We start from the raw sequence: 144,179 nt of genomic DNA, 5'->3' as shown, positions 1-144,179 counted from the left end.
CTATGCAGGTACTTAATGAACAGACAGCAAGGGTAATCATCATGTAATTATCTTCTCATCTGATGTCGTGTGTCCCCTGTAAGAAATTGCTACTGTCTTGACAGTAGCATCCTGAATGTAGACTATGAATGTAGATAATAGTCTAAGAATATGGCAGTGTTTTCTAATGATCCACCATTTGACAAGACTATCAGTCTTCCTGGGGTTTTGTCTGATGTTTATGAATCTTTGGTAAAAGATATAAACATGGTACTCTTGGATACACATTTTTGAGGCATTGATACTCATCAAAGTATAATAATCCCTCCTGATGCCATTTTGATAGTAAATTATGATATGTCTGTATGGATTATTTAGAGCTCTTCCATGTGGTATGTTGATAACATAGCCTATCACCTAGCTGTCACAATCCCTCAACTCCGTAATCTCCTATATCCATGACAACCATATTGCCACCTTTATTTAATGGCTTAATGATGATCGATGGCTCATTCATGAGATTGTGTAATGCCTACCTCTGATTTTCAGACATATTATCATTGACTTATGTATCATTTTCATTCTGAATTCTCATAAGCTCATAAATCATTACATTGTGAAAGTCCTCTATGTCTTCTTTGGTCTTAAAACCACTGCTGGGAGCATCATATATATATATATATACATATATGTAATCTTTTACTCATACTCCATACGGGGGCCCCACACCAACAGGGGGGCCGAGGCTGCTGAGGCGAAGTGTATCACAGTAATACTGAATACTGTAAACAGGCTACCCTGTTGGGTCTGTGTACCCCGTACAGAGTAGGAGGATAAGGATTGCAGGTTTGAAGGGGCCTAACTCACTCACCTTCATGTGAGAAAAGGCATTTATCTTGCAGTATGATGAGATGGAGATGAGCAAGGGATGGGAGGGAGGTGGATTACCTCTCTTCTTTTCACGTACTCCTTGCAGTTGCTGTTATAATGCCGGGCAGCAGTTGGAAAAGCAAGTGCACAATTGAGTAATGTATATCAAATGCACAAATAAACATTTATTCGAATGGAAGTGCCTTTGATGCTACCTTAGATGTATGGAGACAAGGTGCTCCAGATAAAAGGAGACTAATAGTGCATTGTGGGAATTGTATTCTGGACTATTAGGTCATGTGATTGATGATTTAAAAGCACTGGCACAAATCCAACCTGCTTTTACTTATCTGTGAACAAGGCATGTTATGCCAAAACGCGTTAGGAATTACAAACTTGCCGCCCTGATGTGTGAACATTTGTATGGATTTATGGATTTCAGCATAGATTGGTGCCTGAGCATTTTGTGTTTGGATTTATATATACATATATGTTCACTGAAATAGGGTTAAAAAAACATACAAATGTACACAAAAAAACAAATGTCACAGGGAAGTTATAGTTAGGCCCATCAATAATGTTACTGCAAATATAACAGTGATATTATCAGTGATATTATAAAATATGTCATGACTGCTATAATCCAGGGTAATAAGCAATGCATGGCGAGGGCATGAGTTATAGTTACCTTATGGAATGAGTTATAGTTACTTGAAATAACTCTACTACGACAGCTGAATTTCTATGTGTTTGTACGTTTGAAATATGAGCCTAACTATAACGTCCCACTAACGTTTGTTTTTGTTAGTGAATTTCTATGTTTTTTAATTCTATTCCCTAACTATAATGTCCCTGTACCCTTTGTTTTTTTCAGTGAATTTCTATGTTTTTTTTAAGTAAAGTAGCTTTAATCACATCATAGTAATCCAATCACAGCTGCACACAGCTTTTGGCCGTGTCTAGTGGGTGTGTGGCCGCAGGGCCTGGCTTGCATGCAGGCCCTGCTGCTATCCCCCTATAACCACCCAACCCCACGCCACTCAAAGCTTTTGGCCATGCACAGTGGGGGTTGGCTGCAGGTCCTGGCCCGTGGCCTCATGAAGTGCTGCTTTGTTTGTTGGAGACGTGATAATATTCCTATGCATCAAGAACACGTCTCCAAAATCATTGGGAAAGGTGCTAGGGGATCCTTTTAGTAAGACGTCCATCTTCCTTGGAAAATGGGGGAAAGATGTTGCATATCTCTGTTGTATATGTGACAGGACCAAAAGGTGGAGCTTCTAGGCCATTTCTATTCTTGTACTTTATAAAAGGGATAACATGATCTGTGGTTTCAGCAGCAGATGACAAGTAAGAATTATTTTGTCGCAGTCACTACATGAGATACTGCACTCAAAAAAGCAAGGTTGCAAACACCTCCTTCAAGGTTTACAGATAACTTTACACAGTGGAAATCAAATCAGAAAAAAGCTTTGCCTTGGCCATGCACACAAAGATAAGCTGATTAGTACTTTACAAAAGTGGAGCTTCAATTTGTGCACCTGTTTTGTTTTTATCTGTAAGTGCTTTCCATTGATGTTTAAGTTTAAATTCTTTGAAATGAGCTTCATGCCAGAATGAATCCTGCCCTGCGTATTCATCTACCATAAATACGCAGAACAGGATTCATTTTTTTTTTTTTTCATTTGTCGGGGACCGCAGGGAGAGCCTCAAAGCCCATGTGATCCCAGCCAGCTCCCCTCCTCCTGTGGGACCAAGGACTGCTCCCTCATGCAGGGAGCTGCTGAAAATGCAGCTCCCTGCTTGTAGGAGCAATACTTACATCTCTTTCTCTGCCCGCATGTCTGCAGGGATGGAAAGAGATGAAATCTCCGCTTCCATCAAGATGGAGCATTTAACAGCTCCCGATAGCTGGAAGTGGAGTGTTAGGTTTTGCTTGGCGGGACCTGTGACAGCTTCCGCCAGGCAAAAGCAAACAGTTATCTCCAGAGAGTGGGCACCCCCGGGAGATAGCAGGAGCTGGCCCTGGGTGGTGATGCTCCCCAGGCTATAAATGGCTCCAGGAGGGGGGCCGTGTTCCCCCCTCCTTTGTTATGCACCTTCTGCCTTGGGGAGGTGATAGTCCTGGGGGTTGTATATGGCCCAGGAGGAGGGCCATGCTGCCTCCCTCTCTTCTTTAAAAATTGAAAAGGCCTGGGGAGTTGGTGGTGCTCAGGGTGTGCAGCCCCTCACAATATTGTTGTATTGTTGCCCTGGGGGTTGGTGGTCCCTGGGGCCGGGAGGGTCCACATGGCCCCCTGCATCATTTTTAATGCATAGCCCCAGTGAGGTGATGGTCACCAGGGAAAGATCCGTACAGGACCTGCATCATTTCTTCTTCATAGCCACGGGGAGGTGGTGATCCCTGGGAATTTTTAAAGCACTAGGAGGGGCCCTGTGCGCTCTCTACTTATTTTTATGAAATACCATGCCCCCGGGACCTGGCCCACCTGGGGGGGAAATTAAAAGCAAGAGTGGGAGATTGTGCATGTTTTTTCTTTTTTGATTCATGGTGAAATTCATGAGTATTCATGAATTTCACAATGAATTAGGAAAAAATGCTTTTTTGCCCTTGTGGGGCTCCAGGGGGACCCCTGTACAAAGGCTAGGGAGTGAGGGTATTCATACCCTGCCCCCTTTTCATTTTTGTTTCCATTTCTTTTTGGGACTCAGCTGAAGCTGAGTCCAAAAATGACTACCAACACTCCTTGGTTGAAGTGGTGATGGCCAATCAGATCTCAGCACAAGATCAGCAGTGTTCGCCCAATCATCACAACTCTAGATATACAAAGTTGGATTTCCTTTAATTTCTCTAAAACTACTGAACGGATTTACACCAAATAGCAGAAAGCGTGCTTTCTGGAACAAAAGCTACCTTTCTGCCAAATTTGGTGTAATTCCCTCTTGCAGTTCGGGGTGTAGTTGTGTTCAAAATCCTACTGGGAAGTAAAATAGGAAACACACAATTCTCCCCTCTTTTTGTCAACCCCTGCTTGACAGATCACCCTGAAACATTCCATGCACAAGAAGTCCCTTGGCCACACTTTTTTTGGAACGTTTTGTGATTCCTCAAACAGCACCAAAGATATAGCCAAGTCAAAAAACACTTTTTCTATGGAAACGCGGTCCTAATTATAACTATCTACTGCCAGAAGGTGATTAATACATACATACATACATATATATTTATATTATAATTTTTTCACTGAAAAAACAAAGGTTACAGGGACGTTATAGTTAGGGAGTGAATTTACTCACACAAAACCATAGACATTCAGCAGTTATACTTACCAGCCCTAACTATAACGTATCCCCCTGCACAATGTACTGCTTATGACCTCACACGTTACATCAATCATGACATTGTCAGTGACATCACTAATGAAAACTGATGACATCTCAAATGACATCACAGATGACATCATCCAATCTGTGTAAGTGTGTAAAAAGATTTATGTGAGTTAAAGATACATACTAAGTTATTTCATGAGTTAAATTAGTACTCTTCCAGAGCTACTGATCAGTGATAGCATTTGTAATGTATGTCATCTGAGAGGATATGTGTTTGTCTGCATTTGTATGTGAACGGTTTTGTCAGTGGTTGTACAGTTGGGTGACCAGCTGTGCCAGTAGCTGTTTTACTGTGTGAGTTGGTTTCTGTGTAGCTGCATAGGTAAACAATTGGATGTGTGAGCAGTTCTATATGTGTGAGTGAGTGGTTTTCTCAATAGTTGCATTGGTGAGTGACTGAGTGTTTCTATAGCTGAGTGAGTGGCTGTATGAGTGGTTCTTTGAGTGAGTTAGAGGATGTGTCAGCATCTGCATGGGGGAGTTAGTGGGTGTGTCAGTGACTGTATGCATGAGTAAGCGTGTCAGTGAATGTATGGGTGAGTGTGTCCTTGTATCAGTGACTGTATAGGAGAGTGAGTATGTATGTTAGTATCTATATGATTAAGTGTGTGAGTGTGTGAGTGTGTGGGTGAGTGACTGGTTGTGTTATTTGTTGTATGTGTGAGTGAGTGGCAGTAAAAGTAGTTGTATGGGTAAGTGACTTATTCTCTGGGTGGCTTCATGTCTGTATGACTGGGTGTCTGTGTGACTGTATTGCTGAGTAAGTCGGTGTAGGTGTGGCTGTTTGGGTGTGTGAGTGGCTCAGTCAGTGGCTTTATATGAGAATAAGTGAGTGGGTTGTGAAACTCTCGCTGCTTTCTCCTTGCTCTCAGCCCTGTTGTGTGCAGTGCCTGCTGCCTGCCTTTCCCTTCTTCTCACTTCTTTCCCCAGGCTCCCAGCCCCGTCGTGTGCATGCCTGCTGCCTGCCTGCCTGCCTTTCTTCTCACTGCTTTCGCCAGGCTCTCAATCCCATTGTGTGCATGCCTGCTGTCTGCCTGTCCCTCCTTCTCACTCCCCAGCCATAGGAAAACTATGTAATAAATGTTGATATGAAAAGTGCTGTTAAATGTTTAAATGGAGGGTGGTCAAGAAATTAAAGTTAATGGACCAGTCTGTGAAGTGCTAGTGGGGGATATTTCATTTTCTATGATGGCAGATTTTGGAGCTCCCATTACAATTTTATTAGATTCAATGTTTTTCAAATTATAGGGGAATAGTAAGTAATTGCAACCTCCTAATACTAATCCAAAAGCTTTAGAAGAACAGGACATTCATATGCTCACTTACTTTATAGGCATGTTGACATGCTTGGGTAAGAAGGCTACTAAAAAAATGTATGTTGAGCTAAAAGACTGAAATCTTGTGGGTTGGCAGGATTTAGCCAAACTGGGTCTAATATTAGTACCTAGGGCTAGTATGCCAGTGATAGTAGCACCAAAGCATATTTTGTAGGTGGAGAATTCACAAGAAAATAACTTTAAGCTGTATATAAAAGAGTTCCCTAAAAAGCGACAAAATTGGTTACATTAGGAAATTCGAACACCACATCAGATTGAAGCAGGATGCTGTCCCAGTTGTTCATAAGGTGAAACTGGCTCCACTGAGTGCTCCACATTATCTTAAAAAGTGTCTAAAAAATGTGAGCAATGAGGGGATAATTGCTGCAATTAACTCCTCTGAATGGGTTAGCCAAATTGTCATTGTAAGGAAAACAATGGGAGAGATCTGTTTATGTGCAGATTTTGTACATTAAACAATAACACTAACATTGATTGTAATCCTCTCCTGCAAATTCACAAACTATTAGCCAATTTAAGTCAAGCAAAATATTTCAGCATTCTTGATTTGAGATCAGGGAATCATCAAATACCCCTAGCTACTGCTTTCCAAGAATTAACCACTTTTGTTACACCTTTTGTTGCCTATAAGTTTTTGAGAATGTCATGTGGGCTAGTTTCACCTGCAAGCATTTTTCAAAAGCTTATGGATACCATTTTAAAGGAAATTAAGGGAGTTCAGGCATTCCAGGATGATGTCCTAATTTTTGCTAATAACATGCAAGAACATAACGGTATTTTACTAAATGTATTTTCTGTGTTTAAAGATCATGGCAATACTTTAAGATCAAATAAGTGCAGAATTATGGTGAATTGATTAAATTATCTGGGTCACAGAATAACACCAGAAGGCATCAAACCAAAACATTGTCTTATTAAGGCTATCAAAGAAGCACCTGCCCCTAAATATAAACAGTCTCTTAGGCTTCTTTTAGTACTAAGTGAATACTACTCAAGATTTGGTAATAGCTATGCTTTTGTGGCAACACCACTTAGATCATTATTTAAGAAAGGTGTACAATTTGCATGGAATACTGAAGCAATTGAAGCATTTGACATTAAAGACATAATATTTTCAACTCCTGCCTTAACACTGTTAACCACAGGAAAAAATGCATATTAACAGGTGATGCTAGTCAAATCAGACTTGGGGCAGTGTTATCTCAGTGGATTGATGATAAAGAGGTTACCATAGCTTTTGCTTCTCAGTGCTTAAAAGCTTCTGAATGCAACTATAATACCGTTGAGAAGGAAGCTCTGGTTTGTGCTTGGAAATGTAAAACCTTTTTATGGAGTGATAGATTTACCATATAAACTGATCACAAGCTACTGGTATATCCTCTCAACAGTACTGGAAGGGGTAAGGCCTCAGCCCACCTAGTAAGACTGTTGTCATGACTTTAAGAATACATTTTTGATATTAAGCACATTTCTAGGGGTACGAATATACAAGCTGACTTCTTGTCAATCATTGGTGAGGATGACTGCTAAGAGGATGTAGAAAGTGTCATTGCTATAGTTGAAGGACTAGTTGAAGGCAATGCTAGTATATCATACGAAGCCTGACTGGAGCTCTAAAAGAAGATAAAGTTTTACAGGAGGTTTTTCAATTTTTAACACTTGGTTGGCAAAGAGAAAGAAACTTGAGAAGAGAGGTAAATACATTTTTCTTAGGCGGTAGAGGACTTATTCATTATAAATGGTATCCTTATATGCAATGATAAATGTATTTCACCTTCTAAACTAAGAAGCACATTGAGTTAGCTCACAACGGTCATTTAGGAGTAAATAGTACAGTTGAGCTTTTGAGACAATTTTATTGGTGGCCAGGTTTGGACTCTCGAGTAGCTGATTGTATTAACAATTGTACCTCATGTCTGCTTTCTGGTAACTACTGGAAAACTTCAGAAACACCATTGAATATGGTGTCCATGCCTGAAGCTGTATGGGATGAAGTTGCACTGAACTTTGCTGGTCAATTTGAGTCTTTGTCTGTGGAAAAAAGATACATGATGTTGTGGTGGATTGTTTTCCTAGATGGGTGTATATGGATTTTGTACCATCTACCAGCACTGAATGCGTGATCAAATTTTGAAAAGAAAAATCAGAATGGAGGGTCCACCAAAATACTTAGGCCCAGATTTATACATTTTGCCGCAAAACTGCGCAGGTCCTATGGAAAAATGAAAGATGAAAATGCATTGTGGGAACCCCCTTTTTCTCGGCCCCCACTTTAAGGATCACCCCAAAACTTTCAAGACAGAAACTGAACGTAGCAAAGTATACGTTTTGAATATTTTGAAAAGATTCGTAAAGCAGCACCAAAGTTATAGGCAAAAGAAAAAATGCTTTTTCTATAGAAATGAGGTCCTAACTATAACTATCTAGTGGCGACCACCACTATGTAATATATATATATATATATATATATATATATATATATATATATATATATATATATATATATAAAATATATATATTTTTTTAAATAAACAAAACTGTAGCCAGCTATCACACTGCATTCCAGGAAGGTCTTTTTGCTGCTTAATCAATTCTGTGCATCACCAAACATCACCACCTACGCGTTCGTCCCATAATGCACCATGTATGTCAAAAGTGAGAGACTATATATAGCAAACATAGAAAAAATACCTATGTGCTGGCTGTGAACAAGACCGTGAGGTCGAAACGCATCAGTGGTGATGGTAGGTGATGCACAGAATAGATTTAACAGCAAAAAGAACTTTCCTGGAGTGCAGTGTGATAATTGGTTACAGTTTTGTTTATAATTATTTGGGAGAAAGGGTCCGTTCTCCATGCTGGCACCAGCATAATATGCGCGCCACAATTAGGACCATTTGTTATAATTTATATATATATACATATATATCTCACATAACAGTCTCGGAAATGCAGGTGCTCTGCACAGCGGTCCTGGATGGGCTCCGAGAAGCCCCAACACAGCTTCCAACACTCCTTTAGATATCAGGAGACCCAGAACACCTCCAAAGTGAAATTTAATTTATTTCAGCACAGAAAATCCAACGCGTTTCGGCAACAGCCTTACTCATGGATAAATCATTGTCACAGTGCTCCAAACTAAAAACCCAAGTTAATCATAGACATAAAAAACGGACAAATCTAAATTCCTCAACCATGAAGCACATAATGCGGCGGCCATCTTAAAGTGCACCTATAAGTCAATTGCACAGTAGTTTGTAACATAGGGGGTCATTCTAACCTCAGCGGTAAAAGGTGCTCACCGCCGGTCAGATGACCGCCAGAACACCACCGCGGCCGCGGTAAACCGCCAAAAACCCGACATCCACAAAAGTCCGCCACACCAAAGGTCAGCGAAAAAATGGCGATGACCAAACCTCCACCGTCACGCCAACAGAAATACGCCCATTCCATTCCGACCCACAAATCCCCGCATCGGTCTTTCAACTGCGGTATTCCATTGGCGGTACACACCGCCGCGGTCAAAATACACACACACATAGAAAACTCAGCCACATTGGTCAGTTTGAAACACACACACCTGATACACATACTAACACCACTCCCACACACCCAACACAATATAAAACACACACCCACATCACCCACAAACCCCTACGACCAGAAATTCTTGACGAAGGCTAGAGAGAGAGCACAGAATTGACAATCCCACAACACAGAGGCACACTACACCATCACCCACACAGAATCCACGCACCAAACACCACACACCACCACACGCACCACACTCATCACCATAAACGCCACCCCACACCTCATCCACACCACCCCATGGCACCCCAAAGACACCCCAGGTTCACTGACGCAGAACTCAGGGTCATGGTGGAGGAAATAGTCTGTGTAGAGCCCCAGCTCTTCGGGGCACAGGTGCAGCACACCACAATTGCCAGGAAGATGGAGCTATGGCAAAGGATAGTGGACAGGGTCAACGCAGTGGGACAGCATCCACGCAATCGGGATAACATAAGGAAGCGCTGGAACGACCTACGGGGGAAGGTGCGTTCCATGGTATCAAGGCACAACATTGCGGTGCAGAAGACTGGCGGCGGACCCCCACCTACTCCCCCAGAATTCACAGCATGGGAGGAGGAAGTCTTGCACATCCTGCATCCTGAGGGCCTCGCAGGAGTAGGCGGAGGAATGGACTCTGGTAAGTCAAATCTCCACTACTGCTTCCCACCCCCACCCCACCTGCATGCCAAATCATACCCCCACCCCCATCACACCAACTCCTTGCAAATGGCTCACCATCACAACCCACCCATCCCAACACCAAGCCCTGCATGCGACCACAAAGCATGGACACCCATCACCAAAGCATGCCCACTGCACACACACATCACCCCCACAAGCCACCCTCACAAAAGCCCCCACAAGGGAATGCCTGCACTTGGGTACACGGACACCCACCCATCACACGAAATGCCACACACAGAAGCAATAACCATACCTTTATACCCCTGCAGGACCCGAACGCCACCACACCGCCACGGAGGGTACAGAGATGTCCATCCCACCCCCAGAAGAGGCCCCCAGCGATGGCAGCAGCTCTGTCTCCCTGGACCCAGATGACCAGCCCGGCCCATCGGGGACCTCTGGACAGTCGGTTCCCAACAGACAGCCACAGGCTACACCAGACCCAACCCCCTCTGGGAACACCAGCACAGCTCCCACCCAGCGGGCCCATGCCTCTGTCTCCAGGACACGTCGATCAGCGGTGTGTCCACCACTACAGGGCACCCAGGTTGACCCACCACCCCACACAACAACAGGCCACCAGAACCCCACCTCCTGCAGAAGAAGAACCACCCCGCAAGCGGGACCTGAGATCTCACAAGAAGACAGAGTAGGATTGCAAGACCCCCGCCAGCCTAAGATACCCCCTGATGTCATCCCACTGTCCCACATTGTCACCCTGTCCAACCTTTAACTGCCCCTGCTCCATCCTTCCACAGGCATATGGACAATGCACCTGTGCGACTGAGAACTGGACTCTGCCATGGACATTACTCCACCCCCACCCATCACCGTTTCACAATCATGTACCTATATGTAGCACTTAAAATAAATCACTTATTGCACAAAAAATAACAGGAGCCTGCTTGTATTCTTAACAAATGTATTACACATAACGGTGCAATAATGTCCAGTTACTTTGTGATGACAACATCCCAATTTCAATAAGCTTTAGTCCCTGGGCAAACAATGCAGAAGCCACGCAGTGGGTCATACAGCTCTGAAAAGGGAAGGGAAAGTCACAAATCAGTTAACAGGAACTGGGGGGAAACACAGACAGTGGAGACGCATGAGGCCTTAAGTAAATGTAAAATGGCGTGGGTGATTCTTACCTGTGTGCTACTGAAAATATTGTTGTATGACTGTATCCCTGTTGTCCGTGTCGTCCCCGTCGTCTTCCTCCTCTTCACTCTCCCCAGGCTCCACAGCTGCTACAACACCACCATCTGGAGCATCCTCCTGCAGAAAAGGCACCTGGCGTCGCAAAGCAAGATTGTGAAGCATACAGCAGGCCACGATGATCTGGCACACCTTCTTTGGTGAGTACATTAGGGATCCCCCTGTCATATGAAGGCACCTAAACCTGGCCTTCAGGACCCCGAAGGTCCTTTCTATGATCCTCCTAGTTCGCCCATGGGCCTCATTGTACCGTTCCTCAGCCCTGGTCCGGGGATTCCTCACTGGGGTCAGTAGCCACGACAGGTTGGGGTAACCAGAGTCACCAATTAGCCACACACGGTGTCTCTGTAGCTGTTCCATCACGTAAGGGATACTGCTATTTTGCATGACATACGCGTCATGCACTGACCCAGGGAACTTGGCATTTACATGGGAGATGTACTGGTCAGCCAAGCAGACCACCTGGACATTCATCGAATGATAACTTTTTCTGTTTCTGTACACCTGCTCACTTTCTTTGGGGGGAACCAAAGCCACATGGGTCCCATCAATGGCACCAATGATGTTGGGGATATGTCCAAGGGCATAGAAATCACACTTCACTGTAGCCAAATCGCCCACCTCAGGGAAAATAATGTAGCTCCGCATATATTTTATCAGGGCAGACAACACTCTGGACAAAACCTTAGAAAACATAGGCTGAGACATCCCAGATGATATGGCCACTGTTGTCTGAAAAGACCCACTTGCCAAAAAATGACAGAACCTGCACCAGAGGGGGAATCCCTGTGGGTTGGCGGATGGGGGACATCAGGTCTGGCTCCAGCTGGGCACATAGTTCATGTATAGTTGCTCTGTCAAGCCTGTATGTAAGTATGATATGTCGTTCTTCCATTGTCGACAGGTCCACCAGCGGTCTGTACACGGGAGGATTCACCCTTCTCCTCGCAAGTCCCAGCGGACGGTGCCTAGGAAGGACAACATGGAGCACAGAGTCAAGCAACCCACAGGTTCGTTCACACAGCTTGCACAGTACACGAATCGCTATGCATTGAAAGGCTTGTATGAGTGGCAATGCAAGGCCTAGGCCTGTGTGACGCAGTAGAAATTATGCCATGTGGGCCCTTGAAATGGCGGCTGCCTGACCTGTGAAGTGTGACAGTGGGATGTGAGGTCAATGCGCTGGCATGGCACACCGTGGCGGTAGGCGGTCGAAGACCGCGGTGCTAAGTCGCATTGGTTAACATTGCACCCTATGGGCTTCAGTAGCCAATGAGGATGTGCGCCTGCGGTCGCGGTACGCACTGCGGTGGTACGCTTCGCCGCGGGCGTGACCGCCATTTTCTATCTGATTAATCACTCGAGACCTGATCATCCACAGGAGAGGACCTATACTGCAAGTGCTGCTGTGACCTCGGTCTGGGAGATACAATGGCTGCTGCGACTGGGGAAAGGGCCCCTGCCTTTGCTTCTGAAGAATTGGAGAAACTTGTTGATGGGGTCCTCCCCCAGTATGCGCTACTCTACGGTCCTCCAGACCAACAGGTTAGTACACAGGGTGCACGTTGAATGGGCTATGCCTGTGTTGAGTGGGGTGTATGTAAGATGGTGGGGAGGGGAGCGAATGAGGAGTGCAACGCACGAAAGATGAGAGCATGTGCCACATGGCAAGGTTGGGGAGGGGGGGGGCACTCACATTGACCAGGCAGAAAAGTAATGAGATTTCCTTTACCACCCTGTACATGTCACATAGGTCAGCGCCCATCGGAAGATCGACATTTGGCGTGCCATCGCCAAGGACGTCCGGTCCCTGGGGGTCCACAACAGACGGGGCACCCACTGCCGAAAGAGGTGGGAGGACATCCGCCGCGGGACCAGAAAGACCGCCGAGTCTCTGCTGGGGATGGCCTCCCAATGTAGGAGGGGTGCCAGCCGCCAATTGACCCCCCTGATGTCCCGGATCCTGGCAGTGGCCTACCCCGATTTGGATGGGCGCGTGAGGACATCACAGCAGACACAAGGGGGTGAGTATCAGCACATTCCGCTATCTTTGCGCGCAGTGAAGGTGTCTGGGTGGGGGAGGAGGGCTGTGGCTATCTCTAGGCCAGGGCGCATTCTGTAGGCTAGGCCCCTCCGCTAGGCATGGCCCTGTGCCCCCGCCCCCCACCTCTGTAGGGTGCCAAGTACAGCTATTCATGGCCCTGTGTCATCTATGTGTGCATTTGTCGCCAATAGACCTGTAGGCCTAGTCACAATAACTGAGTAGTGTACCCCGATTGCTCGGCCTAGTGCAGGGGGCTTCTGTGTCTGTCCTCTCCGACAACGGTGTTGCCAATGCATGCCTGTCTTCATTTCTCCCCCCCCCCACCCATTTTCTTTGTCTTCCTGTTCATGTGTGCAATAGCATCATCAGGCGGAGGAGAAGTGGCATCTGCGCCCGAGGGAGCTGCATCTCACATGGTCCCCGGAGGGCCATGCAACAGACTCCGAGTACACCAGTGAGACGGAGGGCGAGTGGAGCTCCACAACGGGGACCCGTGGAGACGCCAGCGACACCGACACGTCCTCGGAAGGGAGCTCCCTTGCGGTGGCGGCAACATCCGTGCCCACCGCCACAACAGGTACAGCCGCCACCCAACGCACCAGCCCCGCCCTCCCAGCAGCCCCTCAGCCTTCGCCCCATGCCCGCTCGGCCAGGAAGCCGGGCATCTCCTTCGCCCCAGGCACCTCAGGCCCTGCCCCAGTTACCCCTGCTGCCCTCAGTGAGGAGGTCATTGACCTCCTGCGGACGCTCATTGTTGGGCAGTCTACCCTTTTGAATGCCATCCAGGGTGTAGAAAGGGAGGTGCATTGGAGCAATGCATACCTGGAGGGCATTCATTCGGGTCAGGCTGCCCATCAGCGATCGTTCAACGCTCTGGCCTCAGCACTGACGGCAGCCATTGTCCCTGTCTCCAGCCTCCCTCTTCTGACTCCCTCCACCCAGTCCCAGTCTCCTGTTCCTCTGCCTATCCAATCCACACCATCAGACCAGCCTGCACACACCTCTACACCCAAGGGCAGCTCATCCAGACATAAGCACCACAGATCCCACAAGCAGTCACCCAAGCAACATCCAGATGCAGACATGCCAACAGTCACTACCACCTCTGTGTCCCCCACCTCCTCATCTCCCTCCTCCCTCCCTGTGACGTCTCCACTCACACCTGCATGCACACCACCATCAGCCAGTACTTCCATCACCAGCACACCCTCCATTACAGTCCGCACACGTGCAGTCACCACCCACACTGCCATTTACACGTCCCCTGTGTCCTCTCCCTGTGTGTCTGTCACCCCCTCTTCCAAAACACACAAACGCAGGCAGCCACCCACCCAACAGCCATCCACCTCACGACAGCCTCCGTCACAAACACCTGCACCCAAAGACAGCACACTTGACTCTCCTACAACCACATCCTCTTCCTCCACTCCCATACCCACTACACCTACCCGTCCCTGTCCTTCCCAAGTGCAGTTCCTTTCCAACCTTGAGCTCGTTCCAATCACTGACCCACCCCCTCCATCTGGTAAGAGTAAAAAAAGCACCTCAGCCACCACCAGCCCTGCATCTACTATGACCATAGTGCAGGGCTATTGGAGTCCACCAGCTCCTAGGGCAGGAACATCGGCCAGCACCAAGGGGACAGCCAGCCCACCCCCTGGGAAGAGGACAAAAAAAACTAAGGGCCGGCGCGACAAGCCTGAGACGGCTGCCACCAAGGACAGTAGCCTTGCCCCGTCACCTGCCACATCATCAAAGGGAGGCAAGGGCCACAGAGCTTCAGCGAAGGAGGGCAAGGGCAGCAGGGCGGAGAAGTCAGGCAGCAGGCGAGCTGCCCAGGAGGGCCCCACCAGCCCCATTCCGGTTGTGACGGACGACACCCACGGGCCCAGGACTCCATCACAGGAGGGCCCCGCGACCGCAAGGTCGGATGGCGACTGAGCGGGAAGTCTTGGCCAGGTCTGGCTCCCTAGAAACACAGGACAAGCACCGCTGAACAGGGGCCCGCCGTGACAAGCACCGCTGAACAGGGGCCCGCCGTGACAAGAACCGCTGAACAGGGGCCCGCCGTGAGAAGCACCGCTGAACAGGGGCCCGCCGTGAGAAGAACCGCTGAACAGGACCCCGCCGTGAGAAGCACCGCTGAACAGGGGCCCGCCGTGAGAAGAACCGCTGACCAGGACCCCGCCGTGAGAAGCACCGCTGGACAGGGGCCTGCCGTGACAAGAACCGCTGGACAGGGGCCCGCCGTGACAAGAACCGCTGAACAGGGGCCCGCCGTGAGAAGAACCGCTGAACAGGACCCCGCCGTGAGAAGCACCGCTGAACAGGGGCCCGCCGTGACAAGCACCGCTGAACAGGGGCCCGCCGTGACAAGAACCACTGAACAGGACCCCGCCGTGAGAAGCACTGCTGAACAGGGGCCCGCCGTGACAAGCACTGCTGAACAGGGGCCCGCCGTGACAAGAACTGCCGAACAGGACCCCGCCGTGAGAAGCACCGCTGAACAGGGGCCCGCCGTGACAAGAACCGCTGAACAGGACCCCGCCGTGACAAGCACCGCTGAACAGAGGCCCGCCGTGACAAGAACCGCTGAACAGGGGCCCGCCGTGACAAGAACCGCTGAACAGGGGCCCGCCGTGAGAAGAACCGCTGAACAGGACCCCGCCGTGAGAAGCACCGCTGAACAGGACCCCGCTGTGAGAAGCACTGGTGAACAGGGGCCCGCCGTGACAAGAACCGCTAAACAGGGGCCCGCCGTGACAAGCACCGCTGAACAGGGGCCCGCCGTGAGAAGCACCGCTGAACAGGGGCCCGCCGTGACAAGAACCGCCGAACAGGACCCCGCCGTGACAAGCACCGCTGAACAGGGGCCCGCCGTGACAAGAACCGCCGAACAGGACCCCGCCGTGACAAGCACCGCTGAACAGGGGCCCGCCGTGACAAGAACCGCCGAACAGGACCCCGCCGTGAGAAGCACCGCTGAACAGGGGCCCGCCGTGACAAGAACTGCCGAACAGGGGCCCGCCGTGACAAGCACCACTGAACAGGGGCCCGCCGTGAGAAAAACCGCCGAACAGGGGCCCGCCGTGACAAGCACCGCTCCGCTGGGCACCGCCGTCTCAAGCACCGCTCCGCTGGGCCCTTCATGTCAAGCACCACTCCGCTGGGCACCGCTGTCTCAAGCAACGCTCCGCTGGGCCCTTCATCTCAAGCACTGCTCCGCTGGGCCCTTCCTGTCAAGCACCGCTCCGCTGGGCCCTTCATGTCAAGGCCCGCTCCGCTGGGCCCTTCCTGTCAAGCACCGCTCCGCTGGGCCCTTCATGTCAAGGCCCGCTCTGCTGGGCCCTTCCTGTCAAGCACCGCTCTGCTGGGCCCTTCATCTCAAGCACCGCTGCTGGGACCTTCATCTCAAGCACCGCTCCGCTGGGCCCTTCATCTCAAGCACCGCTCCGCTGGGCCCTTCATCTCAAGCACCGCTCCGCTGGGCCCTTCCTGTCAAGCACCGCTCCGCTGGGCACCGCCGTCTCAAGCACCGCTCCGCTGGGCCCTTCATCTCAAGCACCGCTCCGCTGGGCCCTTCCTGTGAAGCACCGCTCCGCTGGGCCCTTCATCTCAAGCACCGCTCCGCTGGGCCCTTCATCTCAAGCACCGCTCCGCTGGGCCCTTCATCTCAAGCACCGCTCCGCTGGGCCCTTCCTATCAAGCACCGCTCCGCTGGGCACCGCCGTCTCAAGCACCGCTCCGCTGGGCCCTTCCTGTCAAGGCCCACTCCGCTGGGCCCTTCATCTCAAGCACCGCTCTGCTGGGCACCGCCATCTCAAGCACCGCTGGCCCATTGACAGTGCCGGTTCTGTGTCGAGCAGGGCTTCACGAAGCACTCTGGGCACCATGCCTCCTCCATTAACAGTGGAGTCGGTAATCCATCTGATGGACTGTGGCTTTGCACTCCCCAGGAGTACTGCACCTACGACACAGGGGAGGGGGGAGGAGGAAAGCTTACGGGCACACACATACGCCATACACCCACACCCCCACCCCAAATACCTACATCCCAATGCAGAGCAACAAGTCAGAGTGACACCCCCCAAACCCACCGGAATAATGCAAAGACACAATTAAAATGATCTATTAAATATATGTATAAATAGCTCCATTGAAGTCATGGGAAATATGCAATATGAAAGATACAAAATAAGGAATGAACATAGTTGAAATATATACATAGGCAATAAGTCCTGCCCATTCTGTCAAAGTTCCATAGTCCGTGGGCCAATGTGCACAAACACATGGGCAAAGCCCACACACGAGACCAGATACCATTGGAGAGAACACTGCTGGGGCATCAGATGATAAAACTACAGGCACCTCAGGGGGAATTGAAGGGGGGGCACCTCAGCCACATGAGTCCACGACGCCAGATCCACGAGGGGCCTCCATGCCCACTGTCCCATCCTGGGGAGTGCAAAGCCACAGTCTCTCAAGTCCATACAGTGAGTGGCTTGCCCACTGTACCATCCTGGGGAGTGCAAAGCCACAGTCTCTCAAGTCTCCACAGTGGGTGGTTTGCCCACTGTTACATCCTGGGGAGTGCAAAGCCACAGTCTCTCAAGTCCATAAAGTGGGTGGTTTGCCCACTGTACCATCCTGGGGAGTGCAAAGCCACAGTCTCTCAAGTCCATACAGTGGGTGGCTTGACCACTGTACCATCCTGGGGAGTGCAAAGCCACAGTCTCTCAAGTGGATAACAGTGTCCACTGGTTCTGGAGGGGGACTGGTGCCCAGAGTGCTTCGTGCAGCCCTGCCCGACACAGATGCGGCACTGCCCCTTCCGCCAATGGGCCCATCCTGGGGAGTGCAAAGCCACAGTCTCTCAAGTGGATAACAGTGTCCACTGGTTCTGGAGGGGGACTGGTGCCCAGAGTGCTTCGTGCAGCCCTGCCCGACACAGATGCGGCACTGCCCCTTCCGCCAATGGGCCAGCGGTGCTTGAGATGAAGGGCCCAGTTCAGCAGTGCTTGAGACGGCGGTGCCCTGTGCAGCGGTGCTTGAGACAGCGGTGCCCTGTTCAGCGGTGCTTGAGACGGTGGTGCCCAGCGGAGCGGTGCTTGAGATGAAGGGCCCTGTTCAGCGGTGCTTGAGACGGCGGTGCCCTGTTCAGCGGTGCTTGAGATGAAGGGCCCTGTTCAGCGGTGCTTGAGATGGCGGTGCCCAGCGGAGCGGTGCTTGAGATGAAGGGCCCTGTTCAGCGGTGCTTGAGATGAAGGGCCATGTTCAGCGGTGCTTGAGACGGCGGTGCCCTGTTCAGCGGTGCTTGAGACGGCGGTGCCCTGTTCAGCGGTGCTTGAGACGGTGGTGCCCTGTTCAGCGGTGCTTGAGACGGCGGTGCCCTGTTCAGAGGTGCTTGAGACGGCGGTGCCCTGTTCAGCGGTGCTTGAGATGAAGGGACCTGTTCAGCGGTGCTTGAGACGCCGGTGCCCTGTTCAGCGGTGCTTGAGACGGCTGTGCCCAGTTCAGCGGTGCTTGAGATGAAGGGCCCAGTTCAGCGGTGCTTGAGATGAAGGGCCCAGTGCAGCGGTGCTTGAGATGAAGGGCCCAGTTCAGCGGTGCTTGAGATGAAGGGCCCTGTTCATCGGTGCTTGAGACAGCGGTGCCCTGTTCAGTGGTGCTCGAGATGAAGGGCCCTGTTCAGCGGTGCTTGAGACGGCGGTGCCCTGTTCAGCGGTGCTTGAGACGGCGGTGCCCAGCGGAGCGGTGCTTGAGATGAAGGGCCCAGTTCAGTGGTGCTTGAGACGGCGGTGCCCAGCGGAGCGGTGCTTGAGATGAAGGGCCCTGTTCAGCGGTGCTTGAGATGAAGGGCCCTGTTCAGCGGTGCTTGAGACGGCGGTGCCCTGTTCAGCAGTGCTTGAGACGGCGGTGCCCTGTTCAGCGGTGCTTGAGATGAAGGGCCCAGTGCAGCGGTGCTTGAGATGAAGGGCCCAGTTCAGCGGTGTTTGAGATGAAGGGCCCTGTTCAGCGGTGCTTGAGATGGCAGTGCCCTGTTCAGCGGTGCTTGAGACGGCGGTGCCCTGTTCAGCGGTGCTTGAGATGAAGGGCCCAGTGCAGCGGTGCTTGAGACGAAGGGCCCAGTTCAGCGGTGCTTGAGATGAAGGGCCCAGTTCAGCGGTGCTTGAGATGAAGGGCCCAGTGCAGCGGTGCTTGAGATGAAGGGCCCAGTTCAGCGGTGCTTGAGATGAAGGGCCCTGTTCAGCGGTGCTTGAGACGGCGGTGCCCAGTTCAGCGGTGCTTGAGATGAAGGGCCCAGTTCAGCGGTGCTTGAGACGGCGGTGCCCAGTGGAGCGGTGCTTGAGATGAAGGGCCCAGTTCAGTGGTGCTTGAGACGGCGATGCCCAGCGGAGCGGTGCTTGAGATGAAGGGCCCAGTTCAGCGGTGCTTGAGATGAGTGTCCAGTGCAGCGGTTCCGGCCCAGGCATGGATGTCACTCGCCACCTGACATGTGGCTGGCGGGGCCTTCCTGCCCATCTGTCTGTTGGCTTGCGGGGCCCTCCTGGGCTGCCGTACCGGGCCTCTGGGTGTCCTCCTGCACACCTGGGATGGGGCTGGTGGGGCCCTCCTGGGCATCTGGCAGTAGGGGTGACAGGGGCAGGGCCTGAGGTGCCTGGGGCAAAGGAGATGCCCCCCTTCCTGGGTGAGCGGACACGGGGCAAACGCTGAGGGGCTGCTGGGAGGGTGGTGTGGTGCGCAGGGTGGCGGCTGTACCTGTTGTTGCGGGGGGCACGGATATTGCCACCACCACAAGGGAGCTCCCTTCAGAGGACGAGTCGCTGCCACTGACATCAGCACGAGTCCCCGCTGTGGAGCTCCCCTCGCCCTCCGTCCCACTGGTGTACTCAGAGTCCGTTGCATGGCCCTCCAGGTCCATGTGGGATGCAGCTCCCTCGTGCTCCGATGCCACTTCTCCTCCGCCTGATGATGCTAATGCACACATGAACAGGAAGACCATAAAAAAGGGGTGGGGGAGAAATAAAGACATGTTGAGTGTATGGATTACCGCTACCGTTGGCGGACAAGACAGACACAGAAGCCCCCTGCACTACGCCGCGCACTTGGGGTCCACTACGCAATCCGTGGGACATGGCCTACAAGCCTATGGACGACAACTGCACACATAGATGACACAGGGCCATTGATACCTGTACTTCGCACCCTACAGAGGTGGGGGGCGGGGGCACAGGGCCATGCCTTACGGAGGGGCCTAGCCTACAGAAATTGCCCTGGCCTAGGAATACCCACAGCCCTCCTCCCCCACCCAGACACCTCCACTGCGCACAAAGTCAGCAGAATGTATTTGTACTCACCCCCTTTTGTCTGCTGTAAAGTCCTCACGCGCCCATCCAAATCGGGGTAGGCCACCGCCAGGATCCGGGACATCAGGGGGGTCAATTGACGACTGGCACCCCTCCTACGTTGGGAGGCCATCCCCAGCAGAGCCTCCGCCGTCTTCCTGCTCCCGCGTCGGATGTCCTCCCACCTCTTCTGGCAGTGGGTGCCCCGTCTGTTGTGGACCCCCAGGGTCCGGAGCTCCTTCGCGATGGCACGCCAAATCGCGACTTTCTGGTGGGCGCTGACCTATGTGACATGTACAGGGAGAGAAAAATTGTCATCACCTTCTGCATGCTCGATGTGAGTGGCCCCCCATCCCCACCCTTGCCATGTGGCACATGCTCTCATCTGTCATCTGATGTATGCCTCAATCGCTCCCCTCCCCACCATGTTTCATCCACCCGACTCAACCCAGGCATTGGCCACAAAACATGGTCCCAGTGTACTTACCTGTTGGTCTGGAGGACCGTAGAGTAGCGCATACTGGGGGAGGACCCCATCCACAAGTTTCTCCAATTCTTCAGAAGTGAAGGCAGGGGCCCTTTCCCCAGTCGCAGCAGCCATTGTCTCTTCCAGACCGAGGTCACAGCAGCACTTGCAGTGTAGGTCCTCTCCTGTGGAAGATAAGGTATCGAGTGATTAAGCTGATAGAAAATGGCGGTCACGCCCACGGCGGTGCGTACCGCGACCGCAGGCGCACATCGTCATTGGCTCGTGAAACCCATAGGCTTCAATGTTAACCAATGCGGCTTTGCGCCGCGGTCTTCGACCGCCTACCGCCACGGTGTGCCACGCCAGCGCATTGACCTCACATCCCATTGTCACACTTCACAGGTCAGGCAGCTGCCATTTCAAGGGCCCACATGGATTAATTTCTAATGCGTCACACATACCTAGGCCTTTCCTCAACACTCATACAAACCATTCAATGCATAGTGAATCGTGTTGTGTGCAAGCTGTGGGAACGTACCTGTGGGTTGATTGACTCTGTGCTCGCTGTTGTCCTTCCTAGGCACCGTCCGCTGGGACATGCGAGGAGATGGAGGAATCTTCCCGTGTACAGACCGCTGGTGGACCTGTCGACAATGGAGGAACGACATGTCATTCTGACATACAGGCTTGACCGAGCCACTATACATGAACTGTGTGCCCAGCTGGAGGCAGACCTGATGTCACCCATCCGCCAACCCACAGGGATCCCCCCTCTAGTGCAGGTGCTGTCAGTACTCCATTTCTTAGCAAGTGGGTCATTTCAAACAACAGTGGCCATAGCATCAGGGATGTCCCAGCCCATGTTTTCCAAGGTGTTGTCCAGAGTGTTGTCTGCCCTGCTCAAACACATGCGGAGCTACATCATGTTCCCTGAGGTGGGGGATTTGCCTACAGTGAAGGGTGATTTCTATGCCCTTGGACATATCCCCAACATCATAGGTGCCATTGATGGGACCCATATGGCTTTGGTACCCCCCAGCAGGAGTGAACAGGTGTACAGGAACAGGAAAAGTTATCATTCCATGAATGTACAGATGATGTGTTTGGCTGACCAGTACATCTCCCATGTTAATGCCAAGTTCCCTGGGTCAGTGCATGATGCCTACATCCTGCGGAATAGCAGCATCCCGTATGTGATGGGTCAACTCCAGAGGCACCGGGTGTGGCTATTAGGGGACTCTGGTTACCCCAACCTGTCCTGGCTACTGACCCCAGTGAGGAATCCCAGGGCCAGGGCAGAGGAACGCTACAATGAGGCCCATGGGCAGACTAGGAGGGTGATCGAATGAACCTTTGGCCTCCTGAAGGCCAGGTTCAGGTGCCTCCATATGACAGATGGATCCCTAATGTACTCACCAAAGAAGGTGTGCCAGATCATCGTGGCCTGCTTTATGCTTCACAACCTGGCTTTGCGACGCCAGGTGCCTTTTCTGCAGGAGGATGGTCCAGATGGTGGTGTTGTAGCAGCTGTGGAGCTTGTGGAGAGTGAAGAGGAGGAAGCCGAAGAGGACGACATAGACAACAGGAACACAGTAATAGAGAAGTATTTTCAATGACACACAGGTAAGAGTAGACACAGGCATATTACATTTACCTAAAGACTCCTACCTCTCTACTGTCTGACTTTTTCCCCCAGTGTATGGTAACAGTGTTGTGACTTTCCCTTCCGATTTCAGAGCTGTGGGCCCCCATTCGTGACATCTGCTTTGTTTCCCCATGGACTACAGCTGTGTGACAGCGGTTTGTTGGCATCACAATGTGAATAAACATTTTGGCACTGTCATTTCTAATACATTTGTTAAGATCACAGACAGACTCCAGATTGTTTATGTGCAATAAGTGTGTTTATTCAAGTGCTCTAATTTGGATGGGTGGTTGCAAATCGGTGAGGGGTGATGGTGGAGGATTGTCCATGGCAGAGTCCAGACTATCAGTATCACAGGTGCATTGTCCAAATGCCTGTGGAAAGTGGAGCAGGGGCAGTTTAAAGTTGGACAGGGTGACAATGTGGGACAGTGGGATGACAATCAGGGCTGTATCCTTTGCTGGCGGGGGTCTTGACATGTTACTCTGTCTTCTTCCTGGATCTCAGGGCCCGCTTGCGGGGTGGTTCTCCTTCTGCAGGGGATGGGGTTCTGGTGGCCTGTTGGTCTTGTGTCGGGGCCTCCTGTCCACTAGCGCCGGCGGAGGTGGTAGACAGTTCTTGGTCCATGCTAGTGACAGGGGCCCTTTGAGGTGCCACAGTGTTCCGCAATGTGGTGATTAACTCATTCAGGGCCACTACAATGGTACCCATGGCGGAACTGATGTTTCTTAGTTCCTCCCTGAACCCCATATACTGTTGCTCCTGCAGAAGCTGGATTTCCTGAAACCTGGCCAGGACGGTCGCCATCGTCTCCTGGAAGCAGTGGTATGCTCCCATAATGGAGGAGAGGGCCTCGTGGAGAGTGGGTTCCCTTGGCCTGTCCCCCCCCCTGTCGCACAGCAGCCCTCCCAGTTCCCCTGTTTCCCTGGGCCTCCGTCCCCTGGACCGTGTGCCCACTACCACTGCCCCCAGGTCCCTGTTGTTGTTGGGGTGGTGGGTTAACCTGGGTTCCCTGTAGTGGTGGACACACCGCTGATTGACGTGTCCTGGGGACAGAGGTATGGGCCCGCTGGGTGGGTGCTGTGCTGGTGTTCCCAGAGGGGGGAAGGTCTGCTGTGGCCTGTGACTGTCTGAGGGGAACCGACTGTCCTGAGGTCCCCGATGGACCGGGCTGGTCATCTAGATCCAGGGAGACAGAGCTGCTGTCATCACTGTGGGCCTCTTCTGGGGGTGAAGTGGACATTTGTGGACCCTCCGTGGCGGTGACCTGGCGTTCGGGTCCTGCAGGGGTATAAAAGTATGGTTATTGCTTCTGTGTGTGCCAATGGCGTGCAATGGGTGGGTGCCCGTGTACCCCAGTGCTGGCATTCCTTTGTGGGGGCTGTTGTGACGGTGTTTGGGGGGGGGGGATGGGTATGTGCATTGGGCATGCTTTGGTGATGGGTGTCCATGCTTTGGGGCTGGGCTAAGTTTTGGGATGGGTGGGTTGTGATGGTGAGACATTTGCAAGGGGTAGTTGTGATGGGGGTGGGGGTGAGGGTGGGGGTATGAGTTGGCATGCAGGTGGGGTGGGGGGGATGAAGTAGTGAAGATGAGACTTACCAGAGTCCATTCCTCCACCGACTCCTGCGAGGCCCTCAGGATGCAGGATGTTCAAGACTTGCTCCTCCCTTGTTGTAAATTCTCGGGGAGGAGGTGGGGGTCCGCCGCCAGTCCGCTGTACCGCGATGGTGTGCCTTGATACCATGGAACGCACCTTCCACCGTAGGTCGTTCCACCTCTTCCTGATGTCGTCCCTATTTCTTGGGTGCTGTCCCACAGCGTTGACCCTGTCGACTATTCTGCTCCATAGCTCTATCTTCCTGGCAATGGTGGTGTGCTGCACCTGTGTCCCGAACAGCTGGGGCTCTACTCATACAATTTCCTCCACCATGACCCTGAGTTCATCATCTGAGAACCTGGGGTGTCTTTGAGGTGCCACGGGGTGGTGTGGGTGATGTGTGGGATGGATTGTGTGGTGCTAAGTGTGGTGATGTGTATTGTTGTGTTGTGTGAAGTGCGTGCTAATATTGCAGGGTGACAGTGAATTGGGCGTCTGGGTGCTCGGATGTCTTTTCTCGGTGCGTGTTCACGAATCTCTAGGAGTGGAAGTTTGTGGGTGATGTGGGTGTGCGTTTTATATTGTATTGGGTGTGTGGAAGTGGTGTGTGTATGTGTATCAGGTGTGTGTATTTCGAATTGGCCAATGTGGTAGTGTTTTGTACGAGTATGTGTATTTCGACCGCGGCGGTGTGTACCGCCAATAGAATACCGCGGTTGAAAGACCGCCGCGTGGATTCGTGGGTCTTAATGGCATGGGCGTATTTCTGTTGGCGTGACGGTGGAGGTTTGGTCATCGCCAGTTTATCGCTGACCTTTGGTGTGGCGGACTTTTGTGGATGTCGGTATTTTGGCGGTTTGCCTGTTGTGGGTCAGAATGACCGTGGCGGTTTACCACGACCGCGGCGGTGTTATGGCGGTCTTCTGTCTGGCGGTAAGCGCATTTTACCGCCGAGGTTGGAATGACCCCCTTAGTCCTGTAACGCCCAAAAGGGCATGTATATTTGCAAAAGACTTTCTTAGAAGATATCATACTGTTATAATGATATTCACAAACCTTTCTCATATAATGGAGCCTATCAACCCAAGTGTATATATATATATATATATATATATATATATTAACAAATCATGTCCTGCTGTTCTTCCTGGTGCTGCCTTTCGAAGCTGGTGCACCGATATGGGCACAGGACCCATATAAATATGACAAAAAAAATTACAGTTTGAAAACGGCACTCCGAACAACCACTATGTTTATCACAGGCTTAAATCAACTTTCACTCAGATGACTTGTAATGGCAACGCGTTTCAAACCTGACGTTCTTCTTTTCAGGCCCAAGTCATTACAGGGGCCTCCCCTCCCATGTGTTAAATACCCTTCGTCATCATAGACATAAAACAAAATCTTCAAACAATCCTAAATATAAGTTTGAGCAACCCCAATTTTGCAAACACATTTTAAATAGATGAAAAGGAAATTCCATCTTCAATCTTTTAAAAAATTGTGATAATTATGCCCAACTCCAGAACAATTAATATTAACCAATAACAGTCTATTGTTACTGTCAAACCTCCAGGGAACATATTTAACCCCTTCGCTGCCAGGCCTTTCACCCTCCTGTGCCAGGCCTTTTTTGCCTATTTGGAATAGTTCTCGCTTAGGCCCTCATAACTTTTTGTCCACATAAGCTACCCACGCCAAATTTGCGTCCTTTTTTTCCAACATCCTAGGGATTCTAGAGGTAACCAGACTTTGTGGGTTCCCCTGAAGGAGGCCAACAAATTAGCCAAAATACAATGAAAATGTCGTTTTTTTAAATAAAAAAAATGGGGAAAAAGTGCTGCAGAAGAAGGCTTGTGTTTTTTCCCTGAAAATGGCATCAACAAAGGGTTTGCAGTGCTAAAATCACCAGCTTCCCAGCTTTCGGGAACAGGCAGACTTGAATTAGAAAACCCAATTTTTCAACACAATTTTGGCATTTTACTGGGACATACCCCATTTTTACGATTTTTTGTGCTTTCAGCTTCCTTCCAGTCAGTGACAGAAATGGGTGTGAAACCAATGCTGGATGCCAGTACCCTAAACATTTCTGAAAAGTGGACAAAATTCAGAATTCAGCAATTGGTAATTTATGTAGATCCTACAAGGTTTTCCTGCAGAAAATAACAACTGAAATAAAAAAATATTGAACTTGAGGTGAAAAAAACTGCCATTTTTCACTACGTTTTACTCCGTAACTTTTTCCTGCAATGTCAGATTTTTGAAAGCAATATACTGTTTTGTCTGCTTGACTCTTCTTGTTGCGGGGATCTATAGGGCTTGTAGGTTCATCAAGAACCCTAGGCACCCAGAGACAATAAATGAGCTGCACCTTGGAGTGGGTGGTCATTCTATACAGGGTATACAGCAATTCATTTGCTGAAATATAAACAGTTAAAAATAGGTATCAAGAAAACCTTTGTATTTCCAAAATGGGCACAAGATAAGGTGTTGAGGAGCAGTGGTTATTTGCACATCTCTGAATTCTGGGGTGCCCATACTAGCATGTGAATTACAGGGCATTTCTCAAATAGACGTCTTTTTTACACGCTGTCTTATATTTGGAAGGAAAAAATGTAGAGAAAGACAAGGGGAAATAACACTTGTTTTGCTATTCTATGTTCTCCCAAGTCTCCCGATAAAAATGGTACCTCACTTGTATGGGTAGGCCTAGTGCCCGCGACAGGAAATGGCCCAACACACAACGTGGACACATCACATTTTTCCACAGAAAACAGAGGTGTTTTTTGAAAAGTGCCTACTTGTGGATTTCGGCCTATAGCTCAGCTGGCACCTAGGGAAACCTACCAACCCTGTGCATTTTTGAAAACTAGTGACCTAGGGGAATCCAGGACGGGGTGACTTGTGGGGCTCTCACCAGGTTCTGTTACCCAGAATCCTTTGCAAACCTCAAAATTTGGCTAACAAAACACCTTTTCCTCACATTTCGGTGACAGAGAGTTCTGGAATCTGAGAGGAGCCACAAATTTCCTTCCACCCAGCGTTCCCCCAAGTCTCCCGATCAATATGGTACCTCACTTGTGTGGGTAGGCATCGTGCCAACGACAGGAAATGCTCCAAAACACAACATGGACACATCACATTTTTCTACAGAACACAGAGGTGTTTTTTGCAAAGTGCGTACCTGTGGATTTTGGCCTCTAGCTCAGCTGGCACCTAGGGAAACCCACCAAACCTGTGCATTTTTGAAAACTAGAAACCTAGGGAAATCCAGGACGGGGTGACTTGTGGGGCTCTCACCAGGTTCTGTTACCCAGAATCCTTTGCAAACCAGAAACTTTGGCTAAAAAAACACTTTTTCCTCATATTTCTGTGACAGAGAGTTCTGGAATCTGAGAGGAGCCACAAATTTCCTTCCACCCAGCGTTCCCCCAAGTCTCCTGATAACAATGGTACCTCACTTGTGTGGGTAGGCATAGTGCCCGCAACAGGAAATGCTCCAAAACACAACCTGGACACATCACATTTTTCTACAGAAAACAGAGGGGTTTTTTGCAAAGTGCCTACCTATGGATTTTGGCCTCTAGCTCAGCCGGCACCTAGCGAAACCTACCAAACCTGTGCATTTTTGAAAACTAGAGACCTAGGGGAATCCAGGACGGGGTGACTTGTGGGGCTCTCCCCAGGTTCTGTTACCCAGAATCCTTTGCAAACCTCAACATTTGGCTAAAAAACACTTTTTCCTTACATTTCGGTGACAGAGAGCTCTAGAATCTGAGAGAAGCCACAAATTTTCTTCCACCCAGCGTTCCCCGAAGTCTCCTGATAAAAATGGTACCTCACTTGTGTGGGTAGGCCTAGTTCCCGCGACAGGAAATGCTCCAAAACACAATGTGGACACATCACATTTTTCTACAGAAAACAGAGGTGTTTTTTGCAAAGTGCCTACTTGTGGATTTTGGCCTCTAGCTCAGCCAGCACCTAGGGAAACCTACCAAACCCCTGCATTTTTGAAAACTAAAGACCTAGGGCAATCCAAGACGGGGTGACTTGTGGGGCTCTCACCAGGTTCTGTTACCCAGAATCCTTTGCAAACCTCAAAATTTGGCCAAAAAAAACACTTTTTCCTCACATTTCAGTGACAGAGAATTCTGGAATCTGAGAGTAGCCATAAATTTCCTTTCACCCAGCGTTCCCCCAAGTTACCTCACTTGTGTGGGTAGGCATAGTGCCCGCAACAGGAAATGCTCCAAAACACAAAGTGGACACATCACATTTTTCTAGAAGAAAACAGAGGTGTTTTTTGCAAAGTGCCTACCTGTGGATTTTGGCCTCTAGCTCAGCCGGCACCTAGGGAAACCTACCAAACCTGTGCATTTTATAAAACTAGAGACCTAGGGGAATAGAAGATGGGGTGGCTTGTGGGGCTCTCACCAGGTTCTGTTACCCAGAATCCTTTGCAAACCTCAAAATTTGGCTAAAAAAACACCTTTTCCTCACATTTCGGTGACAGAGAGTTCTGGAATCTGAGAGGAGCCACAAATTTCCTTCCACCCAGCGTTCCCCCAAGTCTCCCGATCGATATGGTACCTCACTTGTGTGGGTAGGCATAGTGCCCACAACAGGAAATGCTCCAAAACACAACATGGACACATCACATTTTTCTACAGAACACAGAGGTGTTTTTTGCAAAGTGCGTACCTGTGGATTTTGGCCTCTAGCTCAGCTGGCACCTAGGAAAACCCACCAAACCTGTGCATTTTTGAAAACTAGAAACCTAGGGAAATCCAGGACGGGCTGACTTGTGGGGCTCTCACCAGGTTCTGTTACCCAGAATCCTTTGCAAACCACAAACTTTGGCGAAAAAAACACTTTTTCCTCATATTTCGGTGACAGAGAGTTCTGGAATCTGAGAGGAGCCACAAATTTCCTTCCACCCAGCGTTCCCCCAAGTCTCCCGATAAAAATGATACCTCACTTGTGTGGGTGGGCCAGGTGCCTGCCACAGAATATGGCCAAAAACTTGTGGAAATAGAGGGGATAGCACAGCGAGTTGATAAGGACATATTCTTCTTTCATACATCTTTAGGCTGACTCTGCTCTGGGGACCCACACAAGTGAGGTGTCATTTTACTTGAGAGACTGAGGGGAATGCTGGGGAGTAGGAATTTTGTGATGGAGCAGTGATCCTACTAAGAAAAGTCAGGAAAATATGCTCTTTTAAGCAAATTTTGAGGTTTGCATAGGATTCTGGGTAAGAAAATGTTGGGGGATCCACGCAAGCCACACCTACCTGGACTCCTTGGGGTGTCTACTTTTAAAAAATGTCTGGGTTTGGTAGGTTTCCCTAGATGAAGGCCGCACCCACAACCAAAAACATAGGTGCCCCCTCCCCCCACAAACACAGGTAGTTTTGCAATATATCATATTGATGTGTCCATGTACGTCTGTGATGTGCCAAACACTAAAATTGTGAAAAGAAACGCACTTAGGTTATGTGAAAAAGACCCCTCACCCACCAACCAAGTTGGTGGCATGCTTCATCATCGGGGTCCCACCTGAGACACCTAGCGTGTCATAAGTGTGCTGCGACACCTGATTACAGCGGAGCAGATTTTGTAATTTGTACCACACATACTGGTTGGATTTGGCACGAGGGTGAGTGATTGTTCAGTAGATCAAAAGTGAAATGCACTGTTAATAACTGAAAGGCCAAAAAACTGAACCAATGACTCACAGCTCGTGAGCTGTAAAGCCGCGTCGAGGCACCAACCGTTTTACAGTCCATTCACACACCTTTCAAACATGACATGCACAAGACTATTCACTCCACCAGCCACGGGCCCAGCACATTACAACACTCGCATCGACAGACAGCGCCACTCAAGGGCGCAGTCACACTAGCTGATTGGAGTGTGTGGACTGACGTTTGTCTGGCACCGCCAGCCAAGCGCCACCCCACGCACACCGCCAGCCAAGCACCACCCCATGCACACCGCCAGCCAAGTGCCACCCCACACACACCGCCAGCCAAGCACCACCCCACGCACACTGCCAGCCAAGCGCCACCCCAAGCACACCGCCAGCCAAGTGCCACCCCACGCACACTGCCAGCCAAGCGTTCCCCACAAGCACACTGCCGGCCAAGCGCCACCCCACGCACACTGCCAGCCAAGCCCCACCCCACGCACACTGCCAGCCAAGCCACACCCCATGCACACTGCCAGCCAAGCGCCACCCCACACACACTACCAGCCAAGTGCCACCCCACGCACACTGCCAGCCAAGCGCCACCCCAAGCACACCGCCAGCCAAGTGCCACCCCACACACACCGCCAGCCAAGCGCCACCCCACGCACACCACTATCACTTTTTTCTGTTTATAAACAACAAAGAAACTACTAACTAATTATAAAACAAGTACAAAACTACAAACACAACAGCTCTAACTAAATACATGACAGTAATGCCAACCGCGAAACTGAACATACAAAAATATAAAATAGGCAGTTTATGCTCACGGTATTTCCTCAAAATGTTTCTTGGTGTCGTAATTTCTGAAAACAGCCGGACTTTGAAGGGCAATCAGGGCAGTACATCCGGCTCGCCCTCCGGATACCTCTTCGGGCACTTACTCTACATTTCTTAGTGGGGTAAGTCTTTCTTGGGAGTGGGAGGAATGTGATCTGGAAAGTGGCGATCTTTCAATCTAGCCACTTCCTCCACCACTGGTACTCTAGGAACTCTTGCCTGTTCCACCACAATAAGGCTCTCTATAACCGACTCCTGAAATTTAACAAATGTCATCCTTGATTCAGGTGAACAATCCTTGAACACAATAAAGGCATTAAAAGTTGGCAGATGAAATAAATGTAGGGCCAACTTTTTATACCACACGTAAGACGTACGCAGGACAGTGTAAGGTTCCAACCTCTGATCTACTCTATCAACACCACCCATGTGCCTAATGTAGTCCAAAATGCATGCAGGTTTGCACACTTCTGCAACCTGGCCACAAACAGTCACAGGGGAAGTACTCTCATCATGGATGGTAGATAGTATGTACACATCCCTTCTGTCTAAAAATGTCAGAGCTAGCAACTCATTATTCCGCGAGGCACTGCACTGTCCCCTCTCAAGTTTTTTACAGACAAGCTCCCTTGGATAGCCTTTCCGGTTAGAACAGATTGTGCCACAAGCAACAGTGTCCACTCTAAACAACTCCTTGAACAACTGCACTCCAGTGTAGAAATTATCTACGTACAAATGGTGACCTTTGTTAAACAGTCATCTACCAAGTTCCCACACAATTTTTTCGCTAACTCCAAAAGTGGCCGGACAACCAGGAGGGTCAGTACTGGAATCCCTACCAGTGTAGACCCGGAAATTATACACGTATCCTGTACTGCTTTCTGACAGCATATACAATTTAATCCCATACCGTGGCCTCTTACTAGGAATGTACTGCTTAAAAACTAAACGCCCCTTGAAAAGGACTAAAAACTCGTCCACACTTATCTCTTTGCCTGGAACATAGACCTCTGAAAACCGATCAACAAAATGATCAAGGACAGACCTAATCTTAAAAAGACGGTCACAATCAGGGTGATCTCGTGGCAAAGCTAAAGCACTGTCTATAGAATGCAGCATATGAAGAAGAAGCAAATAGCGATTACGAGTCATAGTTGCAGGAAATATAGCCGTTGCCATCAAGGGACTAGTAGACCAATAAGAAGCCAGTGATGGCTTCCTTATCAACCCCATCAAAAAAGTCAAACCTAAAAACATTTTCATCTCTTCAAGATATGTGGGAACCCACTGAGTAGCTCTGGACTGAGGCCTAAGTCTGGCAGCGTTGTCCCCCAAATATTGCTCTGCATACACATTAGTCTGCTCCACAATCTCTTCCAAAAATACATTGTCCATAAACAAGTGAAAGAAATTGACAGGCAAAATGTTTTCCGTATTGACTCTACACCCTGGGAGACCAGTAAATGCAGTTAACTGTGGCTGCTCTTGACTTTACAGCATGGCCGCAGATTAACTGTGTGACGAGCAGGAAGTGGAACGGAGAGCAGGAAGTGGAACGGCCTGGAGACAGCAGAGAGAGGCTTAGAGCGGCGGCCCCTCACTCCACAGAGACGTCAAAGGCTTCACCCATCGACCTCCCCTCATCGGAGGAGCGACCCCCATACCGGCCACAGGAGACTCTGACGGTCGGTCGCTTGTTGCTACGCCGGAGGCAAAGATTCCCTGCCCCCTCTTTTGATTGAGAGTAAGGAAACAAAACACTGATGACTCTTTACTTCGAGTAAGAGGGGCTGTTATGGACAGAGGAATTACTCCATCGCCATAGCACATAGGCTGTCTACATTTAACATTCGACTGGGCCGGGTGCTTGCAGGTCCAACGCGGCTTCCACAAGTTTCTCTGCACAGCACTGGATTTACTGCAGAATACCGCAGCATTTACAGTCTGGAGAGGCTCTATCCGGAGCGAGAAGGAGTGGGGAGAGAGCAGGTGAGGACGGTGTTCAACTCTTACGGGTTCCGCGAGGTCATACGGCTTTTAATCAGTGTTCAGTTCGATCACCAAAGGTTTTCAATGTGTGGTCCGCCCAGCTTGCCATGTTTTTTTGAGTAACTGTCAGCACGATGTACACTGAGAAAAATGTTGTCAGCTGAGGCAGAGTTTTGATTACTGGACTTGTGAAGACACGTTGTTAGTTCTCCGGGAGACCGAAGCGCTGCGTCCCGGACATCTTTTTTCTTTGAACTGTGAACACTTCCTGTAACGAACTTCCGGTGCCAGCGATCAACACCGGAGAGGCCCTGCCCGGGAGAGCAGCCCTCCTGGGCGCTGCAGCGAAAAAGTGAAAGATAAAGTGCTTGTTCGACACAAGGCAAAACCAATATCCCCTTCGTCTGCGGTGTCACAAATATCCTTGTGGCGCACCTTGTGTTTTTGCGTGAGAATCAGGATATTTGCTTTCCTTACGTACTGCAAAGAGTGCTAACATTGAACTACACGCATTTTAACAGACAAGTGAACTGAACATTTGGACCTTGATCACCCAGTTTTTCAAATTGGGGCAGTTGGAGTTCAAACCTACGTCTCCTATCTCAGATTCCTGCAACATTGCCGCTATACTATAGCGAGGCATTAGAAGAGTTTACCGAGTCACTTGATGTAGAAAGAGAGGGTCTGCAGGTGTGAGGGGCACACGCAGTTAGTGGGACTGTCTTAGAACGTCTGGTTGCTCACTGAGGCAAGCACTCCCCTGGAAGGTGACTATGAGGCAGTGAAGCCAAGAAGTCTTGCTGGAAAAGGTTTCCTCTCCCCGCATAGGTCTGTTTGGGATCCCGCTGCAAGCACTGCCTCTTTCAGAAAGTGATGAAGCCGTCCCTCAGTTTCTAGTGGAGATTTGCCAGTTCTTGAGCCAGCATCTACATACAGAAGGTCTGTTCAGAAAATCGGGATCGGTGGCCCGAATCAAAGCCCTGAAGCAGCAGGAGGAGACGTACTCAAGTGGACGCACTGAGTGAGACGGGACGCACTGAGTGAGACGGAGCGAGCGAGCGAGACGGAGCTGACGCGCTAACAAGGGCATCCGCTGCCGTTGCGGACATTGCTGTTGCCGTGAAGGCTACTGAGAGAGGCAGGGTGAGCGCAGCTGTGTCAGTCACAGCAGCACAGTGAGTGCACCAGAGCCACACGGAAGCGGCCCAGCCAGGTCTGGGTGCAGCTTGTGGGCCCTGTGTGCCCCGCTTACCCACCGCACCTCCCAACTGCACCTCGCTCCCCACCTACCTCCTCACTTATGAAACCTACGAACTTACGAACACTCAGCCCTCGGACTCCCAGCCCACTGCTGTACGTCGTCGTGTGTACTACTTCACCTACTATCATCTAAGCAGAGGGTGTAGTGCGCAGGGTCTACGAGGGCCCACCATTCTCTACAGGCCGCAGTGAGCACAGCAGTTTTTGTAAACTGCTGCAGAGAGAGTGCACCGGGGTTACACGGAGGCGGCCTGCTAGGTTGGGTGCAGCTTGTGAATCCCCCGGGTGCCCCACTCACCTGCCGCGGTCAGCCACTGTAACCCTGCAATCCTAAACATCAGGAAAAAGCAAATTGCGCTTCTCTTTCGCCAAGCCAGGCCAAGAGATAGCCACCATGAGATCGGGGCGACTCAGGATTCTAGCAGAGGGCAAAGTCAAACCTTTAAAACCCCAAAGGAGGACGCAAGGGAAGGGAAAGTTCTCAGCGAAGCACTCAGCGCAATGTCCGCAAAGTAGCAGACAGGAACAGCTGGTAGCGCCCCTCACTCCTTTTCAGCTCTACTTCAAACAAACAGAACTCACTAACAAGGCAGACTTTTTGAAAGATCCAGCAGCGGCTTTCTTCTCAAATCCTGACACCGACGTGGGCCTTCCAACCCCACTGATTCCACAACCTCTCATCACGGGGCAGCTGGGGCCCAGGCTGTTAACAAACCTGACACAACAATTAGGGGTAGCCCTCCCCAGTCAGGAAACATCAAAGGTCCAAGCTCCTGAAGAGCTTAGTGATCCCCTGATCCAAGGGCAACAAATCAACTTCAGTTACTTAAGTAGCCCAATAGCGCACAAAAATTCGCAAGCATGTAGAATCGTGACTATGGCTCAGGTACATGCCCAGGAGCAGGAAACTTCTCTAGCTGCTCATCTACAGGTTTTAACGGGCAACCCAAGTAACTCCGAGCTTCCAATCTCTACGGGTAATGCGACAGAGGTACATAATGACACTGGGTATGTGAAAGCGCACCAACAATCAACCCCAATCCCGCGGTCAAATTTCAACACCCAGGGGAACAATGAGCGACTGGTCATTGGTTCCGAAGTAATTACAGGGTTGGAAGATTCCTGGTTACAGTCGTTCTCTATAACAAATAACAAAGACCTGGGAGAAGCACTGGACTTAAAAACTTTTGATCTAATGAATCCTAAGGACCAGCAGTTGAGCTATCCTCTGGTGGTAGAAAGAATTAAAAACAGTATTACTACACACCAACAAGAAAGAACTTTTAACCCGATTATTGAACTTTCTAGCGAGATGTCCAAAATACAATCACTTGAGGAATTAATGGTAAAAAGCAACTCGATTGCTTCACCTTCCAATAATATCCCCTCAGAGTCCATTAACAGGGAAATTCTATTCAAAAATCCCGCTCACGCAGGCCACCCTACTTGTGAAATGGGAGATCTAACACGACTACACACCTCATTGCTGAATGCTCTACATACTTCAACAGTGGTTCTTAACATGCAATCAGATAAATTAGACTTACAAATGGATATAATGAAGGTAATGGCCACATGCATAGCTGGCATCAATCACAAACTGGACTCGCTGGCCATTCATCCAACTGAACAAAATTCCAACCTCCAGCTCCTTCCTTGTAATTGTGGCCCAATATTAGATAAACTGTGTACGTTACCACAAGTCTTAGTAGAGATTCTGCAGGAAGTTAAAGCTGGGAAAACAATGAGGCCATCTCCAGGAACCAAGATACATCTGAAAAGACACCAGCGTTTGGGGTAAGCAGCCCAGCAAAAAAAGATGCAAACATTCAGTGCATTAACCCAATGGTCACAGACGGATCAGATAGATCTTCACAGTCGGAACAAACAGCGTCTACCAATTTGGAGAGTATAATTGAACAGCCAGCTCCAGCACTGAAACCCCTAACAAAGAGACAAAAAAAGCGAGCAAGAAAGGCAAGGAAACAAACACGTGCCAAAGCTATTAATGACAATCTGTATCCCATATTTCAACCCTTCGGCAACCGCAAAATCGAGCTTTAGGAACCGCAAGCAGCATGCAAATCTCAAATAGCTTCGAAGCCATAAGGAAGGGGGTAGTCACCAGTCCAGAACAATAATTCACTGGAGAACATCTACCTGCTGACTCGCCAATGTCGCCCAAATATAACATGCCACACCCAACATCCCAAGACCAATTGAACGGGCACGCATGGGCCATGAGGTTGGCAGCTCCGTGTCAGGGAGACCCAAGGGCAGGAAATTGCATCTACAAGGATAAATCTGAAATCCATTTAGATACCCAATTACCAGTGAGGATTCCACCAGAGCCACCCTCCTATGCAGCTGTTGCACAAGCCACTTCCTCACTATCTACAATAACCCTTCTGGACAGGACCCAGGGCATCTTGTTGAGTCTCAAAACATCTTCCAGGCAAAGATCGTCCGCCCAGGTCAATGCGGGGCAGGTTATAGTTATCCCCGCAGGCACAAAGAACAACAAACTCACTCCTTTAGCAGACGACTCGCAGTCCAGACTCAATCCTCGCACCAGAGAAAAACACCTGTCACCGACCCTAAATCTCAAATATCCTTCTAGGGAAGTCGCAACTACTCATCATGATGGACGAATAAAGACAAAAGTAACTATTCAAAATACTCAAATAGCCACAACAGACCTTGAAAACAAAGCCTTTTTAAGCAAACAACCAGGCACGCTCAAAAGGGCCCCAAGTAGAAACAAGTCGGAGGATGGTCAACGGAACAGGCCTATGCCACACAGAATTATAGAGCATTCCCAATCTAGTCATGTTATTGAAAATGATAGGGAATCAAGGCAGGTCATTCTAACCCCAGATTATGACTCACGCGGCCAACAAGATAGCCTGAACAGGGGCAACATTCTGAGGCTTTTGGCAGAGCTTCCTTCAACTAAGAAAATCATGTCCCCAGATTTAATATCACTGAAATTCCTCTCCAACAGCACTCAGAATGACCGGGAACAAACTCTGACTATGTGGAGAACAAGCGAAATCGCTGCTTCAATTATGGCAGTTAAGCAACAGTTTGAAATCTGGGGTATACGGCTATCACAACCAACCAGCCCACGTTATCCTTTTCCCCTATTGTTAAATCTGAAAAATGAACCAATTCAAAAAACTGAATCACAGACCCGCAAGCGCGGATGGGGCCCGGACGTCGGGGAAGCGGAACAGCGTCAATCCAAATGGGGGGAAAAAGATTCAAATACCTCTATTGACCCCCTAATTGTAGGGAATGAAGCACAAGACGAATGGAGATGGATGGCACGTACCCTAAATTCAAGGAGAAGTAATTGACCCACCATACGTAATACACCAGATACAGATCAAAGGCCGACCGTTACTATTATGTCCTGGAACATTGCGGGAGCAAAAGCAATTATTACAGAAGGATTTACAGTAATGTCCAGTTGCAACTACTCGATAATAGTGCTGCAAGAAACATAGCTAGTAGACCCGATAGAACTAGGAGGCTATTCTCTACACCACATTGAAGCTGAAAAATCTAACAAATCAGGCAGGGCAAGCGGTGGTCTAGCCACATACATCTCTACGGCACTTCAGGTCACAACAGAACAGCTGGCCTTCTCATCAACGGTCTTACAGGCAATAAAAATCAATTTTAGTTTCAATCGTCACGCTCGACTAATTATCTTTAATGTCTACGCCCATCCGCGGAAACATCGCAAAGTACTTCTCTTCGAGAAGTTACTACAAAAGGTAGAAGAGATACAGTGCTCTAATCCAGCATGGGACATCTTAGTAACAGGCGACTTTAACAGTAATCTGATATATACTCCAGAACCGGACGAGCAATTGGCAGCAGAAAACGCAATTTGGTCAGTGCTACCACAGTTACCATCAATACAGATGAAACTGGATATAAGGGGCAAGCAATTGGTTGAAACCTTAGAACATCTGAGTATGAGGGTGCTAAACGGCAGGGTGAAAGGTGATGTCCCGCCCAGCTTTACTCATCATAGTGCAAAATCTGCAACTACAATTGACTATACTGCCGTCTCTCTTCCCCTGCTGGCACATGTTAAAAAATTCAAAATAATACCTACTCTTCACAGTGACCATTCGCTTCAGCACATAGAATTGGCTTGGAACACTCTGTGTTTTCTTCCAGCCATGAATGAATTAGGAACAGTAACCTCTGTCAATCTAAACCGCTTGTTTTGGACGGAGTCCTCTTTACCACAGCTGTGCAAAAATATAAAAACCCTGCTTCAATCAACAGCATGCCAAGATCTCTTAGCTGGGGAAGTGTGGGCCAGCTTTCTACAGTTAGTACCATCACTTGGCTCGGCCAGGTGTCATGCTCCAAATCATAACCGGAGGCCACTAACTATGCCACCAAATGTCTTAGAATTAAGAAAGGATCTGAGACGTAAACTCAGATCCACAAAAGATAGACCTCCAACAGAATCTTTATGTGCCCAAAGAAAAACCCTTCAGAAAAATTATAAGAAACAGCTATGGCAAATACGAACCCAAAAGGAGGATGATTTCTGGATCAAATTACTTTTCAACTTAAGAAAGGCTAATACTAGAGAATTCTGGATGTCAGTGAATGAAATAGACAGAAAAGCAAGAGTAATAAACTGTACTTCAATTTCAGAAGATAAATGGGTGGAGTACCTGTTAGACATCTTTTTTAAGCCAACCCCTCCTGTAGAAAATCAGCAACGGAAGACTTCTCTAAAACCTACAGACGTTCCTCAGAGTGATATGAAATTCAGTGCCAATAAAGTAGCCCAGGTGATCAGAAGGAGCTGTAGGGACGGGGCTCCCAGCCCTAATGGTCTCCCCCAAGCTATATTTAAGGCGGATCTCGATTATTGGTCAGCCACTCTGTCAACATTATATGCCGAAGTCGAACGTAACAGTACCATTCCTGATAATTGGAAAGGATCCATCATTAATCCTATATACAAAGGAGGCAGCAGGGCAAACCCAGCTAGCTATAGGCTGATAGCTCTAATTGACAGTGAGGCCAAATACTTTGCCTCTTTAATCCTAGCAGACCTGCTCACCTGGTCCAATTTAAATAACTTGGTCCCTATGAACCAAACTGGTTTCCGGAAGGGCTACGGCACAGTGACTAACATTCTTGCGCTAGGAGATATAGCCAACCGAGCAAAGTGCTTAAAGAAAAATTTACACATATGTTTTGTGGACTTCAAAAGTGCTTTTGATTGTGTGGACAGAGCAATTCTCTGGAACAAACTATGGAGTTGGGGTTTGCAAGAACGTATTTTGAGGTGTATAGAAATGCTGTATGACAGAACCTGGGTACGAATCAAGGTAGCAGACGGCTCAAAAGTTTCCAGGAGAATACCAACAAATATAGGATTAAAGCAAGGCTGCGTGTTGGCCCCGCACCTCTTCAACCTCTTCATGGCTGATCTCTCTGCAAAACTAGACGCAACCAACTCACATTCTCCAAGGATGGGAAGTCTGGCTATAACACATCTGTCATATGCTGATGACATTGTTCTGTTAAGCCACACAAAAATAGGGTTGCAACGACTGGTTACTGCCTTGGGCGAATTTGCAAAGACAAACAAACTAGAGGTTAACACTTCAAAGACAAAAACAATGTCAATAGGCTGCCCTTTGAATCCTGCAAATAAAACTAAATTAAACGGTTTCACTCTCGATACGATCTGCAGCTACAAATATCTTGGATTTACAGTAGACAATAAGATCAATTTTATGCCGCAAAACCAGTATATTCTACAGAAGTCCAAAGCCCTGACATTCGCTTTCTGCACTCATGCTAAAAGATTAAAGGGCCCATCATATAAACCACTAATGTCGGTTATGTCGGCCAAACTCCTTCCAGCAATTACGTACGGAAGCGCAGCCCAAAACGGGAAAGATGCTAGCCTCCTGGAAAGGCAGCAAATAAAAATCTATAAGCAAGTCTTCAATCTCCCTCTCTCTGCTTCCCCTGCACAGATAAGGCTGGAATTTGGTCTAACGCAACAGCACCTCAACAGAAAGGCCCACACAATAAAGATCTGGTACAAAATAAGGAAAAACACTGTCAGCCCGCTAGTAGCGGCACTATGGAGGTCAGTAAACGTCAGTCCTAATTCAGTATACAATAGATACCTGAACAACTCCTTGCAAGAGACGAAAACAAAGTACCTATGGGATTCCAACATGTCGTATTCCCTTTTGTGTTGAGCGATAAAAAAGGAAATAAGTATCCAATCTTTTCTAGATGATAAAGCTAAACTTGCGCAACGCTCACACGCCTGGCTGGTAATGCACACTTACACCACCATGGCCTCGCCACAATACTTGGCCGAAACCTTCGCACTTCACATCAAGCATCGCTTCTTGACTCTGCGTTTGGGAGCATTTCCTGCTAGAGCGGATCAACCATCGTGGAAGAATAGAGGAGAGACTTCCTGCAGGCTATGCAAAGGCCCGAAAGAAGATATGGTTCACGTGATTTGCATTTGTCCAGCCTTAAAAGAAGCCCGCAGACAACTATTAAAACCGCTTTTTATGAGGAATGGGACTCGCTCCTGCCGGTCAGCGGTGATGTCAATGTTTGATCCAAATGATGCACAATCAATATGCAAATTTATCAAATTCTTGACTGCACACACCAAAGACGTAAACCTGCCATCCGGGACGCATACTTAATCACGCACTTTTTTGCATCTTAGAATTAAGAAACTGATTTTAGATCCTCGCATGGTTTCACGGCCAAGGAAATTATGGAATTTTATAGAATTTTTAGAGATGTTTTATCTTTAAACATGTTGTATTATGAGATGATTGGTATGGTTTTTACTAACTAAACAATAAAGATGATATATTGGCTGCTCCATGTTTTGGGCAATCCAGGTGTCAGTTCTTCTAATGGGAAACTCTTCAGTCCCAGGCTGCTGCACTCTTGGCACATCAATGTCCTCCTCTAAAACAGGCCCTTCATCTGCACTAAGAGTGGCTTCCTCATCAGAAGAATCCTCTCGGACAGAAAACTCACTGCCAGAATCTCTCACTTCCTCCTCTGCCTCAGATGCAGAGTCAGTCTCGTAATCATGGTCTGAAGACGACTCAAAAAGCATGCCAGCAACCTGCTGAGCGGTCACTCTGAGGCTAGCCATGATCCTCACTAACGACAAATGGATTGCCAACAACCACCAGCACTAGAATAAGTCATAAACAAAGTGTTGCTTTATCACAAAGAGTTATGTACTAAAAAACTATACCACTCACTTGCCTGAAAAATGTCCTCACCAGTAACTACTCTGCACAGACACAGCAATCACCAATGATATCCCACTAAAAAGAAAAAAGCAAATTAGACATATGAAAACACAAATATCATTGTGCCCAATTTCACACACAATACTACATTTAGTACCCCACCCACAAACATGTCAATCATGCATGTCAACAATACTCCTTTGGAGTACATTGCTTTCACTTACCTAAAACATGCAACTATGCAAACCGCAGGACAACTACTGCCAAAACCGCAAGGATCCACAGCAAGGGAAGCAAAAGCTTTGAAATAGAACAAAAAGAGAAATAAACTGTGATAATCACAAATACAAATACTTCGCCAGTTGACAAACACCCCGCCGCCAAGAACTTAGAAACTGTCCCTGGTGCCTAAGTGGCTTCTGCCCAGCCTAAAAAAAATAGGCTGATCTGCCCCCAAGGGGGCAGAAATGGTCAACAGCTCTGTACCCTGTTTGGGGGGGGGGGGCGACCCTTGCCAAAGGGAATGAATAGGGGTGCCTCCAGCACAAAAAAAACTACGCGGAGCAAAAAAAACAAATTCCCCTCATGTCTTGGTGGCTTCTGCCCTCTTGGGGGCAAATAGGCCTAAAAAAGCAGCCTGATCTGCCCCCAAGGGGAGCAGAAATGGTCATCAGTAATGTACCCCCTTTGGGGACTGACGCTTGCAAAGGGGCCGCCCCCCCACCCACACAAAATACACACACACACACACAAGATACCTGGTGCCTAAGTGGATTCTGCCCCCCTTGGGGGCAGATGGGCCTAAAAAAATAGGTGAATCTTCCCCCAAGGGGGCAGAAATGGCCAACAGCTCTGTACCCCCTTTAGGGGGCGACCCTTGCCAAAGGGGGCACCCCCAGCACAAAACAAAAGAAAGGGGAACAACAACAAAAAAATCTGTGGCGTATTGGTGGTTTCTGTCCTCCTTGGGGGCAGATGGAGTTAAAATAAATAGGCCCATCTGCCCCCAAGGGGGGTAGAAATAGCCAATACTAATTTTCCCGCCTTTGTGGGAGCGACCCTTGCCCAAGGGGTGCCCCCAAACACACAAAACACACACACACCACACAATCCCTGGCGCCTAGTGGGTTTCGACCCCCCCGGGGTGAGATCGGCCTAAAACATGGCTGATCTAGCCCCGGGGGGGCTGAAACATATAAAAAATTATTGCCCCGGGGCAGCGACCCTTGCCCAAGGGGTCGCTCCCCAAAAAATCTAATCCCTGGTGTCTAGTGGCTTTCAACCCCCGGCGGGCAGATCGGCCAAAAAAACAGCCGATCTGCCCCCGGGGGGGCCGAAAATTGATTATTTATGTCCCCAAGGGGAGCGACCTTTGCCCAAGGGGTCGCTCCCCAAAAAATCATATACAAAATAAAATCCCTGGTGTCTAGTGGCTTTCGACCCCCCCTGAGGGCAGATCGGCCGAAAAACCGGCCGATCTGCCCCCAGGGGGGACTGAAAAAGGATTATTTATGCCCCCAAGGGGAGCGACCCTTGCCCAAGGGGTCACTCCCCAAAAAATCATATACAAAACACAATCCCTGGTGTCTAGTGGCTTTCAACCCCCCTCCCCCCCGGAGGCAGATCGGCCAAAAAAAGGCCGATCTACCCCCATGGGGAGGCCAAAAAAGGATTATTTATGTCCCCAAGGGGAGCGACCTTTGCCCAAGGGGTCGCTCCCCAAAAAATCATATACAAAATAAAATCCCTGGTGTCTAGTGGCTTTCGACCCCCCCTGAGGGCAGATCGGCCGAAAAACCGGCCGATCTGCCCCCAGGGGGGACTGAAAAAGGATTATTTATGCCCCCAAGGGGAGCGACCCTTGCCCAAGGGGTCACTCCCCAAAAAATCATATACAAAACACAATCCCTGGTGTCTAGTGGCTTTCAACCCCCCTCCCCCCCGGAGGCAGATCGGCCAAAAAAAGGCCGATCTACCCCCATGGGGAGGCCAAAAAAGGATTATTTATGCCCCCAAGGGGAGCGACCCTTGCCCAAGGGGTCGCTCCCCAAAAAATCATACACAAAATAAAATCCGTGGTGTCTACTGGCTTTCAACCCCCCTGGGGGCAGAAATATGATAAAAAATAGCCCCCCATGGGAGTGACCCTTGACCAAGGGGTCGCTCCCCAAAAAAAATATCTAAGAAATTCCCTGGTGTCTAGTGGGGATTCCTGGTCCACGATCGCGGGACCCGCCTGGGATCGTGGACCAGGAATCCACTGAAAAAAGGCACAGGGAGAAAGGAAAAACTCTTTCCTTTCCCCTGTGTCTGTTTTCCCCCCTAAAATCCCCAAAAAGGGAAGGACTCACCTTATTGAGCTCCTTTCCCTTGACGCGCTGGAAGCAAATGGTTTCCAGCGCGTCCTCGGCAACAATTGATGACGTCGGCACGCTGTGAGCGTGCTGACGTCATCAGATTGCTGAGGGGGGATTCCCCTTCCATCCCCGACTGGGGGGTGTGGGTGGTGGGCCGGGTGCAGGATGAGGTGATCTCGTCCTAGGCACACGGGAACCGTGTGGTGGGAAGAGATCACCTCGTTCAGGGCACCCAGGGGGTTAATAACAGTCCTGTTTAGACCTAGTAAATAAATGAAAAAAACACACTTCCAAATAGCACATAATTTCTGGGGAATGGCCAATATTGGAACACCAAAAAATTCAGCAGATTCTAAGTGGCTCAATCATAATTTACACTGTTATCCATGCAAAATAAAAATTACCCATTGTGCACAAAAAGTTCCTTGTCCTGATTGAAACCCACCGGGTGCTTACTGTTAAGTCGGATTATATACTCCGATTCCATCCTTCTTAGTTTGAGCTCCCTGTCACCTCCCCTCGGGGTTGGAGGTACGCTGTCAAATCCAAAGAATGACATTACCTCGATTTTACCTCCATGTACCAGATTGCAATGGCAGGCTACCGGATAAGATGTATCATTATTTTTGATGGCACGCCAATGTTCCAAAATCTGTTTTTTCATCAGGAAAATTGTACTTCCCACATACCACAGTCCACAAGGACAAGTAATTACATAGATGGCAAAGCCTGAGTTGCAATTCAGAAATGTTTTAATCTTTACTTCCTTCCCTGATGGTAGGAGATATGCTTTACAGTTAACACTGTTTCTACAGGCATTGCATTTGGCACATTTATAGAAGCCAGAATGTTTACCTAGGAAAGTCTCCCTGCTTTTAACTTGATAACTGTGAACTAGCAGATCCTGTAAGGAACTGCTCTTTCTATAAGTAATTCTTAGCTGGGAGCTGATCTTTTGACCAATTACCTTATCTGCCTTTATTAGATGCCAATATCGAGATATAATTTTCTTTACCTCAGAGGAACAGGCATTAAAGGTAGTTATTAGTCTCAAAGTCTTATCACTGTCTTTATTCTTTTTCCTTGGAATTAAAAGTGCATCCCTCTGAACCTTATATATATGTAAAACATCACACCCTTGAAATAAAAGGATATCTGATCAAGGATACGGCTGAAACGTGTTGTAAGGAAGCTTTGTTTTTTACTAAAAACAACGCATGCAACTAAAAACGTTGTCTGAGCATTTCCTTTCATTTCAAGGATGTGATGTTTTATGTATGTGGATTTCCGGGTCCACGCTCGGACCGCCACGGAAGTGTGCCTCGGGATTCCGGTAATAGTGTTGTGGCAGATATATATATATATATATATATATATATATATATATATATATATGAATATCCACTAGCGAATCACAGAACAACAATGATTTTCTTGCCAGTATATAGTTCAGTCATCAACACGCCAGTCATATCTATGGGTTTGAGCAATATTGGCTTGTTCACGAAATGGACATGTGACCACTACACTATGGCGGTCATTCTGACCTTGGCGGACGGCGGAGGCCGTCCGCCAAGGTACCGCCGTCAGAACACCGCACCGCGGTCAAAAGACCGCGGCGGTGATTCTGAGATTTGCCCTGGGCTGGCGGGCGGCCGCCAAAAGACCGCCCGCCAGCCCAGGGCAAATCAACCTTCCCACTAGGATGCCGGCTCAGAATTGAGCCGGCGGAGTGGGAAGGTGCGACGGGTGCAGTTGCACCCGTCGCGTATTTCAGTGTCTGCTAAGCAGATACTGAAATACGTTGTGGGGCCCTCTTACGGGGGCCCCTGCCGTGCCCATGCCAGTGGCATGGGCACGGCAGGGGCCCCCAGGGGCCCCGCGGCACCCCCTACCGCCATCCTGTTCCCGGCGGGAGAACCGCCAGGAACAGGATGGCGGTAGGGGGTGTCAGAATCCCCATGGCGGCGGAGCGCGGGAGGATTCTGACGGGCAGCGGAAAGTCGGCGGTACACCGCCGGCTTTCCGCTTCTGGCCGCGGCTGTACCGCCGCGGTCAGAATGCCCGGCGGAGCACCGCCGGCCTGTTGGCGGTGCTACCGCCAACCTCCGCCATGGCGGTAATTACCGCCGGGGTCAGAATGACCCCCTATGTGCATAAAAAGTGAAAACATAATGATGTTCAATTATCTTTAAAATATATTACAGCAATAATAAAAGTGGAAATCAACAATTGCTCAAATCACTAGCTAACTTACCTGCACTTCAATTCTGACACAATATCATTGACCTGACAATTGATACTTTATCTAATGTACTATTGTTCGAACATCCCCTTAAACATACGCAAGTGGGGTGAGTGAATAGTAATTTTCTGACCATGACAGTCTGTTCAACAAGCTTTTGATGGAAGCCCCACACAACTATGAATTATTTTTTAAAGTCTATGGAGGATGCCATTCCCCCGTGGACTAAATTTCAGACACCCTTCCAACATTTCCCAAAGGTAGGAAGGATATCACTCTGGCAAGGACTCACCTTCTCCATGGGCTGGTAAGGTGCTGCCAGTTTTTTTTTTTCATTTATATGTTTTTTCTGGCAATGCTGAGTACTGTCCTGTATTTAGTTTTTATTTTCAAACATGACACAGGTGTATCTGTCTGCTGCCCTCATTTGGCTTTTGAAGTTGCACACTGTTGTTCCTCAAGTATTCCAATAGAAATGAAGACTTGAAATAAGTAAAAGCAATAAAGTGTAGAAGGAATGCTTGATTTAATCTCACCCACTTAAACTGTTTGCGCCCCTTTCTAGTCCATTATTTTTCACCCACTATGCTACTCGGCAGGAATGTACAGACGTGAATGTTTGTGTTCACTGTGCACTAGAATTCAAGCTGATAAGGAAGCCGATACCAGCCGGACGGTGCTTATGCTCCGGTCTGGAAGGGTCCTGGTCTGGCAGCTTGGACTGGACTGTTCTTATTGGATTAGGGCCAAAGCTGATTTGCATATTGCTGATTTCAATCTAGGGAAGCATAGTGGGGGAAAATGATGGACTGGAATGTGGTCCCAGTGATGCCACAGGGTGAGATGAATTCAAGCAGTCCTTCTATCACGTTATTATTATTATTTTTTACGGTACAGGTCTTCATTTCTATAGGAATACCTCATATTCTCCCAATTGGTCCAGAAAAATGTGGATAGTCTAGGGATTAGATGCATTTTTTCTTATTTAGCATAAAACGCACGTCCCCTTTGATGTTTATGGTTTGGCTACAGTTTGTTGATGTTTGCGATTCATTTGGTAATAAATTAATTGTATGTCTCCCAATAGAAAGATGGATGAAATAAAGGAAGGCGGAGAGCTAGATTGTGTAACTGTATTATAACAATTAAACGTTCTACTTAATAAAATAGATTGGGGAAACTTGCACTAACTGCAACATTTTAAAATATATCAATTGTTCACCCAGTAGTTTGGGATCTAGCAAGCGTCTAGAATATTTTATAGCTGTGAATTATTAATCATCAACCCATTTCTGGTTACTAAACAATAACAATGCATCATATCTAATGGGATTTCTGAACCTCCTGCTAAATAAATATTCAAAGCACAAAATGTCCGACCTTCATACAGTCAGGTCCTTGGTGTTTCGTAACTTGTTCACTCAACAGAAACTATTTGAATGTGGCGAAATAAAAAGGAAGCGGAGCTGTGTTTGTTTAGCTGGTAGATCTGCTTAAAAAGAAAACACTAATTTGTACATTATAATCCCAAAACACCTGGGACCTATTCCGAAGCAAAGAAAGACATACCGGCAACACTGCCGGAGCAGGATGGAACTGTTGGCTGATTTTATAAATACTTTGCCAGCTACGAAGCTAATTATTCCGTTATGCAAATAAGTGCCTTGTTTTCAAACAAAATGAGCAACTAAATGATTTCTCTTTCGCTGCTCTTGGTAAAGCATTACCTTCATGTCAGACTTTGGTTATGTTTTAGTGCGTTACCATTATCCTAGCACTTATGTTTACCATAAATAAAGACAAGCTCTGTTTAGTTATCTGGTCATGTGAACGTCCCCCCCTCCCCCCGATTCCCTCCTTTAGTCTGAACCGTTCATTATCAGGTGAAACTGTAGGTATATGATGATAATGAGGACTTCTTGCTGCTGATCCAGAAATGGTGGCCCAGACCTGCCAAACTTGACCGGTCTGATCTAGACTTGTTTTCCGTCAGTGCTGCTCCAGATATGTCTGACCCGTATATGTCGTCGAACCAGATGTGTCAGTCCATTCCTTTTGGGTCTAGGCCTGTATGATTCTAACTTGTTTGATCCAGGCATGGTAATCCAGACCTCTCAGTCTTGACTTGTCCCATTCAGGTCTATCTGATCCAGACCCGAGAGATCCAGAATTTAGGAAACAAACATACTGTCTCTTGGCCAAGGGTTAAGGTGTGGTCTATTCGGAATAAATAACATTTAGCTAGCAAGACCTGCTTTCACAGTACCTCTTACCATGAGCAAATGTTTGTTTCATCAGAATAATGTCAATCAAAGTATGGTTTTGTAGTTTAAAAATGTTTGTGCATACCCATGGGAGGCCTCGGCGATGATGAGGAGGACTGATCAGGTATTTTCTAAAATGTAATTGAATGAAATAGACAACAGTCTTCTAACGTAGTCTCTCTAGGCGCTGGAGTCATTAGTGTCACAGTATGGGGAAGCTGGCCATTTTCCTCATCTGTGCAATAATTCACTGTACATGAAAGAATTTAGGCCCAGATTTAAGAGGGCCTAGCGCCATCTTGCGCCACAATAGCATAATTTCTTTTTAAGCTACTGTGGCCTAACGAGGACAGAATCGCCGCAACAGAATTACAAAGCAGCTTAATGCATGCATTGCGCCACTTTGCAACCCCTTGTGCCACATTATGCCTGTGCCATTAGAGGGACGAAAAATGGCCCAAAGTAATCTAAAAGATTTCTTTGCACCATTTTTTGCGTCATTTTTAACACCTGCACAGAGCAGGCTTTAAAAGGAGGCACAACATTATTTATAACGGGCTTCATTGTGCTTTGCAGGATTTGTGCTAATCCTGCAAGGCTCAAACTAGCATCAAAAATGTTGATGCTAGTTCCCTACCTTAAATACGGCACACACATGGCGTTAGGGGGAGCGCTAAGGGGCACAAGAAAACTTTTCTTAAATCTGCCCCTTAGTTTACAGGCATATCTACCAGTGGAGACTGTCATAAAGGTGCCAAGGTCCCCCAAGTTTGGCTTTTATTTGAAGAATATCCCAGTGTGCCCCTGTCCACTGAGCCGGTGTTCAGGTGACAAGTCACATTCATAAAAAATAAACCACATACATTTAAAATTAAAATGCAAGTAATTTATTCGCAAAAGTGGGTCCAGGCTGAATACTGGTGGCTTTAATGTTGCTTGAAAGACAGGCAGAGACCACCACTCCTGGGACCCCTCTGCCATCTTGACCTTATGGAAGTGATTTGGGATACCCTGTGACCCAATGCTATCTTCATATTCCGCACTGAATAGCCAAAACTGGATGAGCAAAATGCAAAACTTGTTGGAAAAGATAGTGCCAAGTTCAGCAAATTGTAATTACCCCCTATGTGCTGCAGGATGTTTTCCCTTAGTAAGGCCATCCTGCATAGCCACCTTGGTATGTCACAGATTCTGACGCCCCTGCGGCCATTCAGAGGATGAGAAGTAAACCTCTGGGGTTTGTAGAATTATGTAGCAGCCTAAAGAGGCCTCATACTCAGCACCCTCCTCCTGTCACTTTTCACCAGAGAACCTCTGCGGGGATACGAGTACCCAGTGGTTCAGAGTGATTTAGGGGGCATGCCAAGCTGAATTCTGCACTAGGACAAAAAGGAATAGCCTTGCTTGGACAATCATATAGATCATGGTTTCGGCTGGTGAAGGCTAACTGAGAAATGAGGTGCTTGACAGATACAGCAAGAGGTAAGTTCAGTTCATATAAGGATAAAGGCAAGGGTGGGGGAACTTAGTGCTTGCAATTGCCACCCCTGAGGTTTGGCAGGGTTACAGGGCGATCCAAAGGTCTTTGGTGCCAAAAGCAGGGCCTTACATCTGCGGTCCTTACAGCAGGACCGCAGATGTAAGCGACAATGCCCTGTTATTGCGATGGGTGCTTGCAAGCCTGAGAAACTGGAGATCACCCAAAGGGGATGACACCAGGAGATGTGCTGCATATAAAGGGGACCTCCCACCCTGGAAATGACTTGACTGAAGAGGTTTTTGGCTTCCTCTACAGATCTAACCACTCCCCTCAGAAGCCCTAACCATCCCACAAAAGGGATGGAGTGGATGAAAAGTGTAGAGCCTGGCAGGGAAATGTTGCAGTAAGCTGCTGTTTGCCAAAGTTGTCAACCTGCATATTTCGGTGACATCCCAGTGTATTATGCTTTCATCCTTGAACTCTGCGTTAGACGATTTACCACAGCCTTGTTCAGGAATATGTCAAGTCTCATTCTCCACACCTCATTCCACACACATCTGGCCCCTTGCCCGGCTTGCCACAAAGTGGATAACTACCCTCTTGGAAGTAAATATGTAATTAGTATTCCTTTTATACGCCTTTTATGTTTCCTCATCTAGTGTTACTGCGAGTTCCTTGTTATGTGTTTGTGTTCGGCATTCTGATTCATACACTAATGCAATTACTCCAGACTAAAACTTCTACCACTGCGACCCATGCAGACAACCCAACACACAGTTCCTGGGTACCGTCATTGATAGTATGCACAACCTTTCTGATCGACATTTTTTCGGATACCTATAAACACATTACAAAATACATTTTTTAACAAGTTGATTGAAGAGTCTCCTTTGTTTTTTGTAACTATTTAGCATGCAAGATATTGCCTGTCTATTTGTTTTGAGCAATTTAATTTGCGGTATTTGTAGGGCGTCAAGGTTGGCTGTGGTTCTGTCTGTGCTTACCAGGAAAACAAATGTGATTTCAGGCTTTTTCACAAGCGGCCCAGGGATCGAGTTTGTCTCACTTGGTGTAAGAATGTATTTCAAGCTCTTACTGCCCACACAGAAAATCTTTTTTCCTTACAATTTTTTCTAATGAAGGATCAGAAATATACTGTTTTTAGACTGTAAAACTCATTGTTGTCTGTACCAGTTGAAGGCCAGTAAAAGTGACTGTAGACTCACTCTTTTCAGACATGTATTAGGCAGAGGCAGAGTTAGCTGAGCAATGGAAAGATGACTTCTGTAGAAGATTTGGTTGAAGCTCCACTTTACGTCTTCTTTTTGTACACTGCAAGGAGGTACCCAGAGAACTCTCCCGAGTAAAGCAGGTGGTGAAACTGCTCTGGAATAGGTGAAAGTATTTGTGGAGCAAGACTTGTCTGACCGAGTTGATTAAAGTGAATGACACTGGACCAAAGTATTTAGGGAGGTTCTAAGATAATGGCAGAAAAATAGATTATTATATTCTGAACATAACAAGACCAAAACAACAAAAGTCCAATAAGTATAAGTCGAGATATGTATTTTAAAAGAATAAGTGTAAAAATAGTGGTTAGAAGCAAATAGCACTTCAGGGGTTACTTTGGGTTGTGCTGAACCAGGGCAATATCAAAGCTGTGCTGACCTCAATGGAGCGCAGGCTAGCTACAGGACCTATGCAGGCCCTGGTGAACAAAGTACCTTTCCTGGTCGCATCAGCAAGATGCATGGTGAGATTTATAGATCTGTCCCATACAGTGAAGCTGATGTGTTGGTTCCAAAGACAAGTGTTGGAGCAGAGATGTGCTGGTTTAGAAGAATGATGCACTGGGTTTCTCCACACAGTTGGGGGATGCATCAAACTCGGTAGACTGCTGAGGCGGCAATGTGCCATTCCAATGTGTCAGGCCCGCACGGCAAGGTGTTGGTTCGAAGATCGATGCATCGATTCTGCTCCCACAATCTGGACAATGTCCCGGTTCTGTTACATGCAAAAAGCAGATGCATCAATTTCTGTAAAGCCAGTATCTGGGTCCAATTCCAGTGAACCAGACACAAGAGCAGGGATAGAGACTTTTAAATCCCTGAATCTCAAGCAACAAGAGGCAAGTCACCAAGCCCTTGGAGCACACTTAAGGTAGAAGGCAGAATCCAGTTCTCCTTTTGCAGAGTCAGAGTCCAGGTGGTTACAGGACAACACAAAGAGAAAAGCAGGCATTCCAGGTCTAGCAGTCCAGCAGATGAGTCCTTTAAGCAACACAGCAGTTCTTTTGACAGAGTCCAATTACAGGTGCAGAACTGTTTGTTTGGTGGGACCAGAGAACCAGTACTTATACCCAAAAATGCCTTTGAATTGGGGCTGACTCCAAAGAAGGGTCTTTGAAATGTGCAAGTATCCTTTCTTCCTCAGTCCTAGCTCCACACTATCAATAGGAGGTAATCAGTCCTTTGTGTGGAAAGAGGCACTGACTATTCAGGTGTAAGTGCCATCCCTCCCACCCTTCCTTCCCAGGAAGAGCCATCAGAATGCAGATGAATGCAGATGCGTACTCAGACACAACTAACCTTTCTGGGTTTGTAGCTATATAGGGGGAATGCACAAAGTGTAGACCCACCCTGGACATGTAATGGAGACAGGCTGCAGGCACACAGAGCTGTAAGAGCAGAGAAATGCCCACTTTCTAAAAGTGGTATTTCTGAAAAAGTAAAGTTCTATCTGACCTTACCAGCAAAGAGGAGTTATCATTACTGTTAGACCTGATAGCCTTAGGGTTGCCATCCCCCAACTTTTTGCCTGCCTCCCTTCACTTTTCTGATACTGTTTTTGCTGGTTTTAGGACTCTGCACACTTTACCACTGCTAACCAGTGCTAAAGTGCATATGCTCCCTACCTTGAACATGGTAACACTGGTTCATACCCAATTGGCATATTTGATTTACATGTAAGTCCCTAGTAAAGTGCACTACATGTGCCCAGGGCCTGTACATAAATGCTACTAGTGAGCCTGAAGTACTGATTGTGCCACCCACATAAGTAGCCCCTTAACCATGTCTCAGGCCTTCCATTTCAACACCTGTTTGTGCAGTATCACTGCCACTTCAACTTGGCATTTAAACTTGCTTGCCAAGCTTTAGACTCCCCTTTTGCTACATACAAGTCACCCCTAAGGTACGCCCTACGTAACCAATTGGGCAGGGTGCTATGTAGGTAAAAGGCAGGGCATGTACTTGTGTGTTTTATAAGTTCTAGTAGTGAAAAACTCATAAATTCGTTTTCCACCACTGTGAGACCTGCTCCTTTCATAGACTAGCATTGGGATTACCCTCATTTACTTGTGAGTGGTAGATTATGATCTGGAAGGAGTAACCAGGTCATATTTAATATGGCCAGAATAGTAATAGAAAATCCTGCTTATTGGTGAGTTTGGGTTTAATATTACTATTTTAGAAATGCCACTTTTAAAAAGTGGGCACTTCTCTGCACTTAATACGATTTGTGCTTTACAGCATGTCTTCAATCCATGTCTGGTCTGTGCTGGTTGACAGCTCCCATGTGCATTTCACCCAGACAACCACAAACACAGCGCACTCAGTCACATCTGCATTCATCTGCATATTGAATGGGTTTTCCTGGGCTGGAAGGGTGGAGGGCCTCCCACTTACATTTTAAAGGCCGGTGACCTGCCCTCACTCAAAGGACTGATAACCCCTCACAGGGACCCTGGCAGACAGGACTGGGCTGACAGGCGAACGTGTGCACTTCTAAACCACTCTTTGAAGTCACCCCCACTTCAAAGGCATTTTTGGGTATATAAATTGGGTCTCTGACCCCACCAAATCAGACACTTCTGGACCTACACATGCACTGTGTCAGAGGAACTGCCTAGCTGCCCATAGGACTCGTCTGGACTGCTTTTCTGAGAAGGACTGCTGCCTTCCTTGTTGCCCTGCTGCCCTGCTGACCTCTGACTCTGCTGGAAGGACTCTGCCCCCCCCCCCCCCCCAAAGTGCTCTCCAAGGGCTTGGATTGTGCTTACCTACTATTTCTAAAGTCTCAGGGCCAACACAGACTTCACCTCTTCAAGAAACTCCTTCTGCGTCAAAAATCGATGCAACACCTGAAGAAATCATTGCAAAGCCTGAATTGCAGGTGAGAAATCGCTGCAAAGCTGACCGGAATGACCCAGCACCGACTTCCCGACTGGAAATTCGACAGAACACCTGCCTTGCAACGTAAAATTTGACGTTTCACCTACCGGATCGACACAGCACCTACTCCTTCAAAATATCCCCACATCGCAGTGAGGAACTAAGACTGTGCACAAAAAAAACTATGCAAACCCTTGCAGCGTGGAAAAAAATGACACATCATCTGTGCCGCGCCAGAAAACCCGACGCAACACCTTATTTTACCACGTATCCCAGGTACTGTGTGCAACAAAGAAACAGCTCATTTCTAATGATTGAGACTCTTTTAAACCTTTTAAAAGTGATATTTCAACTTGAGCTTATTGGATCTTTGTTGTTTTGACCTTATTTTACTCAGATAAGTGTTATCTATTTTTCTAAACTTGTGTGGTGTATTTTTGTGGTGTTTTTCACTGTGTTACTGTATGATTTATTGCACAAATACTTTACACATTGCCTTCTAATTTAAGCCTGACTGCTCAGTGCCAAGATACCAGAGGGTGGGCACAGGATAATTTGGACTGTGTTGTGACTTACCCTGACTAGGATTCTGTTACCTGTTTGGACAAGGGAGTATACCCCATTTCTAACAATTACCATTCCAATGTCATCAAAAATCACAGAGCTACTCCTTTTCAATCCGGAATTACATCTTAAAAAGGTATATGGTATGCCCTTACAATGACTTACCAGTAAATTAAATATGCCAATTGCGTATACAACAATGTTACCATGCTTTAGGGGAGAAGCACATGCACTTTAGCAATGGTCAGCAATGGTAAAGTGCTCAGAATCCTAAGGCCAACAAAAAGAATCAGCACACATATGAGGCAAAGCAGGTAAAACGTTTGGGGGGAAGACCACCCCAAGGCTCACAGGTCTAACAGATAGCGATGATCCACCTTTGAAGTGGCAGTGGTGATTTGTTGCTAAGCCTCATTAAGTTTTTCTTCTTGGTTGGACTGATTTTAGATTGGCACCTATGGGACAATGCCATCAGGATCCTGGGCTTGAAAAGACCTTCAATGTCTGCTTCAATATCTGCTGAGGGAAGGCCAATAAATACAGCAGGGGCACAATGAGCTTAGCCAAGTACTGGGTACCACTGGTGCTGCAAGAGACAGCATAGGATTTACATCTTGCAATCCCACTTTGTGGAACAATCTGGAAAAGTGTAAGATTCAACTTCCAAGGAAGAACTTTGCACAATTAAAGGAGGTGGTAAATAGCAGAAGACTCATTTGAATTACCAATTCGGCATAATCAGCTCTTTCACTAACATGTTAGGAAAAATAATTTCTCACCTTAGAGTCATCTTTTTGGTGTGGTAAGCCCATGGTTAACATTCCCAGCAGGCACCAGTTCTATCAGGTTTTTTCCCTAAATTCTTGGAGGGAGGGTCATTGCCCCGCACTGCTTCCTAAGCAACTGAAAACAAGGAACCTTTTGATCAATTAAAGACCAAATCTCTGAGAGTCCATGGATAGCTGTCTAGAATTATGTATGAGAACCAAAACAGGGAGCCAGATTTACTAACCTTTCCACTGAACACAGTGCTACAAGGCAACTTGCTGCGCTACGTTGTGTGGATACGAGAGAGCAGAAATGTGCCATACTTACAAAGCTATGGCACACTTCTGCTCTCTCACAGCACTGGCACTTAAGGCAGCCTAGAGCCAATGAGGTACAAGGGTGTCTGTGTTACAAGGAGAATTATTTTTGTGCAGGAAGGGATTCCTCCCTGCACAAAAATAATCCCTCTAGGCATTTTCTTCTTTCTGTGTGTGCGCAGAATGCAGCACCCACCTATGGAAAGAGGAAATAATGAGGAGGAAAAAAAAATTTTCTCCTCGTTACGCCATCCTCTGGGAGGCATTGTGATTTCACTCAATCCCAGGTTTACAAACTTTTGTAAATCTGGGACTTTCAGAAATCCATCGGTGGATGCACAGTAACACCCATGCTCAACCCAGGGAACTCAGCCCAGAATGAAATGTAACTCAATGGAATGCAATCTACTACATTGTGACAAATGTCTTTACAAAGCCATGAAAGGTGCTGCAAATCGCCCCTTTCAAGGCTTTGTAAATATCTACAAGCATGTTGTGTTGCGGCTGCACCACAAAACTGGCACAACCGTGATGCAAAATGTTAGAATTAAGCACACTATAAAAGGGGAATGGAGCAACTTAAATGGCAGTGCCTAGCTGGATAAAACCGAATATTGCAAGATCATACTATTTTAATTGCTCGTGGTTTAATATGCCAGGTTTAGGTCTAATACAATTGCAAGGTTGCTGCCTTTTGGTGCCCACAAATAGCATAGCTAAAAATAAATGTTGTTTCCTTACTGGATGGAAAACACCCTAGCACCAAACCGTTTGCCTGGAACATTGAACATTTTGCACCATTTCTGGTGAAGTAATCTACTGTGAATATTATCATCCAGTGTATCTATTTTATTGAAGGTAGACTCAGATAGTTTTGTAAATATATTATACTCTTTGGAATCAGAGAAGCCAGATTATTTTAGAAAGCAAGTGACCTGGCAGGTCATGGAAACGGATGTGGTTGAATTCATTGTAATATCATAATTCCCTTAGAATGATGACAAGCCCAAAATGTACTCTGCGTCTCACTTTGTCACGAGACAGTGCCTATAGTTATTTTCCACAGTGGGGCTTTTTGGGTATGGAAGGTAATAGCAGGGGATGTCCAGCCAGTAGATTTTTTGGTGCTGTGCTGAGAATGATAGACAATTGCCAGCTTTCGCTCTTTTATTTTTATGGTGCCCTTTTAAGATAAAGTAATATGTAAAGGTATGTATTGGAAAAGATGACGGTGTTACTCTTTATTTGCTTGTTGTATGCAGGGCTTTCGTGTTTTATAGCTCTCTGTGTATTCCTCGCTGCCCTTTACAGTGGCTGAAAGCGGGAAATAGCTGACATGGCTTAAGGAAAGATATGTGTGGTCCACTTTTAATAGAACTATCAGGGGAGACAGATTAACAGCACACCCGTGCAGCAAACATACTGGACAAAAAGGATAAGGGCAATGCTTTGCAAGATACACTTCATAACTCAAGCCACAGCTGGTCTGATTGGGAAACGTGTTAGAAAAAATACACGGAGGAGGCTGAATCACTTGAGATGCTTTAGATCCCACTCAGCAAAACAGATTTTATTCACAATGAGCAGGTTGATGGGGATTTGAAAATCTACAATAAACAATGTGTGAGACTATTAACACAGACAAATTAAATCATTTGATTTAGATAAACCATGCAATCATCAGATTATCCCTGCAGACCATGAAACAAAAGGCACACAAATTGACAAAGAAGTTTGAACCTAACTATCAGAATCCTGCTGCTTACCCTGGGCTGGCAGTTGCTATTTGTGTGCATGCATTTGTTCAAACTCATTATTTATCTGAAAGGTTCCCGAAGGGATCAATAATAACCACATATTTCAGAGTTCATTCATCCTTCCAAGAGAACCAGAACTTTTTCTACAAGCACTTGAGTTCCCTGTTAATCCATGTTATGTTTATCATAGTAGCCTATGGCATTACTAATGCACAACCTTCTGTGAATTATCCATTTTCTTTTTTCATGTTTTGACCAATGTATAGTGCTAACACATATGCCAGTTGTGACTACACTTGAATCAACATCATCTGATTATGTCTGACAGCCACCCAAACCAGTCATGTGTGCAACTGGAACTGGACATTTCATATAACTTGTCCTATCCCCACACTGGCAATGCTGGCTACACCCCTGCCCCTGCTGGATATATTAAAACATTACATTCTCCTGTGTGAATCAAATTTAGGTCATGGACATCATTTAGGGTCGCCAGTAGTCTGCTTTGAGACCCCTGGCCTCAGAGATGGCAAAATCAGCGCCAGGAACATGCAGGCAGCTTATCCTTCTGGAAATCCATTGAGGTTCCACTTTCCTTGTTTTCTGACAAATGTTAAATTACACTAATTGCAAATAAAACTAAATTATTTGCCATGAGTGTAATATACAATGGAATACAATTAGCTGGAATATGACCTTCCCTCACAACTGAGGTAAGTAAAAAAATGAATGTTTTTATGTGTATGCTGTGTGCTTGCTTGTGGGAGAGGGTGTGTTTATGTGAGAGTGTCTGTATGTGTGAATGTGTGTTTATGTGTACGTGAAAGTGAAGGTCAAAGGCTGTGTGATGGCACTTCTGCTACCCTTGGCATTTTGATGAATTGGCAACCATGAGTGCAGTTGCGATTATCTCATATATGTTAACTATGACTGTGCCCTTCTTAATGCTGTAGGTGAAATACGTAACCTCATTATATACTGGAAGGTGATCAAGACTGTTTCTCTTCGGTTATCGATGAGACAATCATTTACAATGTGCATCATATTTACAAATCACCTTTATTCTCCACATAAGTCTGATGCATAACGCTGCCTACACAAATTACCAATTACACACAGTGCATTATGGCGGTCATTCTGACCCTGGCGGTTGAAAACCGCCAGGGCAGAGTGCTGCGGAAGCACTGCCAACAGGCTGGCGGTGCTTCATGGGCAATTCTGACCGCGGCGGTAAAGCCGCGGTCAGAAAAGGGCAACCGGCGGTTTCCCGCTGGTTTACCCCTGCCCCAAAGAATCCTCCATGGAGGCGCTGCTCGCAGCACCGCCATGGGGATTCCGACCCCCTTCCCGCCATCCTGGTCCTGGCGGTAAAAACCGCCAGGAACAGGATGGCGGGAACGGGTGTCGTGGGGCCCCCTAACAGGGCCCCATAATGATTTTCAGTGTCTGCCTAGCAGACACTGAAAATCGCGACGGATGCCACTGCACACCAGCAACTCCGCCGGCTCCATTCGGAGCCGGCATCATCGTTGCTGGGGCTTTCCCGCCGGGCGGGCGGGCGGCCTTTTGGCGGTCGCCCGCCCGCCCAGCGGGAAAGTCAGAATGACCGCCGCGGTCATTTGATCGCGGTGCGGTCTTCGGAATGACCCCCTATGTGTTTAACTTTGATTGTAAAAAGGGGGAGTTGATACAAAAGGTAAGGAAGTAACACAGAGCTGGAGCATATGAGCACCCAAAGACCTGAGCACGTCATAGAAAGTGATCTACATTTTTATGACACTCATTTCTGCTGTATGCTTTAAAATAAACATTTTAGAAGCACACTGGAGTGGTGCTCTTGTTTTCTGAAGCAATGGCCCAATGCTTGTTTTACTTTTAATATCATGGGAAGGCGACGGAAACCAAGGGGGCTGGAGGCGTAGTCCTGGTAAACTGATGATCCCTCTGACACTTTGATTGAACCCAAATTACTAGTTTGGCAGCGGCACGGCTTGTAACAATTCTCCTCTTTTGTGGTCTCCGCCTACGTGATTGGAAGAGCTCGCCTCTCCTCAGCTACGCTTTGTCCTTGAACCAGGGGCGGCGCGGCAAACGCGCTTGCACATGATGATATTTGTATATTCAGATGCAATTAATCATACAGCATTCATTTGGCAGGAATCAATTGAACTGCTTTAATATGAATGCATACGAGGAGGTTTTGTTATTGAATTAGGGTATGAGATGCATTATTCATTATCGTCACAGTCCTGATCTACACGGCAGATCTGTGGTTTAAAACCATTGTCTGATCATCAAAATACTGCCAGCGCCCTGGTACTCTTTACTGAGAGCAGCAGATCTGTTGTTAACCCACACGCACGTAAGATGGCGGCTCTTGGCTTCTGTGCAATGTTTACGCGGACTTACCACAAGACTGTAATAAAAAAAGAAGATTGCGTCTGCATTCCGAATCATGCAACAAACAGAATTGTATTGTTTATATGTTTTGGTTTTTGCAACAGCATTGCTTTGTTGGCGCTTTCATGAGATGTTTAGGGACATACTGGAGAGTCACATGGCACAGTCACGAGGAACGCGCTGCCTTCAAACTATGTGCTCCAAGCATCGTGCCAGGCAGAAATGTTCATCCTGATCAGTGGCTGGAATGTGCTGGAAGGTGTTTGCTGTGTTGTAAACGGATTTAGGTCACCTTCCAGAAATGCTTAGATGCTGCCTTGCCCTGCAGGCTGACGGTATGCAAAGGCACCTAGGAAGAAACAATATTAGGGGATGTCACAAAATGGCACATGCCACATTTTCAGGCTCAACCCCTTTCAGTCAGGCTTCAAACAGTGGCAAAGCACTTACAGATATTCATCCTCCTGACAAATTATGTTCTTCAGTTGTCTGGAAATCTAACACAGCCATGTGGTAAAATATGTACTGAGAAGGGATCTGTGACTGCCATGTTTTGATGACAATTCTGCCCACAAATAAATGTCTGTTGGTGACATGCAGCACATTGTTATCTCCATAACAATAAATGACCATTAATGTACAAATGATGCTAGTGGGTGTCTAGTGCCAATGTGACAGAGGCTAGAGAGTTTCTTTTTACAAGTAAAATTACTACGGAGAGTTGATTGGATCACAATTGCAAGAGCACACATGGAAGCAGTGATAGGTCTTCTTCTGGAGCTTCTTCAGAGAGTTGGGGACAAAGGAGCTAGCGTCCCATTACAATACTGTGAAGCCTATTTGGCTACACAGAGAGGAATGAGAATCAATATTGAGGTTTAGTAGATTTATTACAAATTAGTAATCACTTCAATATATGAGCATATCAAGACCAGATTATAAAGGTTCAAAATCAGCAAGCTGACACACCAAAACAAATTCAGTCTCTCCAGTGTAAGGCATATGGAAATTACAGTCACAGTAATGCAGAAACTAAGGAATATGAATTGGCATTCTATGAAAGAATCCAGATTCTTTCTAGTCAACAAGAATAAAAGTATGTCTATCTAGCTAAATTCTAGACTAAATTGGACTAAAGCTATAGGGGTTGGGGCAGAGCAAGACAGGTGTCAGCAATGCAAAGATCTCAATAGAAGTCTTTGAAAAATAAAGAATACAGTGTTAGCATTGCCGGAGCGCCCGCTGAGGTCTTCTTCCTGCCTTTGGTTCAGAAACAAGCACTCTGGTGAGTCACCATACCTTTTCCCACCTACTAGAAGTCGACCTGATCTTTGGACTCAGTGAGGAGTGTGGTAAATGGATTCATTCAATTTAAACCAACAACATGAGCTACATAAACATTTTAACCACCATGACCAATTTAACCTTAAAACAAAACTCCAAAATGAATAAAGTTTCAAAGCTTTATTACAACCATAGAGCTAATGCAACATAAATGGAGCACAAGACTAAATTGTAAACTTACACGAAAACCATAGGCTGACCACAGCATTCAAAGAGATAAGCCTACTAATTATCAATACTGTTAGGCACTCCAAAAGAATAACACAAATTAACAAAACTATAATGTGCACATTAAATTCAGATTTCAAAGCAGATGGTGACATCAGTAAATCATCAAAATTCAGTTAATGATTAGTTCCAGAGCTGGGTCATCCTTATCTCAAATACAAATTTGGACTTGCTGTAGGAACGGGCTAACACATGCGGGCAAAACAGAAGAAAAAATAAAACTAATTTGGAAAAAATCATCTAACAAGGGTAACATACTATAAAAATACACTGCTGTAATATTATAAGCTGAAAAGGATATAAGAAACCACATTGTGAATTATACTTCTCCTCATGGGACAGCAGACAGGAAAGTTTCATCAAGCAGAGCGCTCACCGTTTCACAGCATCAGTAGACTGCAGCATCAGGACAGTGCAGAACACGGACTGCACATCGGTAGGTCAACAGTTCGAAATTGATTAGGGATATTAGTACTGAACAGCATAAGCAAGTGGGAAATATAGGGATAAAGAGAAACTTATAACATAAATATGGCAGAAGAATTGGAGAGAGACACGAGGTGACAGCATGAACGCTCAAGGAGAAAAACAGGCTTCAACAGACTCCGACAGACTCCAGCAGACTAACTAAAAAGCTTTCAAAAGTCTCTCTCTAACTAGAAATGTCCACAAGTTTCTGATTGGTCCTCCAGGCGAGCTCATCTAGCGCACAATAAACTACATCCAATGGTAACTGCTGACACCATCAAGTTTACAACTATTCCAGATTTTCTCAGGGAAAATGTGTAGTCATCTTGATGAATTCATACAGTTCGACCAAAATAAGATATTTATTAGTTGATTGCAACTTTGGGATCCTTTCCTACAGTACACAGGATGCAGTGTCTGTGAGTGCAGTTTTATACTGCCAATTCGACTTGGCAAGTGTACCCACTTGCCAGGCCTAAACCTTCCCTTTTTATACACGCAAGGCATCCCTAAGGTAGGCCCTAGGTTGCCCCATGGGCAGGGTGAAGTGTCTGTTAAAGGTCTGACATGTACCAATGTGTTTTTTACATGTACTAATATTGAAATACTGCTAAATTTGGTTTCACTGTTGCAAGGTCCAGCTCTCTCATAGTTCAACATGGGGGCTGCCTTTAAATATTCATAAAGTGCAGTGTCCCTTTGAGAGAAGATTAAGATGTGGAGTGTGGGGTCTCTGAACTCACCATTTTAAAATACATCTTTTAGTGAAGTTGGTTTTTAGATTATAAGTTTGAAAATTCCACTTTTAGAAAGTTGCCATTTTCTTGCTTAAACCAGTGGTACTCAACCTTTTGACTTCTCTGGACCCTCACTTTATCATTACTGGAACCCGGGTACCCCCACTGAATCATTATTGGAATCTGGGGACCCCCCACTGAGTCATTACTGAAAGCTGGGGACCTAATCTGTTAATATTATTTAATTTTCTAAGCAGTCACGGACCCCTTGAAGAGGCTTTGCGGACCCCCAGGGGTCCTCCGGACCACAGATTGGGAACCACTGCTTAAACCATTCAGTGACTCTACTAGTTTGTGGATTCCCTGTCTGGGTCTGACTGACAGTTGGGTTGTTTGTGAATCTCCTCTAGACAGTTACACAAAGGGAGCTGGGGTGTAGCCTGCATATCCTGATGAGCCATCTGGGCTAGAGTGGAGGGAGGGGTGGTCATTTACACCTGAATGGGCTGTGCCTATCCTCATACAATGCAGACTCCAACCCCCTGGTGTGTGTCTGGGGCCTGGCCTGGAGAGGTAGGATCCTGTAAACAACAGAGACTATTCTTTGAAGTTGGGCAACTTGTCAGGGAGACCAGATCCTCGGGGCCTGCGTACGCTCCCAACATGTCCACCACTAGACAGCTCCAAAACTCTGATAGAAATATCACAGAGCCTGAGAGAGTCCAAGCGGGGGAAAAAGGGATTAGGATGGGAACAGATGGGTAGGAGACCTGTAGGAAGCTAAAGGTTAAACAACACAATATCAAGATATTATCACATTTATTTTTACTAGACTATGATTCTAAGCATTGTCATACTGTAACCATGGATAACTTAAGAAAGGACTATAACTAGACCTCAAAATGTCTGCGTACCTGGGAAGGAATCAAGAATGATTAATACAATGTTTCATATGAACTTTTCATTAAATGTCACATACTGTCTAGGGACAAAAGGTAATCTGCACATTCCCTGGAAAAACAATAGGAATTGTACTAAGGACTTAACATGCACATAGAATGTAACATCTTGAATTTACCACCTTTGCAGAAAATTCAAAAGGCCCTGGATAATCGTGTGCACTTCAGGAAACACTACACATTAAAGTTTTAATTGCCATGAAATGATCGCGCACACTGTAAGCGATCTGAACATCAAGGTGTAAATGCGGGAAATGAATCGCGCACACTGCCGATTCCAACAAGTACATGCAAATGGCATGAAATGATCACGCACACTGTAAGCGATTTGAACACCTAGATTTAAATGCAGGAAATGAATCGCGTGTCTTGCTGATTCGAATACCAACATGTAAAATGCCAGAAACCACGAGCACATTCACACGCACAAGGAAAATCTTTCAACATGAAAGCTAGGCCCAAAAAGTCGAATGCCTTTGAAAACGGGGTCGGGGCCCAGCCAGACCTCCGTCTTACCGCCCTGTTCAAGGATCACCATTACAATGAAGGGCAAGGCCTGGAAGGTCAAAGTAGGCCTCTGGAACAGGAGCTCAGGAAGTTGCTGCTGCTCTGCACTGGGACCTCTGAATAGTGAGCACGTGGAGCTGGGCTAGCTCCCTTATATAAAGTCTGGCCCAGCCCACAATCACACCCAGTCATGCTGCAGAGAAAGCTTCTGGAAGGCCCTAGAAAGGAACCACACCCTAACACACTTGGTAAGTCTGCAGCAATACCTTGCAAAAGAACAGTTATTGCAAACATCATTAATAGTGTTTTTCAAGGTTAAAGTCTGCAATGCAAAAGGTTAACATACTGCATATAAACACAATGGATGAATTATGCTCTTGCATAAAGGCTGGGTTTTTGCATTTTAGTCGCCCGTAGAGCACGCACTGCCCTGATGTTGACACAACTTCAAAGGCAGAAATGGGAATTGAACCAAAAAACCCAGACTTTAGATTTCTTCATGATTTGCTTCTGGAACCAAGAGGAACTTCTGTCAAGGAAAAAAGCGGAAGAGCTGAGGAGAAGTGCTGCCTTTGGCTGTGACTGTGCTTTGTTGGGCTATCCTGCAGTTGCTGCTTCTGCCTGAGAAAGGAGGCAAAGACTGGACTTTTGTGGTATATTCCTGCTTGAAAAGAATCTTCAAGGGCTTGGACTGAGCTTGCCCCCTGTTCTGAAGTCTCAGGGCCATCAAAGACTTCCTCTGCCAGCACCTGGACTCTCTGCTGAGATTCCTGCCAAGTGGTACCTAATCCAGTCCCTGGGCTCTTGAAAAGAGAAGCTGGTGGAAAACCAATGAAAACCAAGTGCACAAACTTCGGACGTCCCCAGACTGACGCCGCTGCCGGATGCCGCGACGCCGCCTGCAACTGAAGACATGGTCCTCGCTGGAGTGTGACGACCCTGCAAGCCTGATGGCGAAGCAGCCCTGCTCAAGTCCGTGACTCAGTGAGTCCCAAAGTACAGAGTCTGTGACACCCGACTTCATCATACCATGCCGTGACGGCCAGATATCGACCCCACCGGGAGTGCATGGATCCAGCGCTTCCCATCGACGCCGCCTCACCTCCAGTGCTCCGCAGCAAGGACCCGATGTCTGTTTGTCATGCCTCCACTCCTTCGCCCCTCAGCACTGGAACCGACTCTGCATCTGATTCAGCAAAGCTGCAATCTCCGACTCCATGCACCAGCTTGTTTCTTCACTTTTCACAAGGTACTGTACCTGGGGGTCCATGTGACTCCGTGACCAGTACCATTAGCATTGGATTGTTGGGAACGACTCTGTCACTATGCCATGATATCACCAATTCAAAGCATTTCTGTTTCTGTGGGTTCTATTGAAGGTTAACTTTTAAAGCTTCATAACTTGGCTTGTGTATGTTGGATTTTTGTCATTTTGCTCTTGCTTTGTTTAGATAAATATTGGCTATTTTTCTAACCTGGTATTGAGTGATTTTGTAGTGTTGTCACTAAATTACTCTGTGTGTTGGTACAAATACTTTATACATTGTCTCTGGGTTAAGCCTTTCTGCTCGTGCCAAGCTACCAAGGGGGTGAGTGGGGGTTAACCAGGTGTTTTTCTACTTTGCCCTGACTAGAGTGAGGGTCCTTGCTTGGACAGGGGTCAACCTGCCTGTCAACCAAAGACCCCATTTCTAGCAGAATGGCATAATCATGGTAACTTAATAGATCATTGGTAATGCGCACTCTTTATTTCTTGAATATAACTAAAACTGTTTATTAAAATAAATTCAAACATGAATAAGTAAATCCATGATTACATGTGAAATGCATATCAATAAATGCAATACGTCAAAGTATAAGTGTAAACGTCAATGAGAACTACAATTTTCATGTTAGCACTAAACATTAGATCTCACACAAATAAATGAAAACTACAGTTTCTACAGTGAATGGACCTTCAAGAACATGTTTTGATGCTTCACATTACATTGATAAGCTTAAAGCAAACTATATATATAAATAAGTATATATATATATATATATATATATATATATACATATATATATATAAATATATATATATATATATTTTTAATGTTTTAATATTATATGATTGATTACATTGTTAGGTCACTTCTGTAACGTGTAGGGGTGCAGCCAAACATACATTGCTTCACAATTGAGTAATTAATATTATATGACAATTGGGTAATGTTGTTTATTCCAGAATTTAATCTGCAATATACTAAATTTCCTGTGATTTAATCACAGCCGACATGTGATTCACTATAGCTTACAGAACCATGGAGTAGTCTTAAGGCAATAATATTAAAATCAGTCAAATGGTCAAGAAAATGACAAACAAATAGGTTAGCTACAGTCCCATATTGTTGTAAGTCTCGAGGCAGTCAGAAGCATCTGTGTAGTCTATTGAGAACAGTAAGTTTCTTATTGTACTGGTAGCTGTGATGGTTACAATGGGATTGATTTAGAGTTCAACGGATGGGTTTCTCCCTCACAATTATGACGGACATACCATCTGCTGCATTACAAATGCGTTATATCCAATGGTATTTGTATTATAGTGGACGGAATATCTGTCATGTTTGTGACGGAATAACCTATCCGCCAAACTCTAAATCAGGCCTCATGTACTAAAAGGTCTCCATTTATAAAATATTGGACTCTGTCAACTACAGAATGGCTATTATTCTGGTGAGAGTTTTTAGTGTGAAAAAAAAACAAATGCAGCCTTCAGGTCACCAATGTATTTGTCTTCATACTCATATAAAAGGCGGTTTACCTACTGCCCAACTTGTTTAAAAGCTTTATTAAATATAGGGTTGGTGGAAGCAAATTGAGTGCTGGGATGTGAGCTAAATTGTGCTCCCACCCTCCTTCTTGTATAAAAGCCTGGCCGTGGTTTGAAACAATGGCAAGAGCAAACTATTAGGCCATACTTGCCCGGACATATCCATTACTTGTGGTTTTGTTAAAGTATATTAGAGATAGCGACTCAAGGTGATCTTGAAGATTAGTAGCTAAGGGTATATACTGGCTCTAAACCATCTCTAGATCCAAATATTTCAGAAATGGATTGGGCATGCCACTTGGTTCAACTGTTTAAAGGTCCTCCAAGTAATGAAATATTGGGAATTTAATCCACCAGTAATGATTTGGTAAATTGGCTTTGGGACCAACAAATAGTAAAAATAATAACTTTGTTACAGAAGAGTAGAGGCCCTGACCCAATTAGGGTACCAAGAGTGGTTAATAATAGAGCCCTTTCCATTGGAAAAGCTTTAAGTAACTACTAATGGATTAATCGCTTGACAGCAAGCTGAATTTAGGCCCAGAATATGTTTCTAGGACCATATGTTTTGCCTTGAGGTATCAGGCCCAGAGGTAGATGGCAAAAGCAGGGGCAACTTATAGCCTGCTTCGTCTACTTCCATGTTGCATTCAATTCCAATGGCAGTGTTCTACTGTGGCAGACATTGAAGGCACTGGGGTCCCTACATGGATTTTTGCTTGTGATTGGTCAGCTTGACATCTCCAAGCTTAGTACAAATGCACTGCCATGGTGTACTGCTATATTTAATTTGATTCAAAAATCGATTTAATCTGGAATATTTCAAAATTTTAAGACTATTTTTTGGCCTTTGTTCTATGATTCCATGATAAATGTATTTGTAAGGTCGGGCTGCTAATGGCATTTCTTTTTTCTTTGAATAAAACCTTGGCATTGTTTAAAGGAATGTTGATCAAAGTAAGTAGTTTTAAGGTACTGTATTATGTGATATGAAATGTATGTATTAATATATTCTTTTTGTTGATGATTATATGGAATGTGAATTCTAATAAACCTGATAATAATAATTCTATGCCATGTCAACTAGAATACTTCTAAACATATGGTTTAAATGGAATGTTTAAACCAGAAGATATAATGCCCATGTGCTACTCTTGGGTTGAAAATCAGTTGCTGTTTATACACTAAAACTGACATGTTGTTGGATTTCCAAAATATCCAACCTCATTCATGTTAGTATTCCTATCCATTCCATGCTACTCTTCTCTATGTCACTCTACTCCATGCCACTCTATTCCATGCCACTGTGCCACTCCACTTTTTACGCCACTCTATTCTACTCCACTCCATCCCACTCTATGCCACTGTACTCCATTCTACGCCTCTCCTCTATTCCACGCCACTTCACTCTATGTCACTGTACTCTATGCCATTTCACGCCACTCCATTCTACTCCTCACAATTCCACTTTACTGCACTTCATGCTGCTCTACTCTAAGCCACTGTACTCTACACAACTCCACACCACTCTATGCCACTTAGCTCTATGCTACTCCACTCTACGCCACTCTACTCCACACCACTCTAATCTACACCACTCCACTCTACTCCACTGCATGCCACTCTCCTCTACACAACTGTACTGTGCGGTACTATACTCCATTCCATTCTACGCCACTCCACTCTTTACCACTCTACTATAATGCCACTCTACTCTATGCCACTCTACTGTAGTTTATGCCAATTTACTCTATGCCACTCTACTGTATGCCACTTTACTGTACACCATTCAACTCTATGGCACTCCACCCTTCTCTGTGCCTCTCTACGCTACTCTACTCCACTCTCATCTACACTACTCTCCTCTGTGCCAATTTATTCTATTCCACGCCATCAACTTTTAGCCATTCTGAACCGCAGCCACAATCCTGTACAAGATGGCTAAATTGCATTGCAAAACCAATAGCTTGAGAATATATGAGACCTATTGCCTTTGCCAACGTTTGTTGAGGTGCCCCACTGTTTCAGTAATTGCAGGCTTGCTATTACTGCTTGCCTACAATGCACCCCACTGACTAAGCAGTGGATGAAAAAAATGAACATGAGAACGAAATTGGAGTACATCTTGGTCACAAGCAAATATGAAAAACACTGTCTTGTGTATCGTTACTTCTTGTTAACTTATTTATTTAAAACAGATGCACATCTGGTGTCTCCACATGACCAGAGCTATTTCATTTTAATAAGTGGGTACTTTTCTAGTAGAAGATATAAGTACAGAATGCTAGTATTCCTTGATATCTGAATACGTGTATACAATAACAAAAAATGGAAATTAGATGCCCCTGTGATCACAAGATCGCGGGAACATCAAAAACATGTATTTGTAGTTAAGCATAAATAGGATAATGTTGCAAAGGCAGACATGCCACGGTATATCATTTCCATGCGTTGCTATCATTTTTACAATGTTGTTTAATTTATAGATGCATATATTTTCTGAGTTTCCGCATTTTTTTAACTTTTTAGCTACTCCGAAAACCTACAAACAAGCATTCTCCAAACAATACGACCCCCTTTCCCCGCAACTACATAAGTGATGATATATTTGCATATGTTTTTTTTTTTTTAAATCAACTGGCCCTTCCCTGAACTTATTTCACAAATTTTTCAGTTGTTGTCACTTTGCATTAAAAAATACAAAACAAGGCTACCAGGTTGATTGCCCATTTTTGGTGATATATTATGCTATTTTGCTGAAAAAACGAGACAAGTAATACTCAGCTGGGTACCTTTCATTAAAATTAAGATACTGAGGTTTCGATGTGCACATGCGAGAAGCATCAAGGCCCGTATTTATACTTTTTGACGCTAAACTGCGCTAACGCAGTTTAGCGTCAAAAAATTTTGCGCCGGCTAACGCCATTCTGAAGCGCCATGCGGGCGCCGTATTTATTGAATGGCGTTAGCCGGCGCAAGCAGACCGGCGCTGCCTGGTGTGTGTGGAAAAAAACCACGTACATCAGGCAGCGCCGGCGTTGGGAAAAATGGCGCTAGGGCGTCTTAAAAATGGTGCAAGTCAGGTTGACGCAAAAAATCGCCTCCACCCGATTTGCGCCATTTTTAACGACGCCCAGACGCCATTTACATGACTCCTGTCTTACTAAAGACAGGAGTCATGCCCCCTTGCCCAATGGCCATGGCCAGGGGACTTATGTCCCCTGGGCATGGTCATTGGGCATTGTGGCATGTAGGGGGGCACAAATCAGGCCCCCCTATGCCAAAAAAAAATATTTAAAAAAAAAAAATTATACTTACCTGAACTTACCTGAATGTCCCTGGGGTGGGTCCCTCCAGCCTTGGGTGTCCTCCTGGGGTGGGCAAGGGTGGCAGGGGGGGTCCCTGGGGGCATGGGAGGGCAGCTGTGGGCTCATTTTGAGCCCACAGGTCCCTTAACGCCTGCCCTGACCCAGGCGTTAAAAAGAGGCGCAAATGCGGGGTTTTTTGACCCGACCACTCCCGGGCGTGATTTTTGCCCGGGAGTATAAATACGACGCATTTGCGTCGCAGTCATTTTTTTGGACGGGAACGCCTACCTTGCATCTCATTAACGCAAGGAAGGCGTTCACGCAAAAAAATGACGCTCTTTACTCATACTTTGGCGCTAGACGCGTCTACCGCCAAAGTATAAATATGGCGTTAGTTTTGCGCCGATTTTGCGTCGAAAAAAACGACGCATATTTGGCGCAAACGGAGTATAAATATGCCCCACTGTGTTTTGCTGGAGGTTGTGCCGTCCTGGCTGACTTGAGACGCTTTCTGGAAGCTGCCACAGTGAGTCTTTCGCAATTTGAGGCCACTTCAACAGCAAAGATCAACACACTTTCTTAGAAAAATAACACACTTAAGAGCCATTATATAAACGAGGCGATGTAAGAGTTTTCCCAGGGCCTGGTTTATTAAATGTGTTTGCTCACCCAGAATCAATTTAGGTATGCAAAAAGAAATGCGAGGATAATGTTACATTCCTGTTTCATAGAATCAGCAGTGGCAGATTTTTTATCTTGCAAATGGATTTCCCATTGAAACATTTCTGCATTTGCACATCCAGTCACCCTTTCTGGGTGATGCGTTCTCCTTGGCGAACACTCGCAAACTCGTAAATGTGTTTTGCTGTTGGCCAAGGAATTGTAGGAATGTGCCGGTGATGCCCTCAAAATAGATGGTGTTGTATGGGAAGAGGTTTATTCAAAACAAAAATACTTTTCAGTGTGGAGAAAGAGAAAAAAGCTCACTCTATAGAGGTATATTTGTGTTAAATTTCTGCATGCAAGATTGTACACCTGGGTATAGTTTCAGCTGCAAATTGTATTTCTGCATTTAAGGACATCTGTTCATCTATACATGTCGCAGATCTATCTTCAAGACTACTGCTGAACTTATGTGTGAATTCCAAGAAAGTCAGTAATTATCTGCACATGTAGGAGTAACATAAAGAAACACATATCCGAATTTATCTTAAATTAGGCCTCCAGTATCAGCGAGTAAACAGATCAGATAGTGACGGTATGCCAGGGTGATAAATTCAAAGTACAGAAGTACATAAATGTCAAAGAGGACAACCTCTTTCTCTGTTGACAACCTGAGAGAGAATTGCCTTGACATGGCTTCTTCTCAAATTTGGCTGGCTCCCCCCACGAAAAGGAGACCACCAATGGAAGGAGGACTAGTGCAGATGTAACAGCACATGTGCTTGCGCGATGCCTTCTACATGCGCATGGGTTTTGGAGAACACACAGCAGCTGTTGTATTCGTCAGTTTTGCAGGCACCATATAATTTTGTTTTTTATGCTCCCTGCTGGGTGATAGTAGGGGAAGAGACAAAAGCATCAGGTTTTTCCATCACTGCCAGACCTGGGACACCCCTTATTTCAGCCAGGACCAGTGGCGCTGGCATGCTGTGTGTGGAGAGAATAAAGGAACCCGGAAATATGAAACAGCTCGTGCCGCAGCAAGAAGACCGCTAAGCTGGCCATGTGCTGGAGAGAAAGGGAGCAGGTATTCACTTGGTCAACCCCAAAAGAGAAGTATGTACTGGGAAGATCCCCTTAGCATGAACTGAGACGCATGGAAATGGCCAGGCAAAAGTTTGGATGCATAACATGCAACCTTGTCTTAATCCTGAGTATCCCTGGAGCTCTGAATAACATAACAGGTTTGAGCAATGATGTAGACATCACGACAAATAGCACTTTATTCCTTACCCAGAAATTTCCAGTCACGGTTTACTCTTCCTTCCAGGAGTTCTGGTGTTGCATATAAGCAAAATTAATCTAGCCATGGACCTGAAGTACGAATATTGTAGTTAAAATAATATGTACGACGCAAAAGATCAGGGGAGCCAGACCCACACATCTAATGGAAAATAGATGCACAACGAAGCTGAAATTGCAAATAACAAGTTATAGGAGCAGTAACACAGGTAAAAAACAATGGGAAGCGGAGGGGGTGCACTAATCACAGGAGGAACATTAATGAAGTGCCTGTGTGATAACAAGTGATGAACTATCATCGTGGAGCATCACACCATTTGACTATCTGTGTGATTGCTTTTTATAATTATATGTTCTGGTATTTAGCATATGTTGTTGAGCAAGGGCAGATAAAGGAAATGTTGGTGGCCAAAAAAGGCTATTGGCAATTACAGTATTTATACAGGCAACGCCAATGATTGTCTAAAATGGATTTCCTTTTGATTAACGAAAATGCAAATTCCCCCTTATCTTAAAGCAAAGTAAAGGCAGCAATTAAAGCAGTGTCGCTTTTGGGGCAGAGCTAGGAAAAGATTGTGAATAATGGGGAATGGAACTGTGATGGTATCTTGTTGTTGAGTAAACCAGCAGATACAATGCCTCTAACAAATATGTGTCAAAGTGGCAGCCATCTTGAAGAAACCTACAAGTGTGAAGCTTTTGTGGGAAGCCTAAAACCCTCTATTACGTTGCATTCATAAACAACATAGTATTAACGGATATCAAGTTATTAGCCTGTCACAATTTTTTGGCATCCAAACAGCGAAAAAAATATTAGGAGTTATAAAGAAGCAACATGTGAGGACATATATCACTACATGAACATCTACAATGATCACAAACAGAATTTGAGGCATTGAATCCAGCAAATGTGACTTATGTGTGTGAGATATACAACCACAAGGTGGACGCAGTGAAACCAACAAGTGTGACATATATGTGTGAAATATGCAACCACAAGGTGGACAAAACATTGGGAGACCAGAAAAATATGATGGGTGATTGAAGTAATGGTACCCACCACAGACACATTGAAGCTGCTTTGTTAGAGTTCTGCCTTAACACAGTTGTTGCTTTCTTGATAAGTACAGGATGAATAGAAGAGCATGGACTTCAATAAGGGGTAGCCAGAGGTAGAATCTGCCAACCTTGCCTTACACCTTGGTACACTTGGCACTTCCATTGCTATCTTGATCTCAAGGTTAATAAAGGCAGCATCTGGAAGAGAAAGTTAAAAGGGCTCGACACACTATGTTTACATTTTTTAATTTCAGCAGCTCACAAATACCGCCAGAAAATAACCTCAAAGATCAGCCATTATCTTGCAAATATCCAAATAAAGAGAATAAAAAACAAAACACAAGTGAAGTATCACAACGTGCCAGTTACAAGAAGATAAGACATCATGACTGAAGGAAAAGCTTAAAATGACTATTGCTCTAAATTATTGTCGGGCTTTTACCAATTTGTCCAATAGCATAGATGCTGAATGGACAAATGTTGTTGAGTATTCAAAGTTGTAAATGCTCATACGTTCTGTTGTCCGTTTCCCTCGGGTGGTGGTGCCTGATTCGTCCAAAGATTAGCAGTTCTTAGCCAACTTGCAGCATAGGCTCTTCAGATGTACCTAGAACACACACAACTAGACACAAAGGTATGATGATATCACCAGCTAATAACATTAACTGTAAAGTACCTTCCTAGAACCTCTTCACCACACCTTATAAAGTACAAAATTGTACCAATCAGCCAGTGCTTAATTTGTAAAACAATGAATGCCAGTGCCCAAAGCGCAGCTCAGAATTCCGCAGCATTGCTATGTCAGTGCACCTAATACAAAGACTGCGTTGTCTGGAATCCACCTCATGCCTCTTTAACCCACTACCAGAAACTCCCCTGCCCCTTTATTTCACTCTTGTCAGGTTCCTGCTTTCTCCATTTGTGTCAATTTCTCTGTCTTTCTCTTTCTTTTCCCATTGTGTGTTTTTCCCTCCTTTGCGCTCCTTAAATGTCTAATGATGTAAATTATTGTTGATCTCCAAAAATGAGTGCCATAGGCACCACCCGCAACCACCGGATCAAATTAAGCACTAAAATCAGCAGCAGACATACTACAATGGCAACAACCTCATGTTATTCAGCTGCCTCAACATAGCCTTTTGTGGGGTCATATAGAAGTCAATCTTGTTTACTTTCTTTAGTTTCCTTTCTTCGACCTTATTCTAACCCTTAGGCAGTAAACAGGAAGCTGCCAATGTGATAAAGGTTGGCAACCATGACATGTCTTTGGGTGCCAAGAGATGCATGACTTCACTTCCGCTTTCATGAAATGGCACAGGCATCGAGGTCTTAACGGGAAAACGTGAGGTTAAATGTACTGAGTTTCTCATTCGCGAGAAATACTTCATAATATCTAGATTTATGCTCCTGTTGATGAAAACAAAGAGGGCCAGGCAGGAGGAACTTAACTTGAGGAGAGGGTGCAGTAGAGAAGCATGAACGCGCCAGCCTCCTGAATTAATCTCTTTCTGCCAGAGTTGCACCGACAACCTATTTAACAAGGCGACTCTCAGCGGCCTGGACACAGTTCTTCGCAGAGCGTGAAATTGTTATCCATTAGGAATTCAGCCCACCAGATCCAATTGAACAAAAAGCGAAACCAAACAAAATCAATTTACCAAATCTAGCGCTAAAATGTAATTGAAAAATGTTCTGTTTTATCTCCCATTTATGTTAGTAAATGGAGGGCAGGGGACGGGAAGGCGTGACAGAGGGCTGTAATTTGCCCTGGCGAGTTCGGTAATTGATTAGTTATGCGACTGTATAAATATTATTGAAACTTTTGCCTGGTTTTGTTGTCAAAGTTCTTATCCTTCCATAGGCAGCTTTTTTCTCAAGCAAAGCAACAGAATATTATTTCTGTGACGAACATCTGGTGTTAGGCGAAAGAGCCGGCAAATAAATCAGTTTCATCTTAACAATTATTATCCAAAATAGTGAACTGCCGTGGGTCAGAGTTACTGAGTATGGATTTTCAAAGACGGGAGGTGTCCTTGACTAGAAGAGGGCGAACCAACAAATTAATAGGGAGCATGGAGCCGAGCTAGGGGTCTGGCTGCAATTTACGAGCCCATGCACGAGCCGAGCCCTGAAATTATTTGTCTTGTAAATCATACAGCAAACGTCCTGTAAACATATGATAAAGTTTCTTCCAAATTCTAAAAAGTGTTTATTTAACATGCAGAAGCAGTTCACCATAGTACATCTGAGTATATCACTACAGTGAAAGACATTTAATAAAAGTGATAGTTTTTAAACATTCCTTCTCCCTCCCCCACCCTGAAAGCAATGCCATTGGTGAAGTAAAGGGCAAGTCACTTGTCCTGAGCTTAGCCAGAGCAATGTTATAAACTATCAAACACAAGAAGATTTTGCACAGTTCGCACCCTAAACTTGCATATTGGAAGGTTTTCTCACCTATAATAATTAAAAAAGAAGCCTTGGCGAAATAAAATATTTGTTAAGGATTACACAATTTCATGAAGCAGGGAAGCTGGGATTGGCCCCAGGTTATCTAGTTCCACATTGTACAGTTCAGCCACCGAGTAGCTCCTTCTCTTGCCCATTTTATATCAAAATTTACTGCTTTGTCAATAATGTTTGGTGCCTGAGGGTAGACCATAGGTGGCAGACAGAAGCCAAATAAAAGCTTGGTTTGCTTTGGGCTTAAGGGTCCAAGAGGACCTCGAGCCGAGCCAGAGCCTGGCATCAGGCTCAAACCTGGTTCAAGCTTACGGTGGTCCACCCAACTCTATCTGCGACATGCGCACATCCAATTTGTACAGCAGGGAAAGAGAATTGTAAACAGTGAATGAAAGCATGCCCTAAGAAAGGACAACACTGCTACCCCATATGCTGCCAGAAAATGCTACATTTGCAACCCAAATATGTAACAATATAAAGATAGCGAATTGTTGCAACACAATTGAAAAATATATTAGATTACAAGCAAATGATGCAACAGTTTACAGCAATTGCAAAGCAGGCCGAAAACTTTGGTAACTGGAAAGATCACATGCCTTAGAAAGGCCATCTAAAATAGTCACTCACACAAACTCAAAGGAAGAATGGCTGCAGATACAAGGCATGCAGCACAACAGACTCTCCAGAAGAACGATGATGAGGGGAGAATATGCAGCAACAGGGAAAGGTGAATGTACCCCAAGAGATCAGGCTGTGCTCCCAGAGCTACTACAACAGCATCTAAATAAGATGTTGACAACGATCTCATCCTCAAAGGATGCACTAGAGGCCAAGATAGATACACTCTCACTCGAACTGGAAGTTCATTGGGCAGGTCAGTGCAAAGTAGCCGACAGAATGAAGACTGTGAGAGAACACTGAGTGAGCTTTTACCAACAAGCAACACTGCCAAATACAACTCAGCCCTCACAGAACAAGTCACTATGGCATAACATAGAGATGGAGATGTGGAAGGCGGAAACAGATGAAACAACATGAGAATAGTGGGCTTGTCGGAAGAGGTAAAAGGCAGTGATATGGTGACATTTCTGGAAATCTGGCTCCATACAGGAGCAACGCTCTAGGTCTTGTCTAACTTTTTTGCTGTGGGGAGAGCAAACAGGGTTCTGACCAGATGCCCACCCAGGTAGCTCTACTAGACCAGCAGGAGCTAAACTACTGTATTCTCATGACAGGTATTCCCTTCTACAGAAAGCCTGGAAGGTCAGCCCATTCAGGGTTGAGAATGTCTTGGTGTCATTATTCCCTGACTACAACACCACAGTGCCAAACAAATGAGCATCCTTCTTGGCAGTGAAGAGAGCACTCAGGGAAGAAGCTAATGTGCAACATGTACTGATGTAATAGGCAAAATTAAAAGTCTTAATACATGTAAAATCCTTATTCTTTCATTAACCAACAGAGCTTTGAACTGGCTGGAGACTCACAAGAACAGCACTGTTCACACATCAACAGTCAACCCCCGCGCCCTTTGCCAGCAACTACAAAAGAAAGAAAGAAGGAGTAAGCAGACTTCGAGGAGCAAGGAGCAGGCTCCAGTCAGAGAAAGATAAGGCTGTGGCGGTACAGGCTGCCAAGCAGATAGGTCACAAGTGACAATCGAACTTGAAGACTACCTTGGCGGCTGAATGTAGGTCTTTGGACACTGATGCGGTTGCATGTTCACAAGAGATGTCCTACAAAAGATAACTCCTAGAGCATCCGATTACTTGTAACTATTTCACTGGAAGAATTGGACAGCAAGATGAATCAGGATTGAAACCTACCAGGAATATGGTGCTGGAAACTACAACTTGACCCATATTGAGATGGACAGTGACATCCCAGATTATGGGATGCTGGAATAGTAAGAGGGTCCCCTGTGAGGGTTTTTTTTCTTGGTAATATTATATGGAAATTTAAAGAGAGTTTTTTTCAGGAGAGAGAGTGGTCCAGTGCCAAGGGAGCTTTCTATGGTCTTTACACCCCCCCCCAATTTATTAGGATTATTAATCAGGAATGATAACCTAAAGATGTTATCATATTTGTTAGACTTGGCATCCTTGGCGTGGTCTCTCCTATCTTTATGCCTCTGTTTCCCAAGTTATTGATGTGTGCTGGACTCTGTTTCTGTTGTTTTTGATACTCTGGGCACTTTACCACTGCTCTCCAGTGCTAAAGTACAAGCGTTCCTATGTAAAATATATGTATGGCCATCCTGTCAGGGGGACCTTTGAGTCTGGTGAAGAAGTGCTTATAGAAAGCCCATAGTAAACCTCTGCAGAATGTATTTAGTTACATGCTGGCCTTGAGAAACCAGACTGCCTGCTTCAGAGCTCTCACACAAGAGAACTTAGGAGCAAGCTAGGAAGACATGAAAAGTTAGTATGATAATAATGCCACTCTGGTAGAGTTTCAACCTGGGTAAACAGTGTAGCCAATGGCACCCATGGAGACTAGGGCACTCCAGGAAAAGTGGAATGGGCCATTTGAGGTGGTGGAGCGCAAGAGCGAAGTCACCTACCGGGTGGACTTGTGGACTCTCAGGAACCCCTTAAGGGTCCTGCATGTGAACTGTCTCAAGCCACACTTTGAGCGGATTGAATTGCCCATGCTCCTAGCGATAGATGATGGGGTGGAGGAAGAGAGTGAGCCTCTTCCTAACCTCCTGACAGCTGGAGAGAAGGATGGGTCTGTGGAAGGAGTGAACCTCTCCACCTCCCTGATCTCAAAACAACAGAGGGATTGTCACCAGTTATTGGGTCAGTTTGCCTCCCTGTTCTCCTTGATCCCAGGGGTCACACACTTGTGTACACATGATGTGGACACTGGGGACAGTGCACCCATTAAACAGAAGGCTTACAGGGTGACTGATAACGTCAGGGCTAGCATCAAAGAAGAGGTGTCTAAGATGTTAACCCTAGGGGTAATTGAGTTTTCTAGCAGTCCTTGGGCCAGCCCTGTGGTCTTGGTCCCAAAGGCTGCTGCTCCTGCTGCCACCCCAGAACTCCTGTTCTATGTGGACTACCGGGGTCTCAATGTGGTCACTAAAACTGACGCGCACCCCATCAACTGAGCTAATGAGCTCATCGATCTGTTGAGAGCTGTCAAATACCTCAGCACATTTGATTTGACGTTTGGGTATTGGCAGATTTCCTTAAGGGGACCAGGAGAGGACAGCATTTTCTACCCCAGATGGGCACTTCCAGTTTAAAGTGATGCCATTCGGGATGAAAAATGCTCCTGCCACATTTCAGAGGTTGGTCAACCAGGTGTTGACTGGGCTGGATGATTTCAGCACCGCCTACCTGGAGGACATTGCAGTGTTTAGTTCCACTTGGAAGGAACACTTGCAGCACGTCTGCAGAGTGTTGGAGGCCCTGCAAAAGGCAGGCCTCACTATTAAGGCCAGTAAGTGACAAATAGGGCAAGGTGCAGTGGTGTATTTGGGCCCCCTACAGCTAAAAATTAACACCATTCTGGCTTGGGAGCCTCCCAAGACCCAGACTGAGGTGAAGGCCTTTTTAGGCCTCGATGGCTATTACAGGAGGTTTGTGATGGGATATGCCACCTTTGTTGCCCCGTTGAATGAGTTGACTTCCAAGAAGCAACCAAGGAAGGTGATCTGGACGGAGGCTTGCCAGACCACTTTTGATGCCCTGAAGGCTGTCATGTGCACAGCACCTGTGCTGAAGGCACCTGATTACTCCAAGGAGTTTGTTGTGCAAACAGACACCTCAGAGCATGGTATAGCAACAGTATTCTCACAGCTTAAATAAGAGGGCCTATATCAACCTGTGGCCTTCATTAGCAGGAGGTTACTTCCCAGGGAATGTAGATGGAGTGCAATAGAGCGTGAAGCTTTTGCTGTGGTCTGGGAGCTGAAGAAGCTAAGACCCTACTTGTTTGGGACTCACTTCCAGGTTCAGACTGACCACAGGCCCCTCAGATGGTTAATACAAATGAGAGGTTAGAATCCAAAATTGTTGAGGTGGTCCATTTCCCTACAGGGGATGGACTTTACGGTGGAACACCGCCCAGGCACAGACCACGCCAAAGCTGGTGGTCTGTCCAGATTCTTCTGCCCTAGTGATGAGAACTCCCATGAGGTTTCGTCTGTGGGGGACACGTGTTAGACCTGGAATCCTTGGCGTGGTCTCCCCTAACATTTTGCCTCTGTTTCCCAGGTTGTTGATGTGTGCTGGACTCTGTTTTTGCTGTTTTTGATATGTAAAATGTATGTGTAATTGGCTTTCCATGATTGGCATATTTGATTTACTAGTAAGTGTCTAGTACAGTGCACTAGAGGTGCCCAGGGCCTGTAAATCAAATGCTACAAATGGGCCTACAGCACTGGTTGTGCCAACCACATGAGTAGCCCTGTAAATATGGCTCAGACCTGCCACTGCAGTGTCTGCTGTTTCAAACTGCCAATTTGACTTGGCAAGAGTATCCACTTGCCAGACCTAGACCCTCCCTTTTAATACATGTAAGGCACCCCTAAGGTAGGCCCTAGGTAGCCCCATGGGCAGGGTGCAGTGTATTTTTAAGGTAAGACATACACTAATGTGCTTTATATGTCCTAATAGAGAAATACTACCAAATTCGGTTTTCACTGAGCAAGGCCTATCTCTCGCATAGGTTAACATGGGGGCTTCCTTTAAATATTATTAAAGTGCAGATTCCCATTGGGAGCAGATAGAAATATGGAGTTTAGGGTCTCTGAACTCACAATTTAAAAATACATCTTGTGGTAAAGTTGGTTTTTAGTTTGAAAGTTTGAAAATACCACTTTTAGAAAGTAGGCATTTTCTTGCTTAAACCATTCGGTGACTCTGCCTGTTTGTGAGTTCTCTGTCCGGGACAGTTTGACAATTGGGCTGTTTGCACCTCTCCTCTGGACAGTGACATAAAGGAAGCTGGGGTGCAGCCTGCATATCCTTATGAACCATCTGTGCTGGGAAGGAAGGGAGGAGTGGTCACTTACACCTGAATGGGCTGTGCCTGCCCTTACACAATGCAGTCTCCAACTCCCTGGTGTGTGTCTGGGACCTGGCCTGGCAAGGAAGGACCTTACAAAGAAGAGAGACTTTCCTTTGAAGTTTGCCTACTTCAAAGGCAGAAAGGGGAATAAGTAGTGGACCCAAAACTCCTGAAAATTAGATCACTTCTGGAATCAAGAGGAACCTCTGCCAAGGAGAAGAGCTGAGGAGAAGTGCTGTCCATGCCTGTGACTGTGCTTTGTTGGGCTATCCTGCAGTTGCTACTTCTGCCTGTGAAAGGTGACAAAGACTGGACTTTGTTGTGCACTCCTGCTTGTTGAAGTCTCAGGGCCATCAAAGTCTTCCCCTGTGAGCACCTGGACTCTCTACTAAGACTCCTGCCCTGCCAAGTGGTGCCCTATCCAGTCCCTAGGCCCTTGAAAGGTGAAGTTGGCAGACAAGAACTGAAAATCCACACAAAGAATGCTGTGCGGGGACATTTTCTATGGACCTTCCTCAAATCGGCAGATAAACGACGCGCTGCCGGCTTTGCGGCTAAAATTGCCACTCCACCTGTATTGCGCTGGAAGATCGACGCATCACGGCTGGAGAAATGACGCACAACACCTGCTTACGGAGGCTGATAACTCCACAAACCCCATGCAGCATGTTTTTTTGATACCGTGTGACTGGATTTTCCATGAATCGTCCCTGGGCGTCCAAGTCAACCCGACTCTGCAGGGATCCAAGGTGCCCCGGCCGGAAATCAATGCATCGCTCTCTTGCGAGGGAGAAAAATGGCCAGAGAAGGAAATGATGCACCGCCTCACTTGCGAGTATGGAATCGACTCATTGCTACCCTTTTCCGATGCACACTCCACCATGTGGCTTTATTTTTTACGCTAACCAGGTACTTTGAGTAACAACAGCATTCTGCAGGAAAAAGCTGACTATGAAAGACACATGTTCCACAGCACTTGAAAAGACCTGCAAGCAACTGTAAAAACCGCAAAGAACTGCAAAGCAAGTACACATCTCAATGACACAATTGAAAGTCTGCATGAAGGTGCTGTGAAGTTGAAAATATTTCTAATGATATTCATACTGCCGGCCATTGTTGGCACAAGCTACTTCAGAAGACCCAGAAAGTATGAGACATTGGGCCTGTTTTAGAACTTAACGGATGGGTTACTCCGTCACAGCGGTGACAGATATTCTGTCCGTCGAAATCTCAATCCCATTACAGCCTATGGGATTTATATTTTGTCGGACAGGATATCCGTCACTGTTGTGATGGAGTAACCCGTCTGCCAAGTTCTAAATCGGCCCTTTGTGTTTCCCATCCAAAGAGGTTTTAAATGAGGCCTTGGGGAGAGACCTCATATTGGACTTTTACGATGACAATCATTACACCATTTTTCTTGTTGCTGACACAACAGAAGTGCCATAATTATCTTCACTGTAAAACAATAAATCACCCTCATCAGCATGCCTCTACTTATCCCATTAAACACACTCATACCTCTGAGGTAAGGTGCATGGCCTCAACATACAAAAGGGTTTTCTGAGAGGACATGTAATAGAAGATACACCAAGGGCATTTTGAGATATGCGTCATAGACACCACTGCAGAGAGTGTTCATATCCTTAGTTGTAGATCTTCTGTTTATATCAATTTGTTACACATTTTTATTGACTAAGATCAAGAGTTTCACTGACAGGCTGTATGGGACATAGATAACTCTTTATCTATGCAGATATCACAACGCCTTGATGAGTCCATTGGATTAATGGCCCAACATACACCATTTCAGATCTGATTCAGAACTTTCCTATTCACCCCACGTTGTACAAGTACGTCCTTACTCTTGCCTTTTCATGATAGTTTACATCACATATCCTCGCCCCAGTCTCCACAAATGGAAGGGGGGAGAATAATTTGCAGTGTTGGCTATCACAGATGAGAACGAAGATAGTCTTCATCCTTCTGGGTGACATGCCTGCCTTTAAGGAAGCTCTTCACCGCCTTAAAATCTCAAAGAACCACTGAATAGATGCCCAGAATATGTATCCTGCAGTGTTTAAATTTTGGCCTTTGCCTCCAGTATCTCGATTTGGCACAGTGTTTTCAAGTTTCTATATTTAAGGCTTCACCATCCCAGTCAAACAATGAAGAATCCTGATGAATGTGTGTCTTAATTAGGTCTGTTTTTGGGAAGTGGGGGCCAAATTATCTCACCTAATGTGTCCCTACTTCTTCAAAGAGGATTGCCTGCTTACCGTGGTCTACATATTCCTCCTTTATCACATCACCCTCTGGAGATGAAGGGCTTTGATTAACATGTTTGATCTTTTTTGTGCACTTAGAATCTTACATGCTTTGTGACTAACTCTTGAAGTAATTGAGCCCAATATTTTACTACACTGTGGGCCTCATTATGACCCTGGCGGGCGGCGGAGGCCGCCCGCCAGGATGCCGCCCTCCAAAATACCGCGCCGCGGTCAAAAGACCGCAGCGGGTATTACAAGTTTTCCCCTGGGCTGGCGGGCGGTTGCTGAAAAACCGCCCGCCAGCCCAGGGGAAAATGACCTTCCCACGAGGATGCCGTCTCGTAATCGAGCCGGCGGAGTGGGAAGGTGCGACGGGTGCAGTGGCACCCGTCGCGTATTTCAGTGTCTGCAAGGCAGACACTGAAATACTTTGCGGGGCCCTCTTACGGGGGCCCCTGCCGTGCCCATGCCATTGGCATGGGCATGGCAGGGGCCCCCAGGGGCCCCGCGACCCCCCCTACCGCCATCCTGTTCATGGCGGCTTTCCCGCCATGAACAGGATGGCGGTAGGGGGGGTCAGAATCCTCATGGCTGCGGAGCGCGCTCCGCAGCCATGGAGGATTCACACGAGCAGCGGAAAGTCAGCGGGAGACCGCTGACTTTCCGCTTCTGACCGCGGCTGAACCGCCGCAGTCAGAATGCTCGTTGGAGCACCGCCAGCCTGTTGGCGGTGCTCCCGTGGTCGGTGGCCCTGGCGGCCACCGGCCGCCAGGGTCAGAATGACCCTCTGTGTGTTTTCATTTAAGTGTGTTCATTAACAATTCACTAACTTCCGAAACCCTGGATTTTTGCATCTACATTTGTGTTGAGCTTTTACTGAACATATAGCTCTTTGTATCCATCTCTTGCAGTCAACATAATTTTCTGGACAAGTGTGCAATGCCATTTTCACTTTGGGCAGATGGTCTTAGGTTTCACTGAAAACTATTGAGCGTTACTTCTTTGGATGGACAGAACTTCTTGTAAGGAAATGCCTCCTTGGCATGGTTACCCCCTGACTTTTTGCCTTTGCTGATGCCAAATTATGATTTGAAAGTGTGCTGAGGCCTGCTAACCAGGCCCCAGCACCAGTGTTCTTTCCCTAAAACTGTACCTTTGTTTCCACAATTGGCACACCCTGGCATCCAGGTAAGTCCCTTGTAACTGGTACCCCTGGTACCAAGGGCCCTGATGCCAGGGAAGGTCTCTAAGGGCTGCAGCATGTCTTATGCCACCCTGGGGACCCCTCACTCAGCACAGACACACTGCTTGCCAGCTTGTGTGTGCTGGTGGGGAGAAAATGACTAATTGAACATGGCACTCCCCTCAGGGTGCCATGCCAACCTCACACTGCCTATGGTATAGACAAGTCACCCCTCTAGCAGGCCTTACAGCCCTAAGGCAGGGTGCACTATACCATAGGTAAGGGCATAGGTGCATGAGCACTATGCCCCTACAGTGTTTAAGCAAAACTTAGACATTGTAAGTGCAGGGTACCCATAAGAGTATATGGTCTGTGAGTCTGTCTTACATGAAATCCACAGCACCATAATGGCTACACTGAAAACTGGGAAGTTTGGTATCAAACTTCTCAGCACACTGATGCCAGTGTACATTTTATTGTGAAATACACCCCAGAGGGCATCTTAGAGATGCCCCCTGAAAACATACCCAACTTCCAGTGTGGGCTGACTAGTTTTACCAGCCTGCCACACACCAGACATGTTGCTGGCCACATGGGGAGAGTGCCTTTGTCACTCTGTGGCTAGTAACAAAGCCTGTACTGGATGGAGGTGCTTCTCACCTCCCCCTGCAGGAACTGTAACACCTAGCGGTGAGCCTCAAAGGCTCACCCCCTTTGTTACAGTGCCCCAGCGCACTCCAGCTAGTGCAGATGCCCGCCCCCTCCGGCCACGGCCCCACTTTTGGCGGCAAGGCCGGAGGAGATAATGAGAAAAACAAGGAGGAGTCACTGGCCAGTCAGGACAACCCCTAAGGTGTCCTGAGCTGAGGTGACTCTGACTTTTAGAAATCCTCCATCTTGCAGATGGAGGATTCCCCCAATAGGATTAGGGATGTGCCCCCCTCCCCTCAGGGAGGAGGCACAAAGAGGGTGTAGCCACCCTCAGGGCTAGTAGCCATTGGCTTCTAGCCCCCCAGACCTAAACACACCCCTAAATTGAGTATTTAGGGGCCCCCAGAACCAAGCAAGATAGATTCCTGCAACCTGAAGACGAAGAAGGACTGCTGACCTGAAAGCCCTGCAGAGAAGACGGAGACACCAACTGCTTTGGCCCCAGCCCTTCCGGCCTGTCTCCCCACTTCAAGAAAAACTGCAACAGCGACGCATTCCCCAGGGTCCAGTGACCTCTGAAGCCTCAGAGGACTACCCTGCATCTAAAAGGACCAAGAACTCCCGAGGACAGTGGCTCTGCTCCAAAGAAGAAACAACTTTGCAACAAAGAAACAACTTTTAAAGGACTGCACGTTTCCCGCCGGAAGCGTGAGACTTGCCACTCTGCACCGAACGCCCCCGGCTCGACCTGCGGAGAAACAACACTGCAGGGAGGACTCCCCGGCGACCCTGTGAGTAGCCAGAGTTGACCTCCCTGAGCTCCCCCAAAGACGCCTGCAGAGGGAATCCAGAGGCTCCCTCTGACCGCGACTGCCTGCTTCAAAGAACCCGACGCCTGGTAAAGACACTGTACCCGCAGCCCCCAGGACCTGAAGGATCCGACCTCCAGTGCAGAAGCGACCCTCAGGTGGCCCTCTCCCTTGCCCAGGTGGTGGCTACCCCGAGGAGCCCCCCCCCCCCTTGCCTGCCTGCTTCGTTGAAGAGACCCCTGGGTCTCCCATTGAACTCCATTGCAAACCCGACGCCTGTTTGCACTCTGCACCTGGCCGCCCCCATCCCGCTGAGGGTGTACTTTTGTGCTGACTTGTGTCCCCCCCAGTGCCCTACAAAACCCCCCTGGTCTGCCCTCCGAAGTCGCGGGTACTTACCTGCTGGCAGACTGGAACCGGGGCACCCCCTTCTCCATTGAAGCCTATGCGTTTTGGGCACCACTTTGACCTCTGCACCTGACCGGCCCTGAGCTGCTGGTGTGGTAACTCTGGGGTTTCCCTGAACCCCCAACGGTGGGCTACCTTGGACCCAACTTTGAACCCTGTAGGTGGTTTACTTACCTGCAAAAACTAACCAATTCTTACCTCCCCAGAAACTGTTGAAATTTGCATTGTCTAGTTTTAAAATAGCTTATTGCCATTTTTGTGAAAACTGTACATGCTATTTTGCTGATTCAAAGTTCCTATGATACCTAAGTGAAGATCCTTTCATTTGAAGTATTGATTGTAAATCTTGAACCTGTGGTTCTTAAAATAAACTAAGAAAATATATTTTTCTATACAAAAACCTATTGGCCTGGAATTGTCTTTGAGTGTGTGTTCCTCATTTATTGCCTGTGTGTGTACAACAAATGCTTAACACTACCCTCTGATAAGCCTACTGCTCAACCACACTACCACAAAATAGAGCATAGAATTATCTCTTTTTGCCACTATCTTACCTCTAAGGGGAACCCTTGGACTCTGTGCATGCTATTTCTTACTTTGAAATAGTACATACAGAGTCAACTTCCGACGACACTTCCCCTACGAAAAATGTAATAACAGTAGTATTAAACTATTCCTCAGCTACAGCAAAACCAAGCCTCAATGAGCACTGGTAAATATTTTCACATGCAAATTTAATTGTTCATCTTTAAAAATAGCTCAATGACTTTGAGCATTAATCTAATCAATGTAATCCTAGTAAGTACTCAAACGGCGCTCAACTACAGTTGTTAGACTAGCAAATACTCTCACACAGCTAATGTAATATACACAGAAAGGGACTCCCATCTGAGCACCCACCAGCCATTGGTTATTGCCAATGTCCCTGATAAGAAGACTCCACGAAGCCGGCATCAGAGACAAGGCCCTCGACTGGATCCAATCCTTCACCTTCCCCTCCAGCAGAACTCAACGGCAGAACTCAACGAGTGCTCCCTTCCTCGCAGACCCCACAGCCACCACCTGCGGAGTGCCACAGGGATCCTCATCAGCCCCACGTTGTTTAACAATTGCATGGCCCCACCAGCCACCCTCGTCAGAAGCTACGGAATCAACATCATCTCCTACTCTGATGACACTCAACTCATCCTCTCCCTCTCCAACGAACCCAACAAAGCCAGACACAACTTCCACGAAGGCATGGAAACAGTCACCAACTGAATGAGAAACAGCTGCCTTCAACTCAACGCAAACAAAACAGAAGTATTCATCATGGGCCCTCTACCCAATGTGTGGAACAACTCCAGGTGGTCACCCACCTTCGGAAACCCGCCCACCCCCACCAGCTAAGCCCGCAAAGTCAGAATCATCCTGAACTCCAACCTCAGCATGAACCATCAAATGAACTCAGCCACCTCCACCTGCTTCTGTACCCTCTGCCTCCTACGCAAGTCCTTCAAGTGGATCCCCCTCGAACATAGAAAGACTGTCATACATGCCCTCATCCCCAGCAGACTGGACTATGGCAACGCACTCTATGCCGGAATCAACAAGAAACTAAAAAACATCCAGAACGCCGCCGCTAGACTGGTCATTGACCTACCTCGACACTGCCACATCTCACAACACCTGCGTACACTGCACTGGCTTCCCATAGAGAAAAGAATCACCTTCAAGATCCTCACCACGCACACAAAGCCCTCCACAACACCAGAACAGCCTACCTGAACCAGCGATTCAACCTCCATGTACTCAACAGGACTCTACTCGCAGCCCAGCTCTCTCTCGCAGAAGTACACCGCATCAGGAAAACCATAACAGGCTCCTTTTCCTACCGCGCAGCCACCGTATGGAACCCCCTCCCTCTCCACATCAGACAAACCACCTCCCTCCTCAGCTTCACGAAGGAACTGCTGAAGACATGGCTTTTTAAAGTACCACCTCACCGGTATACGCTACACTTCGCCCGCCACCCCCAGCACCTTCAGACCCTAACAGATGAGTAGTTGTGCTATTCAAGCACTGATTTATTGATTGATTGTTTGTTGTATTCATCAGCCATTGGCTGATTGTAACCATCAGTATGATGTGTTGCACATTTGTATCACATATCACCACTCTATTGGTTTAGTGGTGAAATAGGTCTTCACAGATGCTTCCTCAAGTATTTGTTTTATGCAGCTTCAATACTAAAAAGTTCAGAACAGTTTGAATAGCTTGTTTTTCTATGATCTGCGACTATCTACAGAACGAATTTTCCAACAAAACTTCAAAGTAATTTCATGTATGACTTTGTCCGCTGCACATAAACTGTTCTAAGCAGAGGTCATGGGGAACAGAGCGGCAGAGTTAGAACTCAAGTCAGGAGACGTTAGTTGAATTTATGAGCGGCCACCAGAGCAGGGCAAGACTCGGTCACTTGAAAGGTGATTATCATGTAGCCTGGAGGGTTGCAGCAGGTTCAGTCACGTGCCAAAGGAACCTCAAATAAAGGCTGGGCTGTTACAAAGTCAGGCAAGTACCAGGCGCTGATAACCCAGTGGGACTGGGACAGCTTCAGTCGATTCGATTCGATTTAAAATTAAAAAAAAGGTTCATAGCCAGTTCAGTGTTACATCTGACATAAAGAATACATCATATGACGCGGTGCTTTTGAATATTTCGAAACTCTTAGACAAAAGATGATAAAACATAAACTACACAATGTAAAGTGCAGAATTTAAGCTAAGATAGCAAATTGCAAACAGTACTAAAAACAAAATAAAAACAGAATATCACACGAGTTGTAGCATGTTCCTATACTCTCGGACGTGACAAATTTACAGTATAAACTAGCATTTGCAAAATGTGAAGTGCAAATGCAAGTTAGTGAATTTAGATCGGTCCTATAGAGTTGCAAAGGGCTTATGCAGCTTAGTGGATTGACCTACGGCTGGTTAGAACCTGTCAGCAGGTAAAAAGTTGCTGTGATGAGATGGTCCCTGGTTTGCCACAGAACTCATTAAAAACAAAAACCCCTAACTAGGGTCCGCTATGTTAATATGAAAGAAAGTTGCAAACTAACTAAAGCATCACTCTCAAACCATCACTGCAGCACTAAGCGCTTTGAGTCTCACTAGATCATGCTGGCGTCTTCCCAGGAATAGAACAGTATGGCTAGTCTACAAGGCCGTTGCCCCACAATGGGGCACTAAACGTCAAGTATAAGTAGTTACACATTTGAACCATCAAGTCCACAATGTCAGAAGAGGGGTTAATGCAAGTAATTAGGATATTTCCTAAACGATCTGGCTTTCCATTTAAAGGAGGCAACATTAACACAAATGACAGGGTCCTCCAAAGAACATAGATAATAGATAGGCATTGTTGTGATTCCTGATATTTCTAGCTAAAAATAAGGGTTTTAGATAGAGTTTCCTGATTCCAGTATAAAAGCTACAAAAATGGATAAAATGCATTGTTGTGTGGGTAGAGCTTTCATCACATGGGCATTTAACAGATGCCTCATCTTTTGGGAAGGTTAGTAAAACATGAACTATATACACACAATTGCAGTTGTGTCTATGCAGAGATGTTGGGTGTTAGATGCAAATTTTAGGTAGCTCTGGAGGACCTCGGTTGGTGCCACAGCAAGGTGTATCAAATCACTAAGGATTTCATACTATCACTGTCACGTCTGGCATCAGTCCTCTTTTCGAGTAATGAAAACTTGAATACCCTTTTTACTATAGAATGTTATACAAACAGGTTCATTCAGTGATATGAGTCCATTCAACATGACTACCTGGCTGGAGATATACAAGAGATACAGGATTCCTGTGCATTAACAGTGCTTAGATAAACCCTTATGATAGCTTTTGTGAACTTGGTCTATTCTTTGCTCGAAATAGAAAACCACAACCGGACGGGTATCATTGAGAGTATATCTTCCAGATGGTGCTTACCCAGTTCCAGATGTGGTATATAGGCTGGTGTAGATTGTGGTGTGGCAAGCAGGCTCCAAAGAAATATATTCTCTTGTATTTGTACAATGGTAGATTCTGCAAAGCCCCATAACCATCTCCCATACGAAGCTGCAGATACACATTTGACTCGATAAATTGAGAGCCTCTTCCGAAATGGTTTGCAGCCTAACTTACTGGCAAATCTGCACATGCCATCTTTAGCCTATTACTTTCAATATGCTTGGACCAGGAGCCATTAGAGCTAAAGAGAATGCCCAGTAGGCGGCCACTTCCTGGAGTAAGTTATCCACAGCATTAATAAATAGAGAGATAAAGAAGGGTGCCAATGTGCACACTTGCCTGATTCCCCTCCAAACACTAATTGGTGGAGAACACTTCTAATTAGGAACATTACACACCCTAACAAAAAAATTCCTGTAAAACTGTGATAGCATTTTCATTAGTTCTTCATTCTTAAAATACATATTTGTTACCTTGTTTTTATGCATTTTGTGTGGTAGCGAATAAGGACAGTTTTTGTCATATTTGAAGTATTCCTCTGTCATTCATCATCCCAATTGCCCTGTGTGGCGGTGGTTTCTGCCTCTGTACATTGCTGGGGGCCTTGGGTCTCCCACTTCCTCTCTCGCTAAGCCCCACCCATCCTTCGGGTTCCAGCCGAGTTTCACCCTCGGCTCATTTGCTTGTACCTCTCTACTACTGGGCTCCTGAGATGCTGCTGCATGCCACACGTCCCTGTGGGGGATATGCTGGGTTTGTCACTAATGTACTTGCCCCTGCTTGGCTAAAGTAGCTTTTCCTGTTATCGCTGCCACTGTAGTAGTAGTATTTGTGGTGTTGTAGCTCTTAGAAGAGCTACAACCCACGTTAACGGGAGGCGCGTTATGGCTAATAGAAATAACTCACACCAGTCGGGTATCTTGCAGAACGGGACCGGCGTGGTCAAGTGATGCCTTCCAGACGGGAGCCCTTGGATCACACGGGGCTCCGTTGATCACAGAGCGGCAACTCCCTCATTGACCACGCCTCTGTTTATTTTTATAGCTCCGGGCCGGAGGCCGCGGAGCAAACCACAAAACAACATACAGAGAGGTGGAATCCCTCGGAACATCCGGGGATTCCACAAACCAAGTAACACCACTCTAAACACCCCCATGACTAAACTTATCATAGGCTGGCCCGTTGCGTCACAGGCCAGCAACACTACATTCCTCCAAAAACACAAAAATGAAAATGCTGTATAACATATTTAGCAATTAGTCACATAGGTGATCACATAGCCTAATGGATGGACACGGATTACTACGCAGACCATATCGAGTAGACCCAGAACGTTGGGACAACGATTCCGGGGCAGGCCCATCGCTTGGCTGACCCGCATGGACCACAGCTGGAAGACCACTTCGTACATCCCCAGAATCACCCAATGAACTATCCAAAGCAGGTCCTGAAAACACAGGCCCAACATCGTCACTGTCCCCTACCATTTCATCACCATTCCTTTCAGACGAGTGAAACTTCTTAAAGAAAGAGATATTACGCCTCACTAGTTCTGATCCTCGCTGGGCAACAACAGCAGACCCATTTCTTTGAATAATCTCCCACGGGACAGAGTCAAATGGCATACAAAATTTACTACCAGGCAGGGACTGCTTAAGCAATACCTGGTCACCCACTTTGAGATCAGATAAAACCGCTCGTCGAGTACGGCTCGCTCGCTGATTAGATATCCGTCTCTTCTCCTGAGCAGAACCTGGAGTCAGGGGAGGAGGACTCCACGAAGGATGATGAGGAATAGCATCTACAGACGCTCGTCCAAATGCCAGGTGACTAGGTGCTCGATTCGTGGTGGAATGGGGCGTTTGTCTATAGTTCCGGAGAAATGAGAAAATGGCGTATTCCACAGCCTGACCTCCAACTAGTGCAATTCTTATTATTTTATTTAAAGTCCGCATAAATCTTTCTACCTCACCGTTAGCTTGGGGCCAACGAGGGGTGATCCTGCGATGACGGGTTCCGGTACTCTTCAGATATCCCGCCAGCTCATTACTTTGAAAAGGGGGTCCGTTGTCTGTTTTAATCTCTGCTATTAGACCATGATTGGCCATGGTTTTTTCAATAACTGAAATCACCACTTCAGCAGTGAGGGCCGGGATGATCTCTACTTCCGGATACTTCGAGAAATCGTCAATGATGACCATCGTGTGGCGTCCATCAGGCAAACTGCCAAAATCCAAACTCGCTGAGACCCACGGACCAGTCGGGGAACAGGTCTACTGGATTCACCAGTGGCCTGACACCACCTGCAAGATCTCACCAGGCTCTCAACTTGCTCATCCATAAGAGGAAACAACACCTTTGATCGGAGACGGCTCTTGGTTTTGACCATCCCTTGGTGGCCATTATGGGCTAACTCGACAACTTTGGAGGTAAGGGAGGAAGGAATCACCAGCCGATTTCCCCTTAGGAGACACCCTGTAGAATCAGTAGTGAGTTCATCTTTAACACGGTATAGACTCCCAATGATCCGTTGAGACTCCGCATTCAGCAAAGGTAACTGTCCCTTAAGACGATGCCATTGATTATTCTGCATGGCCAATAAAACCTTCTGCAAACATTCATCACTGGTGGTCGCTTGTACAACTTCATCCATGGTCATTGGCAGAGGCAGGGACCGATCAGTGACATATCTGACGTATTCTTCGGTCTCCTGAGCTTCCTCAACTTCTGTAGCAGATGCAGCTCTAGGATGCCTCGACAAATAGTCTGCCGGACTTTCAGATCCTGGGCGATATTCCACAGTGCACCGATAGTCCTGTAATTGCAACATCCATTTCTCAATTCGCGGAGGTGGCTTGGAAGCAGTCCCATTAAAGAGAGGAAGCAACGGTTTATGGTCAGTTGTTAACACAAACGGGCGACCGTAAACAATAGATGTGAAAATGTTTACAACCCCAGTGCACAGCGATTGCTTCCTTTTCGATTTGTGAATACTGCTGTTCCGTGTCAGTGAGTGACCGGCTGGCATAAGCAACGGGGGACCAATTTCCTTCTCCTTGATCCTGTAACAATACTGCACCAAGGCCCTTTGGCCCAGCATCAACTGCAAGTCTGGTACTTTTCCTAGGATCAAAGTATCTTAGGACAGTCTCACTGGACAACGCATCCTTGATATTGTCAAAGGCAATCTGCTCAATAGAACCCCACCTCCACGGCTCAGACCCTTTGGTGAGAGTTCTTAGAGGCTGCGTAAGGTTGGACAGGTCTTTCATAAACCTGCCACAGTAATTCACCATCCCTAGGAAACTTCTCACTTCGGTGATGTTTGTGGGAGGAAGTGCCTTCTTGATGTCATCCACCTTGGCAGGATCAGGGGTTACCCCACTGGCGGAAAATGTGTATCCGAAAAATTGTATTCTGTCCTTTAGAAACTCACACTTTTGACGGTGCAGGGTCAGTCCAGAATCTTGAATTCGCTGGAGTACCTTCTGTAACCGGGAGTGATGCTCCTCAATGGTAGGGGCATGAACAAGAATGTCGTCACTGACATTGATAGTCCCCGGCAAACCCTCCAACATTTCCTGAACGACATTCTGGAATACCTCCGCAGCACTGGACACTCCAAAACTCAAACGTTTATATCTTCGGAGCCCCACGTGTGTGGAGAATGTCGTGATGTAACGGGATTCCTTGGCTAGCACCAATTGGTGGTATCCGGACCGGAGGTCCAGTTTCGAAAACCACTTAGAGTCACGGAGTTCTCCTAATATATCATCAATGGTAGGGGTCAGATGTCTTTCTCTTTTTATGGCAGCATTGGGGAGGCGCATGTCCACACATATCCTCACTTCACCAGGCTGTTTGGGTTTCCTGGCTACGACAATCGGAGATACCCAAGGAGTGGGCCCAGACACTTTCTCAATTATTCCCGCTTTCTCCAAATTAGCCAACTCTCTTTCCACTTGTGGTCGAAGGTGGAACGCCACCCTCTGATGGCGGAGGGCTACCGGTTGCACAGTGGGATCGATGTGTAGTTTTATCTCTCGGCCTTTTAGACACCCAATGCCTTTGAATACCCCATCATATGGGGCTACCAATTCCGCCACTGATTCTTGGTGAATGCTCAACGCAAATGTCACAATTGCTAATTGCTCCGCAGTCTTGCAACCCAACAGCATGCCCTTTCCTCCTTCTGTCACATATACCTTAGCAGGTGTGGATTGTGATCCATGAGTGATAACTGTCTGGAACATGCCTCTCAGAGTTAGCGGGGTGCTTTACCCATAAGTATATACTCTAACGTTCGCCTTGGTCAGTGCCGGAGTTGGTGACATCCGGCAATGTTCCTCGGCAGGCAGTAAGTTTATGGACGCTCCTGTATCCACCACCGCGATAGTCTCATGCGGGCCCACGAGGATCTGACACTTTGGAAGCTGTGATGGGCGATGACTGGATGGTCGGACGGCAAATAGAGAGTGTACGACATGAATTACAGCTTCGTCATCATCCATATCACTTCCCCGCTCCGACTTTTCTGGAAGCGTCCCTTCGATTGCAACGTTGACAGATGCACTTCGACTGTTTTTCGATCTGCACACCTTTGCAAAATGATTTAACTTTCCACAGCTGGAACACACTTTCCCTCAAGCAGGGCACTCTGATGCTCTGTGTGGCACCCCACCACAATATCCACACTGTCTTATTCGGGCCTTATTCCCCGTTTGTCGGGGTCGACTAGTAGGTGCCACGACCACATTGGTCACCTCTTCTTTGATGGGACGCTGTAGGGAGGCTTCCATATGCGAAGCTCTGGCTCTTGACAGCTCTTTGGTGCGGCCCAACTGTAGGATATCGGGTAAAGATTTTCCAGATTCCTCTAGGATGCGCTCCCTCAGCCTAAGGGATGCACACCCTTGGATAAGCTGTCCCCGGACTTCTTCAGTCTCATCAGTGAATCTGCATGTACTCGCTAATTCTCTTAGTCTTAGGTGGAAAGCATCTAGCGATTCTTCCATATGTTGTCTTGCTTGTCTAAATATGAACCTTTCATAGTCCGTGTTGACCATAGGTTCAAAGTGTCTGTTGAGCGCTGCTATCAGCGTAGCATGTGTTTTGGGCTCATTCTCCACGAGATTTTTTGCTATTTTGTATATGTCTTTACCTCCTATGTGGATCAGTAACGCACGCTTTTGGTCATCTTCTACTTTGGTGGCCTCAAAGAATAGGAGTACTCTCTCTACCCACTCTTTCCACTTTGGAGCCTGTGCAGATGGCGCTCCTTCTACAATGAAATGTTCGACCGGAGGTATTGCAGACATTGTGGCTTAATCCTAGTGTGTTGGCACCAGGTGTATCTGTGTTTATGACGGGCACTATATTGTTCTTCTGTGCCTCCGACACTCCCTTATTGGCACAGAAAACGAGGATGCGAGACCTTGTGGTAACCTTCTTTTCTCTTGTCTAATTATATATATGTATATATATATATATATATATATATTTTTTTTTTTTTAGAAAACCCAAAATATGATGATTACTACTTAGAGGGGGCCTCTGGACCTTAGAAGAATTTCCCTTTGAAGTTGTGGTTTAAGTTTCCTACTTAACTCTTCTATTCTTCTTTGAACAAACAATCAGAGCCGGCACGAGCACCGTGTCATGCACGGCCGCCGCTCTGTCTCCTGATGCTGTAATTGCACTTTAATTGGAGCCGGCACGAGCACTGCATGCTGGGCGGCCGCCGCTCTTCATTGTTGGATTCCTTTTCTTCTTTTTTTTTTTTTCCGGCTGTTTCCGGCCGCGCGAGCACAGCGTCTAGCACGCGGCCGCGTGGAGTACAGCCCGGGGCGAGGGTTCGCACACCCTCGTCGCCAATTTGTGGTGTTGTAGCTCTTAGAAGAGCTACAACCCACGTTAAGGGGAGGCGCATTATGGCTAATAGAAATAACTCACACCAGTCGGGTATCTTGCAGAACGGGACCGGCGTGGTCAAGTGATGCCTTCCAGACGGGAGCCCTTGGATCACACGGGGCTCCGTTGATCACAGCGCGGCAACTCCCTCATTGACCACGCCTCTGTTTATTTTTATAGCTCCGGGCCGGAGGCCGTAGAGCAAACCACAAAACAACATACAGAGAGGTGGAATCCCTCGGAACATCCGGGGATTCCACAAACACCAAGTAACACCACTCTAAACACCCCCATGACTAAACTTATCATAGGCTGGCCCGTTGCGTCACAGGCCAGCAACACTACATTATTCGCTGCTAAGCAGTAACCTTCCATGCCTGACGTGTCTCATCCCCGGAACTCTCTGGCTTCCTCTCCCACTCAGCCTGGCTTTCGTGACAGCCGTCTCTGCTCCCTCCATTCTTTTCTCAAATAAACTCCAGGGATGTGGCTACAGTGAATAATCCCATGTATCCATATTTGCTGAACAGTGGATTGAAAGCAGAAGGTTGCCTCACTATTAAAAGATTTATTTTCCTACCAATCTCTGTCTCATATTGGGGACCTGCCTCACACAGGTGCATCTGAAACACCAGCATCTTTTGCATAGCAATGGACTTCAAAGAGACAGAAAATCATCCACCCTACACCATGCAGGCAAAGAGCAACAACAGTTGGATGGCAGCCATGATAAAGTTGCAGACTAACTAGGCCTTCTGCAGCAGGCCAAGGAATGGGAGTAACGTAATTGGCTAGTGTGTCTTTCAGCTATCAGCTTCTCTGACTCCACAGAAACACTTAATTATGGGTATCTAATACAGACTATTTAAAGGGGTACTGGAATAAAAGGCTATGGGCCTGATTTAGATATTGGTGGATTGGTTACTGCGTCACAACGGTAATGGATATCCCATCTGCCGAAATCTACATCCCATAGGAAATAATGGGATTTAGATTTCAGAGGACGGGATATCCCTCTCCCTTGTAACGGAGTAACCCATCTGCCAATATCTAAATCAGGTCCTAAGTGATGTTGGTTAGAGTCCTTCTGATAATGTAGGTATGTCTTGTTTGTGTATAGCCACTGCCACCAGAGCTTTTCCATGGACCAAACCAGTCACCCAATCACCAAAACATCCAGCTGTGCACTTGCCCATTCGTTCATTCATCCCTGCATGAGCTCACCTATTCATTGAGCCGTCAATTAACTCAGTTAAGGCTTTCAGAAATGAATCAATTCATGCACTCATCCACACTACCATTCATTCATCTGTGGGCTCACTCAGTATTCTATTCATCCATTGGTGCAATTATTGATTCATTCTCACATTCACACTCACTAAGCCACATAACCGGCCCCATATACACACACACACATGTCCACTAAACGAAGAACCACTTTCGGTTATTAAAGCTTGTGCTTGAAATGATGCTACCTAAGGATACAGCTTGTCCTCCAATAGGCATGTGTTCAATAGATGAGTTATTCCTACACTTTCTATGTAATAAATAGTTCATTAGCACACAACCCATAGTTTCAAGTATGAGAGCCCTTCTAACTCTTAAGGGTATTACACGAGTCACATAAAAGATATGAGCAGGAAAGAATCACATGCGTATTGTAAACATTATTAGATGTTTTAATAAACACTATGAAAAAAGTAGGTTTTCCCAATTATTCCTATAGGTGTCGATCGTTTTTGTGCTTTCAGGGAGTGCAAACAGCATGATATAAGTGCGCAAACTGGCCTCAGCAAGGGTGTCATCTTGCCTGTTGTACAACTGTCTCTTTGAGACACTGGCAGAATATCACTGGTTGACTGCAGAGAGCGCCAGAAGCTGTATATTTTTTGATAGGCCCAGCCAAGAAACTGATCATCAATTCCTGGAAAGGATCCTGGTGTCATTCTGGTGCCAGTGCAGGCTTTATTTACACCACAACTGTCCACTCGACTTAGTCTTCATTACAGACTAGGGGGGTTATTCCAACTTTGGAGGAGGTGGTAATCCGTCCCAAATGTGACGGATTTACCACCAGCCGTATTACGAGTTCCATAGGATATAATGGACTCGTAATACGGCTGGTGGTATATCCGTCACTTTACCGTCACTTTTGGGACGGATTACCACTTCCTCCAAAGTTGGAATAACCCCCTAGGTCCTCTAGTTTGTTGTACCGCTTTCAAAGCATGGGCTGATGGAGAGAAAACAGCAGGTACTGTGCAGATACTCAGGGGGTCATTCTGAGTCTGGCGGGCGGCGGAGGCCGCCCGCCAGACTTCCCCCCTCCAAAATACAGCTCCGCGGTCGAAAGACCGCTGAGGGTATTTTGGCTTTTGCACTGGGCTGGCGGGCGACCGCCAAAAGGCCGCCCGCTAGCCCAGTACAAAAGACCCTTCCCACGAGGACGGCGGCTCAGAATTGAGCCGGCGGAGTGGGAAGGTGCGACGGGTGCAGTGGCACCCGTCGCGTATTTCAGTGTCTGCAATGCAGACACTGAAATACAAAGTGGGGCCCTCTTACGGGGGCCCCTGCAGTGCCCATGCCATTGGCATGGGCACTGCAGGGGCCCCCAGGGGCCCCACGACAACCCATACCGCCATCCTGTTCCTGGCGGGAGAACCGCCAGGAACAGGATGGCGGTATGGGCTGTCAGAATCCCCATGGCGGCGCAGCGAGCTGCGCCGCCATGGAGGATTCTTATGGGCAGCGGAAAACCGGCGGGAGACCGCCGGTTTTCCGCATCTGACCGCGGCCAAACCGCCGCGGTCAGAATGCCCTGCGGGGCACCGCCAGCCTGTTGGCGGTGCTCCCGCCGACCCTGGCCCCGGCGGTCCGTGACCGCCGGGGTCAGAATCACCCCCTCAGTGTTTTGTGGTGTAAACCTTGTTAGTGAGGATAAACCATGTAGCGGGCCAGCATATTAATACATGACTATACTAGTAAACATTTTACACTGGTCACAGTTTACAGCAAGGTAACGTTTTGAATGTCTAGTGACTTTATGGCTGCTCACACGGCCAATTACTTAACAGTTTATCGGTGTTAGTTCTGAGCTCATATGTAAGTGAATATTAGCAGTTCTCTCCCAGTTTGTCTATTCATCCATGTCAATGCCTTATTCAGATTCAGCATTCAATAACACTCCTATTTAGCCAGTCAATGGGCTGATTTGTGGTGGATTTTTGGCACAACGCAGGAACTGTTTTATGTGCCTACAATGCGTAAAGTGAATTCATTTAACCACATATTTATTTGAGTTAGTGCGTTATTTTCAGACAGGGCTCAGGAACAGAAAGAGGCAAACCTTGCTCACTGTTTCCGAGCTGTACTATCTTAAAGTAATATCGGGTTTAATGAACTCACTTTACTCCCTGCACCTGCATAAAACAGGCACTCGCTCTGCGCCAGCAAAGCCCATCATGATAGGGCCCAAAGAGTCTATCGTCACTGCACCTACTTAATTCCAAAACATTGAACCCCAGGTGTTTACTGTGATATCTCCTCAGTTAATCCTTCATTGTAATGTGGGAGACATCATTTCTGCTTCTGTTCATTTATCGACGTCATTCTCCAGGCAGAGAACTTGCAGGCAATAGTAGATTTGCTCGTCATACTTAATGGCTTTTTCTCTCTTGGCTAGCAGTGTTGCTAGATGTCTCCATCTGCATTTTGATTTGGTTTTCTTTGTTCTTGATTGGCATCAGGCCCAATGGACAGAATTCAGGTGTAACAATAGTGGCATTATCTACCAGTGCTTTAATAATGTTACTAATCAATAATCAACATTGACAAATTAACAATATGGGGTAAAAACTGTCTGTGAGCATCCTACCCTTGAGTTTTTCCAAACCCCACTCACCGCCATTTCTGACGAACAAAGCAAGTGCCCAGGTGTCCATGGCTTGATTTACTCATACGTTTGTTGATTTAGCATGGTCACTGTCTTCTATGTCACCAGACAGAAATCCTAAGCGTGTTCTCTTTGAGCCCCTGCTAGGAGATCAACGCTATAGCATTGCTCAGTACAGTAAGATTAGCAGTACTAATGCTTTCAGTAAGAGTTGTTGAAATGGGCAATCAACTGTCTTCAAACTCTTATTCAGCACTACAAGCTCAGCAATGTTGGCAACACAACCTCTCCTGAATACATCTCCTTACTGTTTGAATTGATGCATAGGAAGACCACCAAGAAGCAGAATGCACTTTCATTATACAATTGACAACTACACTGAGACTTCCATTATTCAAAACACACATCTCATATCAATTTCCTCACAGCTATTTCTGGCTATAACAGAATACATAAAATGGCTACTGAGATATTAAGTCAATGAAGCAATCTGAGAGTATGTATATGTTGGATGCCAATGCTCAATGCCCATTAATACATTTTCTAACTCCGCATATTAGTTCTTTAGGTTTGGGGAAATGAGGAACACCTCCTTGAGAAACAGTAGTACAAGAGATATGGATGCTGAGATTTGTTAGTGATTCAAAAGATGTGTGACCTTTGAGCATGCAGAACAACAGTACACAGTGCATCACTACTCATTTGTGAAGGTGAATGCACCATTGTGCACTAGGGCTACATACTACCCTTCTCTCCATCTATCAATGGATTGCAATAAGCTTTTTGTGATGCTACTAGCCCGATGATGACTAGAGAATATTTATTGGGCACAGTCCAATCAGCTTCTAATGCCCTGAAGGCAATTTTTGAAGGAATTGTCTCCATGCCTTCATCTGCAGACTTACATGGCTATGACTATTGTTTCTGTGAACAGCACATGACACTGTGGCCAGACCATTTCAGCACTGTACTCTGCATAGCTTTTCTTAAGATACTTGGGGGCAGATTTATGGAAAGTGGCACTGCACCGAGTGCAGCACCACTTTCCCTGCACCCCTTAGCACCCCGCTACCACCACCACCATGTGTACGCTGTATTTAAAAAACTGCGCACCATGGCTCATTACATTACATTCATTACACCATGATGCATAACAGACTGCAAATCCTGGCTTTCACAAAGACACCTTCTTCATTCTTATTGGCCTTTCCTGAGCACAGCACTGCTTTCTGCCCCTCCCAAAACAGGGTGGTAATGGAAGGATTTGTGCTACCCCTTGGGCAAACATCATCAAATGCTGCTGGAATAGAGGCTCTGCTCAGAACCGGAAACCCGGGTGGCCGCTTCAAATAGCTCTCTTTCATAGAATCCCTATTCATTTCAGTCTCACGTCGTTGTGATGTTTCTGTGATCCCTCTCCCTGCTATGCTGGGTCAGGCAGAGGTGGCAGCCAGAAGCGAGTGCCAGCCAATGCAGGAGCTTGAACGGGGTCTCGCCATGACACTGATAATCATAAGCGACAGCTTTTAACAGATGGGTAGATCAGTGCACTGGTAATGAGTACTTTGACATGTATTCATGCAAATGTGCTGACTCGTCTGCTGCTAGGAGGAGAAGACACCAGAGCAGCTCCTGGTTCCACTACTCCATCTACGCTCAAATGGCATTGGTGGAGATCTGAGTCTGATGTCAAAGACTTTGGGGGTCATTATGACCCTGGCGGAAGGCGGAGAAGCGGCGGTAAGACCGCCAACAGGCTGGCGGTCTTTCCTCAGCGTATTATGACAATGGCGGTTACCGCCATAGCCATCCGCCGGATCTCCGTTCCGCCTGCCAGGGCGGAGACAACCGCCGGGCTGGAGACCTGGGTCTCCATTCCGGCGGCCGTCACTATACCGCCGGCGGTATTTTGACCCGCCTTATCGCCGTGGATTTCCAGCGGTTGGAACCGCCATGAAATCCATGGCGGTAAGCACTATCAGTGCCAGGGAATTCCTTCCCTGGCACTGATAGGGGTCTCCCACCCCCCCCACCCCCACCCCGACTCCCTCCCCTACACCCCCCACCACCCCTGCCACCCCCCAAAGGTGGCAGGGCCCCCCTCCCCACCCCGACCCCCAACATCACAGAACTCACACACACCCGACACGCACGCAGGCACCACCAACACACACACGCACACACACCGACATACATGCCTACATTCACACACACATTCATACACGCACACCCACATACAAACATACACGCACACATCCATACAGACATACCCACAGACATACACGCACTCATTGCCAATAAACGCAACACCCCCGCAAACATACACGCACTCACACACCCCCTCTACATACACAGACGCACACCCCCATGCACCCAGACAACACACAACACCCCCCCACCCTCCTCCCCTAACGGACGATCCACTTACCTGTTCTGTCGATCCTCCGGGAGGGGATGGGAGCCATGGGGGCTGCTCTGCCGACACCACACCGCCAACAGAACACCGCCACGCCGAATCACAGGACGTGATTCGGTGGGCGGTGTTCTGCTGGCGTGGCGGTGAAGGTGGAGCAACCTCCACTTCCCCGCCGCCCGCCAGTATGGCTGTTGGCGGCTCTCCGTCGGAAAAAGGACGGAGAGCAGCCAACAGTCATAATACGGCGAGCGGCAAACCGCCACTACTGGCGGTCTTCCGCACGGCGGTCCCTCGGCGGTCTTGTAAAAAGACCGCTGAGGTTGTAATGACCCCCTCTATGCCTTGAACTGCTGGTACACAGCAGTTCTTTGCCGATAGAGCTGTGAATATACAGAACTGGCCAATCACTGTGGCAGGGGTTTTCTTTCTTTGGACTCACAGTTAGATGTGGGCCTTTCTGGCTAGGGAATTTGGTTTATCAAGTACTGACTCATTTGCAGGGCAATGTGGGTTTGCACCCTCTGAAAGTGGATCAAGATTGCAGCACTCTGCTTCAGGTCATAACCTGTACCCCAGGGTGCCACTCCACTAGTCCATGCAGAACGTCATATGAAGGGAATAGAAGGAACCTGAAATGCTGACCATGTCCAAAATGATAGCCAAGTTATACCCTGTGGATGGTGCAGACTTCGGTTTATCTGACACTGCCTCGTTGATTCTTTGCTCCCAACTCTTGCTGGAAGGGAGTTGATGTCAGCTGAGGATATGTCTCTTAAAAAGTCTTTGATGACCACAGGGTGGAAACTACTGTAAAAGGGGTCTATGCAGGGTCCAATCTGCTCGTGAAGGCTATGATGTCAAGCCTTTGAAAAGGACTTCTAGTTTTACTTGAGCATATGCAAGATGGGATGGATTGTTCGAATGTTTCTGTGATGAAGCAGCAGGTGGAAAATATGGTGAAATTCAATTTTCACACAAATCGAGACGCAGCTTACATTTGTGAATAACTGTGGCTGCTGGAGACACCTGGCACCAGATCTGGGGCACCTTCGCTCCTTTACTTCTATGGTCACTCCTGCAAGCCTTCTGTTTCCCAAGTACAATACATCTTACAATACAATACATCTTGTTTTTAGTCATTGGCTCCTTATTCCTTTTGGGAATGCCTTCAATGATTTAGAACTTTATAAAGCCCTTTCCTTTCAATCCTTTTGAGTCTTTTCCATCATGTCCAGGGGCTAGCGCACATAGTTCTCTCCCCTTCGGAATCAGGATTGGTTGCCACACATTCATGAAAAAATCTGCCCACTAACCTCTCCCTTGGTGAAACAGGAGGACGTACGCAAGCTTCATGATACATGCCCAGTTTTCAGAATGGGCCTTACTACGCGCATTTTTTTATCTAATTTACAAAACATATATATCGTGCATAAGTATAGTCCCTGAAGGGCGGTTTCCTCTGGAAAAACAAGCCTGAAAAAACCCTATACAAAAAGTAGTGTTGAGGTTATAATCACACAGGGAAATGGTGGCTATAGAGCTGGAAAAACCCAACTAGCAAGCTCTGGAAACGTTGTTATATTTTACTCACTTGAAGATTAAAGCCAGGGAAATTGCTTGTAAAAAATCTGATCCTGGTGAGATCACAGCAGGCCCCTTCACAAAAACATCCCCACAGCCTTGGAATAGTAAACCTGAAGCACTGACAATGTCCACTTGCCCTGACTGAAGTGTTGTTTTCCTAATGACCACATCACATGAAGAACATTTCCTGTGCTCCGTATGTGCTCACAGCGCGCAACTAAACGGCAGCTGCAGTTCTGTCTGGCCAAGCCTCTAGGCTAACCCATAGCACCAACTGCAAACACAGAACTAGAGAAAAACGAAAAAAAAACATTCCAGGAAAGATGTTAAAGTAAATGATTACAGGTTGATTACAGAAGCGTAAACAGATTGCAAGTGTGATTACAGGGACACGCAACTATGTAATGCAGGTGCAGTGCTTTTTAGTTTGATATGGACTGGCCTGTTTGTTTTCCTTCCTAAAAGTGGGGTCCTTCAAAGCTCTAATATGCCTTATTCCTGTCAACGTGTTATTTAATGTGCACTTGTAATTGCTTTGTGTAAGCATCTGTTGCACGTATTTGGTTTTCTGAAACATTTAAATTAGAAACGTTAACAACCGACCTTGAAAGTAGCAGTACTTGCTCCATAGTTTTCCCCCATTCGGATTTTTTTTCATATTTCAGAGATAGCTCATTTGGGTGGGTCCTTAGCTGCTGTTTAAAGCAGTCATGGAAGTTAGTAGCATAGTGTACTTTAATTGCCAAATCTGCCACTATATTGCTCAGGGAAACACCAACAATCCTTTCAAATCCCACCGAGTTCTGATCGTTGTTCCAGAAGTTATCACTTTCAAACTTTCACTCAAATTTCCTGTATCCAAAAATATCTTCTCACGTTTATCTTCAGAGCTAACAAGACCTCAACTGCCCTCTTACAAGCAGAAGAGGGTGTGGCAAGCTCAAAATAGATGTGGGCAGGAGAGCCTGCATGCGTTTTTAGGTCTTGTTACAGCCAACTTAAAATGTTTGGGAGGGTTCATCCCATGAATTCTTCAAAAAAGCAAATAGGTAGTATTGACACTGAGAGGGTTTGGGGTCACCCCCTCCTCCCACCTTTAGCTTTTATGTGTTTTTTGCATTCTTTGCCATTGCTTGGATGTTCTGTTCATTAGGCCCACGACATTTCGTTTCATTCCTGTCCCCATTTAGTTTTAGTGATGGGCTTCAAGAAGAAGTCTAGCACATCTTATCTAATTAATTTCCTGTCTTTGCCTCTTATCCCCGTTCTCCTGCCTTTCTCACTTCCTATTCCAGTCAAGTGACCACTCACTTGCTCTCCTGTCTATTGTTCCATAACATCCCACAGTCCACATCATCCACGTTTCCTTCGCTCTTCAATCTTATTTACTTACCTCACCACTCACCACTCACTATCACCACCCCAGCATCCATCCTCAGATGCTTTCCCTCACCGCATCTCCCCTGTGACCCATTCATCACTCCCTATTCTTATCAATCAATCTGATTTTCCTTTGCTCTCTCTTTAAACATATTCAACCTACAATTCAACTGGTTCTCCATTAAAGCATTACACGTTATATAACTATATAGACTAAAACATACTATCAGAACTTAAAACACATATTGTCACATGATCACAAACATATGAACATAAAAGTAAACAACAGCTGTGCATAAAAAAACAAAATATGTGACCCGTGGCCTATGAAGGAACGGTGGGTGGATGGTGGCACTTGCTCCAATAATTAGAAAAATACATATGACACAAGTAAACAGGTGTGAACAGCCTCCTTGCCACATCTTCATATATATATAGGAGGTGGACATATTTGATGTAACCTTGCATACATTTTGCCATTATGTACCCACAAAGAGAGTTACTTTGACTTTAGGGGATGCGGACATCTGCTAAAAATTGTCATATGTCTTTCCACCCTATTTAAATTGTGTACGTTGGCATAAACTCTACGTTGGGTGGAAGGGCCATCCACCAGTTTTTGGAAGTTTTCCTTGATCCAACAAACTCTAAATAACTCCCAAAGTGTATTTAAACCATGTATGTATGTATACAAAAACGTGAATGTATGTATACACTCCAAATAGGGTTCACAGGACCATTTTTGGCGGGTGTCCTGCATTAGTTCAGCTGTCAATTACCCTCAAATTATGTTTTCAATTTCCTAACTAGCTAGTTGTTGGTGCTTCAAAAGTAGTTTCTGACACTTTGTCAATGTTGGAGGTGTGGGTGGGGATCCAACAGCCAAATATAACAAATTACCCAATAGAAAATGTTTCATTAAAAGAACCTTCCCTTTCAAGTTCAACTAGCTTGTTTTCCACAGTTCAATTATTTTCTGAATTTTGTTAAATGCTTCATTAAAATTCGTATGTCACGTATGTTGCGGTGGTTGTTCTCTAAACCATGCCCCCTAACCTTTGGTGGGAAGTTTTAGCATTCTTACTTGGGGATTTGTCAAGGTGTCAAGGTTACCAATTTTTCGAAATTGTCACATTCAGTTTCAATCAGAAGCAAGTTGGCTGGCAATAGGACTCTTCGTAACGACGCTGAACTTGTACATAGCACATTTATCACCATCCACATAGGAGACATTTTTTGCATGTAGTCCTGTTACACTTGGAACATAGCCACCCTGGATAATTTTGTCTCTCCTCATTGTGCACAATAAGGTTCTAGAGTACAAGCAACACTAATAACAGAGTACAACCCAATTTAATCGCTGCTTGGATGTGTGTCTCAGCTGATAAATTAGAGTTTATGTGATTTGGGTTCTGACTCATTATTCTTATAACCTGCTGCCCAGGCCTTTACTGGTTGTGCGGCACAGGTCTATAACGAGGGTGAGGACCTTTAACAATTGGTATAGCTTGAGGCAGAAGGCCTATAAGTCTATTGGAACATTCCACACACTGAGGGTGAAATGTTCTAAATTAACAAGGGAGAAACAGAAAGACAAACATTGGAATCTTGGAGGAGTACTTGAAGGCTTGTACCAGCCACTATAAGCTTGGAGCCACTCCATTGTCTTTAATGGAGCTCACAACTTTCCAATGTTCTAACAATATATTAATATACATAATACCATGCTGAAACATTGGGCCAATACTTTGGCTATAAGCTTGTAATTAATATTTAACAGTGATATCTAACTCCAATTGTGTTGGTTAGTTGTGTTACCCTTCTTACGTAACAGGGAAAAATCTCCTACTGGCAATTGATTATGCACAAAACTAGAATCCGCCATTTCCATTACATCTGCACACAATATATATGAGAATCTGCAGTAAAACTCCCACAGGATCCTTCCACACCCTTTATAGAGTATTCAAGAGCCCAGACAAAAGCTCCTCACTCCATAAGCTTCCTTAAGGGTCTGTGATAGAGCAGGAGTTAATATTGTGGAAATGGCAGAACAGTAACCCATGTTTATCCGATCTGCAAGATGAGTTTTGTTTAGGTCTGGCATTAGCCAAGACATTTGGTATGACTAAAACAATATATACAATATACTTGTGGGGGGCTTTCAGCCAGCCCTCTTTAACATTTAGGGGGTCATTCTGACCCTGGTGGTCATCGACCGCCAGGGCCAACGACCACAGAAGCACCGCCAACAGGCTGGCGGTGCTTCCTGGCCAATTCTGACCGCGGCGGTAAAGCCACGGTCAGAAAAGGGAAACCGGCGGTTTTCCCCTGGTCATAGGAGTCCTCCATGGCGGCGCTGCAAGCAGCGCCGCCATGGGGATTCCGACCCCATTCCCGCCATCCTGTTCCTGGCGGTTCTTACCGCCAGGAACAGGATGGCGGGAACGGGTGTCATGGGGCCCCTGGGGGCACCATAAAGATTTTCAGTGTCTGCTTTGCAGACACTGAAAATCGCAATGGGTGCCACTGCACCCGTCGCACCCCTTCAACTCCGCATCCACAAAAAGTAGTTCCCTTCAGTAACATTGACTGCTGTGGCAAAGGGTGCACTTAGAGGTGCAAAAATATATTTTTTCTTGTAGGCAATGTTTATTAGGTTGAGCATAACAGCGTGCAAGCACTGCTTTTCTGACGTGTTGGTATGTATCTGGGCTTTTAACTACGCCCACCGCATGCCCATCACTTTCACTCGTTTGTGGGCTTTTCTTTAAAAAATCCTTTGTTTTCGTTGATAACTGCTTTACGTTTGTCCCTCATGAGGGCGGTTTTGTTACTGCCTTGGCCATCGACCCTGCTACATGGATAATTGCACTTTTGTTGATAACTTTGTCTGTGAACAAACTTCTTTTTCCTTTTGTCTCTCTCTTCGCGCTCCAGCGGCGCTTTGAATTGGCTCACTTATGTCAACTGCTTTACTTTTTATTTTCAGTTTGTGTGGCAAGAAAAGTCCAGTTAGGAATTTACAACACTAATAGTTCTACCGCGAGCAAACGTGAGACGCAATGCATTGCAAATACTTGTTTTTTATACTGGCAGGGGCCCAGCAGCTCCTTAAAAAATATTTTACATATCCATGTAGTGCTCTTTTCACTTGGCACCAATGATTCAGTTTAAAGTGCAATGCTTTTAATCTTTGTTAAACATGTGGCATGTGCTGTTTTAACACTCTATCAACCCCTTTCCTTGTCCTCCCATTTCACTCTCGCCCTTTACCACAGTGCCGTCATAGACCACTGCCCTCCCTCCCAACAAACAACTTGGCACGAGCTGTAGGGTGCTAAGTTGTGAGTGTAAGTAGTGAGTTGTGGGAGTTTTGCAGATGTTACTTAGGGTGACCAGACGTCCCGGATTCCCCGGACTGTCCCAGTTTTTAGAGAACTGTCCCGGTGTCCCAACGCTTTTCTTAATTTTAAATAAATGTCCCAGTTTTTGGGACAAAGGTCAGATCTTTAAATAAATGTCCCGGTTTTTGGGACAAAAGTCAGATCACCTAGGGAAGCATAAGTTAAAAAAGCCTACAAAGTATGAAATAATGTAAGTATATTATCTGTTACTGTCAGGCAACAAAGTCCCTTGTCTGCTCCCAGCAGAGAGACAGAGTGGGGAGCAGAGAGAGGTGGGTGGGGGCGGGTTGGGAGTGCAGGGTGGGAGCTGAAGCCATAGCTAATTTTATATATGTAGTCTTTTAAATGTGGGTGTGTGTATTTGTGTATATGTGTGTGTGTATATATATATATATATATATATATATATATACATACATATATATATATATATAAATACACACACACACCTATATAGGCACACATTCACAAAGCTATGCGAGAAAAAAAACGTGACAGGCCAGATATAAAAGTGAGAGTAAAGTCTTTGGTCCTTCTTTTATGTCTGACCTGTCCCGGTTTTTGCTCCTCAAGATCTGGTCACCCTAATGTACTGTACACAGGCCAGTGCTCTGAAATAATCGGCCAGGGATTGACCTGTCAACACAACAGTGACCCCTTACTGTCTTGTTTTGTTCACGAGCAGCAGGCGAGGCCGCCACAGTTCATCCCACCAAGGGTGCTATCTGAGCAAGAGCCAGCTCTTATTGCAGATCGGAATGTTCCCAAATAAACTGTGGCGCAACTGAACCTTACCCCACTGGATAACACTGCTCGCAGGGCTCAATGTTAAGTTCAAATAAAGCCCCTAGAGCTTAGTGTCTAAAGTAGTGTTTATAGTTCACTCTCTGGACCATAAGGTGCTAGGCACTTCTCGTTTTCCATATCGATCTGCAGACAATCTTATACTTTCCTGCAATAAACTAATTTTGTCTTCGAAAGTAAAGCGCTGCATGACATATGTGTTGTCTAAGGTGACATAGGGGGTGATTCCAACTCTGGCGGGCGGCTACCGCCACCCGCCAGGCGGAAACCGCCATTTGGCCGCCACGCGGCCAAAATTCCGCTGCCCCCATTCAGACATTCCCGCTCGCCGGTGGGCGCTAACCAAGTTAGCGCCCGCCGGCCCAGCGGGAATGAGGCCGCAACACAGGAGCCGGCTCCGAATGGAGCCGGCGGTGTTGCAGCGGTGCGACGGGTGCAGTTGCACCCGTCGCGCTTTTCACTGTCTGCCGTGCAGACAGTGAAAAGCAGGCCGGGGCCCTGTTAGGGGGCCCCTGCACTGCCCATGCCAGTGTCATGGGCAGTGCAGGGGCCCCCAGGGGCCCCAGGACACCCGTTACCGCCAGCCTCTTCCTGGCGGTGAAAACCGCCAGAAACAGGCTGGCGGTACGGGGGTCAGAATCCCCAGGGCAGCGCTGCTTGCAGCGCTGCCCTGGTGGATTCTCCCAGCCAGGGCAAAAACGGCGGATGACCGCCGGCCCCGGCAATCCGACCTCGGCTTTACCGCCGTGGTCGGAATGGGGATTGAAGCACCGCCAGCCTGTTGGCGGTGCTTCCGTCATTCGTGGCCCTGGCGGTCCAAGACCTCCAGGGTCAGAATGACCCCCATAATGTTTCTGAGTCTCTAACCTCACAGCACCTCCTGGAGTAAGACTCGACTGCTCAACGCCATTACCCTAGGGAAAGTCAAGTGCTGACTAGGTCATTCAGTTTGAGTACATCAGCATTGTGTGGCCCTGTATCAGTGTACCAGTGGCAAAAGGCAATCAGTGTTGAAATTATTGGCCAGTAATCACTGATAGCCTGGTGAACCCAGGGAAAAGCCTCAAAGTTATTGTGAGGGTTTCCTGGCTGTGGCGCGCCAAGGCTTGAAAGGGAGGATGGTGGAAGCTGCCAGAAGCAGGGCAGGGGCAGCCGTGTGACTTTGTGTTTGTGGGTGAGGCAGCGTAGCAAGTTGAGACTTTCATCAGCATGAGGTTGTGGGGTGGGGGATGACAGCGGCATCATCGCTTTAGTTTTAAGGGTTGCTCGCAACAGTAGGGTGGAACGGTAATGTAATAAAGGTCCCTGCAGCCCCTGCGGTACGTGGGGCCCGAGCTCCACAGGGCCCCCTCAGCACAGTGGCCGGGCCTGAGAGCTCCTGAGTGATTGGCGGTGGGAGGGACTCAGGGTACTTTGAAAGGGGCCCTCTCAAGACTTGTTACGCCAGAACTAGAAGCGGCTGTCAAGCAACTGCAGACCCTTCTTCTCTACCTTCCCCTCCCCAACCACCCAATTACACTGCAATACTTCCTCGAGGTAACAGGACCTTTTCTTGACGCCAAATGAGATCGTTTCAGATTCATCCTTGCCTTTTTGTTTTTTCAGACTTCACAAGCTTCGAACCTCTTGAAACTCACAAGCTCTCTAAGAAAACTTGAAAATGTGCAAATTTACAAATTAAAAGACTTTGCAAACTTGCACACCCCGGGTTATTATCACAAATTGTGCGGCATTACGCTGACATTATGCCCATAACATACGTCTTTTGTGCTGACATGTGTGAAAAAGAAAAGGGAATTATTTGTGCTACTTTCATATTTTACTTGCACCCATTTTCCAGCACATGACTAGCTATATATTCGCGATTACTCATACTTTCGACCTATTTTCACTCTCAGGTTAGTGGCATTTAGGAAAAAACATTTATACTTTTTAATATATTTTTCTTTGTGCGAACTGCCTTCTAACTGACTTTCATGGTAGTTGCGTGCTTGCTGCGTGCCCCATTGCATTTGTAGTGTTAAGCTCGACCAACGCTACGAAAAAGAGAGCCAAGGGACATCTTTGAAATCCTTTAGCTAACCACTGTGCGGAGCTGCTTTGTAGTGTTAGGAACACCTGGTTAAAATGCACTAAGCGTGAGTTTCTAACTGCTCTTATTACAGAATTACAGAAGGCTGTGTGTGGTGCTGTGAAGCGGTAAAGAGTGAAGGAGGGGCTAGTGAGTGTGTTAGAGAAACTATCAGGGCGTCCACGGTGCAGGGAGCATCAGTAGGGCATCACCAAAAGGAAAATAAATCCATCCTGGAAAGGTTTATGGGGCTGAAAAATGAGGTATTGCTGCCCAAAAGGGAAAGATATAGGAAGGAACGGATGGGTCTGAGTAGATAGCACTGTTAGACTTGTGTGGGGCGTCATATTGTGTCAGACAGAACTGGGGAACAAAAAGCAGCCCAGTCAAGAATGCTCAAACAAACCCCCACTCCCAAATCCATCCACCCACTCATCCATCCATGCTATCTTTCCCTGTCCTCATGGGCGTAGGAAGTGTGGAGGATGCGGGGGATGTATCACCCCCAGATTTTGGAGGGTGGGGGACACGGGGGACGAAGGTAGGAGGGACAAGGGGACAAAAAAATGTCCCCTCTCACTTCTATTATTCAGAGGGCCATTAGCACATAAAAGCGCATCTTATAATAGCCCTGTACCGACCATCCTCCAATCTGATGGTAACAGAATGAAGGTAAGTCAGGAGGCCCCCTGAGCCCTCTGCCCTTTTGTTTGTCCTGTTCACAGCTGTGGGCATTAAGGGTGCTCATAAGAACAAAGGGCACGAGGAGGAAAAATGAGTTTTGGATGATTACTGTCTGCATCACCTGCTGCCACCTTGAAGAGGAGCACTGCAGGACGCCTTCAAGAGAAACTGCAAGACAATGAGGAAGATCTAAAGAGGAAACAGAGTCCCACTCACCGTGATGCCTGCAGGCTAGAAAGGAGACTCTGTGAAATACAATATTTGTATTTGCCTAAGATCACATCAGTTGGTGAAACAGTGAAGTCGAGATTGAGCCCAGAATTTACCTATTCACACAACAATTTAGCTATTAGAAGGGTATATTTTTCTAACATTTATGTTTATTGCTTTGTTATCTAGGTAATGAAGGGCTTGATTATAGCTTGGCTAACAGGGAGAAGCCATATTTCATTTTGGGCTGTTATGCCTAGCGTTATTATTTATGTTGTTGTTATCGTTACATACTTAAGCATATTGAAGTATATTATCTTTTCTCTATCTTTTCTTCACTGTACTCTGAAACAATCTACCCTATACCACTGCACCCTACACCAATTTTATCTACTCTGTGCTACTCTATGCCACTGCAATCTATGTTGTACCACTCCACTCTACACCACTCTACTCTGCAGCACTCTACACTATGCCACTGCAATCTATGCTATTCTACTCTAACCATTGTACACTACACCCCTGCACTCTGCCAGTGCACTCTTCACCACTTTACTCAAAACCAATGCACTCTGTGCCACTGCACTCTATGCCAATCTATTCTGCACCACAGCACTCTATTCCACTGCTTTCAATGCACACTGTACTCTGCGCCACAGCACTCTATGCCACTGCACTCTATGCCACTATACTCTGCAACCTTCTAATCTGCAACATTGCACTCTCTGCCACTCAACTCCATGCCACTCTACTCTGCACCACTGCACTCAATGCCACTGTACTCTATCCCACTACACTCTTTTCTGCACCACTGCACTCTAATCTACTCTACACCACTCCACTGTAGGGCACTTAATTTTGATTTGAAATAATCTTCTCTATGCAACTGCAATCTACGCAACTCCACTCTATGCTATGCCAGTCCAATCTACCCTGCACCACTCCAATGTACCCTGTGCCACTCCAATCTGCTCTGCACCGCTATATGCTACTGCACTCTACATCACTATGCTCCTCTCTGCAACAATCTACTCTTCACCACTATACTGTACTCTGCAGCAGTCTACTCTATGCCACGGCACTCCATGCAACTCTATTCTACTCTGCACCACTGTACTCTACGCCGCTCTTCTCTACTCTGCATCACGCTACATCACTGCACTCTACACCAATGCATTTTATGCCACTCTACTCTACACCACTGCACTTTATGGCACTCTACTCTGCAACACTGCACTCTGCCACTGAACTATATTCCTCTCTACTCTGCAACGCTCAACTATATGCCATTCTACTGCACTCTACACCAATGTACTATATGCCACTACACTCTATGCCACTCTACTCTGCATCACTGCACTCAACCACTACACTCTACACCAGTCTACTCTACCTTGCACCACTCCACTCTACGATGCACTGCATCACTCTATGACACAGCACTCTGAACCACTGCAATCTATGCTGTGCCACTCCACTCTGCTCCCCGCTACTCTCTACCACTCTACATTACTGCACTGTACGCTAAACAAGTGCAGTCTTCGCCAATACACACTACACTACTTTACTCAAAACCAGTGCACTCTATACCACTACATTCTACACCAGTCTACTCTACCTTGCACCACTCCACTCTACGATGCACCGCATCACTCTAAGACACAGCACTCTGAACCACTGCAATCTGTGCTGTGCCACTCCACTCTGCTCCCCTCTACTCTCTACCACTCTACGCTACTGCACTGTACGCTAAAACAGTGCAGTCTTCGTCAATACACTCTACACTAAACAAGTACAGTCTTCGCCAATACACTCTACACCACTTTACTCAAAACCAGTGCACTCTATACCACTACACTCTACACCAGTCTACTCTCCCTTGCACCACTCCACTCTACGATGCACCGCATCACTCTATGACACAGCACTCTGAACCACTGCAATCTATGATGTGCCACTCCACTCTACCATGCACTGAATCATTCTATGACACAGCACTTTGCCCCTCCGCACCACTGCAATCTATGATGTGCCACTCCACTCTGCTCCCCTCTACTTTTCACCATTCTACACTACTGCACTGTACGCTAAACCGGGGCAGTCTTCGCCAATGCACTCTACACCACTTTACTCAAAACCAATGCACTCTATACCACTACACTCTACGCCAATCTACTTTGCACCACTGGACTCTATGCCACTTCACTCTAGACCACTCAACTCCACTCTGACACTTCACTCTGACATTACACTCCATGATACTAGATTCTGAAAATCTATTCCATTACACTCTAACACTTTCTCCACTCTGTAACTCCCTACACAACTCCCTATACGCCACTCCATTCCACTTTACTCCACTCTATACCACTCCACGCCACTCTATGCCACTTCAATCTATGATACTCTACTCTATGCCACTGCACAACCCTGAATGCCACTCTACTATACAACAATGTACTATGCTCAACAACACTCTACCCAACTTTCTCTATGCCACTTCACGTTACTTTACTTCACTCTATGCCATTTCACTCTTCTTTATGCCTTTCCACTCTATGACACTCTGCCACTCCACTCTATGACACTCTACTACACTGTGACACTACTCGACTCTACTACTACTTTATGGCATTGGCGCTTGATTAGAGATTCAGATCTCCGTTGATTGCCTTCTCACTCATATGAGACGTGAGTCAGACTTATCTTCGCCGTTTTGGTTACAAGCACTCTGTAATCTTTTTAACTCAAGCTTAACGAAGGCTTAGGATGATTGTGATACTTGTCTAGAGGATCTAAATATCGACGGCCAAAATACCTTCACTTGAATTTGTGATATTGTACATAAGTTGGCATAAGCATAGGCAATATGAGCTAATGACTTTTTTCACTATTTGAGTAATTCATGTAAAAGTCGGTGTATAAAAGCTTGTAAATCATTATTGTGGATGCTAACCTTGTAGGAAAGTAGCCTCTTTCTAGCTTGGTTACCCACACTTTTGGCCTGTTTGCCAGTGTGTTTGAGTGTGTCTACTGGGATCCTGCTAATCAGGACCCCAGTAGTTATGCTCTCTGCCTTAAATGATGGTTGTTGCACACTGCTAACCCAGTATTTCACCCAAAATTGGCATACTGGTGCCCCCTTATAAGTCCCTAGTATATGGTACTTAGGTACCCAGGGCATTGGGGTTCCAGGGGATCCCTATGGGCTGCAGCATTTATTTTGCCACCCATAGGGAGCCCATGCAAAGGCTTCTGCAGGACTGCCATTGCAGCCTGTGTGAAAAGGTGCATGCACACTTTCACTGCCAGTTACACTGCACCAGGTCACTTATAAATCACCCCTATAGCAGGCCATCCAGCCCTGAGGGCAGGGTGCAGATTACCTGTGTGTGAGGGCACCCCTGTACTAGCAGAGGTGCCCCCATGACCTCCAGGACCATTTTCCCAGACTTCGTGAGTGCGGGGATGCCATTTTACACGTGTACTGGAAATAGGTCACTACCTATGTCCAGCTACATAATGGTAACTCCGAACATAGGTATGTTAGGTATCAAACATGTTGGAATCATACCCCAAGGCTTTTGCAAGCATTGGTTGTATGATTTCATGCACTCTGGGGGCTCCTTAGAGGACCCCCAGTATTGCCATTCCAGCCTTCTGAGGTTTTCCAGGTAGCCCCAGCTGCTGCCACCTCTCAGACAGGTTTCTGCCCTCCTGTTGCTTGAGAAGCTCAAGCCCAGGAAGGCAGAACAAAGGATTTCCTTTGGGAGAGAACTGTTACACCCTCTTCCTTTGCAAATAGGTGTTACAGGCTTGGGAGAGGTAGCTTCCTTTCCCAAGCCACTGGAAATGCTTGAACAGCACATTTGGTGCCCTCCTTGCATAATCCAGTCTACACCAGTTCAGGTACCCCCAGTCCCTGCTCTGGCACGAAACTGGACAAAGGAAAGGGGAGTGATCACTCCCCTGTCCATCACCACCCCAGGTGTGGTGCTCTGAGCTCCTCCAGAGGGTCCCTAGGTTTTGCCATCTTGGATTCCAAGTTAGCAGCGAACTCTGGGAGCATCTGAGTGGTCAGTGCCAGCAGGTGGCGTCAGCGCCGTCCCCTGATAGGTGCTTGCCTGTTTAGCTGACCAATTCCCCCTTCAGGGCTATTTAGGGTCTCTCCTTTGGGAGGTTCTTCAGATTCTGATTGCAAGACTCCAGCAGGAATCCCCTGTATCCTTTACTTCACTTTCTCACTGAAGAAACTGCATCTGGACCCTCCAGGAACTCCACAAACTGCAACAAAGAAGCAAAGACGACTTCTGCAACATTGTCTCTTCAGCTCTTGCCAGCAAATGCAACTGTTTCCCGGCCGTGCATCCTCAGAGGACAGCCTGTCTTCAGCCTGCACTAAAAGAATGAAGGAATCTCCCTTGGTTTGAGGGAGTCACTCCCCTGCTTCAGCAGGCCCCTCTCTGCAACGACGACCATCTGCGTGGGTCCCCTCTCCTGACGAGTTGCATGGATTCTGCATTACGGGTAGTGGACTGAAGTGGTCCCGATGGTCCTGACGTCCTACTGTCAAACTTTGGTGAAGGTAAGAGCTTGCCTTCCCACGCAAGACAGAACCCCTGTGCACCACGTGTTTTTCAGTTGCCATGGCTTGTTGGTATCCTTCTACAAAATTATTTGTGCTCAATGTAGCTCCGGCCCCCAGCACTCTTTGCTGCGATGCACAGCTTCCTGAGTGGTTCTCTGGCGGCGTGGGATCCTTTGTTTTTGTGCTGCGTGGGCCTCCTTTTTCAACTCCTTTGTCCCCGTGCTGGGGGACTCCTGTGTGCGCTGCCCAGTCTTCTGTGGGCTCTCTGAGTTGCTGAGAGCCCCGTCTGACTCCCCCTCCTGGGTAGAGTCCACCAGGTCCCTCCTGGTCCTGGGCAGTGCCTTTTCCGCTAACTGTGAGCTTTGCGTGTGCCAGGGCTTGTTGGCAGAATCCAGCGAGGCAAACCAGACTGCAATCATCCATCCGGTGTGGGATATCATCTGAAGCAACCAGGAACCCGCATCCATCTTCTTGGGTGCAGTACTGACCGTTGTTCTTCACCAGTGGTTCTTCTTTTGCACCTTGATTCGGGTTAGCAGGGGCTCCTGTCCTCCCTGGACTCTTCTGTGCTTCTTGGACTTAGTCCCATTCTTCCACAGGTCTTTAGAGCAGAGGAAAGAAAAGCAACATTCAATGTTTTGCTTTAAACAGCTGCATTAATTATGCTCTGTGACCTGATCTGCCTTTCACCTTTGCTGCTAGCTCTGGCAGAAGGCATTGTAATGTCAGAACTCGACTGTAATAAGCCTATCATAGTCATTTTCTGATGTCTTTTCTTTATAATCAGTGAATGTCTTTTCTTCATACGCAGTGACTTGGTGCATCACACACAGCTGATTCTAAAGAAATTAGTGACTGCAGTTTATACAGAGATTAAAGAATCCATGTTTATGTAGCCTGTAACTCCAAGAGCATCTTCAGTTGAAATGCTTCTAGGACTGATGTGGAGCTGAGCTTCCCAAGATCACACACAGGAGTAGAAGTGTTATTTGAACTATGGTTTCCGAGCACAGTTTACAGCTGTTGTACCTAATCGCTTTTGATATCTCCAGTGCGGTTCCAATTGGCATGAGGCGAGGGGCATGATGGGTGTGGGGCGCAAAGGGTATGTTCTTCCTTTTTACCCTCCTACCTTTATTTGCTTGGTGCATGAAGATACAAGGTTAATCAACATGTTATTTTCACATTTGAGCTAATTACTTTGTGAATGTAAATAACAATAAAAGATACTTTCAGACTGTGAAAACATGCCTTCCTTTCTCCCTATTTCACTTCCAATATATATGATTGTGTATATTTATCGGAGCTTGCAGTTCACAAACAACAATCGATTTGTATAGGGTTGATTGAAAGTCCCCAAGGCTGTCCCTGTCCCCCCAAGAAATGTATTGTCTCCTACGTCCCTGCCTGTCCTCTCTGATCGCTCTCTCTAACTTATATCTTTCCCTCGAAGACTCCACGCTCCCCCCCCCACCCCCACACACACACACTTTCCTGGTGCAATTAACCTCGGGGAGCAGGGAAAGTGAGAGAGGCGCCAAGAGCTCCCGGGCTTTCAAAACCTGCATCCAAGTGATCCAACCCAAAAGGGAAATGCCGATGGAATAAGTGACCTGCCTGGCCATGATTATGCAGGGTACAGGGAGAGTTACATTTTGTAAGAGCTCATTTTGAGCAGTACAGATTGAATGCGGGGCAGTGTCGGTTGCTAGAAGACTCTGCTGTTTGTGAGATCAAACGTAGGAGATAATAAGAGAGGGGTTGTTCCAAAAATATGTAGACAGGTACATGGCAGATTTACTGGGAGAAGCCTACCTACTGCTCTTGACTGTCACAGGTACTCCACATGATGACGGATGTGACATGTGCACCCTATTCATTGTGGCCAGTGACCCTTAAAACGCCACCCACACACAGGTCACGGGCTCTCCCTGTTCATTGTGACTAGTGATAGTTGAAGCGTCACCCACACACAGGTCACGGGCTCTACCTGTTCATTGTGACCAGTGACAGTTGAAGCGTCACCCACACATAGGTCACGGGCTCTACCTGTTCATTGTGACCAGTGACAGTTGAAGCGTCACCCACACACAGGTCACGGGCTCTCCCTGTTCATTGTGACTAGTGACAGTTGAAGCGTCACCCACACACAGGCTCTACCTGTTCATTGTGACCAGTGACAGTTGAAGCGTCACCCACACACAGGTCACGGGCTCTACCTGTTCATTGTGACTAGTGACAGTTGAAGCGTCACCCACACACAGGCTCTACCTGTTCATTGTGACCAGTGACAGTTGAAGCGTCACCCACACACAGGCTCTACCTGTTCATTGTGACCAGTGACAGTTGAAGCGTCACCCACACACAGGTCACGGGCTCTACCTGTTCATTGTGACTAGTGACAGTTGAAGCGTCACCCACACACAGGCTCTACCTGTTCATTGTGACCAGTGACAGTTGAAGCGTCACCCACACACAGGCTCTACCTGTTCATTGTGACCAGTGACAGTTGAAGCGTCACCCACACACAGGTCACGGGCTCTCCCTGTTCATTGTGACTAGTGACAGTTGAAGCGTCACCCACACACAGGCTCTACCTGTTCATTGTGACCAGTGACAGTTGAAGCGTCACCCACACACAGGCTCTACCTGTTCATTGTGACCAGCAACACTCGAGCGTCACACCCACACAGATCGCGGGCCTCCAGCCACGCTCGCGCGCCACCCAGTCTCTCGCGCAGTCACTGTGATGCACTTGGCAGCACACGGCAGCAGATGCTCGTGTGACAGCTCGGCGCTCTGCATGAAAGAGTTCATGAGCTCATGCAAGCACGGAGCCAAGCCAAGCATGTGCCGGAGGCCCTGGCTTGGAAGCGGAGGGCGGAAGGGGTGGGGGCTCCGCAATCTGTACTGTGTGCATTGGCTGTGGAAACATCCCTCGGGGCACCAGTGAGGCTGGGGCTTGTGTCACTTCCACATCACAACAGCTGTCAGTAATCGCATGTCACGGGTCTCCGGCGGCTGAGTTCATAACCTGCAAAACGGATTGCGGAAACGCAGGGGGTCAGGCTAAAATAAAATGGGAGGAAATCGATCTTAAAAATAACTAACCGATTGGTGCTGGCTGGGGTCTCTGAGATAAATTGAAAAAAAGCGCAGCATCCAGATGTGTCCGTTCTGTTTACGCATACTGTGGCACTTCTAAAAATGGAATCCGATGATAATTGCAGATTTCACGTGCATAAAGCACAAAGAAATAGATTAAACAGCGAATAACACCAGCAGTTCAGGGGACTTGGCAAGGTTAAGATGCCAGCAGGATCGGGCCCGCGTAGGAACCCCCACAGAGACTTGACAGCCACCCCAGCTAGCTCTCTCACTGTCTCTGTCTCGCTTTCTCTCTCTCGCAGCCCGGGATCAAAGGATTAGTGAGAGGAGGCAAGAAATCTAGGGGCACATTTTACTACCTTTTGGCACAACACAGGCCATCAACCAAAGTTGCTGTGGTCTGTTGGTTCAGATGGAAATACAAAAATAGCACCATATCTGCTAAGGTATGGTGCTATTTGTTTATCCAACTGTACTGGTACACTTTTGTCTGCCTTGTGCCAACGCACACACCCTTGCGCTGTAGTGCAGGGTGGGTGCACTCTTTCAGGCTTAGGATTTGTATTGGAATATTTAATATTTTTCCAACTTGGTATGTTTGCACTACAGTGCAGCACACATGCAAAGTAGGAAAAATGTGGCTAGTTTTAAAACTTGCGGCACCGTTACGCTTGCCTCAACGGGTTAGATTAAGTAAGTAAGATTATAGGGGGTGGGTGGAGGGCTGTGCATGTCAGATTTTCCGATAATCAGACTGGCATATAATGTTTACATAACATTATACTCCAAGCAGGGTGCAGGAAAGGGGCCTAAGGGGCAATGGAAAGAGAGGAATGAGAATTGGTAGGAATACTAAGAGAGCAAACACTATATTTTGTAAAGTAACCAATATTTTTGAGGACTTTCAAAGCAGAGTGAGACACTATGGGCCTGATTTAAGAAAAGTGGCCTGCACTTTTTTTACGCCCTTTAGCGGCCCCCTAACACCACCATGTGTGTGCTGTATCTAAGATATGGTGCCTATGGTGGTAGTTAGGGAACTAGCGTCAAAATTGGTGACATTAGTTCCGAGCTTTGCAGGATTAGCGTAAAAAATTTTGACGCTAATCCTGCAAAGCTATTTGAGGCCCATTGAAAACAATGGCGTGCCTCCTTTTAACGCCTGCTCTGTGCAGGCATTAAAAGTGCCACAAAAAAATGACGCAAAGAAATCTCTTAGATGTCTTTGTAACATTTTTTTCACCCCTCTCCTCCCCAATGGGGGAACGCCTCCTTTGCATACATTATGCCTGGCGCAGGCATAATGTAGCGCAAAGGGTTACAAAGTGGTGCAGTGCATGCATTGCACCACTTTGTAAATTTGACACATTGATTTTGGCCTTGTTGGGCCACATTATCATAAAAAAAAAATGAAGCTAATGTGGCGCAAGAAAGCGCTAGGGACTCTTAAATCTGCCCCTATGTGTCTGTTTTTGTCTGTTTGTATGTACAAATACCTGCTGAAATCCGACTGACATCTTACAATACCAGGCAGAAAGTACCTGTACTCAACTATTGATCAGAAAATATATTTATTAGTGGGGTGTAACACCCCAAACGTTCCCCAGAAGCTGCGCCCCTGGAGAGGGGCGTACATTTTTGGCACAAATCTATGTCAACCATTGTTAGTAGATATGGATTTACATCAAAACCTAGGGGTGGTTGCTTGTGAAAGCCCATGTACCTTCCATAGAATGCCCCCTTGATGAAAAGTAACTCACAGCATTACTTTATGTTACTTTAGGGCCTGATTTAGATGTTGGTGGTAACTGTCCCACTGTTAACTTTTCAACTGAAAACCCGTCCGCTGCCAAAACCGTCAGCCTACCATACTTAGATGTTGGCGGTCCCATAGATGAAAGCCGGCATTCAAACTGTGTCGACAGCGCAATAGGTTAAAGTGGCTGATGGCAGAACCCCAGGCACCCTTCCCACCATGTAGATTTGGATGTGCCTTACTGCCAAGAAAAAGTGGCGGTCCGACCTCCATGTCTGACTTGGCGGATTGGGGGGAAAAGGAGTTGAAAACTCTCAATTTTTTCACATTCCACCCTGTTTTCGACTGAACACAACTGGACAACACCTGCTATCACTGCTGCCCTGACACATGGAGAAAACACGACCCCCGTCACCAGACTCCAAGGTAGGGGCGCCTCATTGCCAAGGTACGTTGGGTGGGCACTGCATGGGAGGTCGGGCCACTGCAGACATATACATGTCACAGTACATTTTTTAAATCATTGTTACATGCATACGTCAGGGACACGAGTGGGTCAGACACAGATGGGTATACAACACATATCACACACATACACAACTCTTATTATGGTGCCAGTATTCATTGGCAAATTAATACTGGCACCACAATGATGGTATTTTCACACCTGTCAACTGGGTCCATGTATGCACATTGCCAAGGGACCTCTACCTGTCATGCTGTGCTGCGAGTTTTGTGTGTGAGTCAGTACGTTTGTGTGTGTGTGTGTCGATTGGCTGGTTGAGGTGGAGGGAGTGGGTGATGTGGTTGTGTCTGTAGTGTGTCACCCACCTGCATGGGAGACCGATGTTGTTGTGTATTTTGTGTTGCTATGTGACACATTCAGGTGAGTTTGGTCGTTGTGTGGCGGACGTTTTCATGATGTGTGTAGTTGTGCTTCTGTGTGAGCGTGTTTGTGTAGCTGAGTGTGTAGTTGTGTTGATTGTTGTGGTTGTGTGGTGTGCAGGTGCAGTGTCAATGGTCTGTGTATGTTGTGGAATGGATGTATGTCAGTGTGTTTTTTGTGATGTACGGGTTGTGTTGGATCGAAATGGCAATGGGTTGTTGTGTGAATGTGTTGTGTAGTGCAGGGGTACACATATGACTAAGGGATAATGCATGTCTCTCACTTACATCTCTTCCATAGCCGCTGCCATTGTACAAAGTCCTTTGAGTCCCGCCGTCTCCGTCCGCCAGCAATCCGTCACCAGTCAATCTGCTTGCAGAGCTGTGACATCTAAATACGTCGGGGGGAAGACTGTCGACTTGATGGTCATCTCGGGTCCCCGGCTGACGAGGCTTGGTGGTGAAACCACCAAGATCTAAATCAGACCCTTAGGCAGCTTTCCAAAAATAAACACCATTTGGGGTGAAAAGTAAGTCCCAACACAACATTTTGTGACACAAACCTCGGGGCCCTACTCTGCAGATTGTGGAAATATCACTCTTTTGTGCTTGCAAGTCTGCATTCACATTGTTGCTGTTTTTCTCTGCCAGACCAAACAAAGGATGCCCATTTCCCTTGCTTATTTTAGAGCACAGGACACCCTTGCTATGCCACTCGGTTTTATATGACTCTTTCTGATATACCCTTTCAGTAGGTGCATGACATCATTGTGTGCATTAGTGAGTGTACAAGTGGCACAGCCAAGATGTCATGGTCCCTACTGCAAGAGAGAAATACGTCCTCCGAAAAATACAACGATAATCAGGGTTCCGTGGGCCCCTCGGAGCCCCGGTGCCACTGCATCTGCTACATCAATGGAAGCCGCGCCCCTGTGTGTACATGCAACATCCGCATCATCTGAGGAGGTGGCATATTGAAAGGAGGGCAGCTTCAAGCGGTGCGACTATTTTAAGGCAGCTCTGCTCTAACATGTCAGTGACCACAGATCTCCAATTCGAATCCTGGCTAAACCAACCATCGGTAATCCACCAATCACTAAATTGGAAATAACCACACCTATTGTGTGCAGCAGTGCCCAAAACGGCACTAGTGCAGAATGAAGCGCTACATTAATTAATAAATATAATTAGAGCTGGCATCGAATTACTGACTCCGCTCCCACTCTAGAGCTGCCCCAACGCTCCCAAGCTGGCCTGGCTCAAACCGCCTTTCTTTCTGCTTCGTGCAACTCACCGATGACCGAGGTCGTTACAGAAGGTCTAAAGGTCAGGGCATGTGATACTCATGCATCCACCGGTGGATAATGACAGTCATTGGAAGCTCCCCGCCCTCCCTCGGAGTCCATAATTGTGCGCTACTGTTTCATAATGAATGCTACTGCCAGTAAACACGGAAACCAGCGAGCATCTTGCAGCACAGCTGCAGAGCCTTTATGGAGGCGGCTCCTGTCAGTGACGTGGGGCATGGATGCGCATCGCCTGGGCCTCGCCCTCTTCAAAAGCAAGACTGCTCTACAAGGAGAGGCTAATGTATACATTATGGCCCATACTTATACTTTTTAGCGCCGGATTTGCGTCGTTTTTTGACGCAAAATCGGCGCAAATTTACAAAATACAGCTGTATGTTGTAAGTTTGCGCTGCATTTGCGTCACAAAATGACGCAAATGCGGCGCTAAAAAAAAGTACAAATATGGGCATATGTGCTTTGAGTGAACGAGAACATATTTACTCCACTGTCTACTGAATCGTCTCTAGGCTTCTCAGGCTCAACCTAAGACACGTTTTAGAACCAGTGTCCGTGTGTGAAGAGCAAATGTTAATCAGAGGTGTAATAAAAAAGAATGCCCCCTGCAGAATGTGAAGAGTGGTCTCTTAATCTGTCATATCTCATTGGCCTTGGGAGGAATGGGGCCCCTGAAGGGTTGAGGGGGACACTAAAGGGTAGTGACGTCCCCTCCCCACGAACCACAGTGGCTGCAGGGGCCACTGCTACATCCCTAATGTTACTATTGCTTAACTAAACAATATTGTTGAAGTTAGTTGGCATTGTCTAGCTCAGTCTGCCATGAGCTCCAGGTAGTTCGGGGATTACTAAGAGGTTCCCTGGTTTCCATTGTTAACCAAAATCGTATTCAGTTTGTTGGTGTGTAGAGTGAAGTTGTATGTGTCTTTGTTATCAGACTGCCTGAACTTCAATTCATTTTGAGTTAGAATAGTTCAGCCTGGAGGAATAGAACACATCGCATGTATGTCTTCTCTGTCCATAGACGTGGTAGGCAGCTGCCAGGCCCATCCCTCACTCACACAATACAATTATTTTCAAAGTTGGCAGGTCTGTGAATTCCATACAATAGCAATTTTCAAACAGCAAGTATCTAGCTATATAGCTACCCTTGCTGCATGTGTCTGCAGTGGTCTGTCTAGTGTTTGCTGTTGGGCATTATGTGTATTTCACTTGATCAATAATTAGCAGGGCCACCTGATTATGCAATTCTGGGGGCGCAGCATTTTTTTCATAATTATGGATTTGCTGCATTTGCAACATAGTCCATCATCAGGTGCCTAATCTGCAGATCTTAACAAAACAAATAGGTTTCTAGCTCAAAGGATCAAAAGTTAGTAGAAATGTTGTGACACGTGTTGCTGTGCAGCGGAAGGCACTTTGCAAAGGTTGACGTTTACCTTTCAATCTTATATTGCTGTATTTTGGTATTACACTAGTACTAATAGGTTGAAAACGTTGTCAGACAGTATAAAAATGAGAAAAATAGAAAAATAGTGAACTGATACAATAAAAAAATGTGCCATGTTATGCCATATAATTTGTATTTTTGGATGGATAATTTAGTAAACCCTGCTGCATAATGTGGTCCTCCCTTGCCACATAATACCAGTGGCCCTGTTAATTAGTGATGTGTGCTGTCGTGAGTGCAGTGATATTCAACTCTATGACACACCTGGGTTGGACATATGTCCATTTGCCTTTTTGTCAGAGAGAAATGCAAACAAAACAATGCAGTACAAGCCTTGTGTTGCTAAGTAGGATTGTTGAATATGTAAAAGGGGCAGGAAGTCAAGGAGGGCAAGTTAGTACTTTATTATCCCAACCCGATTAAGGAAAAGGTAGATGTGAAAATGTATATGTGCTACGTCAGCACAAGAACCCCAGCGTTCATTGTGGTAGAGAGAAGGTTACTATTCACGTGGTAGGTACCTTGTGGTGATACAGCAATGCACATGAGTTCAAACCACATCCTGGACAGCTAAGTTCTGCAGCAGTACCATAGTGTTCCAGGAAAAGGCGTCTGGGTCAATATTTTGTTGGCAGCCTCTTACTGCCTGACCTGACTATGTGATTCCTGTGGGCTCACTTTCTCTTTAAACCTCCTTGCTTCACTAGGCCATTCTCCTTTGGCCATAGACCTGCTGACTCTGCCATCTTCCCCTGAGCAATGCATCTGGAGGGAAACAAGTTTTGAAGGCTCCGCAACCACAGGGTTTCAACAATATAAAGCATGAAGGATGGGAATCTTGCTTTGGAGCCCACTGTCTCCTTGATAATAAGGCCCTATCTTGACCCTTTACAGACCACTTGTGGTGTCCAAATAACCCACCCAATGTATACGGATCAGTTTCAGCAGCTATATGGTGCTCTTCTCAAAAGCGGTAGGTGACTACAGCAATGGCTGGATACCTTAGCATGACATTATGATTTAAGAGGGGCAGAAAGTGAACACTGGGAATGAGCGTAAGGATATGAAAAGCATGGTTTGGGATGCAGTGGAACAGAAGAAGACCATGGTGCCCTTTTGAAGTATAAGTTTGCCCTAAATTTAAATGTGTGAGCCACAAACTAAAAACACCCTATGGCCCAGAGGCGAGATATAGGCCAAGTCATAATCCTGGCTAGAACTAGCGAAGTTTGGTGGGAAAGGTGGAACGGCATTGCTCCGAGGACAATTTGGTTAGTGTTACATTTTCTAAGGTTAGACCAAGCAGATGAGCTAAAAGTGTGCTGTAAGATTTATCTTGGAAGGAGGAAATTAAAACAGCAATAATGGAACCTTAATTTTCAGCATGACCTCCCTAGAGCTGATGTCTGCTGCACACTTGCATGTAAACACCCCCACACACATAGGTTCATGAACACCTACATTCTTCCCAAAAAGCTGATACGCTCCCTATAATAAGTAGGACTGTCTTTTCAATTCAGAATCAGAACTTTTAAGCTAATCAATAGTGCAGAGTCTTTAGAAGTCATATCTGTAACTGTTATGTTGGGAGTTGGGTAGTCCCAACGTGCTTAGGAGGGAGGTAACCCAAAAGTAACTAAACTGGTACTGAAAAAATACTGGGTTATGGCTCTGCTAGCCAAAGCTGTAATGGTCAAGAGGAGAGCAGAACTTGCGTTAGTCTTGTCACCTGCACAGGAGTCATCAGGCCTGAGCCATTGTAACGATACATTCTAAACAAGGCTTGCACTTGACTTGACTCCAAAGTGCTCAAGGGATGCGTCTTTCGAATTACAGACCACAAGAATTAACAGGAAACATAGGAAACTATCACTGACCATATTGACTTTATTCTGGACACCTGGAATTATTGGACTCTGCAGTTCACAGCGTTTTGTCCACAGTTAGAAATATGACTGAGCTTTAGGCATAATCCCCATTTGCTGCACAATTTGTAGATTTTAACAAGACAATTGTTTCTAGCTCAAACAGATCCAAAGTTCTTTAAAAAAACAGGCACCAAAAGAGTGCCACTCAGTGGCAGGCTCTTTTAAAAGGTTGGGTCACACCAAGAAAGAGCTAGAGGTCTACTTGCCACGCATCCTCTACAACTTAACACATAACAGACAACTAGTATGGCAGGACTAATTTAACCATCTATTATCAGGTATAAAAGTACACTCTGTGCTACAAGATAAAGGGCATAAAGATAATGAGGGGAAAGGCCTCACCCATTCTTCTGTGGCATGCTTCATCAGCGGCCAGTCCAACCCACTGTGTTATTATAATACGAACACAGTGGCTTCAATCTCACTGGAGAGGGAGATCAGAAGATTACTGTTCTGCCCATCACCAGGGTCCAGCTAGTCTTAAAAAAACAAGGATTTCTTTTATTAAAGGGTACTCTTGGCTGGATTAAAATGTGGGGTGCTGGTGAGAACTTACATCTTCTGGTAACGTTTGGATCCCTCAAAAAAAGCCTTTGTGAGGCCTGCCCAGGTACGCCTAAATTCAATCGCTCATGTGCCTCTCGAGCATGCTAGGTAAGAGCAGGTGTTACCTGTCAGCCTATTCTCTCCACCCTACATTATTTAGGGGCTATACCATGTAGACACACCAGGGAGGATCCTCTCCTGTAGTTACACATTCATCAAGGTCCAGGTTCCTAATATCAACCTAAGACAATCACTGCTGCTCTTCCTCGCTACCAGCAGTCTTCGAAATCTCCCTCCCCAGTGAAGTTGAGACCACCGTGTTGGTATCATCCTAACAGGTGGGTCGGACTGGCCGATGATAAAGCATGCCACAAAATAGTGGGTGAGGCCTTTCTGACCAATATAATCATGCTCTGTCATGGTAACTATCCTGTAGCACAGAAGTGTTCCTTTATCATTTATAAAATACAGGGAAATAACTCCTGCCATACCAGTTGTATTTTGTGTCTTTAAAAAGATTAACTGGTCACCCTTCTGCTGCAGATTGCTGTATTGAGGTATTACAGTAGTACTAATGAGGAGAACATTTTTCTTAGACAGTATTAATATGAGGTAAAATGACAAAATAACCCAATATTACTGCACAGATCGTGTTGCATTATGTCACATAATTTACATTTTCTTGCTGCATAATTTGGTCAACCATGCTGCATAATATTGCCTTCTTTTGTTGAATAATTTCAGTGACCCTGGTTATATTGGTAAAAATCAACATGTCAGCTGGTTACAATATGTGGGATATGCCCTGATTACAACTTCAGGGCTAAATTTCAAATTTCCAAACTCCTCATGAACATAAATTTGTACAGTGATGGGAATTATGAACTGTGTCATAATTATCACACCCTTAAACGTTTCCCCAAATAGATTCTGACATGTTAAACCTACCAAAATTTATCAAGGAAAAAGTCCCAGGGGAAAGGCAAGACATGTGGAATTTGGTGTGGTAAAAACAATTCTGCATGTTATGGCTCACTTCCCAGTTGAATGCTCTAAATAGGAAATATTTTCCACACCCAGTAAATACTTCACTCTGAGGTAATGGCCCACACTCCACTCAATACAGCACAACTTGTAATCGGGGTCCCAGCCTTGGAGTAATGGGCCTAGACATGGTTCCAGGCAAAGGAGAGATTTGAGGGATGGCATGAGGTCAGTGTGGCGGTGGGGTCACACAAGAAATGTGTTACGTAAAAAGTACAGCAACATCGTATGAATTACAGCTGAATGAAATAAACAGTAAAAGAGAAGGCAACTTACTCCTATGTCAGTCCAGCCACATCCTTCATGTTGTGCCATGAAGTCTTGCCTCTTTGTCAGATGTATATCACAATTTTGGGTGACACAATATTGTCCTGCCACAATGGTGTATCAGGAACATCGAGTACCACAATATTGTGAAGCAAGGCAGTATAGATTTATTAGTATAGATGTATTATTCCTGACTTCACAACTGTGTACCGTGAAGATATATTGTCAACGTACATAGATGTGGTGTTAACAATAGTACAGCTATACGTACCAAAGCACATTTACCTTCACTATATATTGGCACTCAGTTTTCTGTTTGAAATATTTGGTAAAACTTGATATTGTGCTAAAATACTCTCCTTGAGCTTGCCTCATCTTTGCATCATATTTTTCTTTTCGGGTCTTTTCTTGTTTGCTCCCTTACTCTTGTCTTGTCCTGATCCCTGTTTAAGTTCCTCCCATTTTCTTTCGTTTGCCTTGCTTCCTTCCTCATTGAGTGGGGTGAGGGGTTCAATGGATCCGTGACTATCCTGCTCCCCCAGATCTTCTCTTTTTTTGTCTCCTCTCTTTCTAAAATCTTCTATATAGAACATCTGGCTAGTACCACCTCCGACTCCCTGTCATGTTTTCATCACTGGTGCTTTGTGATAGCTCATTAAGTGATCTGCTGCCCATGCAGGCCAGGTCACTCGCCCTGCTGGATCACCTTCATTCTAGATTTGCCCACTGTTTCATAACACTGATTACGGAAAACCACCATTTCATACAACTTTCTTCATTTTTTTCTCATTTTTATCGCACATCTTTTACCACCTGTCTCAAACCCACTGTCTAATTCACTTTTCTTCTTGATCACCTATTGTAACCTGCTCTGCCACTTGGAGTTACCAATCAGCAAACACTATAGTAGCTCCCTGAAGTGGCCTACCAAGGAGAGCAAGGTAGCGCTTGTGTTCTGCATTACCCAGAGTGCTTTATGTGAGGCTGTGGTTTCCAGTGCTCAGCACAGGCACCTAATTATCAAAGCCACCACATGGTAGTTATGTTTGTTTAATTTAGAGATGAGCAAAACAACAGTTGTTTATTTATTCAATATACATTAAAATGACTAGTACCTGCGTTCAAGCCACTCATAGCTCTGGGGCCTGGAATTGTCTGAATTAGCACACTGGTAGGAGTATGATAGTTAATAGTTGTATTGATACTGTCATTAGCAGAAATGGCAGCGGCAATGGGTGGTGCAAGCTGTAGAGGCCTACTGATGAGGGCTCCGGACACACCACCATACCCTCCCCCAGATTCCCAAACTCTCTTCCATACACACAAACCCTTACCAGGGCAAAAAGGTGGAGCCCTCTATGCAGATAAAAAAATGTGTACCCACCCATATCCATGATCACACTATACTCAGGACCTCTGAAATTATGAGGTTTTGCATCTGTAGCGTTTTCTGCATTAGTATAGAGTTCCCACCTAATCCATTATCTACTGCATAGCCCGTAAATTTTGACAAAATGTTTTGTCTCTAGATCAGTCTGATCAAAAGTTACTAAAAATATGAGGACGTGTTACAGTGCACTGGAAGGCCCTTTGCAAAGGCTATGTGGTCACGTTTCTGGTGCTTATTGCTGTATTTGAGTTCAAACTGGTACTAACAAGGAGAGTTTTTTGCACAGATATTGGTAACGTGTGTAAAATTGTTAAAATGGTGTAGTAATAGTGTCACAAAAATTCTGCATTATACCACCAAATATGCTTACCCTTGCTGCAATGTTTATTCAGCCCTGCCACAGAACTAGTCTCCTCCTGCCGCATAATTCCAGTGGCCCTCACAATATTGTAAAGGAGGATTATTTTACTACCCAAATGTTAAGGTTCTAACGTGATAAGGTAAAACAAAGTCTGCAGGTTTCTAACATGAGATAGCCCCCGCCCCCCTTTAGCTTTGCCATTTTCATCATGAACTTAATGATGGTACATAGCCGGATAGGGCTGACACAGCTGCGACGGCATCATCATTAAATAAACTCCGCAGTGGCCCTCTCACCAGACTACGTCCTGAGGTCTAAAGGGCACGCACGGCTTAGGTCTCGCCGTGGTATGCAAATATGCGTAATACATATGAAACGTGTTTCCACTGTAAGCAAAATATTGCCATATATATGCATGATGGCTTTTCTCAATCAAGTCTGGTGTGTGACTTTTCGAGGACTGGAGGGGAATTCCGCCGCATTATGCACATTGTTTTATTGGCTGAATTTGATTACTAAGAAGGATCCGTGCTCAGTAAATCAAGAGGAAACTTTAGAACATTTCAAATTGCAGGCGCATGGTGCCAGCCAGACGCTCTCACTTTAGTGTGTTAAAAGGTAAATTGCACTACTGCGGCAAAAAATGACAGGCACTGTCAGCGGCTCGTTACTGCCATCTTCTGGCCAAATACAGTATCAAAGTCTTATCCATAACGTTTATTTTTGTATTCCAAAAAATAAATAAGGCCTTCTTGTCAATGCTTCGTTTTTCAGAATTTATAAGCCGAGGGAAGAACGTAGTGGTGGCGCTCATGATAATGGAAGATGAAGCAAAAAGGATTCTGAGAGGTGGCCGATTTTCTTACGATGGCACATCTTGCATAAATAGAGAAGCCATTGCTTGATACGGAAAAATAGTAGTGCAGGCGCTCCATTCCACAATTATCGCCTGTTTCTGAGAAGTGGAGGTACTCCATACATGCCAACATTGTAGAGTAGACAAGTGGGAGAATGTTTTTCCAAACTGACATACTGAAGCAGAGGCAGTCTGCCTGAATCAGGCCTATTGACAATGAATGGTGACAGACAATCATCATTTAATTTTTGGTAGTTTAATAATGTAGGGCAAACAAAAACATAGTTCTAAACTCTGTTTTTATTCTATGTAAAACTGCCCGACATTCTTGGAGGAGGAGATTGGAGCCTGCATTACAAGTATCACATTTCGTTTTTTTTTTTTTTTGTTGCATTTTTACAAAACTGAAAATCGTGATTCTGCATGAAAAATGGGGAGGCAAGAGACTATCCTTGTAATCCTGAATTGTATTCAGAGTCTCCCGTCTGAATGAGGGCGGGGTCATTAATGGTAGTACTGTCCAATTAAAAGTGCTGGTACTCAGCTCCTGACAGTATCTGCCCATTTAAAGCACTGCGAGAAGACAATATTTAAACTATAATATCATGATATTGTAATTGACAGGTTTACCAACTGAACCTCACCCTTTATGCATGTATGTCTGGATTTAGCTCCGATTTAGCTCACACATAACCAGCGTGCAACCTTCCAGGGGAAAGCACGTTCGTGTTCAAAGGGGAAATTAGTCTGTTGTGTTTCCCATGTGGATGTGGCGCTGTCCATGTTAAGGCATCAACCTTTCCACATTCCTCTGCTAATGGCAGGTTCCAGGTCAGTCATCACTCGTGTGTAAAAATAAACGGGATACCCACGTGCAGGCAGCGCGACCCAGTTCGTGGCTTAGATGTGGGCTAACTAGATCTAACGTTTGACGATATGGAGGCCTTGTGCAGTGCCCTTCCCCGTCGACGACACCATATGAAGAGCAGAATACGGGGGAGTCTATGGGTCCTCCCCTATATTTAGTCCCCCCTTCGGCTAGGACGGACATTATGTGTGGAGTAGAGCTATAAGAGGGGATGCCCCAGAACAGGCGGGGTCAGTTGAGAGTGAGAAAAAGTGAAATAAAAAATTATAATCGCAAACTGAGGTCCGCGTCATCTTCCCCCCGCTACCTCTACACCTTGGAGTGCTGATATGCACTCAGCTCCGCCCCCTGCTTGCAAAAAAGCAAATAACACAAGGTGGTTTCTAGATCGTGTGACTGGAGGTACAGGGTATTCCTAGAAAGAATTTTCATTTTTCTAGTGAAGGTGAATTATGATCCTGCTCCAGTAATCTTGTTCTTCTGTGTGATGATGCCTGCTCCATCTTCATTTGCACCAACCTGGGAGATCTCTGTGGATTTACGAAATACTTGGCGGGCACGAAAGAAACTGATCCGCCAAGGAAATAATCGATCTTATTGTACGTGTTGGGTGAGGAGGTTCACAAACCGTTCTTGACACTACTGACTATTGGGCCTACAAACAGCTATAAGTAGGCTGAGTCAGCCTTTAAGAGGGAGTTTGGCATGCAATCAGATCTAGACTATAAACATGTTAAGGGGAAAGAGGGCACTCCGGGTCCCAGAGAGCTTATTGATGCATTCTACTCCAGTCTTTGCACGTTAGCCAATATGTGAAAAATGGCATGCTTCGATGAGGAAATTTGGGTGCAAATCATACAAGAAAGCTATTCCTCAGAACTCAGAAGGCCGATTCTCTGGGAGAACAAAATTACACTACCAGCCCTTCTCACACTTTGAAGGTCAAACACGTTGTCAGAAGAAAGGATGTCACACCCAAAGGCATCACAAGAAACAGACCCCCATGTAGAAAATCCACCTTTTCTGCATGGATACCATGAATTGTTGCTGTTTCCTGGCCCCTGAATATTAACTGACTTTGGAACTCTGTGCACTTGCCTCTGCTAACCAGCAGTAAAGTGCATGTGCTTTCCTTTTAAACCTGGTTGAATTGGCTTATTTCGAACTGGCACATTTAACTTGCCTATAAGTCCCTAGTGTATAGTGTGGAAAGTGAAGTCTGGGCCTGAAAGTTCAATGCAGCACCTCTAATGCCATTAGCTACCGTGGTGGTGCAAATACGGATTTAGGCCTACCCTGTGTAGCCTGACTGTTGCAGTTAAATATTAACTGCAACCTATCAAAATAGACCATATTTACAGGTCAAATCTTCATTTCAAATATTAATAAATCACTCCAATGTAGGCATTGTAGCCACTAGGTAGGGTGTAGTATTTAAAAGTACGGCACGTAGAAGCTTAAAGTTAGCATGTTCTTACAGCGACACGCCTCTAAAAGCTATTTCATTGAAGGAAGGCTGGTTGGCCCTTTGAGAAACACCAACAAAGCAACATTACATTCTAATACAATAATGTATCCTGGGAAAGGGACCAGCTAGAAAAAATATGATATCACTACTTTTTTATAGTTATTAACACTCCAATATAATGGTGATGTCAGATTAAAAAAGTTATCCTTTACCTGCCTAAACTGTCAGACTCCTCTGAACTCCACAGAATATGCTGGATAGGAGTTGTGGGTCTATTTTTGACAGCACAGTGTCAAATTCTCATGGGGTACATTTGAAAGGGAGAACACAGGATGGCAATACAATTCTTGTGTATCTGTTGTCTGGTTGTTACAGGATTCTGTTTTTGTTCTACCAAACTTCTGTCTCTGGATTTGTTATGGGTACGGTGCCTACCCTAATCTGGATTTTAGTGTTACATGTGGGCAGACACTAGGGTTGTCATGCTATACTAACCACACACACCACCAGACCTCCGAGCCCAATTTTAGTGAGGTTGAAGACTTTCGCTGTATTGAATATGAACCGACACAGGCCTGTTTGAAGTAAGGCAAACAGGATCTACTGAAAAAGTAGGTAGGGTTGATCCCGGGAACTTTTATTCCATTGGTTAGGGCATATCCAGGAGGTACCCCACTCCCTAAGCTGGTTCTACCCATAACTTGGGCACCTCTAAGTTTTTGTAAATTTTTGTTTTTGTTTTATTTAAACAGAACAGCAATGTAACAGGCATACAATGTAGATATAGCATTGACATCATCTGTCATGCAATTATGGAATCAAGGAATTTATTCAGTGTTCACATCAATGCTAGAGTCAGTCTTGGGTGAGCATCACCGCAAGATGGATTCTGTGCGAGCCTATAAGGGTTCTAGTTTTGACAGTTTTGTCAGTGGGTCGGTGCGCCATAAGCATTTCAGGGATTTAAACTGGGTAGGACTGGGTGATGGTGGGATTCAGTGGCTATGGATCGTGTCCTTGGCTCACCGCATTAGAATGAATGGTGTGATGTGTTGTATATTGAGTAATGAACATGAGAGAGAGGGACACCCGGTTAAGGGGTATCTCAATTTCAGGACAGTAGGTCCAGAGGGTAAGTGAGTCACCTATATGTGTGGGTTTCGTGTGACCTAATTACGGTAGGAGGTAGCTGTGCTGGTTGGCGCAGGAGGGCATCACAAGTATTTATATGCACTGGGTGCCATGTCTTAGGGCGGCATGGTGTCGTCATGAGTGTACTGCTGAAAATGTGTGAGGATCACCACTCCCTGGTTGGAGATGGGGCAGCGATGAAGGCTGCGCATTTCCTCACTGCTCAGTGCTTCCTCCCCTGCAGCCCCCTGAATTATTCAAGGCCCCTCACCAGGCCACCGCATGGGGAAGGGAAGCATCTCGCCAGTGCAGGGTAAGCATGCAGACTGCTAACAGGAGTGCTAGGATTGGGAAGCAGGAGCGCAGCTTGTGCATTTTTTTATGCTTGAAGACACCTAGGCCCTCATTACAACCTTGGCGGGCAGCAGAGGCCACCTATGCAGCTGCAATCCAGCTGGCCGCATTACGACATCCCTACTGGGCCGGAGGGCGGAAACAGAGTTTCCGCCCTCCGGCCCAGCAGGGATGTCGGCCATAACATTGGAGCCGGCTCCTAATGTAGCCGGCGGTGTTGCGGCCGTGCGACGGGTGCAGCTGCACCCGTCACGCTTTAAAAGCAGGGTGGGGCTGTGCCTGGGGGCCCCTGCACTGCCCATGCCAAGTGCATGGGCAGTGCAGGGACCCCCAGGGGCACCGCGACTCCCCTTCCCGCCAGCCTTTCCATGGCGGTCTCTATCACCATGGACAGGCTGGCGGGAAGGGGAGTCGTAATCCTCTGGGCAGCGCTGGAAGCAGCGCTGCCCTGGCGGATTAAAACCACCGGGACAACCATGGCGGGAAACTGCCGGTTCCGGCTCTGTGACTGCGGTGCTACCGCCGTGGTCATAATACGGCAGATTGTACTGCCAGTCTGTTGGCGGTACAATCACCAAAACAGCCCTGGCGGCCTTTGTAATGAGGCCCCTAGGGTGCAGGCTTCCCATGTTTGGAGGTCCAGTAATCCTTAGTGTGTCATTGATTGTGGTCCAGTACTGATGCAGCATTGGACAAGCCCACAGCATGTGATGGAGATCTCAGCCAAGTTTGGGACAACGTAGGCATGTGAGTTGCGCCATGGGATAGTACCTCTTCAGTCGGGCCGGAGTGAAGTATGCACTGTGGAGAAGGTGAAATTGAATGTTCTTAAAGCATGAGTTAGAGGAAACTCACTTTGGGGATGACAGCACTATTTCCCATTTCCTGTCCCTCACTTCTGAACCTGCAGAAGATCAGAAGAGGACTGGGCCTACTCCCTCTTGTACCCATGGCAAACAAGTGGACTCTGCGGCACAGTTGGCTGAGCTCCTGTGTGGCTACAGAAAGACAACAAGCTGCAAAAACCCCTTTCCTCGAAGTACCCCTCTGGCCAGTGACAACTGGGCCTTGACTGGACACTGCTGTTTGCCTCTGTCTGACACCCTGTGAGTCTTTATCTCCCTCTCCTTAGGTCTTGGGGGTCCCCAAAGTGTATTCCTGTGGTGGATTTGGACTTACAAAATAAGTCAGAATGTTAAATCTGTCGAGGACAAGCCTTGTTTAAGTATCTAGCTCATGCTCCTTCGCTGTCAGCTTCAAATTGCACCGTGGTTCTGATCTATCACGACCATTGACTATCATGTGCAATTTCTGCTTTTTGGGGCTATTTCTACTTAAAACGTCAAAAAATCATATATCCAGTTCCCCTTGTTGGAGTATTGTCATTTGGTGTCATTTTGTTTATTACATTTTTCTGTATTTTTCTAATTCTATTTGGGATGGTTAATATTTTGCATTTTACCTTTGTTACTGTTTTGGTACTGCACAAATATTTTACGTATTGCCCTAAGTTAAGCCTGTCTGTTCTGTGCCATAGCTGGTAGGGGTCTGAGCACACGTTAATTAAGAGATTTTGAGGGTACACCCTATCAATCCTTGTGATTACTCCTTGAGGCAAGTAGTCACCCATCCCAAAAAATAATCAATTTTCTTACATTCGGTGCTCAGCAGTGGTATCTGGACTTGTGTTTTGCACTACCAGCAATAAATGTAAGTTGAAATTAAAAATCCCTTTCTAAATTGACTGCAAAAATCCCTTTCTAAATTGACTGCAAAAACGTACTTTTTGGATTTGTATTTGCCTTCTGTTTTTTATTTGCTATTTGTTTTTATTTTTTCCTAATTTCGTTCTTGCACCTTAAGTTTTTGGGAACATGGAGGTAGATCTGGCTAACATGGAGTGTCTCAGCATGGCAGTGCTGAGGAGCATGTACAAGCAAAGGGGAATGAAGCTGAACAACCAATCCAGGAAGAAGGGTTATCACATTGCATTCAGAGCCTTAGATGAAGTTCTTCAGCTACAGTGCATTTCAGAAGAGAAGGAGGATTATGTAGACAGGTGAAGTGAAGTGAGGATGGCATGGAGGAGGTCCCAGTGCCAGGGGAGTGTTCTCCCTAAGGGACAGCATCACTTGTATTGTCTAGTGCAGGGATCAGTGTGTCCTCTCACAATTTGCCCCATTCAGAGTTGGTGGACAGACAGGTGGTGAGGGCCTTGAAGTTGCAGCTGGCTACCTTTTTCCTTGAGGAGAAAAAGTTAGCTGCTGAAGAGAAGGCAGCCCTGTACCTCAGTGTGATACTATAAGTGGGGTGGGGACACCCAGACGTGGGTCCTCTGCAACCTGAGCCACTAGAACCAAGCCATACTCAACTGATGAACCCTACAAATAATAATTTGCGCCTTTGCAAGCACAGTGTTGTCATCAAGTATGTCATTTCAAATATAATTGGTGATGTTATTTATGAAGTGACATAATATGCCATAAGTGTCATAATATGTGAGGTCATAAAAAGTGCATGCCGAGGGTACAAGTTAAATATAAATGGTGAATTTCAGTGTTTTCTGGTTTAAAAAGATATGCTTTAACTGGCATTTTCACATAACTATAATGTCGCTGTCGCCTTAGATTTTGTTCAGTAAATTTCAGAGGTTTCTTTTAATGTAAAGTAAAATATTATTTCCAGACCTAACTATAATGTCACTGTAAAAATGCTAACAAACTTGCCACCCAACAATTTCTCATTGGTGAAAATCATCCAAGATTACTTATATATTTTAATATTTCGGGCCACAAGTTGATGAACAACAAGCATTTATTAAGAACTTCGCTATTATAGCATTCTTCAGAAATGCTGCCTATACAATGTCTATTCCAACATATTATACACATTACAAAATCACTTTAACTCAACATGAGGTTATGACAATGGAGAACCATGACATCACACAGGATAATGATGTAACCCCTCAAAACAACAACTCCATTTATATGCAAACACACTTGCACTTCACACCATTCTCAACCATACTACATTCATTCTATGTCCAGAGCATACACCAATAAAGCCCAAGCTATGCCTGAGACCAGAGGTGACACACTACCACCCCAAACAATTTATCTAACAGTTCATTCTACATACATGGCTTTTATCTGGTTTTGAAATTTCATCCAATCAACGGAATAGATATACAACAGAAACCATTTCTTTTTCAATAAGCAGAAAATTGATTATTAATAAAGCAAGTATTTCATTTAGAATTCAACGAGATACACAACGTAGATCCCTTCATCTACATATAGGTGGTGTGGTTTACTGGTCTTTATTTTATACCAAAGGGGTGCCGAAGCTCATTTCAGTGTAACCGATATTCAGAGCACCTTCATCAGGATGCTAAAACCAAAGGGGGGCAGGGTATGTGAAGGATGGCATGGGTCAAGAGGCCAGATATGACCAACACTGTTCGTCATTGGTGTGGCAAGAAGAAAGAATGTCCCTAATTAAATACACAGTTGTGTACAAAACATCAACAAACAGGGACATTTGGGACAGATAACCCCACAAGGCATCAGCATGTTCTCACAATAAGGTATGATGAGGTAGTCACAAAACCAATAACAGTACTCCGTCTGGTAGGAGGCAAGTGATACATAAACTGCTGACCCACCAAAACAACCATGAAGCAGATAGAAGTTCCACTAAAAATGGGGCCCACAACAATAATATATCAAGCAATGCTTCAAAAAGGAAACACCCAGGATCCAAAGGCAGGTATCCAATAATAGTTAGAGCATTCCAACGGAATACATTCGAAATGCGAGTCACAACCATGAGTCCTTACTTCGCGAGTAGTAGTGCACATGTGCACAGCAATATGGAACAGGTGCATAGGGTTAAGGATCACTTGGTGCTGAAGAAAGCCATTTGACCCCTATAGGCAACAGAGACTTTGGCTGAAACATGGAGACCATAGATGGGGGAGATCATAAGACTCTTGCTCACATCAACTCTTGTTTTTAACCTTGCCTTAAGTTCCCAGTATTAAAAATTACCCTTTGGGATAGGGAAACCCTAAGGCAATTTTAACTGTCTATGGGGGTCATTCCGACCTCAGCGGTCTTTTCAATAGACCGCTGAGGGACCACCGTACGGAAGACCGCCAGTGCTGGCGGTCTTCCGCACGGGCCATTCTGACTGCTGGCAGCGCTCCGCCCGTTTCCGGACGAGGGGCCGCCAACAGCCATACTGGCGGCAGGCGGGGAAGTGGAGGTAGCTCCACCGCCACGCCAACAGAACACCGCCCAGCGAATCACGACCTGTGATTCGCTGTGGCGGTGTTCTGTTGGCGTGGCGGTGTCAGCGGAGCTGCCCGTTCCCTCCCGGAGGATCACCAGGAACAGGTAAGGTGATCGTCCGCTAGGGAAGGGGGGCGGGGGGTTGTTGTGAGTTGTGTGCGTGCATGGGGGTATGCGTGTGTGTATGTTGAGGGGGCGTGTGAATGCGTGCATGAATGCGCGGGGGTGTGTGTATGTGCATGAATGCGTGCATGAATGCGGGGGGGTGTGTATGTGCATGAATGCGTGCGTGTATGTGTCTGTATATATTGGGGATCGGGGTGGGGGACGGGGGTCCTGCAACCTTTTGGGGGTGGCAGGGGTGGTGGGGGAAGTAGGGGAGGGAGTCGGGGTGGGGAGACCCCTATCAGTGCCAGGGAAGGGATTCCCTGGCACTGATAGTGCTTACCGCCATGGATTTCATGGCGGTCCCCAACCGCATGAAATCCATGGTGGTAAGCCGGGGTCAGGCGGGTTGGAATACCGCCGGCGGTATGTGACGACCGCCGGGCTGGAGACCCAGGTCTCCAGCCCGGCGGTCGTTACCGCCGTGGCGGTCGGAACGGTAAAGCGGCGGCTGGCCATGGCGGTAACCACCATGGTCAGAATACATGAAAAAAGACCGCCAGCCTGTTGGCGGTCCTACCGCCACTTCACCGCCGACCGCCACGGTCGGAATGACCCCCTATATCCCTAAACATTAAGAACCTGCTCCGCTATAAGTCTAGTGCCAAAGCACACCCATATACACTAGGCATCTCAGTGAGAACCCTATGATGAAGCATGTCACTTACTGATGTTAGTGGGTGAAGGTTTTTCTAAATAGGAGTCCCCCTTTTCATCTGATCAAGTGGTTTTGCAGTATAGAGATAGCAGACCCTCTCTTTGTGTTTTTTTTCCTTCAGAGTGTCACCAAATTGTAGAATGATGATGGATTCTATGCAAAGTCAGTTGGTGTCTGCCTTAGCTCTACTGCATTTGATGCACTTATCTTAGAAATAACTCAAATTATTTCTCCATTTGGAAGGGTATTAATGACCTTTACTCTGCTGTCTTTTTGAGGCCTGGCCTTGTTCATCACACACTTATATGCACTGATGACTTTAGGTTCATGGTATAATAAAATTCCCTTCTGGGCCTTAATAACTTAAAAGGTGCATATTCTCTGTTTGCACCATTGCACAACGTTAAACAGGTGCGCCAGCTGCAAACAGGAAAAATGCACCTTACTGTGATGAATGTGCTGTCTTCGGGGCAGCAATGAACTCGTAGAGCAGCTATTTAAAAACTGCTCCATTTTGTACAGTGCACACGGCAACCGCCTGCACTTTCAAGAGGGATTAGATAACCCTTTGCAAGTGGGAGCAGTGAGTGACTGCACCCGTCTGCAATGGATGTTTGGGGGGTACATGGGACTCCTTTTCACCCCTTGAGAGGGTGGTCCCCAGCAGGTGCACTGACAGTGTGCCATTTTTTTGTGGCAAATAAGGGCATGTTCGCCTCTGCACCCATGTCGGTAATATGGCGCAGGCGTAGAGACAAAGTTCCTCCCTCATTTGCATGGGCCCATGATCCCATGCAAATGAGGGAATGCCCTCTCACCATACCACTGGTACTGCATGTGAGCCAACGCCATCAGATTTACAGAAGGGGCTACACAAGCATCTGGAGCCCCTTCTGTAATATCAAAGTGCCACTGGGTGCACTAAATGGGCGCACATGTCCATTGCACTCACAAGCACTTTCTGTAATACAGCACCTGGTGAGCAAGCCAAAGTGAAGACCTAGACACCACTATGTAGCACAAACTGTCTCCCTAGCCCCAACACAGGTGACATACTGTTTGCAGATTTTGAATGCCACTTGATGTAGCCTAACCTTTAGTAGATCCCCTGTTATCACAAAAGTCTTCAGAATGTGACAGTTTATGTTTATGTTAATCACAGTTTTAATGGTTAAATGTAGAAAGCTGCACAGACACACAATTAAAATGTGCACTCTTTTGTATTCCAGAGCTTAATTTATTAGTTTGCATTTTACATGTGTTTTATTGAAGCTTATTCATTAAATGCATCATTATAATTTCCTTGCGTTAGCACGAGTGAGGCCTGTTGAAGCTTGTAATTAGAGACTGTGCTAGAAATGCTGATTCATTTCCTAACATGAACTTTATTTTAGGTTATGCACTCATTAGAAGCTTAGCTAGTTGTTAATAGGCTCTATTGTTTAAGAATAGATAGAATGTAGTGTAGTGTCCTTGATGGAAGAATATCGAGAAACATAAACTGGTCTTGTATACCATTGTATCAAACATGTGGAGTCACAAAGAAAAAAGATGTTCCCATGATAGACCTGGGAAAAAATTGGACTGTTTCAATTTGGAGTCTGGTGATCGATTACTATTGGATGGTGCTTATTCAACGTGATGTGAACTAATATCTTTGATGAAACAGAATGCTTTGTGAATTCAAAAAATATCAATGAACATTTGAACATTGGACCAGTTCTGAGCAGTGCCTGACAGGTCCTTGCAGTCCCCGCAGTTCCTAGTAGCTTGCAGAGAGCTGCAGAGGCTTGCTGATGTCTTGCTGATGAAGAATTTGTGAATGCTGTATTCTTGGGTAGAGAGGCGCTCCCTCTCAAATCATTGCCCTTTGAAGTGCCCTTTTAGACTTAGGAATCCTTTAATTTTCCCTTTCAGAAGACTCTTGACCAAGCTTCTGATATGCTGACGCTTTTCTTTTTTTTATTTCTTCCCTACTTAGTTAGTCTGAGATTATTTTTTTCTAAATGATTTTTGCCCTTTTTATGCTTTTTGTATTTTGCCCGCATGTGATTCCCCCCACACATGTATTTGATTAGCTGTAGGGTTGACTTATGCCCAGCTAAAGATTATTGACTCTACTAATTTGAATTGACTGACGATTATCAACTCAGACCAAGTGTCATCACTGTAACTCATATTCTTCTTTATGATATGCATTATTCTTCTTGAATGCTTAGTTTTATTGTTAGTGCACTTAAATCTTTTTTCAGCTGGGCAACCTCTGGTGGTTATGTGTCTTTATAACTTGGCTTTGTGCATTATCTACTTGACTTTGAGCTTGTGTTTGCAATAACATTTTTATTTCCTGATTGGAGATTTCCTTCCATGGCTGCACAGGTCATGGTGTTTAAATTGTTTGGGGTTGTATTGAAAATGTTGTTGATGACTCTACCACACCACTTACTGTGTCCAAAGATTCATCCACCTTGAAGAGCACTGGTTTCTGGGAAGGATGGAAATGATACATCACGCCCCATGGACTATTTATCCTCATAGTTTGTGTCTATGCTATCTGTATCCAAGCTGTACCCTTCCTGCTGCTAAGCCCTTAAACACGGAAATGCGCGAGGGATACTAGTTTTGTTATTATACATTGTAACAGAAAGCACTGAAATTCTGTAATTGTTATAGCCCAATTACATCAATAACGACAAAAAAGCAAAAATAATGTTTTTAAGACATAGCTGTCATGAAAAATGCATAATTCTGATATTGAAACCATGAAATATTAAAATAACTTCGACAATAAACGAATTTAAAGAAACAACTTTAATGAATGAAACGCTTTTATCAATTGGCAATGACGAAAACCGTGGAGCTTACTGACATCTACCGGCCATAGTAAAGGAGACACTTTGAGTAACAACATAACCTTCCAAAAATGAATTTTGTTGTTATTAATGTGGGTTCTGTCATAATGTTTCATGTAGTTCATTCTGAGAAGATCCGTAGTGCAAACACCAATCGGGTGCATCAAAGGAATAAAAAAACATGCATGCCCTGTGGGTTGGCCAAAATGGATAACATATTCCTAGGAGAGGAATAATCGTGCCAGTAAGGATTTCATAAATTCAGTTATAGTCAAAAACAATTTACCCAAACTATAATATTTTTAAAAATTCATAGCAATTTAGGCTATTTTCTACATTTCTACATGTTTTTCACATTTAGTAAATTTAGGAAACTAGGCTTTAAAGTATTTTTCATAATTGTAGATTTGTGGATTAATACTCTGCACCCAAGCCAGACAGTCTCAGTGGACCGTGGGCTAAATGTCGTCCTAATCCCATGTAACACTTTGGCATTAGCCTGGCATGGAGTGCTGGCCAGCTGCAGCTCCAACCAGTCTTCTGGCTGTAAAATTGCTCTGTAATTGAGCTTTGCAGTTAGGCAGTACCGCTCTTCTCTTGGACAACGTCACACAGTGTGCCCTTGCCGGTTGTTCCAGCTCTGCAGTGATGCAATGAGTAAACCTGTCCTGCAGTGGCTCAAACACTGCCATGGCATGACCCCTGCCTGCATATGGAAGCTCCATGGTGGCCCTCAACATTTTAAACAGGTGCAACGCGAGGCCCGGATTTGCATGCCACACAGTACACCATG

Source organism: Pleurodeles waltl, chromosome 5 (assembly GCF_031143425.1).
Source record: "Pleurodeles waltl isolate 20211129_DDA chromosome 5, aPleWal1.hap1.20221129, whole genome shotgun sequence".
Classification (NCBI taxonomy): domain Eukaryota; kingdom Metazoa; phylum Chordata; class Amphibia; order Caudata; family Salamandridae; genus Pleurodeles; species Pleurodeles waltl.
Note: the sequence above shows the minus strand (reverse complement) of the source record.